General features: G+C 34.7%; 3 protein-coding genes across 6 annotated transcripts; 2 read left to right on the top strand and 1 right to left on the bottom strand.

The window, feature by feature from the left end:
• Window positions 1–14267: 14267 nt before the first annotated feature.
• On the bottom strand, window positions 14268–57545 carry CAPS2 (calcyphosine 2). Of its 4 annotated transcripts, none has more exons than XM_074325403.1 (18): window positions 57450–57545; window positions 54551–54661; window positions 51677–51726; window positions 49950–49995; window positions 49715–49840; window positions 48240–48416; window positions 45659–45778; window positions 43045–43112; window positions 41590–41709; window positions 34540–34614; window positions 33362–33457; window positions 33179–33272; window positions 29872–29990; window positions 28780–28856; window positions 26896–27050; window positions 24762–24881; window positions 21901–21997; window positions 14268–16392 (listed from the first exon to the last, which is right to left on the bottom strand). In XM_074325403.1, the coding sequence occupies exons 2-18, from the start codon at window positions 54629–54631 to the stop codon at window positions 16217–16219; spliced, it is 1797 nt and encodes a 598-aa protein (XP_074181504.1). In that variant the 5' UTR covers window positions 54632–54661; window positions 57450–57545; the 3' UTR covers window positions 14268–16216. The 4 variants fall into 4 exon arrangements, with proteins under 4 accessions (XP_074181504.1, XP_074181505.1, XP_074181506.1 ...); XM_074325404.1 differs by having other exon boundaries at window positions 51677–51722; window positions 57450–57467; XM_074325405.1 differs by lacking the exon at window positions 49715–49840.
• Window positions 57546–64003: 6458 nt separating this feature from the next.
• On the top strand, window positions 64004–83598 carry LOC109460032 (GLIPR1-like protein 1). The gene is made up of 5 exons (XM_019755025.2): window positions 64004–64177; window positions 73615–73860; window positions 75824–75924; window positions 77986–78074; window positions 83507–83598. The coding sequence occupies exons 1-5, from the start codon at window positions 64004–64006 to the stop codon at window positions 83596–83598; spliced, it is 702 nt and encodes a 233-aa protein (XP_019610584.1).
• Window positions 83599–95507: 11909 nt separating this feature from the next.
• LOC109460027 (GLIPR1-like protein 1) lies at window positions 95508–125034 on the top strand. Its single transcript, XM_074324876.1, has 5 exons — window positions 95508–95684; window positions 114972–115217; window positions 118842–118942; window positions 122165–122253; window positions 124826–125034. The coding sequence occupies exons 1-5, from the start codon at window positions 95508–95510 to the stop codon at window positions 125032–125034; spliced, it is 822 nt and encodes a 273-aa protein (XP_074180977.1).
• The last annotated feature ends 10484 nt before the right edge of the window (window positions 125035–135518 follow it).

Raw genomic sequence — 135518 nt, 5'->3', positions numbered from 1 at the left:
GATACTTAACTATTGCAAAAGAGGTTGAAGAGACAAACATCATAGAAACTAAATAGAAAAAAGGTAACATCCTCTTTGGGGGTCTTCATTGGTTGCCTCTTACCGGGCATGAAAGAATTACTGAGCTAAAGTAAGTTATCTTGTCACCAGTTGAATTAATTATAAGACACATGGAGGGTTACGAAGAAGGGACTTAAAGTAATGACTCACACTGCTTCTAACACCAGGAAAAAGCCCTGGATTTATCAGAACTCTTGATACTTGCTGAAAATCTCCTCACCAAGACAGGTGAGGTATAGTTTGTCCTGCACAAAAATGACCTGTGCAAAATTTAGAATGGGAAATATCTGAGGGCAAGCACCTGTGAACAATCTTCATTCCTGTTTTTCTTAATCACTGAAAAATGTCAGCATCAGGCTTTCTCTCCTCTTTTCTTTTTTCAGGGCACCTGTACCATTACTGTTTTCAGACTTCTCTTCCTGACCTTTCTCTCTCTTGAGCATCCCAAACCCGCCACCCTTCCCATCTCCCTCGCACACACACCTTATCCATTGCCAGGCAAGTCCCTTTTCTGTGGATAATAAACTACCCTATATCCTAACCTTTCTCAGGACCTCTTCACCTCCCCTTACTTCTTAGATAATTTTAAAGTTTCTTCATACCAAGAACAGTGGAAAGTCAGTCTTCCAGAGGAACCAGAGAATTACCCCGAGGCAGGATTTCATGACTGCAAATTTTCTTTGACATTTGCTGTTGTATCATTAACATGTACATAAATTTTCCATCCTACTTCAAAAGATATCTGAGTTTGTATTCATCTAAGATGTATGAAATTGTTTAGCACGCACTGAAATTGATGCTACAGGAAGATCCACCTTGATTAATTGTGGCTTTCAGTCGTACTGGAAGCTATTCTTTTTCCCATATCCATCGGAAAATGTGTATATTGCGAGATGGTGGAGATGACATTCCCCTGCTCCCCCAATTCTGTTTCCAGACCTTGATTCTTCCATCTGCCTATAAAAGTCTATCCTCATTTAAAGCTATGTATCTAGTATCATCTTTGTTAAGCTCACTTCCTTCAATGTAGACTTCCAGACCTGGCTCACGGCTTTTTGCGCCACATTCTAGGAGATTTCACTGTTCATGTAGACAAAAGATCCCATCCTAATTTCCCTACACCTGTTTCACTTTACCCTTTCCTCCTTTATACTACAGCTTTCCTCCAAGGCAGACACCCTTAACAGGTCATTGAAGAATTTCTAAGTTCCATTTTCAAAACATTGTAAGCAAATTCTTGTTTTTTCACCTCTCATATTATCCTTCCCTTCAAATGTGTATAACAATCCCAACAACCCCTCCAGCCCCTGGATTCCCTATTGGCTTTGAATGTGTTAGTTCCATCCTCGGCTACCTTCCTTCCTTCCTTAGTTTGGACTTGAAGGTTGTTCATCTGAAGGTCAACATCACCAGCATCAACCTGCAAAACCCAAATCTTTGAGCAATTCACCTTTTTTGTTTCTACATTTTGGTAGCTGAGAATATTGGATAAAAAGCCCCTAATTCTTTGGTTTTGCACTACTATAAGTTCATGGTTTCCAAACGTGGCTAGAACCTCAGCAACATCAGTGCTCTTACTTGTCCTTGACTAGCTCCCTTCACCATTTCCCTCAAAGCCCATTCAGAACCTGCACACCACCCCCAAATCTCCGCTTAGACTCCATTACTTTATTCTTAGCATATTTCAGTCTCCTACTTCAGATTCATCAAGAACACAATGCCTCTCTCCTTCAACTTCCTACAGCCTTACCCACAAAACCTATTATCCATATGAACAAATAACTAAATATAATTTTTATTCAAAGAGTAAAACAAACTGCTAATATTTAAATTATTTTCAATCGTCTGATAGGCCCTGACTCATTTCATAGCTTAGAATCTGGCAATAGACGAGATCTGGTCTGAATAATTATAGACAACAGGTGTGCCCGTCTATGTATTCCTGCCTAGTGGCGGGCTGGACACAAAGCTACCCATTCCCTCATTTGTTGTTTATAAACTATACACACACTTTAAATTCTGACACAGTACAATTAGCTTTCTAAAATGGAAAGTACAGAGACTGTGCCACTTTCAAGTTGAAAAGGACAGTGCATCTTTGATCACTGCGATGAAGAGATAGCTGCTGAGACTTCATTCTCTAAAATCACATCTTCAGAGTCCTCACTTTCACTTTCATCAAGATGGCTGCTGGCTGGTATTACTGACAAGCCAGGAACACTGTAAGTTGGTGTCTTGGAGGGTCTGGGCTCTGCCCCTAAAAATAATCCAAACCAACCTTTTGCAACATTCAAGAGAAAATATTCAGAAACTGCTTCTGTCCAATAAAAGAACTCCATGTCATTCGTCTTTGAATGCTTTATAGCAAGCAGGGGAGTTTGCAATAGTTTAATGAGTTACGTTTCTACTGCCCAACTGAGAAGGCACAAAGCTAATACAGGTGGCTTTGCTTTTGAGAAGACTAGTAACAACACTTAAGCCTTCAGCTGAGCTTCCAGTTTGTCGGGGCTCAATATGTCTTTCCTTGCTTAAATATGAAGTACAATGTCTTATGTAAGTGGGGAAAAAGTATGAGACAGCAGTTTTCATTTCATAGTTCTGAATTTTTTCCAAAAATTTTTCTCCTTCATTTTCTGTCAGAAGCAGGGCACTTACACGGACTAATCTGGATTATTTCCTGAGTAAATGAAACATTGCATTCTGCTTCAACTATTCTGGAAGCCAGAATAAATAAGACTCCAGTGCAAGAGAAAATTTAGGATTCACCTTCACAAAAGCCAAGGAACTGTCTTAAATATTGGTAGCCAGGATAAAAGTTTATGAGCAAGAGCCCTCCCCCTCCAAAAATCTCTGGTTAGATCCCTTCAATCTTGACATTTTTCTATCTTCAACACAAAATGTTATTTTTCTCAAGAATAGCCTTCATCAAGCTCAGTCCTTTTTTCTTGAGGTAGGAATTTCTGTTCGTATTCCTGGTAGAGTCTGAACAGCTCAGATAGCTGCACTCTTTCCAGACTGGCAATACCTAAGCTCCCAGACCCTTCACATGTGGGAGATGCAGCATCTGGCCTAGAGAAAGCTGAGCACGGAGGAACATAATGGACGCTTTAGTGGCTCAGGCACCCACCAGCTCAGCAGTGCTCCCAACAGGCATCCAACTCTCCACTGCCACTGCCATCTCCTCCCCAGCCTCAGAGCCCAGCTTCATGCCACTGCTCAGCCCACCCCTCCTGCTGGCAACTTCTCCTCCCACAGACTGCTGGTCTCCCAGCAGCTCTGAGGCCATGCCTCAGAGGCTGAAGCAAACCTCTTTTCGTTCATCATATTCTTTAATTTCCAAAATTTAAAATTGTTGTCTGATTTTTATTGTTTCATAAGAACTTGTTCTTGTTTCATAGACGTTTTATCTTTTCTTACATCCTTGAATCCATTTTCTGGTTTCTTCTATTCCATTGTTCTTGTTCAAGATCTTCTTTTTCGTGTTTGTTTTCGTTTCTGTCTCCTAAGTAGTCTTTCCTCAAATGCCTAGTGATTGTTGGCCATCTCTTAATATGTTAAAACCAGAAGCTGACTAGAAGAAGTACATTGGTGTGTGTTAGTGGGGAAAGGGTATAAACCTAGATATGGGGCAGTTTATTATCCCCAGAAAAGGCACTTGCCTGGCAATGGATAAGGTGTGTGTGCAACCAGTGGGCATGGGTAAGGTGGAGGCTTTGGGTTACTCAAGAGAGAGAAAGGTCAGGAAGAGAAGTCTGAAAACAGTAATGGTACAGGTGCCCTAAAAAACAAAACAGGAGAGAAAGCCTGATGCTGAAATTTTTTGGTGATTAAGAAAAAACGGAATGAGGGTTGTTCACAGGTGCTTGCCCTCAGATACTTCCCATTCTAAATTTTGCACAGGTTACTTTTGTGCAGGAGGCAGACTGTTGGTCTTGCATTTCATTATGTAGATTTTTCCGTAATCCTACTATTCTTAGCTCTTATATTCACCCCTTCCTTATCCTTTTTGTCTCTGAATCCAGAGACTTCTTGGCTCAGTTTCTCCAGACTAAGCCTGTTACTACTTAAGATGGATATGGGAAGGATTGTTTCCTAACTGCTCAAGGAAGTGCCACGGACCTGGGAAGTTCAATCAATTGGTACCTAGATTTTCAATCCATCGTATTACCAAGCACACCTCATCCCATGTTATAGACTTTCTACAAGGCAAATTAGATCAATTCTGAAATGTACCCTACCTGCAGGCACTTGGATTCCTATTTCTTCTAGTCTGATAAATCCATTAAATCTCCTCCATCAGTCTGATATCTAAACATTTTTTGAAATCTTTGTTCCACAGTTCTCTCTTATGTTCTCTGTGTCCTCATGGTTAATAGTTTTTTAATGAAGATTTTGGAAGGATAGCTGATGGACAAGGGTGGTCAATCTTTTAAGTTTAACAGGTAGGGCTCAATAGTTAACTGTTGACATTTCTAAAACATTGGACATCAAAAGTGACATACGATGGTTTGGGGGCAAAATGCAAAGTCATAAATCCTTTGTAGCATTAGAATATCCTTTTGTCTCAACATTCAAAGTATAATCAGAATTTGATTCCCCTAGTAGCTATCGTCCTAATACGGTGATATCATCCTAGACCAGGACACTACCATCTGTCATGTGAATTGAAACAAATGTAGCAAGTGATAGAAGCCAATCTGGATTGACCGCGATGCCTTAAATCTGCCCAACAACTGACTTCAGCCCCACGCTCTGCATTTGGAGGAGAGGTCCTATCTCATGCCTATTATCATTCAAGGAGTACATGCCTAGCAGTCATTTTAACTAACAAACTTTCAGATTTCCCCAGATTTAAACTTGACCTAACACTCATGTGCCACTACATTCACGCTCACCAGCCTCTTAACTACTGTCCAAGTCTGCCTTCTGTAAAAGAGGTTTAGACCACTGAGAACCCTGTATTCTATGGCATGAAGTAGGCATAGAATGCAAGAGAGGAAAGAAAGACCTCTGCACCTCCACGGGCAGGAACCATCTTGGCTTATGTTTTGTAGTTTTGTCAAAATAGTGGAGTAACCTTTCATGGAGGAACCAGCCTCTCTTCTTTTTTATTGTGTAGAGGTGTTTCCTATTTTTACTTTAAACAAACCCGTAAGGACGAGTGTGAACCACGTGGTCCTGAGAGTAGGGAGTGGATCCAAGACTAACACTTGGACCCTATCCTTGGTACCAACCCCCTGACCACAAGCACATTAATGCAGCTGGCAAAATGGTTTTGGAGAGCCTGTGAAGTCCTCCTTTCAAGACTCTGGAAATAACCTGGAGAAGTTTCAAAGTGAGATTAATGCTTTTTGTATAGGTGGTGGTTAATAGTGATTGGACATAAATGAAAACGCCCATTTCCCCCATTTCTAACCGCATTTCTCTAACCACAGCAGGGAGAGGCCTGACAACAACTAGGTTATACCATTCTCAATCATCGTCACTTTTTTTCCAAAGAATCTTAAAGTTCATCCACGTGTACTCCTGACCCCATCTTGTCCCAAACTACCTACTGCTCCATCAGTACCTCCTATTTTTAAAACATCCTTCCCTTTTACCTTCTTATTTTTAAGTAGTATCCTTGCTATATCCTCATTAATGCTTTTTTGCCTTACGTTCTGTTTTGTCAGAAATTAATTTAGTTAGGTCAACTTTCTTTTGTTCATTTTTAAGATGGTATATACCTCCTCAGCCATTTTTGTGTGGTTTTAATTTAGGTAATTAATTATTTAATTTGGCTACCCATTATAAGTAGCATGTGGCTAAAATTTTTATTCTTTTTACCCAGTATGATAAAAATCTGCCTGATGAAATGAGCCCAATTTTATCTATTATGGTTACTGATACATTATAATAGAATTTTACTACAACCCTGTTTTGTAGTTTCTGTTTAACCAATGTTTTTCTTAGGTTATTTCCCTACCTATCATTTGTTCGATAAATATTTTTATATTTTCTTTTTCTTTATGATGATTTCAAAGCTGTAGACTGAATATTTCTCTTTTTTTGGTGATTTCCACTAAAATTTTGACATGGATACTTAACTATAAATTTTTACAAAACTTAACAATATTTATACCTCCACCCCCAACGAATCACACCATCTTTTATAATCCCTTCCCACACAATGTTATTGTTATTTAAAGTTCTTATTTTATATTTTATTTTAAATGCACACAGAAATTAATATTTTACTGTCAGTAGTTAATTTAATGTTTTGTCATTTGATTGCATTTGGAGCAAATGATATGAACCTTCTTGAGTTGAAGCCCTTAAAACTATGAACTTGTTCAAGTTTCTCCCCATTATCTCTCCCCAGCGCTGTCAACAGATTTTCAAAGGGGAATATTATCAATAAAGAACCACTCACCTTCAGCATGAACTCCAGCTTGCTTTATGTGGCATTCAAGGCTTGCCAGGACCTGCTCCTACCAATCCCTCTAGGCTTCTGCCACTCCTTAGCAGATGAGTCAACATCCAGCAAAAACTGAACTGTACACAAGCATACGCGCACACACACTCACACACTCACACACACACTCACACACACACACGCACACACACACTCACACACACACACACACACCATAACGCATACTATGCTGTGCATTTGCTCATCTGGGCCTGTCTAGAATGACTTTTGCCTCCATACTTCTCCCATCACCATCCCTAAGATTCACTACCTAACACCTCCTCATCCTTTAAGAAGCATCTCTGGCTTCAATTCCTATAAGCATTTTTCTCTGATCAACCATCACTGTCACACTGCTGGGGCTTGAATAGTTCCTTGTATTTTATCATTTGGCTTATATTTTTATAACGTGGCTGTTTCCCACATTAGAAAAATAGCCATGAGTGTAGTGACAATCTGGTTCATGTGTGTAGACTCTCAGTGCCTGACATATAGTAATTACTCAGTATAGACTTATTGAAGGAAAGAACAAAAGAGAAGAACCATGGGCTTGTTTAAGGGTAAAAAGCAATTAGGCTAAATACTTTCAATTAAGATTAGTGTTTATCTATAGCTTCAGAAGTATGCAACTATAAGGAACACCAGGGAGACTCTTAATGAAGAAACTAAAATTCAATAATTTAATTGGAAAATAATGCTAAAACAGGGACTATACAAAATAAACGTCCCTGTTGACTATATTCTTCTGTTCCATTTGTCTAAATGATAACTTCTTCATACTGAGTTCTGAGGAAAAGCTGGCTCAGGAGATGCAATTGTTAGGTCCTAACTTGAAGCTGTGAGAGGCGCTAGAGGAAACATTAATCTGACTCCAATGAGAAAGAAAGATCTTTAATATGAGGGAAAAATATAATGACACATAAACACGCCATCTATAAAGCAGAAAATAGAGATTCAAGAAAATATGGAGAACAGCAAAAATTGAATATAAGAGAACACAGACACAGATATTACACCATTGAAATATATAATGTATGAAGAAAACATCTGATTAATAGACCCAAACTGATAATTCACATTATATTAGAAAAATTCTGAAATTAAAAATAACGAAGATAAGAAATGGAAAAAAGATGTTTGATATTAAATGAACAAGCTGAAATCAATGCTGTGATAGGTTGTAATAATAGTTTTAAAATTCAAGAAAAAAAAAAAAAGAATTCTCCAAACTTCAAAAGTAGAAGGAAACAGACTACTACCAGGAAACCAAATTTCAGAGAGCTCAGTCTGCCAAAGACAGTGGCGTAACATCTTCAAAACCCTTAGAGAGAAAGCATATGATCCAAGATTGCTGTGCTCTCATGTCGTCTCCATTGCACGGAAGCCACAGGAGTGATTCTAAGATACACCAACAAATTCCAACAGTTTCTACTCATGTGTCTTTCTTCAGAGAACAGTGGAGTATAGTACTTAGAACACCAGTAACTAAAGGATTACAGGGAAACTCAAAATAAAATCTTCAAATGTCTTGGAAACTAACTACTCACTTTAGTCATACATAAATAATAATGAGAAGATAAAAGAACAGTCATTAAAAAGCACAAAATACAAACACCCTAGAAGGAGAAGTTGGTGTGGATTTTAAAAAATTACTCTAATAAATTTTTGGAACAAAATCATACTTTAGAAAGTGTCAGTTCTTCATAGAAAAATCATAAGAAATGTGACAGGATAGAAACAGAAAAGATAAAAGAGCATAAAATATCTGATATAAACAATATCCCAAAGTATTGGGATTGCTGAGGCTGATACAATGTATGTATTATATCAGTCAATAGCTATTCATTGTGTATTTATGAGCAAGACACAAAGCCAGGAACTGCACTAGATAATGAGAATATAGTGATGAACAATAAAAATAAAATAAAATAAATGCCAACTGCCTCTCAAGGAAGACAATAATTGATACAAAGAAACGTAAGTGGCAAAGTGACACAAAGGATACACAGCGGCTATGGAGGGTATAAGAAGGAGTCGTAGTATTTCTGGCATTACAAATGAGACCTGAAAGTACGTTTCAAATTGTTTTACAAGAAATTTCAGAAATACAATACTTATATTCTAAATCATGCTCTGCCTTCCAGCCTTCATTGTCTTAGGAAACTCCAAACTTACTCATCTTCCCTGTCTCTTCCCTCATCTTTATGACACATTACAGATACATACACATACACACACACACACACACACACACACACACTCACTCACTCACCTAAAGTATTGTTGTGTTATCTACTCATAATATCCATTACTTATCTCACTCGTTATAGTTGCTGATTTCTTGATCTGCAGTCTCCAGGACCCTTAAAGCTTCTTGAGGACAGAAAGTATGTTTACTGTACTTTGCACCACCAGGGTCTAGCAAAGGAAAACCCTTACTTCTCTTTCTCAGTAGGAACTCTCAAAAGTTCCCTCTTCCACTTCAGGTGGGCCTATATCCATTATAATCTATTTAAACAAACTACACACACACACACACACACACACACACACCCCTCCTAAAGACAGGTGAAATTCACATCTTGAAATAAATTCTTGGCATTTCTGCTTCCAATCCTAGAACAGTGAAAACACAAGCTTGCCTGTGTGTTTGGAATGAGTCTGGAGGAATCTCTTTTATTCTTTTTTTGTGTGTTAGAGCAATAAGAACAAAACATAAATTATCTCTACAAATTGTCTTGTCATATTTATTAGAGTTATTGGTGAAGCTGTTAGAGGGACTGGGCAAATTTTTCAGCAAGAAAATTATGATACTTAATCTAACATAGTAATAAATAAACTCACTAATTGCCAGAACTAATACACTATAATGAGCAACTGTTGCATTGGGAAAATATATGTTCTGCAAAACTTCAACTTTATATTATGGTTCAATTCAATTTATCTTTAATAAAGTATGACCTTTTAGATTCCGTGTATCACACATTCCACCAGATCATTTTCCTCCACACAACTGATATCATACAGACTTATCGTGCCTATTTTCTCTTATAATGTCAAAAAAATTTTATAAACGTGGGCCATATTAATTTAATCCCCTGAATATTTAACAAAATTTTTTAATATCCTTGCTTTATTAAAATTCTAATTAAGGGTTTGTTCTACTTACTATTTTTATATTAAAAAAAATCACCCCCAAACATAGCAGCTTAAAGCAACCATTTTATTTTGCTCGCAAAGTTATGAGTCAATTATACCTTAATAAATCTGAAATTTAGAGATATCTGAAAGGGCTCAGCTGGGTGGTCCTCACTGGTCATGTGACCACAGTGAGATGTTGGCTGGGACCACCATCAACCCAAAATTACTCCCTCACATGGTAGACAACTGATATAGCTATCAGCCAGGAGCTCATCATCTGCTATTGACCAGAGCCCCTGTACGTAGCTTCTCCAGTTTGGCAGTCCCTCATAGTCTGACTTCTTACTTGGTGGCTCAAGTATCCCAACTAACAAGGCAGAAACTACCAGGCTTTTTCTTGCCTACTCTGAGATGTAACGTCACTGCAGCCACAGTCTATTGTTGCAAACAAGTGACAAGTAACCCAGATCCAATTAGCGGGAACATAAACCCCACCTCTTGATGTGAAGTCAAGTTCACTACGTAAGAACATTATATGGGCTAAGAGATACTGTTGCAGCCATCTTTGGGAAACACAGTAACTTACAGGACTCAAGCCCGTCTGTTGTTTTAGTGTAGGCACCAAAAATATTAGAAATGTTGCCCAAAGTCTCCACAGATATAAAATAAGTCTTCCATAAGTATCATCTTCCAATTAATTTTAATAACAAAAAATTTTGTTGCTAATCACATTTTTAACCTGTCACTTTGCTACATGCTTCAAAGGAAAAGAGTTGCCAGTCTTAATACAAGATTTTTATTTTCCTTCATGGGCTCTGATGAAGGAAGAGAATGGACAATAATGAGTTTATTAGAAACAGGAGGAAATAGTGACATACAAATTATTCCTACCCATTAAAATATGTCTCTTTAAAGAATGGCTCTTTTGTTTGCCATTTATGATTAATCAGGAAAAAAATAAGAAAATTTTTCATGAAGTTCTTTATTTTGAACCAGAATACAAAGGAGATAAATGTATACTTAGTTACATTTGTCTGCTAGACTGTGCTAAGTCCTATATCTAGATATGTATCTACATCTACATCTCCATACGTATAGGCAATCCTTATATCAACCTTCAGATGAAGTAGAGACTCAGTGACATTAAGTAGTTTCCCAAAGTCATAGAGCTAATTTGTATCAGAATTCAAGTTTGACATCAGTATTCAGTGAGTTTAAAGCATGCTGTCTCCACAACATCATTTCTATTAAAATATTACCATAAGTGCATACTTTTTCTTGATGGAGTGGTCATCTGAATACTTCTTCAAAATTACTTTTCCTTGACAACATATATTTTCTCAAAATTTCTTCAATAAGAGTCTCTTCAACTACTGGATAAGTATGCAGCTTTCATAAGTGACACACAATGATGTCCTTGAATTGCAGTCGCTTATTTCATATTGGCTTTCTCATCACTGAAAATCCCAGAAAACTCAACATACAGTTGCAGAGGTGAGAGTCTTTTCATTTATATCTACACTCATTCAGCCATGGCTTAGAAATCCCATTCTAACTTGATTTAAAAAGAAGACAAACAAACAAACAAAAAACTTAACAGGGACTTTGTTCTCTCCGTGAATAAAGTTTGTCACCAGATAGGCAATTTTATAATTCAATTCCTTCCAAATAACTTTACCTTTCTTCGATACCAAAAAACTATACAAATCAGCTTACATATGCTATTAAAGAGAGAAATCTGTAAACATGTATCCATTAATACATTTCTACAATCTAGACAATCGAATCTCCCAGATATTTGCTATTTCAGTTTGTATGTGGAACACTTTTGTTGCCATATCCACAATACTTTAGTAAACCGCCTGTTTTCAGAGCGGTGAATTATTACTCCCCAGGGATGACACAAACAGTCCTTCCAAGTTCCACTGTGCCTGGTTTATGCCTGTGTTATACAAATCATGGACTAGAGGTGTTTGCATTTTTAAATCTACTGCTTTGGGCACTGTGCCATTCCATCTTTGGGGCTGTAATGCCTAATGTAGTATCTGGCAGGGAAATGCAGTTGTGAACTGACAACTAAATTAACTAGCAGTGGAAAAGTAATAGGCTCTTTGTGATGATTAACTGTGACCCTCCTGAAACATTTGGGGTAGGTGAGAACTAGCTCCTTCTCCTAATCTCACTACCAGTTATAATGAAATCAATTTCAGACCCCATTCTACCACACACACAGATATTTGTCCACCAAGTATATCTTAGCAAGGAGGCACAAAGAGCTTACACAACCAATCTGTAACCTCAGTGAAATCCCAGCAGTTTGGCCCTGGGAGTTCCAACCGCCATGGTGCATGAAAGACTCACCAGAGCCAGCGGCAGCACCATTCCAGAGCCAGAATCTGGTTACCGTATTTTCACAGCTGGCCAACCAGAAGTCAGTCTCATCGATAGGGGGATCCAAGACAATTTAGGGCTCTGATGAGACACTATTTTCGTGGACAAAACCCATTATGCTTAGGAGGCTAATTAGCGGGGCATCAGACGCGGACTGAGCTCCGCATAACTGAAGTGCTGCATAACCACTGAGCACTGGGCCCTTGTTGATAAAAGTGCTAAGTGAACCACCTCCAGTCTGTGACTTCTTTACTAGGGATAGCTAACGCCCCAGGGGCTACAGTTGAAACTTACACTAAATAGCACATTCATACTATTTACATGTCCTATGTTAACGTGTTTTAATGCAAAAGTGTTCAAAGGCAACAAATCACACATTTATCCAGTCAACGAATACACTGCGCCAGACGTCAGGGTCAGACAATTAAGTGAGATATGGCTCCTGTCCTCAAGTCACTTACCACCTAGTGGGAGAAACATAAGCAGAGTCCTCATTGTAGCATAAGGTGAGAAATGCTGAATTCAGGGCACACCCTGGGTGCCAGTGGGATCCCTGGAAAGGGCAGCTATAGCAGACTCAGGAGTTTGTCTGCTTTAGCTTTTAGAAGAGATGGTTCTTGCGGTAGCCTTAGAATACCAGTATGGGTTAATTGAGATGCACCAAGTGGAGGAAGTAATTTTAGACAAAAGCAGCTGACCAGTTCTGAGGGCCCAGAGGTTTGAAACCTCACAATCCGTTTTAAAAACCGTAAGTAGTTCAGAACAGCAGGAGGAACACGGAGAGTGAGCTGAGTAGAGGGAGATGAACTTAGGGAGGAGAGATCAAACAGGTTTTATGTGCTAAGGTAAGGAATTTCAGCTTTTCTGAAAGACATGAAAATCATGGGAGAATTTTAATCATGGAAGGAACTAATATACATCTTAGAAAGCCCACTCCAACCGCAATGTGTAAGATGGGTTGAACTAAGATTGGGGAGGAGGCAGAGTTGATGAGGGGCTAATATACAGGAGCTTGAGCAAATGCCTACGCATTGAGAACAGTGAAGGAAACAGGCTGAAAAGGAAGAAATCAAAGAACATGAGAATGAGTAGGCTATGTGAGAGCGTGAGAAAAGTCTAGAATATCTCAGAGCCTTGGGCAATTGTGTGGATAGTACTACACAATAAGTATAAATGACTGACAATGAATGAAGTCATGATCAAATGAACAGTAGCTCCAATATGGGGCATTTATTCTTTATTATATGAAGCCATCCAATAAATAAGTTTCTCTTAGAAGTTTGTAAAACAATAAAATAAAAATGGAAGGCTGAAACAGGAGCTTCTTCTCATTACCAGATACTAATACATCTCTGTCAAAACACTGATTCTCTTTTCTCTTGCTTGGCTTGTATTATGTGGACTCAGTTCTTTGTATTTCGTTAAGCACTTTCACTACAGATGTTTGTCCTTATTGGTCAACCTAATAGCAATTACAGTTTATCACAGTACATATTTTATTTATGCAAGCACTATACGCTATAATCTCACAAATGCATGTTAACCTGCAGTAAGCAGTTTACTGTACATAATTTTCTCCTGAAGCAGGTGACAACTTAGACTGAATAGAAATCCAAAGTAATTAATAAAATGTACATAGAGGTATTAAAATTATGAATTATTCTAAGTGACTCTCCCTAAGTCACTGGTTCATTAGGTACATATGTTTATATATTATAAAATTTAAAATAGGAACATACACCTTTATCTATACTATAGGTATTCCATCATACAAATATATATTCTTTCCTAACTAAAATATACCTTAAAATTCCTAAAGAATAGCATTTGTTTTCTAATAAAACGTGAATTTTTCCTGAAAATTCTGTAACACTTTATAAGAATAGAAACAGTAAAATAAATCAATATAGTGAATTCAACAAATAATATTGTTAACTGGAAAAGCAATTCTATACCAAAACAAGTAACTACTTTCAAAGATCTAGAGAATTATGAAATGAAATTAACTACAAAATTCATGTAACATCATTACAGCATATAATTTAATATTTTAAAGTTAACCAAGAGATATTTTAGAATCTCGAAGTTTACTAAGAATAGTATTTCAAATGTCAATTATTATGTTGTGGATGTTTGAAAATATAACTTCTATTAAATGCTCTTCTATTGAATTGAATACTAAATAGATTTTACTATATAAAACAAGAATGCAGACAGTGAGGCAAAAGCAGAATGATTTATTGTGTCAATTATAATTCAACAAAATACATCAACTAACAAATATGTATTTTCTAACTATATGAAAATAACAGTGTAAAATAAAAAATTAACTACAAAATAAATTACATCTCCTAAATAGAGAAATTTCCTACAAATAACCACATATGAATATTTATAATAAGAGTGTGGAGGTTCATTTAAGAGTATGCTGTCATATTAATATGTTAAAGCCCAGAAGAATCCCCCCTTTTTTGTTACAATATGACAGCCTGTACATTTTCTGATAATATTCACATGAAACTATCACATAACAATATTCAGAATAGATTTAAAAGAACTAAACATAATTTTATCAATGAAAAATACTACATGCATACTGAGCATCCACAGTATTAGTCATTCTAGTATGAGAGCAATTTGTATTAAGATGGCTATAACTGGATACATTTTTCTGATAAAAAGAATGTGACCCAGAAACAGTGTTAAAGATGTTTATCTGCTAAAATATCTTCCAGCACATTGTTTTAATTACAATAACTTAATTGAAAAAAATTCCAAGGAATAAAGAATTTAGCTAGTGAATACAGCACTAAAATGCTTATATATATTTTCTTTCTGATATTTTAGTAGTACGTTTTAGAACCTCCACAAATCTTGAAAAAGCACTACTTTGAATATATTGTGTTCACACACATGACATTCTTGATGTTGCCAAGGATATACATGAATAAAGTTATATGCCAAAAGTCATATTCTACAAAGTATATATTTTCATCTTTTAATCACTTATTTTGCTCAACACTATTTTTTTCCACTTTATATTAACATAAAATTTTAAATTATGAGCTTGGAAACAACAACTCTATAAAGTTTTCTCTTCTTGTATTTCCAAAGAGAAATAAGGAATATACAAGAATTTAGAAAGAATGATTGATTACAACATATCTAATAGTTGAATATCTATTTTTTAAAAAAATGTTTCTGTTGTTTAGTGTACCAAAAAAAAATAAATGTTGAGAACAACCTATATTTATCTTTAGAATATAACTTATATTCATCAAATATTTTGGATACAAAACATTTTTTTACATTTTGGTTAAGAATTACTAAATTATCTCTTAGTCCATATATGTGATAATGCATTAATCTAAGAAAACATCTCACCTCCCATTTTGTATTGTTTGTAGCTAAATAATTCTGTGTAGGTTATAAGGGTTGCAGTTAAAAATAGAATAAAAGAATGAACAGAACTGGTCACTAGAAGAAGTACCTTGTGCTCTCTTGAACAAACAACAGCACATAATTTAGAAGACAAGAATTCACAAGCCAAGTCAATGTTTATATAAGCATTTTAGGGGTAAGCCTCCATCATTCAAAATGTTTGTTACAGAAAACATCCATAATCACACAGCATGGAAAATTTCTCTTACATATCTTTTAATTCCTGTAACATTTTCATATGTCTGAAACAAATTGAGCTATTTCAGTCTCATAAGTTTGAGCCCAATTCCAATTCATCAAATTGAGAATGGTGGCAATTAATTCTCTAACAAATGGCGGTATATTTTATTTGGGGAAACAGATAGAAAAAAAAAATGGCCAAGAAACTTAGTTACTACATAGATGATCTCACATAGTTTGACATGGGTGTTACTTTCCTATGAAGGCTAATAAAGACCTCTGAAATACATTCAAGATGAGTAATAAATCAAAAAGACAGATCTTTTCAAACTTATAGACAATGAGCGCTCGTACCTGTGCATGAACGTACATATACCCCTACATCTAACTTTCTGAATATTTCTCTATCCAGACTCAACCTTTGTAAGGAAAAAATAAAAAAATGAAGCGAGCCCTAGAAAAATATATTCCAGTGTTTGATCATACTTTACAATGAATTCATCTCTCCTTTAAAATGTTTAGTGCTAATGACATACTCATTTAAAAAAACTAAATCCCCCATGGAGTACGTAAGATATTAACAAAATCTTCATCATTTCCTATTCCTATACTTAGACCTTCATAGTAATCTTCAAATTCACCATATGACACTTCATCAGACTTGTTGCAGGCATCTTTTAATGTTTCTAGAAATGATGATTTGATTTGTTCCTCTGTGAAATGGCCTGTAAAATAGTACCGACTATGTAACAATCTCTTTAAAAGTACAGGAAAATGACTGATGATGGTAAAGAAATACTTAATTATCTTATAAAATCTTTTCAACAATTTGAAATCATATGTCAAACTACCATCTAATTTATTTAGACATTTTCATGATGAACTAATATCATGGTGGTGACTTTAGTACACATTTGAGGTATGCTTTTTTTTAATTAAAAGAAATCCCACTAAACGTCTAAGTTTTGCTTTGTCTTGTGCACCTGAAACTAATAAAAAAAAAAAAAAGAAAGAAATCCCACGATCTATTTATTAAATGATGTCATTGGATATATTGAAGAATGATAGGCATATAGAGTTAACTCTTCCCTAAAACTTGAGCAAATAGCAATTCGGGGATTTTTTTTTAATATAAACCATGAAAAGTGAACTTTAATTTTCCAATTCCACCTATAAATATATAATCAAGTTTTTCCCCCCAGTAGGAATATAGAATTTTTTTTTTACTTAGACATTTATCTTTTATATCCCTTACATTGTGTGAACCCCCCTCCTCCATCTACTAACCCTCTGACATCGCACAGAGCCATCACATTTCCACTGTCTCTATTCCTAATGCTGTACTCCGCTTCTTGTAAGTACATACATATACACACATATATATGTATATATATATATATATATATATATATATATATATATATATATATATATACACATACACACACACACATACATATACATACAAACTTGTAATTGACATTCATTATTGTTCAGCTTCAGGTGTACAGTGCAGTGATCAGGCATCTACATCATCCCTGAGGTGGTCTCCCTAATGAGACAAGTGTCCATCGGATACCCTACAAAATCTTTACAACATTATTGATTACGCTCCCCAAATTAATTTTCAGAACCCTGTGGCCATCTTGTGGTTACTGACTATTTTCTAATCCTCTCACCTTCCCCCTTATCCCCACCCACCTCCCATCTAGCAACCTTGTTTTTATGTTTTAAACTTCTGATAGGGTGTATCCTATATGTATAGGAAAAATAATAGTTATTACTGTAGATATTTTTATATTTCTTAATATTTTAGAGGACTTAGTTTCATTTCCATTAGAAATAAAGAAAGAACAGAAAAAAGTAAATAATTTCAAAGATTTACAGCCTGTTAACACAGTAATACAATGTGTGAAGGGTGTCTCTACTTTCAGGCATTGGTTATTTTATGAATCAGTTACTCATTATTGCAGCTAAAAGATATTACTGCAAACACAGAATTCAGAGACTTCTGAAAATTTTTGCTGGAAGACCTTACACTAGATTAAATCATTATATTTTAATATCTGATATTAAGTAGGCTATTTCCACTGGGTCATGTTAAATATGATTGACTTTATTCTATAGGAAAATGCTATTGAGAATAATGTATATTAAAAAAATTGTAAGTTTGTTATTTCAACTTACAATTTTTAATATGTTTAGTTTGTTATTTAAAGAGAGAACATAAAATAATCTTTAGTTTTTTACTTAAAGAGAGAACATAAAATATGATTCATCCCTTTTAAAATTTTTTTGATTTTTTAATTCAGAAATAAAACAATAAGTAGTTTTAATCATATTATGGTCAGTTAGAGAGAAGGAGTGACCTCTTAAATATACTATTTTTTGGGGGAAGCTTTCATTGACCACCCTAAATGTAGGTACTCCAACGCAGAACTCATCTCACTAATCTGCCACTCCCTTCACCTCCCCCACCCCCATCCTCACTGTCTGTGCACTGATTTACTCCCAGGATCCTAGAATAGAACAGGAAAAAAGATATTCATTAATTTTTTAATAAGAAAAGAAAATTAAGAGATAAAAGGAAGCTATAGAAAAGATGGTCAGATAATACTCAAAGAAAAGAAACAGAAGCTCACATATAAAGGCAGAAAAGGGGTCAGAAAAATCTATGGGACTCTATAAATCATTTTAAAGTCACGTTGCATTTTAAAATAACAAACTTAAATGGGGATACCACCTTAATTGTCTAACAGGGTCGGCAAAATTAGGGTAAGAGTTGGATCTTTTTCAAACACCAGAAGTTCTCTAATGATCTTAGATAATTATTCATTTTAAAGTGCCTATCAAAGTAAAGGAAATATCTGCTTTGAATAGCAAAACGTTTTAAAACATATGTGAGAAATAGAGATGAGGCGATCATTTAAAAAAAAACAGGTTGAATTAACAAGGACTGAATAATTATGTTATACAGAATTGGTAATAAAAAACAAATAAGTGACTTTGTAATTGAATGTTAGTCAAGGATAAACATTAATCAAGATCTAATCTATATAAAAATATATACCTGCAGGCAAAAGAGAGTTCCCCATTTACCATCCATAGTTTTGAATAAATTTTAACACTACTTTTTCTAAGAAAAACATTTTTAATTTAAATTTATTTTCAAATATTCAAGAATTTTATACTTCTTTTGCCTCCCCCACCAAGTAAATACCTACCTACTATCATTTGTAACTAATCTTTCTTTTGCTCCTCTTAGAGAGCAAAGTATTTTAAACATTAGATTTCTAATACTGTTAAACAGAAAAACATTTGATAAATCCCATTTCCATTAAAGCTGAAAATACTTTTTAAAATAAATTATTCAAACAAAGTAAAAAGAAAATATTTTCTGTAGTTAAATTACATGTGATATAAAAGTCTTAATATGAATTTAATTCGATGGGCATGTGAATAGATTATAATTTATAATCATAGATAACAAAAAAGGGTTTCTAGCTTTTTTTTTTTTTTTTTAAGAAAAACAGTAATAGGGTTTCCTCTTAAGATTGTTGACCTTGCTAGCTTATCTTCCTTAATGTGAATGCAAAGACAAGGTATGCAATTTCTTAAACAAAGGATTATCCAACAACAAAAACAAAACTCTCACCAATTCAATGACACAAAAAATTGAAGCTCCTTAAACAACTTAATTAAGATTAGAGAGGAGAAGACAGAATAAAATACAAGGTAATAAAATCACCTAATTTTGAAATAAGTAAATCATCTTGTTCGTATATTTAGTATCACTAATTAGAGAAAAAAAGCAGAGAATGACATGGATTTTAAGGAAAAGATATACTAAATATAACTAAATAATACTAGAAATTCTCTACGGCAACTGTAGTTCATTTAAAATCATTAATAAGCAAATTAAACTATTTTGACCTGAAACAGATTATTAAAAATTGGGAAGACAGTGATGATTAGCATTAATTTACATACAAATTCTATTTTTTCACTTCACAGTTAAAAGTAATAAATCATTTACAAGGGTTAATAACAATAAACCAAAATAATTACAGTATATCTTATTTTAATATTTAAAAAGGAAAATTCTAGAATAATAATATTCTATAGTATTAAACATAGCAAATAAAATTAGAAACTATTCATTAAATATAAATAATAAATGGTCAATAAATATACAAAAATATGTTTAAACTCCCTAATAATGAGGAAAATGCAAATTAATTTTTTTTTAACATATTAGATTGGCAAAAATCTGAGGTGAAATTAATTCTCTAACAAATGGCAGTATAATCTGGTATAGCCATCTTACACAGCAATTTGGAAGAATTAATCAAAACTGGAAATACAGATATTCTAGGTCTTAATATTACCCCAAGGAAACAGCAGAAAATGGGTCTAAGGAATCACAAATAAGCATACTCATTGCTTCACTGGTTGAACATCAATAATTAGAAATTAAAAGTCTTCCAATAGAAGTGACAACAGACACCACAGAAATACAAAAAAATTTAAGAAATTACTATGAGCAACTATATGTCAACAAATTTGAAAATCTGGAAGAAATGGACAATTTTCTAGAAGCATACGGCCTTCCAAGGCTAACTCAACAAGAAACGGAAAACCTGAATAGACTGATTACCACCAGGGAAATTGAATCAGTAACCAACAATCTCCCAATAAACAAAAGCCCTGGACCAGACGGCTTTACAGGCGAATTTTATAAAACATTCAAAAAAGAATTATCACCTATTCTCCTCAAGTTCTTCCAAAAAATCGAGAAAAAGGGAAGGCTCCCAAACACTTTTTATAAGGCCACTATCACCCTGATCCCAAAATCAGACAAAGACACTACAAAAAAAAGAAAACTAGATATCTCTAATGCACATAGATGCAAAAGTCCTCAACAAAATATTAGCGAACAGAATTCAGCAATATATTAAAAAGATCATACACCATGATCAAGTGGGATTCATTTCTGGGATGCAAGGGTGGTTCAACATCCACAAATCAATTAATGTGATACACCACATTAACAAAATGAAAAATAAAAATCATATAATCGTATCAACAGATGCAGAAGAAGCATTTGACAAAATCCAGCAGCCATTTATAAATTTTGGAACTACAGTTATAAATTTTGTAACTATATACATATAGTTACAAGAAGCGGAGTACAGCATTAGGAATAGAGACAGTGGAAATGTAATGGCTGTGTTCAATGTCAGAGGGATAGTTAATGGGGCGATGGGGGTTGACACTGTGAGGGATATAAATGATAAATGTCTAACTATTACCTTGTTTTGTGTACCTGAACTAATTTTTAAAAAGTCTTCCAATAGGAGACTAGCTAAGTAAATTATGGTATACTGATTTTTAAAAAGAATAACATGCAGTAGATAAAATAAAATGGCACAATGTGGATTAACATAAAAAGAGCTCCTAAACATAGTTTGAGTGTAAAAAGCAAACTGACATATGTTTAGCAAAACTTTCATGAAAAGAGTCTTCAAAAATGTATTAGATATTTATACTATATACACAGCTATGAAAATCCATAAAGACTGAAATATATATATATATATATATATTAAATAATAGTAATATTTAATTGTTACCTCTGTAGAGGGAAATGTAATGAAAAGAGGGTAGTTACTGGGGCCAAATGCTTTCTTTATAATAAGAATTTATTTATAAATCAATTATGTAAAAATTAAAGTCAGAAGAAATATAGTAGGTAATGAATCTGTAGAATTACACTGAGATATTTTCTATATCCTCAAATTTTCATAGACATATGTATTTTCATTATATGTATAGCTCCAGCACTAGAGAAAGACATTCATTCCCTCATTCTGCTTTAAATCTTCGAGTATAGTAAGCACATTCAGTAAAACTAATTTGGAGAACTTGCACACGTAATTATCTGTTCTCTATTCTGTTCTTTCTAACTCAAATTCCTCACTATTTCCTCAATAGAAAACAAAAGTACAATCTCGATTATAAACATCAAAGAAAAAATAAGTACAGACAATAGACCAAAGAATTTTTAAACGAAGAAGGTAAAAAAGCTACCACTTTTCTGATTTAAAAAAAACAATAATTGCTTATTCCTCCCTTAATGGCTTCAGGTCCACAATATCAATTAATATTATTTGAAGATACTACTTTTATTAGCTAATATTTTAGAAATCTAATGTATTTTGACTCATAATTACCTGAAATTACTTGAGGATGTTTCTTTGCACAATAACATTTTCTTATGTCTATAATAGGTACACTGCCCATTTTGTTGAAATCCAGTTTCATAAAGGCCTAAAGAAAGAAAGAAATGCTATTTTTTTCTATGAAATCAGTAGACATGAGATCCTCATTTTCTTTTCTGCAGTAGGTTATCTATAGACTCTAAACAAGACAGTTTAAAAATACTACACTGGTGTACAGTAGGGGGCGTCATGAATACAAAGAAGAATGATATTGGAGCAAGATATTAGGTGTCAACCCATGGTAGTTGGCAGCAATTCAACTCCAATAGGAATCCCCAATTTGGGGTGTGGTGCAGAAGGAAACTTTACCCAGTACCAACAGCTCAGTTGTGATACAGCATGGCTGTGAGAACAGCATGGCTGTGAGACCAGCATGGCTGTGGAACAACTCAATAGCCTTACAGCTCACTTTTGAAACAGCGGGCTGTGGAACAGCATAGCTGCAAAGTGGCCCTAAGGTGAGGCAGCCCCTGGGTGAGGTTAGCCACCAGTGAGGCAACTCGCTCAGTTCTGTCCCAGTCCGCTCTGCTCTGGTCCTAGGAGATGTCTTCAGTTTTTCAAGTCCAGCTGGGGAAATGCAGTCTTCAACCTTTGGTGGAAAAGGAAAGCCCGCTCCCTGAGCCAGAGGGGAGCTAACTTTCAGAGAGAGACATCCCCTCTGCTGGTCACTGATTGGTTCATCCTCATGCAAATGAGGACTCCAAATGTTTACAGTTTGATTGACCTAGAAAGCACTGCGGTGCCTGATTGGTCAGAATGGAGCTGCTCTGATTGGTCAGTGAATATGCTAATGAGTATATAGCTGTGCAGCTCCATCTGGGTAGGGAAAGTCTCAGTCCTATTGGTTGAAATACCATTCCAAGAATTTCTTTATAAGGGCTGGCTCAGAAAGCAGGAATACAGTGCAAGCAGTTAATGCAGTGCAGGTTTCTCCCTGAAGTGTGGTTTGCGTGAGAGGCCCCGGTTTAGAAATGGCTGCTGGTCTCTGTTTTTAAATTTGAGCCCAGTTAGCCATTAGGAGCCATTCTTAGTGGGTATCTTCTTTTGGGGGGTCGACATAGGTAACCTGCACTCAAGTATTATTAGTTCTACCACTTTCTAGCACCCTGACCTTGGTAAAGTAACCTAACCTCTGTTATCCTGGCTTTCCTCCTCTGCACACTGAAGGGTTGGGTAAAAAAACTTCTCAGGTAACTTCCAGATCTAGGATTCACATAAAACTGGTAAATGTCCAGGATAAATGACCAGGGCTATTTTGTTTCCAAAGTGAACTTCCAAATATTCCATCACTAAAATCAATGAGAAAGTGAAATAACTTTTTAAATGGATTTTGTTACTGTATTTGCTGAAATTTAAGGTAACTTTGAAATGCTAGTTGTTTTATTGTTCCTCTAATTCAATGCAGCTCTGAGTATAATACCATAAAATATTTAATTAGAAATGGGAGTGGGTACATAGAAACACACAAATGATCCAAAACAACATCCCACATTTTCAGAAGAGTCAAAACTGGAATCAAGTTTGTTTATCCACAGTGTGTTCACAGAAATATGGTACCTGCTAGGGGCTGAGCTGTGTACCCTACAATTCATGTGTTAAAGCCCCAGTATCTCATAATGTGACTGTATTTGGAGATAGAGCCTTTACAGAGGTAATTAAGTTAAAATGGAATCATTAGGGTGGGCCCTAATCCAATATGACTGGTGTCCATAAAAGAAGCAGAGATTAGGACACAGACAACACACACTGAGGGATGACCAGGTGAACACGCAGGGAGAAGACCATTACACGCCAAGGAGAGAAGCCTCAGGAGAAACCAAACCTGCTGACACCTTGATCTTGGACTTCTAGCTTCCAGAATTTTGAGACAATAAATTTCTATTTAAGCCACCCAGTCTGTGGTACTTGTTATGGCAGCCCTAGCAAACTAATAGGATAGTTTGTAACTCTTTTGTCCTCTATTCCCAGTACCAAGATTTATGAAAGGGACAAACCTTCAATTTCAGTTTCTATTTCTGATACTCAAACCTATCACCAGGATATGTAAAGTACGAATAAATTCAAATTTATAAATACTATTAGGAGAATTTTTTTGATATTTTCTATTTAAGATTTATACTTGATATAATTGTTAATACTACTCTATACACAGTACTAGACACACGTATGTTTTATATTAGGTACATAAACGAAAGAAAAAGAAAACTACATTGCTCAAAAGTATGCTCTAAAAATGGCTACCAGAACCAGAGTAGTTTCCTATAAAAATCAGGGTTCCTATTTTTAATTCTAATTTAATATGATCATTTTAATCTTCATTTTAACACTTAGCATACATATTACAAAAACCCGGAAACTATCTTAGTCTTCCTAAGATAACATGTATTGAGCCTTGACCTTGGGAAAGCCGCAAACTACGAATTTTACATGTATTATCGCATTCAATCCTTATACCAGCTCTATCAGATAAGAAACTGAGGCTCGGGGATATTTAAAAATACATATAGTCACACAGCTATATCACATAGTCATATATGGAGCCAGCAATTTATGAAACTAGTAATTTGTAAACCAAAATTTAATTTCAGATTTGATTTTCCTTTCATAATATTTTTCTAAAACATATGCATAAATTATTTAGCTTTATCCTGGAAGAGTATTTGTATTTGCTTGTTTGTGTTTTACTAAAATCAAAATACATTACAGGCAAAGGGATTTAAAACATTTTCGATGGTAATTCATTAAAGTTTTAAAATAATGAACCTAATAATCTATTAAAAGTAACTATTTGAAAAATTATTTCACAAAGTTACCTTTCGAACAAATGATTTCCTGTATTCATTCATTTCACCGATAACGGCACGTTTGAATTCTCCGTAGTCAACCTTGCCATTGCCATTGTCATTCAGAATTAGCCATGAAGACTCAAAATTCTAGAAATAATCACACAGAACCACTGTTACACCTTTAAGCTGCATATGATCAAAACGTAATAATATTTGTTAACATCTTTTGCAGTCCTAGACAAGGTAGAGAACTTAAGAAATTCCAAAAAGTCACATACTTCCTTAATTAGACCCAGGTTGGTGATACTTATATTCTTATTTTATAATGACTTAATTTTGCTTATCATTGCGCGGGCAATCTCCTGTGATATCATGCGGGAAAACAAAAACACGGAATATTATTTTAAATATATGAGCAAAAGGGGAAGTTTACTCATTTTTATAATATATGTTCTCCCTATGTTAGATGCATTAGGTAATATTGTTTAGTTTTTATTCTTGAATCTAATCATAAAAATTTAACAAATCAACCAAAAAAAGGAAGTATTATGATGATGCGGAAAGAGTACTAGACTGGCACAGATTATCTGCGTTCTAGTTTTATCTCAGTTATTAATTACCTGTGTGATGTGGATAAAGACACCAAGGTTTCTAAATGTCTGTTGCTGTTTTTGTTTTGTTTTCTTTTGTTTTGTTGTATGAAAGGAAGAAGTCAAGTTAGATAACCCATAGTATGTGTCATCAGGTGGGCCATAAGATTAAATGTTGCAAAAAACACAAAAGACAGGTACGTCACAACAATAATACAGATTTTATAGTTGATAAGGTGTATTCCCATGTAATTTTCGTATTTGAGCTTCAAAGCAACTCTGACTATAGGTATTCTCTCTGGATTGTCCAGGCAGAGCCTACCAATTTGAAAAGTGAAAAGACCTCTTCAAGGTCATATAGTTCATAGTAAAGTTGGACTTGAACCTATAGCTCATAAATTCAATTTCTGGTGTTACTTCCACAAAATACACTCTATCTTGTGACGAGACGCTTTGAAGCAAAAGAGAAGAATGCAAGAGGATTCTTAATCTGAAAGTCTTGAGGTACACGGGTTTCCAATTCATATACTTTTAGAATAAAATCCAAACTTCTTAGCATGGCATGCAAGGCTTTAATGTAACAGCCCCTGCTAGGCTTGTTTCTCTCCGTTGTTCTTTTTTCCTTCCTTCCATTTCTCTATCCATCTAAACGAATACATTGTGTATTTGTTCAACACCTGCTATACACCAGGTTTTATTCAAGGTATTAGAAAGAGAGCAGAAAACTGGAAGCACCCTGGGTCCTGTCCTCATGGGGCTTACATTCTACTTGCAGGAATAGCCAGATGATACTTACAAAGTGGCTCAAGAAAATAAAATGGGTAAATAGTAGAGAGAGGACCAGGGATCAGATGGGGTGTTCCTTTAGACAGAGGTACAGGGCAGTATTCTTAGTAGAGAAAGCGCAGCCTGAATGACGAGAAAACTGAGCCATGCAAAGGTCTAGCAGGAATTACTCACAGAGGGAACAGTATGTGTGAAGGCTCTGGGTGTGGGGGGATGAGGGGATGAGCCATTTACAATTCCTGGACAGGCCTCACTCCTAGTCCTCTCAGTGCCTTCACATGTGCTTCTCCCCTTCATGAACTATCCATTATCTGATCCACACTCCTCCTCCCCTCTTCTCTGCTTATTTCTTCATGCTTTAAAAGTTAGCTTGGATATATCCTCTTCCAGGAATTAATTATTCTATCATCTTCCCTCTCTTTCCCCATCACCTGGCTTGGAATTTATCCCACGAGTTCTGTAAGCATTCTCTACGTAACAGATATATTATTTTGTTATCACATATTTCTATGCTTTGATCATGAAGACTTTAGAGTACGGAATATATCTTCTTCAAACTGAGAACGATGGCTGGTTAATATACTCTTAATGTATGCATGATAGAAGAATGAATGTTGAAACTTTAAAAATCAACATGACTTGTTACCTGCTGGCTTAACACTAATAATAAGGCATAAAGAAGAAAAAGGAGACCAATGAACTACTAAAATTTCAGTAGATAAAGTGAAAAGTATCACCTAAAAATAATACATCATACACTGCAGTGAAATATCTGTAGTACATACCTTTTCGGACACCTCTAAGTGAAATACATTTAGAGCTTGCTTAAAATCTGCCTTATCTAAAAGTCCACTTCCTTCTTTGTCCAACTGTCGAAAGTATTTTCCCAATCCAGTGAAAATACGGACACCTCTTTTATGTAGCTGTTCTTTTAACTCATCTGTTTAGGAAGAAGAGAGATGGAAACGAATAACAGTTCCTATTCACAAATGTATCAAATCACAAATGTCTTTCTTGTTAGAAAATTAAAGTTGATGTAACTGATATAAGAAATATCAATCATATGTATGACTGACAAAACATTTTTGGAAAATAGAATGCTTTTAACAAAGAGGGTTATATATAAAACTACATGGAAATACAGCAGAACTATAGCACCACTGTGTGGTGGAAGAGTTATATATTACATACAGAAAAATGATGTTACACTTTATCAGCATGAAAGTGACCTAAATGCTACAAGTAAAATGTTGTTTTTTAGGCATCCTCCTCATCCAATAATCCCACCTCTTTCTTCTGTCTTTGCTGTTACCAACTGAATTACAAAATTGACACCTGGCCAGTCATTCAATAATTATCAGTTCAAAATTTCTGAAATAGTTTGCATCTTCAAATTATAACTTATATGTTAAATAGCATCACGGTTTTGAAGTGCTGTCCTAACCTCACACAGGTAAACTAACTCTTTCTTCCAGGAATTCATCAGAGGTTATATTCTCTGGCGCCTAGCATTCTCTTTGTGAAGCAGTGATTTCATTTAATGCAGTTTGGGCCATCTAAAGAATACACAGAGAACTTTACTAAAGTAGTTACTAAATACAATTCGTTAGAGGAAGTAAATGTCACTAGATACAATAGTGAAAAATACTATATTGACCATGATAGAATAAACTATTTATTAACAGTGACATCAAGAATATTTGAGAGCTCAAATATCAATTCCAGATAACTTTTCAATGTTTCTATCCCGCTTATAATCTTTAAATAATAAACCAGGTTTTATCAAAATTCATAAATTATATGTTGATTTTTGTGGTTACTTGTTTAATGACTTTCTCCCTTCCAGACTATGAAATTCAACAAAGAATTGATTATTTGAGCCTAGTGTACTATATTGGTTACAAGTATCTAAAGCCTACATATATTTCATTTATTACCTACAACTCTAGAAAGCTAATAAAACAAGTTATTTTCCTCACTTTAGAGATGAAGAAAGAGGTGCAAGAGATTTACACAAAGTCATATGTCTACTGAACGACAGAGTCCAAACATGAAAAGTCCAGCATCTTTGCTTTTATGCTAGGGCTGCCACAAATCTCTTTAGGATATAACCTAATGCATAAGACAAATATTATATTACAAAATTGGCTACATTTTATTCAGTTCATAAATAAAACCCGTATTATATAGTTTTTTCTAAAATTGTAAAATTCGTACCGTGTTTCCCCGAAAATAAGACCTATAGTGGGACAATCAGCTCTAACGTGTCTTTTGGAGCAAAAATTAATATAAGACCAGATCTTATATAATATAATGTAAGACCAGGTCTTACATTAATTTTTGCTCCAAAAGACACATTAGAGCTGATTGTCCGGCTAGGTATTATTTTCCAGGAAACACGGTAATTCATATAATACTAGTTATTCAGTTAAAATCATTAAAGTAGGAGAAATCCTAAAAACATATTTGTATACACATACACACACACACACACACGCACATACACACGCACACACACAGACATATAATTAACTTACAAAAAAAGCAAATAGGAAATATAAATCAAATGTCATAACACTAAAAAGTATCTGGCAAATACTGCTTTACTACTTACAAAGAAAATGGTTAAAAATTAAAAATACTTGAGAATATAGTAAAATGATACATACCTTGAATGGCCTTGAAGACCAGCCTATCATTGGCTTCCTGCCTGTTTATACCATCCTCATGTTCCACAGAATCAGTTCTGCAATTAACATGTTCACAGTGATAAAAATATATTGTTTTATAACCATAAATACAGAAACTCTAAGCTCTTCACTGTTCTAGACGCAATGAAACTCTCACCAAAGTTGGAAGAGTGCCTAGAGATTAATCGAGTCCCACTTTCAACTGCTGATTTAATCCCAGGAGGATTAAATATGCCAAGAAAAGAGCTAAAATCCTTAAAACCTTCCCAGAATGACTCTTAACATTATATTTATTTTTGTAGCTATTTCCGTGTTCTTACAAAATAATTAAAACTATTATATTTAAAGGCAGTTTTACCTTGTAAAGTACAACATGTAAAAATGTGATTTTTAAAAAGCCAAAAAGATTGCATTCATTTTGAGCAATACAGTAAATGACAAAGTGAAAAAAACTTCCTTGCAACCAATTTGTGTGATATGGCCTCTAATGCACACATAGCACACCAATTATTGTCATGTTGAATTATATTTATCACCAAGAAACACTCAGCAAGAATAGCATATATTTATCACCAAGAAACAGTCAGCAAGAATAATAGCATATATATAATTAAAACAACTAAAATTCATTTAAGAGTGTTTTTCATTCATAGCATTATTTTTTCATTATGCATTTTACTAATCAGAGAACACTATAAACATGTAACACCCAAGACATTTTTTAGTGCTAAAAAAAGCACTAAAAATATGGGGGTAATTATTAATATTGTACTATATCCCATCTTTTAAATTTTATAGCTTTGGTAGCATTTTGTAAAATAAAAGTGTTATAGCAAAGGCAAATTAACCAAATACCTTTAAGATAAAATGGGACATTTTTGTTCTTTACTTGATGGTAACTGTTCTCACACATGGAGCACAAGATAACACATAAAACAGACACATATAGCTATGCTTTGTTTTAAAAAATATAAACTTAACTAAAGTCAAAATACTTTGGGATAGATACTCATTTTAAGAGAATAATAGTTTTCACGTATGCTCACAAGAACAAATGCATGTTTGACTTACCTGAGAGAATCCAAAGCTATCCGATCAATATTTGTGATTCGAAGTATAAGTAATGTGTTTTCTTTTATGCTTTCTGGAAGTCTGAGATGATCAGAATTCAAAAATGTCAAGTTTGCGCCCTAAAAAAATTTAACAGATGAATTATTTAAAACTCAGAAAGTCTATAAGAAATGAAATACAACTAATACTGATTTAAATTATTCAATTTTATGACATAGTACACTTTTATTATCTGGAAAAAAAAAAGCATATTTCAGAGACCATTTAGAAACCACACAGGCTTCAACTAGTAATACAGGAAAATAAAGAAACTAATCTGCTAATCAGTCTCTGAATTAGAAAAATTTTCTGTTTAATAATGTATGTGAAGAAAATAATGTAAGAATGCCACTTTTTTATAAGAATCACAGGAAGAAAGGGTAAGTTATTCAAATCAAAATTATGACATTCCGAAATACAGAAATAGGGTAGTTGATCCACAGAAAGATGTATGACAAATTGATGAACTGTATAGATCAATCATACTTTTTCACTTGGTCTTTGGGTAACAAACATCACATAACTGTAAAACCTAATTTTAAACTAATTAGAGTATAAAGACTTGAGTAAAAATATTTCTATCAAAAGTCCTTAATCCACACTTAGAAAATTGTCATTATTTTAATTTTTGAGTTGCTCAAATAAACATGTTCAAATAAGGACAACCACAAATTTAAAATAAGAAGTTTAATTTTCTTTCTTGAAAATAATGGAAGAGATTTCTCTCCTCTCCTTTTTCCTGGAGCATTTACTTTAGAAAACTTGTAACTATAAGTACTTTCTCCTTTTATTGAAATGTATATAAATTCTTTTGTAATTACAATATTAAGCAATTGGAGACACTGTGAATTGCGTAGCAGGGTTATACATGTTAAGTGTATACATAAAAGCTAACGTGTGTATACGTACAAGTGTGCATAAGAATACTTCTGTACGGTCTGTGTCAGTGCATCCGAAGTTATATAGCTATATGCTATATGCAAATGAATGAACATATGTGGATGCACTTTCATGCATGTGTGTCTATTGGCAAATATGCATGCTTATTTGAGTATCATATTAATAGATGGCACTAAATTTTCTTTTAGGAAGTGTTTAGGAAAAGACCTTGATGGGGCATATAGAAATGAAATGATAAGCTCCAGAGTAACACGTGGAAAGCAGAAGACACCCTCCCCCCAAAGGGTAAAGTAGAATATTTCTGCATAAAGAAATGGAAGATTGTGAGAAGGAGCAAAAGGTGGAAGGAGTCAAAAAATGAAGAAGGCCTTTACTATGGGAAATAGACAAAGGACATATTTTTAAGAATAAGAATGTCTAATAAATAATTCTAAATTCTTATAATATTAACCTCCCTCCATATCTCTTTCAAAATGTCTGCCACACATACAAAGCACCATTTATATAGTTTGTGTGTGGCTTTTCCTCCCTCCCTCCCTCCTTCCCAGCCCTTTTCCCTCCTTCCTTTCTTTCTTTCATAAAAGGGAGCAGAATTCAACATCTGCTTCAAGTGAATTGAAACAGGAATAGTGAGAATAAGTCATAAACTATATACTACATTACTGGAGACAGCACTCAGAACCAGAGGTAACTTTAATTGTGGGATAGGCATTAAACATCCTTTTTGCAGGTTATGAAATGGGAGTCAGAGCTTATTTTCTCTAGATCTCAAGAGGCAGACTTGAGTGACACATGTATATATGTAAACTTGGATTATTTAATCCAGCTTTAAAATGCAAAGTTTTTCTTAACCCCCAATTCGTCACCTAAGTTGTTACTGCATCTTATTGATTCTATTTCCTAAAGATTTATTTTATTTTATTTTTCAATTGCCTTCACAGACACAGCCACCTGCCTAATTCAGGTTGCCATTTCCTCCTTCCTAGATTTGTATAATTCAATCCAGTCTGGTTCTTTGTATCTAGTCTTCAATTCATTCCCCACATTGTGACCAGAGCAATCTTTCTAAATCGTAAACCTAATGTCACCTCTCTCCATTCTGTCCACATCTTGTCTTTCAATGACTCCCCAAATTACATTTTAGATTAACTCCTTAATAGAGGCTGCTCTTAATAAACTCCAACTCATTCTCTTTTTTCAATTATTTAGTTTCAGGTGTACAAAATAATGTAATAGTTAGACATTTACACCCCTCACAAAGTGATAACCCTTCTCCCGCAATCTACTACCCCTTTGACATCATGTATAGCTGTTACAATCCCATTGACTCTATTCCCTATGCTGTACTCCATATCCCGTGAATAAATAAATACATATATATTTAATTATAGTCGACATTCAATATTATTCAGCTTCAGGTGTACAGCGCAGTGGTCAGGCATCTACACAGTCCATGAAATGGTTTCCGTAATATTCAAATTCATTCTTGACAATACCTACCCTGAACTCCACACTCTGGACAGACTTTCCCTAACCGCTCCTATCTCACTATCCCAGCCTAGCTAACTCCTTCTCTAGGTCAGGGTTAGATGGCACTTCCTTCTGGATGACTCCTTTGACCCCACAAAACCAAATCATTACCCTTCCTATCTGACCATGTTTCCCATGAGACTATAAGCTCTACAAAAGCAAAGAATAGGTCTAACTTATTCATTGTTCTCCCTCCAATGCTTAGCTTATGAATATATATTTGTTACACGAATGATCACTGAGAACAGTGCTGCATTTTGATCATGAGAAAACACGTGAATATAATGATTTAAAATGTAAGAGCATGATAGACACCATAACATGACCTGTGATCAACCTGTCCTAAGAAATCCTTGTGGTACACCATATGCCAAGAGCTGCATGAGGTGGGAAAAATCACAAGAAGGATAAGCTAACTCTCGGATATAGGACAGCTCCAGAAGCCAACTACCCCCTGGATAGAGAAAACTGCACACTCAGAAGATAAGCCTGTTTTTTAGCTGGAGCATTACTCCTGGTGTTATTGAAGTAGCCACTTACCCAATGGTACAGCCCTGCAGAGCCTTTAAAAGTACCAAGAGACAAGCTCCCCTGGGCTTATACTATGGATTTGGGTGGGAGTAGAAAGTAGTGTTACAGGGAATAAATGCTATGTTTAGATTCAGACCACTGGTTTCTGAGCCTGAGAGGCAGAACCTGCAGGAAAACATCAACCATTAGCCCCTGCTCAGGAAAGAGAGAAAATTGACTAAAGATGAGAAACCCTGCTTCTCCATCCCCACAGGGTCCCATAATCCAACATCTGAGACTAAAATGTTTGCAGGCACACTTAACTTACAACATAAAAATCACCAAGTTGGTATTGTTTTCCTTTCCTTCGTCCACGCTGATGACTATAGATGTTTTTTTGAATAAAAGGTAGCACATTTGTTCTAGAAGTTAAATGACAAAAATGTGGCGTTATTCAGCTTCTCTCTGAAGTAATCATCTTGACAGGTGTTAACAATGTTTCACAGCCCACCTATTTTTCCCAAATTGCCGATATTCGTAAACTGTAAGGGACTGATCATGAGTAAAAAAGAACCCAATCAGCTCTCTGCAAGCATCACGTCCATTTCTAGAAAAAGAGAATAATATGAAAGATTTTCAAACAGGGTAAATTTCAAATTAAATAACAAGCTAAAATTATGCATGTCAAAGAGGGATAGCATCAAATGTGTGGCAATGACCAAGGGTTATGGGACACCATAGGGAGAAATGCCACGGCTTACTCACACATCAATTTAAGTAAGATTTGGATGGAGAAAAGCTTTATCTTATACTGATATGAATATGGATATATTACAATGTAGATAACTAATGTGATACAGACTTTTAAAATAAAGTAAAAGATCTTTAAAAAATGTTGAGGTTTCAAGAAGCCACTCGAAGATATACATTTATTTTCCTTTGTTATAGAAAATTTAAAATCATTGAACAAACTTAATAACTTAAAAAAACAAACTTTACCATTAGTGTACACAAAGAACACCAAGTAACATTATTCTTTACTGGAAGTTTATAGACTCAGAGAAGAGATTTAAAAATCATCTACCTTGTCCCCTTATTGCATCTATCAATATTGTATTGTTAACTTAACCATTAAAATGAAATTACATAAAGCAGCTTACGTAAAGTTTAATTTTTAAATGGTTTAGGACCTTGTAGTAGCAATATACAGAGGGTGCCAAAAAAATGTATACACATTTTAAGAAAGGAAAAAACTGTATTAAAATTGTAATACAACAAATGACATTAGCAATCATTTGATTAATGCCATCTTTTGAGCGAAAGTCATATTACACATTGCTACCATAATTCAACTTCGAAAAGTAATACATAGATAACATATCTTAACTGTGTAAATTTTTTTGGTTCCCACGGTATATCTTTTTAAAATTCACTTCTACATTTCTTTTTGAAACACATTTTAAAATCACTTTTAAAATAACTTCTAATTAAAATGTTTTTCTTATATGTTCATATTTCCTACAATTTTCGTAACAGATTAATTTATATATAATCTAAAAATGTTTATTCTAAATTCACATTTCACTTCTTTGTGACAAATTTAACTAATCTCATTATTCTTATTTCTATTTGAAAAGAGAATACATTTTCTAATCATAAGATTAAAAACTTTAATAAAATCACAATTACCTTGATATGATCCTACCATCAAATTGTACTTTATGAGAAAGCATATTTTCAGTTAAGGTAGAATGTGTTCTTATCCTGTGAAGAAATAAATTTGTCACTAATTATTTTAAAGTTACTACATTTCATACAATGATAAAAGTACAAAAGAAGTTACGTTAATATTTTGAAATGCACAAATTGAACTAAGACAAAGGTATAAATCTTTTTTTCAGATTGCTATTGTAGCAGACACATAAGAAATAACCGTAAGCTATAGTACATAATACATGAAGGACTTCTATGTTAGAATGTAAAGCAGGGGTGTCCAAACTGTGGCCCATGGGCCAACTGCAGCCCGTGATCCATTGTTAATTGGCCGGCAGCAAATTCCAAAAATATATTTAGTTTATTTAAATAAACCAGGTGAGGTAATACGTACTTCACCTCGAGTGAGTGGCCCATCTGTCTGTGTATTTTACCGCATATGGCCCTTGCTGAAAACCATTGAAAAAAAGTTTGGACACCCCTGATGTAGAGTATTAAAGTGCTCTTTTATTATAAAACTAAATACTGAACAGCATAGCACATAGTGACTGGCACTGCTGCAGTGCTAACCCCACAGGCATTTCTATCCCTCGTCTTGTTGCCTCCCTCCCACCACAGAATTTACTTCCATCTTAAGTGACTAAGGGACCCAGTTCTGCCAATAAACTTCCAAGAAAGACTATTATCCTGATAAGAGGGTGGCGTGGGAAGTTGCTGCCTGTGATCGTGGCAGGGATATGATGCGAGGAGTCGCTGAAGTCGAATAACCAACCAGGGCAGAAAGGCCAATAAAATCCCAAGGAGTCAGCCCAGGCTTGTGTCATTGGGGAACCACTGAACTAAAACCAACAACTGCCTACCTCCAGGCAGCTGGTCGTATAAGAAAAATAAATCCTGACTTGGTTAAGCCACTATCAGTCAGGTTTGCAGTTAAGCGTAGCTGAAAACATTCCTTACCAAAATAACAGAAGAGGGGAAGAGAGTGTTAGATGAGGTTCCAGCCTTGGAATCAGGCTAGCTGTGAGACCTCAGATCAGTTATTTAATCCTTATGGCCTTCAGACAGCACTGCACGCTCTCACAAAAATTGGTAGTCCTAAAATTCTGTTTAGTAATATGAAGCAAAACACAAAGGCATACACGTTGGCACTCTACTACTAACAATTTCCTTTATGCTAAGACATCTGAAGATTCAGTGATGTATCATCTTTACTCCCCTTCTTAAATAGTCTGATAATGTTCCCATAAAATGCAGGTGCAATAACACAGCAATAATGTAAATAGTAAGTAAGTGTATGGGGCATAGGGATCTTGAAATGTTATAAAATCTAAGTCTCTGTGAGAGTAAGTAGGACACAGCGAATAAGAGCCTTTGGACTTAAATGAGTTTGGGAAGACAGAGGGGAGCCATGAAAGCTGGGTCATCCCAATTCAATGTAATCGATTAGTATTAATGTGTTTATCGAATGCCCACTATGCACCTGAAACACTTCTAAATGCTGAGAAAATAACAGCAATAATAACAGCTACCATTTATTGAGAACATCCTAGACACTAGTTATTATTAAACTCAATTTCATGTGTGTTGGTTCATTTAATGCTTGCAATAACTCCATGAAGTAAGTACTAGTCCCATTTCACAAATAAATTTTACAGAGTCATACAGTTAGTACACGGCAGAGCCAGAAAAAATGTTGCTCATAACCATTACATTAAATTGCTTCCAAGGTGGACAGAACTCAGTTTAACAGTGATAGGTTCAAGTAATAGCTTCAATGAGTCTAGAATCTCCTTGAAAAAAATGAAATAAATAGGCATTTATACTATAAATGGAAAGTTCCACATTGGGGCTTTAGGTATCCAATAAGTAGCACCAATAATCTCTCTACCCAAGTTCTTAAAGAATACAGAAATAAGACTCAGACAGATGAAGACAAAAATTTGAATTTTATCACAGATAAACCCACTGGAAACCATAACTTACGAATGCAACAACAAAAAGCTAAGTCCTTGACACTAAAACAGACTAACCAACTCTTTTCCCATTGGGGAGGGACCCTGTAAAACTTAATGCTTAGGACAGAATCTGTACTATGCAGGCAGCTGATTCCCAAGGAGAAGACAAGAGGAAGGGCTACACTACACATGCCAATTTCTGTTTCCAACTCTATGAAGCAGAATTGTCTCCTCTTCTTCTAGGAGTAATAAATAAGGGGGGTAAAAATCTATAAATTCAGTAATTCTTATCAATGTCCCCCATAGAATTTGTCATAGAACTAGACTAGGTAAACCTAAAATTTCTATTGAAGATGAAAGGACCTAGCAAGCCAAGACAACATTGAAGATATAAAGCTGCAGGTATTTAATATAAAGCAATACTAATTAAAACAGAATATTGGTACAGGGACACATTACAGGTAGATGAGACTAAATAAAAAGCCTAGAATCCTAGCATGCGTTTATAACTGCTTGATATATGACATATATGGGACTACAAGTCCGAGGGATAATGAGTTTGTGGTAGGCAGAGATTTCAGAGATTTCCTAAAGAAGATACAAAGGACACTAACAATCAATGGAAAGGTTAGCAACCTGGTCTATATTAAAATTAGGAACTCTGGTTCATCAAAAGACATATCAAGAGAATCAAAAAGGTGACCACAGAGTAGAAAAATATATGTCCAACAAATATAATTGAAAAAGGACTTGTAATTAGATTATATAATAAGTTCCATATTCATATGAAAAAGATAACCCAACAGACTTGAAGGGAAATTTCATATAAGCGGATAGCTAGAGGACCAATATACCTATGCAAAAGTACTACACTTTCTTAATCTCCAGTGAAGTATAAATTAAAATGACCAATACACACCCACAAGAAGTAAAATGAAAAATACAGACAATGCCAAGCACAGGCAAAAATATGGTGCAACCAGCACCCTCTACCTGTTACTGGTGGGAGTGTTCATTGCAACAACCATTTTGGAAAACTCTTTGGCATTATTTTTTAAAGCTGAACATATGCATACTAAATGGTTCCGCAGTTCTCCTTCTGAGTATGTACTGAACAAAAACGACTACACCTTTTTCACCAAAAGGTGTGCACAAAAGTTCATGGGAACACTATTCCTAAAAAACCAAATATCCATCCATATCTGTGAATAAACAAATGGTGGTGTATTTATACAATGAAATACTGTATGGCGATGAAAATAAAGGACAACTACAAAAAATAACATGGATAAAACACACATACTATGGAGCAAAAGAGGCCAGATTCAGAGTCCAAATTTGGTGATTTCATCGAAGTTTATAACCAGGCAGTTACAATCTATGACATCGGAATACAGAGGTCAGCCTGCTATGGCAGAGGAAGTGGACAGTAACTGGCTGACAGCACAAGGGGGGTTTCTAAGGTACCGGCAACCTTCTGTTTCTTAATAGGAACTTGGTATTTTTCAGGTTGTGAAATTTGCTGTGCTCTTAACCTAAAATGTGTACACTTGTGAATGTATGTTTTATCTCAATAAAAGTTTGCTTTAAAAAAGATTTAAATAATGTGATAGCTGAAGGTTGCCGCCCCCCCTTCCAAAAGGTGTTCCTATACTAATCCGCAGAACATGTAAATACATGAACTCACATTATGTAACAAAAGAACTTTGCAGATGTGATGAAGGATCTGGATTGAGATTGTCCAGGATTATCCTGGTAGGCTCAATGCAAGCATATGGATCTCTGTCTACAGAAAAGAATGGCACAGTGACATAACACAAGACTCGACCAGCCATTGCTATCTTTGAAGATGGAAGAAAGGGCCGTGAGCCAGGGAATAAAAGCAGCTTTTAGAAACTGAAAAAGGCAAGAAAACAGATTCTTCCCTGAAGTTTCCTGAAGTAATGTGGCCCTATCAACACCTTATGTTTGACCTCTAGAATTGTACAAGAAAAAAATTTGTGTTGTTTAAAAATACTCTTTCTGGTAATTTGTTACAGCAGCAAAAGTTAATTAATACATGATACATTCAAATATTGAAAGGTACGAAAACCTTCCAGAAAATAAGAATAAGACAAAAAGATGAAAGTTATAAGAAAGTATCGCCTGACAATTACAGCAGTTTGTATAAAACAGCCACTGCAGGAACTGGTGGATGTTCTGTGCCTATTGAAGCTGAGGCTAGATGTCATCAGTGAAGTCGTTGAAAAGTTTAAGTAGAATGTACCAGAGGACTGTGAAAATCCATACCAGCCCTCAGATTTTATAAGTTAAAAGGTAAACTGCAAAATAATAATAATAACTTTTAAACTACTTAGAATGTATTATATCAATGAGATTTAGCCACTATATATTGTGCACATACCAATGTCTCAGGTATTATATTACACATTTTATACAGGAAGAGATATACGAGTATACTATCTCCTATGGTTGTGGCTGTTATTCCAGGAGTACAGATAGAAAATCTGGAAGGCAAAGGTTACCCCAGTATCTTAAAGTGCCAGGACTTGGATCTAAACTCCAAAAACACCCCTTCCTTTTATATTGAAAACAGCAAAAACAATCATAAACCCTTTTAATTGAACATAAAACTAAAACTGTAAAATGCTTTTATATGGTTCAAGGTATGCAAATCGATCAATGTGATACACCACATAAACAAAATAAAGGACAAAAATCACATGATCATATCAACAGATACAGAAAAGATTTAACAAGATACAACATCCATTTAAGATTAAAACACATAATAAAATGGGTATAGAAGGAAAACACCTCAACATAATAAAGGCCATATGTGACAAACCCTCAGCTAATACCAAAATTAATAGTGAAACACTGAAGCCCTTGGTCTACGTTCAGGAACACGACAGGACTGTCCCCTATCACCTCTGCTTTTCAACATAGTATTGGAAGTCCAAGCCAGAGCAATCAAGCAAGACAAAGAAATAAAAGTTATCCAAATTGGGAATGAAGAAGTTAAATTGTCACTTTTTGCAGATAACATGATGTATATAGAAAATCCTAAAGACTGCACCAAAAAGCTATGAGAAACAATAAACAAATACAGTAAAGTACATAAATCTATTGCATTCTTATACACTAACAATGAAATGTCAGAAAAAGAAATAAAATAAAAACAATTCCTTTTCCAATTGCAACAAAAAGAATAAAATACCTAGGAATAACCTTAATCAAGGATGTGGAAGACTTATAAACTGAAAACAATAAGACATTTTTAAAAGAAATTGAAGAAGGCACAAAGAAAGGGAAAGACATTCCGTGTTCATGGATTGGAAGAATCAACACAGTTAAAATAGCCACATTACCCAAAGGAATACACAGATTTAATGCAAGCCCCATCAAAATCCAAATGGCATTTCTTAAAGAAATAGAACAAAAAATCATCGAATTTCTATGGAACCACAACAGACCCCAAACAGCCAAAGCAATCCTAAGAAAAAAGAACAATGCTGGAGGTATCACTCTCCCTGACTTCAGCTTGTACTAGAGGGCAACAATAATGAAAACAGCATGGTATTGGCAGAAAAACAGACACACAGGCCAAAGGAATAGAAATGAGAACCCAGAAATAAACCCACATAATATGGACAGATAATTTTTGACAAAGAAGCTAAAAACATACAATGGAGAAAAGATAGCTTCTTCAATAAAATGGTGCTGGGGGAACTGGAAAGCCACAGGCAAAAGAATGAAACTAGACTGCTATCTGTCACCATGTGCCAAAATTAACTCAAAATGGATCAAAAACCTAAACATAAGACATGAAACAATAAACTATATAGAAGAAAACAATAAACTGCATAGAAGAAAACATAGGTACTAAACTTATGGACCTTGGGTTCAAGAGCATTTTATGAATTTGACCTCAAAAGCAAGGAAAGTAAAAGCTAAAATAAATCAATGAAACTATATCAAACTAAAAAGTGTCTGCACAGCAAAAGAAACCATCGACAAAATAAAGAGGCAACCAATTGAATGGAATAAGATTTTTGCAAACACCTCCAATAAGGGCTAATACCCAAAATATATAAGGAACTCATACAACTCAACAACAACATAAAAACAAACAATCCAATTTAAAAATGGGCAGAGGACCTGAATAGCCATTTCTTCAAAGAAGTCATACAAATGGCCAATAGACATATGAAAAAATGTTCAACATCACTAATCATCAGAGAAATGCAAATAAAACCCACGAAATATCACCTCATACTAGTCAGAATGGCTATCATCAACAAGACAAATAGTAACAAGTGTTGGAGAGGCTGTGGAGAAAAAGGAACCCTCATACACTATTGGTGGGAATGCAGATTGGTGCAGCCACTATGGAAGGCAATTTGGAGGTTCCTCAAAAAATTAAGAATAGAATTACCATATGACCCAGCAATCCCTCTCCTGGGTATCTACCAAAAAAATCGAAAAACATTTATCTGTAGAGATATACGTATTCCAATGTTCATTGCAGCTTTATTTACAGTGGCCAAGACATGGAAACAACCAAAGTGTCCTTCGATAGATGAATGGATAAAGAAGTTGTGGTATATATACACAATGGAACACTATTCAGCCATAAGAAAGGATGAAATAGTACCATTTGCAACAACATAGATAGATCTTGAGATTATTATGCTGAGTGAAGTAGTCAGACAGAAAAAGTCAAGAACCATATGATTTCACTGATATATGGTATATAAAACTGAAAACAACAACAAGAACACAACAAATGAAGAAACAAAACTTCATAGGCACAGACAATAGGTTAGTGGTTACGAGAAGGTAAGGTGGGGAGGGTAGTAGATGAGGTAAAGGGGATCAAATACATAGTGATGGAAAGAGAACTGATTCTATGTATCTAATGTGATACATAGATGATGTAATACAGAATTGTACACCTGAAATCTGTGTTACTTTACTAACAATTATCACCCCAATAAACTTAAAAAAAAAAGAAAAATATACTTATAACATATTACATCCTCATTTAATGTAAGTAAACCCTTCTTACTTTGTTTCATGTAGTGTTCTTTTCCTAAATCGAAGAGGTGCTATGTTGGAAACAGGAAGCATACGAGCACTTCCTTGTCTCTCAGTGGTTAAATTTTGTTCTGGATCACTAATCACAGCCCTATACAGCAAAACACAAAGTTTGACAATTAAATGGTATAATGAATTGTGCTTGCATTCACATATTTATAAACAGTTAGAAAGCCCATATACTAATGCAAATTTAGATATAATCATCTTGTAGTGGCATGGTGAGGGTGAAAACATTAACAAGGTAATTTCATGAGATAATGGAAGGAGCTGCATTGAAGACTGCAAGTATATTTAATTATTTCAAGAATCTGCTGAAAAGTATGCATGTACAATATCATTCTCACTGGCACCAAGCAAAATAATAATGTTTTTAAAGCTGAACTTAATCTTACTTCTTGAAGACATCCTATTCCACTTTCCTCTGAAATCCTGTGATATTTACATGTTTTCCTTCAATTTAGCACAGCAAATGCTAAAACTTTCTATAGTTTTGTAAGCCCTATGAAACTTACACTAAGTTTTACATTCTTACAGTCAGTCCCACAGTTCCCAAATTAGTCACCAAGTCACTCTGGGGTTCCCCAACAAACTCACAAGGACACTGTGGGATATTTTTAATTTTTAAGGAAAACACAGTAAAATATAGTAACTGGATACCACATGAACTATTAGCTCAAGGTAATTCACAGTTTCAATAAGAAATCGTATATAAAACTGAAAACAACAAAAGAACACAACAAATGAAGAAACAAAATCTCATAGACACGGACAATAGGTTAGTGGTTAGGAGAAGGTAATGGGGGGAGGGGAGTAGACGAGGGTAAAGGGGATCAAATATATATGGTGATGGAAAGAGAACTGACTCTGGGTGGTGAACACACAATGTGATATATAGATGATGTATTACATAATTGTACACCTGTAGTATGATGTCACATCTTTGCAAAGCTGGGCTTTCTACAGTCCTGTGATAAAAAAAAAAAACAAAGAAAGAAAACAAGTGCCACGTGGAACAGAAAGTGAGGGTGGCAGCATCCTAAACAATTCTAAGGTTTGAGAGACTGCAGTGCACCAGAGGTGTACATATCCCATTAGGAAGTAATTATGGCCATTGAAGAATGAAACAAAATGCATTTTCTTTCTATTTATGTGTATATATTTTTTCAAATGGCCATTACGGTGTTAGGAAGTAAATACTCATTAAATTGTTTAGACAAAAGTATTTCATAAATAGAACTGATGGGTATTTCTATTGATATTGGAGGGCTGTGGAAACCGTACTAACACTATGAGTGCGCTGAACACAGAAGATTTGGGAACCTCTGAGTTAGCAACCTGACCAAGGATGTGGGTTGTCCTGCATAAAAAAGAAATTTAATAGAACTTTTTGAATGGATTCCTATTACCAGTTTCTAGCTCTCACCTAGATAAGTGGTCTGTCATCATTTGCTCTGCAACAGCCTGTTTCTTCTTCTCTGTGGCCACCATTTCCTAAGAAGAGAAAATAAAGAAAACCTCATTGTCCATAAAGCAGAATAATACCATAATTACCACAAGAGCCCTAAAATATGAACCACTCACAGTACATGAAGCAGAAAATGAATTAGAATTATTGAACCCTATATCAAAAATCTAAATAAACAAAAGCCTGCCATCATTAAAAGGATAATAGTATTTTTTCTATGCATATAATCCATTAATAATACTTTACCTACTTTCCTCAATGACTGTTTTGACTAACCTATCTTCATACTCATATGTTTTGCTATTCCAACTTATCTGAAAGTATTTTTACTACATTTTAGGTCATATCAAATTGATTTCAATCATTCAATTCCAGTTAGATTACCATATAACCATAATCACTACAATGTTTCTTTTGAAGGGTAAAAAGTAGAGGTTAAAATATTAAAAAGTCAAATAAAGCTTATTCTATTTTTTAATGTAAATTACTTTCTTCCCCATTGATCAACCTAATAAATGAAATCAAGTAAGACAATGTCGCTTAATATAGAAGCTTTGTAACTTTAGAAAGAGTGCTTTATTTGAATCTGACAAATTCAAATAAGAAAAACTAAAGGTATATTATAGAAACAAAAAGTAGAAACTCCTAATAAATCTGGAAAAGTTGAGCACAATCATTTAAATGTTAGTGTATAATCGAAGTTAGATTCTTGTTTGGTAGAAATGTAAGATATACGCTTACACATCCAAATATGCCCCATTTAACTTTTTTATCACTTAATATGTAATTGTCTCTGTGTTTTTTAAGCTCATGATACTTTATAATGATTTTGTTTTAGTAATAAATTTAAAACAGCAACTAAAAAGTTAGAAAATGTGTAATTTACAGGTAAAGCAAAGTATATTTTGTATCAAAGGGTGATTCAGAAAGTGGACACTCACTAAAACATGAAAATTACATATAGAAAAGATCAGCCAGAACACAGATGTAAAACCCAGAAGTAAGCAAAAAGAGGTGAGATTAATGAGTATAGAGCCCATGCGGAAAGCCCACCTTGAGTGTTGACATCTATGGTGGTTTATACTTTGTAGGAAAGATAGAAGGAAACTCAGGCACATTGATTTAGAGGTCTGTATAAACATAAAGCAGATTAGAGGCAGAAGTCACACTGATTCAAAGAATCTGACACCATTGGAAAATGATAAGCAAACTAGAAGATGTGGCCCTAAAAACTTTTGGCTTACTGCTTCTGTTGTTCACTCAAGAAGTTAAATATTATACTAAAACTTTGCAACTGACATTTTAAAAATAAATCTATACTAATATTTGATGCAATCAAAGAGTATTCACATAAACATTTCTTTGAAAAACACAGGTAAATGACAGTTACTACAATCAACTAAAATGTACTTGATGGGAAATTTAGATATTGTATTTCCACTAACAAAATAATTTTAAGGAAGAGAAATCCATTAACACTCAGATGGCTTTGGATTATACCAAGAATAATACCCAATTGGCCTTAAGGATTGGTGACATGCATTTCAAGCATAACATCAGGAACACACCAAAATAAGCCTTATTTAAAACACTGCTTTGCCTTATAAAGTAGTTTCTTTTCTTTCAGAATTATGTTTCTAATTCTCCTTATTCTATGAAGCATAAATATCTAAATACTAATAGGCACCAAAAATAATATGCATGTGATTTTATTTAAAAAACTGTAACAAATTAGGAACTTGGGACATCCACAGAAAATCAGTCCACCTCGTCGAGATAGATTACGTACTGCTGTCAATTCAGGAGACAGTGATTCTGGATGAGTGTGATCCAAATAAAAATGATAAAGTAACTGGCTAAATGCATATTGCTTTATTATTATTTAAGCCATCCAAACCAGAGTTTTCCCAACTTTTGAGCCAACACACACCAGTATTCCATCAACCCATTACCGGTACACGTAAGATACTAATCACCTGTGAGAATATGGGGTGACCAATAGACTCCCACTTCCAGGGGCTTGGTCAGATTACCCCAATGCACTATAGAAATGGGTTACTTATCTATCTGTATCAGGACTGGTCTAAGCAATACTCATCAAACAACATCAAAAAACAATTGTTTTTTGTATAGGATATAATTAATAGTTAATATTGAGAGTCTAGAGTTTTGCTTCCCTTTTCCTAAAGAAAATTTACTTTATTCCTGTTCTTTAAACGGCCTGAATTTCTCTAGTTTTTTAGCTTACGACTCTCAAAACAATAACCAAAACTACTTTTGGGGAGAGGAGCAATGCCAAATGAGTCCACTGGATATAAATAACAACCAATTAACATTTGGACCAGCATAAACAAAATTTTTACAAACTCTCAGATTCAAGACAATTTCTCCACAGTAAATAAACCAAACATCAATCATTTGTAAAAATGAGGGCTCAATTTGCACATTAATGAATGTTTACCTCAGTCCAAATTCAAGTTTGGAAATTATTTATTCAAGTGTAAGTTATAATATCTTGGAGGGCAAATTATCTCAATGGTGCATCAAATAAGTGAAAATAATAATAACTTACAGCATCAGATTTTCTTGTACTCCGCTGTGCATCATAACGATTGTCTGCATAACCCTGCTGTAAGAGGGCTTTCCTATCCAGAGTTGTAAGATCATTGATTGCTTCTTCCCCTTGTACACACTATGCATGAAAGCAATAAATTAACTCTCATACACATACTTAGAATATTGTTTTTAATAAAATAAAGGATTAAATAACCACTGGACACGTCAGTGGTTATTCACATAGGGATTAACATTACAGGCTCTGACGATCAGATTTCCTGTTTGAATCCAGCTCTTCCAGTTTCCAGCCAGATGAACTCTCTGTGCCTTGGTTTACTCATGGAACTAGGAATCAATAATACTAATTACTTCACAAACACACATAGAAAAAGATTAAATGAGATGGCACATGTCCAACATTTATAAATGTGCAACACTTACTGTACTTGACATACAGTAAGTACTAAATAAAAGGTAGTAACTATTATAACTATTATTTTCTAATTGAGCCTTTGTAAAGTTAATAAATGTGAGTGTGCCTATTCCTTTACACAACTAAATTCAGAGGTAAAGTACTAAAATATGGGGTGTATCCTTTGAAGTAAAGGATCCTTTGGAAGCCTAAAGAGATTAAACACTAATTTTTTTCTCTCAATATAAGATGTGCTTATATTCCCTTAACAACAACAAAAGAAGTGTCCCAATAGGATAGCAACTGTCAAAAACTTAAAGATTTAAAGTTTCCCCCAGGGTTTGTTTTTACTTTACATCTTCCTTGAAAGGTCCATGGTCATACTCTACTGTCTTCATGGCCTTTGGTTACTACCTGAAATTTTATTATATATTTGTTTATGTTTTGTTGCCTGCTTCTACTGCTGTAAATTCATGAGGGTAGGAACCTTGTCTGCCATTTTTATTGCAGAACCCCTGGTGCCAGGACAGGTCCACATTGAGTGAGCACTCGATAAATATTTATTCAATGAATGAATAATGAATCCTGTCTAAGTATTAACTATTGGGAAATCAATTTAAGAGGATACTTTAAACTTCTATTTATTTACCTGCTAATATATTTGCCAAATTTTCTTTCAAACGTAAAGCTCTGGATAGGGTTTAGGTTGGAAGAAACTAACAAGAGCATTTTTTGTTTCAGCTTGTTTTTAACCTTTTACAAAAGGGACACAGTGGTATTATATTTCCACTTGGTATGTCAGACTTAACCTCCTCAAACCAGACTACCTCATGGTCTTCCCCACCCTTCCAATTGTTCCAGCCAAAAGCCTTAGAGTCAGTCTTCATCGTCCTTTCTCTAAAACCTACAACAGATTCATTAGCAAATATTCCCAGCACTCCCTTCAAAATCTGTCCAGAATCTGTCCTCTCATCAGATGTGAAAGGGTTGTGAAATTATCCTGCCTACTATTAGACATTATATTATTATATTTATGTACTTTGTTTGGATCTGGGAAATTTGTTTTAAGATAAAGGTGACCTAATAATCCCATAACTTTAGTTATTCTTTCAGCTAAATATCATGTGATCTAGTTAGTTCTAGATAATTCTTACATGCATTAGAAAAAGTAGCTGATATACCACACCTACTTATAAATTAACTTTTTTTTGCCCATAGGAAAATGATAAGCAAATACAACCATCAAATTTCCCTGAAAATACATTATTCTTATAAATCATTAATTGAATTTAAGAATTGTATTCAACTGTTCTCCTCGTTTGCGATCAGTAGAATCATCAACTGTGTTTCCAAACTTTTCTCTGCAAAATTCAAGATTGACCTTTCCTGTATGCTTATGGAAAGCCATTACATTTATTATGTTTTTTATTAACATTTTATTAATAAAATATTATTATTATTTTTCTGTATTTTTATTTGTGACTTTTTTATTAGTTTCAGGTGCACAAAACAAAGTAATATTGAGACGTTTATCACTTATATCCCTCACACTGTGTCAACCCCCCTCCCCCATCCACTATCCTTCTAACATCGATCACTGCACTGTACACCTGAAGCTGAAGCTGAACAATAATGAAAGTCAACATTTATTATGTTGATTTTCCTCATATTCATGAATGGTGAGTTTACACCTAATTGATCTTAAATGAAAGCATAGCAATTTTAGCTATTCATAATGCTAAAAAATATCTCCCAAAATGAGACAGAAGACAACCACGAAGTAATGACAGTTTTAGAATAAAACCATAAAGTCTGAAACCACTTTTCATCATTAATATTTAGACTGTGAGATCAACAGAGTTCAATACAGTTACATCAAAAACAATGGAGATATACTGTATAATATTTCCAATGCAAGGCAAGTGAAAGGTTGCCAACAAAGATAACTAGGTCATATGGTTAGAGTTTTCATATCTGAAAATGGTGATAATAACCCCTTAGGGTTACTGTGAAGAATAAACTAGTTAATGTAAGTAAAATACTTACAATAGTCTTTGGCACACAGAAATAAATGTTAGCTATTAGTTTTAATATAACAGCGAGACACATCAGACAAAAAGATGTTTCTATAATACGTGTACTTTTTTTAAATTTCATTAGAATTTTATAAAGCCTCGTAGATTACCTTGTCATCTGTCTTGTTTCTTGGAGAATGCTGATGTGTGATATTTGATTTTGTCTTTTCTGCATTTCTCTGACTATGTTGCTTATATCCCTCTTTCATTTCAGTCTCGTATTGCTGATACTTTAGTTTATATTTGCCTGTTGGTGCTGGTAAATTTTCAGGTATTATGTCCTCTTCCTAGAGGTAAAAAGAAAAAGTATGGCACTCACTAGAAAAAAATCAAAATAATTATTAATTTTCCTTATTAACATTACCAGGTTTATCATTTACCTTAACATTTATGCCTAAGAAACAAACCATTATATCTATGCTGTAAACAGAGGTGATGTTTAAATCACTTAGCTGTACAGCATCACTGAGCAATCAGAGCAGACAGAACTGCTCAGAATGGGTGCTGGCCTTCAATACTGGTAAGCCTGCACTTTGCTTCCCAGTGAATTTCAGTCTTGGTTCTAAAATAGTTTGAGAGGAAGGAAAACAATTTCTCTCTCTTTTGTTTTTTAGGAGTTTTAGATATGTCTTTCCTTCCTGCCCCAGAAAAAAACTCCATTGTCAAGCATTTCTTCCAGAATAGTCATAGGAATTGGAGGTCACCAATACTGAGAAGCACTGGTTGCCATTTCTAGAATATTAAGACATTCTTTAATAATACCTTGTGGCATTCTTTGGTTCCCTGCCACATTTCAATGAGTGTGAGAGATAACAGACCGGGCAGATCAGAGAACACTATAAGAAGTATTTAGCAAACATTAGGCCATACACATTGGCCCAGAGGGACAACCGTTCCAAAAGGAGTATAAAGCCAGTACAACCCTTAAAAACTGTTGCTAGTATCCAAGTCTAATACAGGAGAAGGATGAGGCAAAGCTTCAAATGAAAACCGTAGCCTGATACAGACTAGGGTACTATTGATGCATTTTATACAAAATGAGATTGTGGAGAACATGAATAGAGCCAGTTAAATGAGAAAGACCAATAAAGACAGAAACACAAGCCCTACTCATACAATACTGGTCAGACCTGTGTTCATAACATGAAATAAAACACTAAGTATTGTGTGAAGTATAAATATGTCCCAAGGAGATGAGATACCTTGGAATTAGTATAGTTACTTAATTATTCCATAGTATAGTAGTAGTCTAAAGTAGGAGTCAATTTCCAAGAGATCAATCTTATATTTTTAACCTAGCAAGATCTGATCTAATATTCTGCCATAATTTTTAAATTCCTAGATTCTCTATTAGGATAAATGTACTTTACCAATTTTAAAGGCATTTTAAAAATACTATTCCTATGGGAGACAAAAATGTAAAACAAAGTAAAATTATTTCACTAACATCATTGTTTGGGACATTAATACATAAAATATGTAAACTGGGACAAAACATTGACTGAACATAATAAAATTTCTGGATTAAATATAAGGCTAAAATGGACACTATAATTCTGAATGTTGGTAATAAATAAATACTAACCAGTTCTTTTAAATGATGCTGAGTATATGGCATTTGACATGGTGTGACCCAATGAAAAGCAGAAGATGAATTTGGTGGGTCAAAATAAATATGAGCTGTACTAAGTGGAACATATGAAAATTCATCCTAAAAATAAAATTAAATCACACTTATTATATGCTATATGTGTATATTTAATTATTAAATATTATATTTAATACCAAGTAAAAATTATTAAATACCAAGTAAAAATTACCTCATCATCAGAGTCAACAAGGCTTCCCAAATCAAGTCGCGGGACCCTGAAAGAAATAATCTATGCATCCCATAACTTTTAAAAATGAGACTTTAATAGTTGCAAATCATATATGCTGCATCTTATATAAAAAGATACACTGAAAACAATGGTGCACTGGCATCTACCAGCTGTGATAAGCTTTTGTTAAATGTTCAGTCATTTTTGAGCTGATTGTTAACACATTATTAAAAACTAAAATTATACAAACTTATAATTAGATAAGTTATATTAAAGACAAAGGTAATCAATAATCAAAAGCCATCACTTCTTAATGATTTTACTATACTTCACTATTATCTGTGTCCTAGAGGTTATTTATATCTGGTGTACCTGTGTGGTAATATAGTGGCATGTATGTCTTTCAAATAATATTACATAGCTAGCTTGAAATCAACCACAGTGGGATTATTTACACAAAAACTAGCAAATGCTATGAATCAGTACTTGACTTACCACTTTGCTGATTTCTGAGACTTAAAAAAGTGGTGGAGAAAATGTTAATAGTGCATAGTCAATCTGTATCATGTCTTAATTGCACATTGTGAATAACAAACAACTGAGGAAATACTGTTCTATATTCAAAACTATCACTTGATTCAGCCAAGAAATTACTCACTTCACACTACAATAAATGAAAATATTAACCAACATTCATGTTGGAACAACACTGGTTCATCAACTGCAACCATAGTTTAGCTAAAGATACAAGAGCTCAGCAAAAAAAAGAAATCTTTCTGTGACAATCAATTGGCTATACGGTGTTTATAATAGAGTTTATATATTGTTAGTATTTCTAAATTGCTCGCTACACCTCCTTTATATCAGTAAAATTCATAATCAACTTAAAATATACTTAAGTTCATTTATAATTAACAATTATATTTATAATAAACTTAAAGTACACTTTCAGAAAAACAGTTGTTTAAAATATTTACCAACACACAATTGGCTGTCATTACAAATTCAGTATCTTGTATTTAGTGATTCCATCTAGCTCTGTTGTTTGTCTAGATGAGCATAAAGATATGTACTATGTCGAACCACAATAAATTGCTGATATTTGCCAATTTTTAATCTATAAAAATGTCAATTTCATGTGGTACAGCTTAATTAAGTTCCATTTCCAAGAAGACCTGTAGTCTAAAATACTTGAAAGAATATAAAATAATATCTTTTCAAATTTTAAAAGCGGAAAAAGGTAAAGTATAAAACAAATTACTGTATTCTAGTCCAAAGTAAAATCATTTTAATGACATCAATAAAACTGTCATAGTCTTCAAAATAAAAATACATTAATAGTTCCTATCAAATTCATTTTGACTCTCCTGAGTATAAAATGCAAAAATTTATATATTTCTTTAATAAACACACTTAGATAAATTTTGTAAACAAAGCAATATTTAGCTTTTTCAAGAAAATATATATGTTAAAGAAAATAAAAAACAAGAGAAGTATTACCCTTAATCTTTCAGTCCTATCACAAGACCTACTTTAATTTTGACATAGTAATTTTCAGGCCATTCACATTCATATAAATTTTTCTGTAGTTCACAATCATAGCTCTGTGTGTGTGTGTGTGTGTGTGTGTGTGTTTATTTATAATTTTGCCTTCTTTTTTTTTACTTGTCAATCTATTATAAATATTTTCCCATTAAACAACTCAAGTGTGTAGAAATGTGACTTACACAGGTAGGCATGAATTCTGCATTGCCCATGATTTGGAGGTCCAACCTTGCTTTAATTAAAAAAAAAAAAGATTAGAATCAGTATGCATATACCTTTTATTTATACTTTAAAAGATAAACAACGAATCAATGCAATAAGGTTAATTACAACTTTTCTCAGTAAATTGTATATAATAAATATTTATTAAGCCCCTTATTATGCTAGAGACAAAGACAGGATGGTAAGCAACACAGATAACTCCTGCCTGCATAGTGCTCTCTGCCGGGGAAGACATAAGCTGAAAACAAGCAATAATGTGAAAAAATAAGTGCTGTGACAGAGCAGCTACACATAAGTAGTATGTGTACCCAACCTACTCCAGGGAATGGAGGAAGTTTTTACAAAAACAGAAAAGTAACCTTTAAATGGAGTTCTGAAAGATAAGTAGGAGTTAGTCAGATCTTTGAGGAGAGAAGGGAGAAAATTGCTTCAGCCAACAGGGAAAACTTGTGCCGAACCAGTATACATGTCATTATAAATTTGTCTAATTCTATAAAATGTAGAACACAAAAAGTGAACCTTAATGTAATCTATGGGCTGTGGGTAATAATGGTGTGTCATGTAGGTTCATCAGCTGTAACAAATGTACCACTCTGGTGAGGAATGTTATTGATGAGGGAGGCTACACATGTGTGGTGTCAGAGGGTAGATGGGAAATCTCTATACCTTCCATGCTCTAAACCTAAAAATGCTCTAAAACATAGTCTATTGGAAATAAAAATGACAGGATACAAATAATCCATCTCTTAAATAAAGGGCCAGGTAGTAAATATTTTTGGTTTCATGGGCCATGAAGTCTCTGTTGCAACCATTCAACTCTGCTGTCATAGTGAGAAAATGTAGACATTTTGTAAATAAATGAGTACGGCTGTGTTCCAATAAAACTTTATTTACAAAAACAGAGCTGGGCCATAGTTTGCTGACCTCTGGGCCTAGGAATTTATATCGTATAACTTATCGTTATTGTGGATTGGCTAACACCAAATTGGCTTCAACTTTTTAAATAATGGTATGTATACTGTTTTTGCGACCTTTTATTATAAGCTATTTCTATGTTACTACTTAAAATTATCGTTTTTATGTCTATATAATATTCTAGCTAAAGGCTGTACCATAATTTATCTAATATTTCTCAATTGCTACATATTTTTCAATTTTTTTCACTATTTAAAAAAAAACACACTTCAAAAAATATCTTTTTTTCATTTGGATTTTTCAATATTTTGAATTTTTCCTCACAAGAGATTACCAGGAATGGAATTATTTGCAGCAGATAGTTTGAAACCTTTTGTAGCTCAGCACACTGCCAATCTTGCTTCTAAAAATGTGGTTACTAGTTTACAATGCACCAACTCTAGTTCTGACTACTCTCAATTTACATTTTTCCTTTAACTTAATAGAGGCATAAAGGTATATTATTATGTTAATTTCCATTCCCTTGATTATTAGTGCAGCTGGACAACTGTTATATTCTTACTTCCCACGTGTATTTATCAGATGATGTTTGTAGTGATATTTGAAGCATTACGTACCACTTTTAAAAAAGAGTTTATGTATTATTTCTTGCTTTTAATTCTAACTTTTATAACACTCCAGAAATGGTAGCTGGTAACTATGATATTGATACTTTGCTGATAAACTCTAAGAAACAATAACCTGGATATCTGGGATTATTTTTCTTAAGGAACAAGAGTTCTAAGATAAACATGAATTTGTCCCCTTAATTTCCCACTATCTGGACCTTCCTAGTAGAGAGATAAAGGCTTTGAGACTTAAAGGGAGACATTATTTGGGAAGAAAAAGTTACTTTCAGAAATTATTTTTTTTAAACTGTTTTGATTTTTGTTTGTCATCCCAATAAATTTAATAAAAAAATTAAATAAAAAATTTTTTTAAATCAAACCTTGACTTTTTCCTAGTAACTAGGAAAAAAGGATTAAGCTTCAATAATATAATAACCAATCAGTGGGAAAAATTGTAATACTGTACATGATATTATTCTGACTAATATGAAAGCCTAATTTGATTCCAATTATCAAATAATTCAGAGTTAACCCATAATACAGTGAACCATAAAATTCCTAAAGCACCAACTCATTCATATGAGGAAGACGGTTGAACACAGTCAAGAACACGGATCTTAAAGTCAGAATTGGAGTTCAAAATCCTGTCAAGTCACTTAATCTTGGAGCCTCAGTTCTTCCATTATCTAAAAGGTTACAAATAACACCTCCCTCAAAGGTTTGTTATAACAATTAAGTGATATAAGTTATTGAAAGATTCATCATAGTAGCTAACAAGCAGTAAGCATTTAATATTTGGAACAAGAACAGCAAGAAATATACATCCCTTTTATGTATTTCTCAACTAAAATTTATATTTATCCAAGTATGTGGTGAGTACAGGCAGGGACAAAGTAGTTCTAAATGTGACTCACTTAATCAATGATATATACAACCGTGAAATTATGAAGGTTGAGAAGAATAAAAGTCTTAATAATAGAAGCCCCAGATTCTCTTCCTCCCTAGCTAACACAAAATGTGTAGGAACCTTTTTTCTTCTTTCTACTATTTCTATTTTTTCATATTTTATGCAGACATACACAGATCATTTTTAAAATACCAATCAAAAAATAAAAACAATAACTTTCATTTTAAAAAATAAACCCAATTCAAGCAGTGACCAATTTTCAAGTAACGATTATCTTCAATTACTTCAGTTCTTTCAAATCAGGGAAATATTGATCCTAAATATTTGTGAGTATAATTGGTCATAAAAACCTCAAAAAAGGTGTCACAACATGATTTAAGGAATCTTCCTACAAGGGCACATACTTGTAGTGGCTTCTTTCTTCCAGAGAATGACTGAGCTTGATTCCTAGGAGAAACGGCAACTCCTTTAACCTCCAAATCCATTTAAGTTCATGTGTTTAGTCACGCAGTATACTTTGAAAAAGATAAAATATATACAAGATGATAATTTTTACGTTAATTTTAAATAAACCATACAAATTACATAATAATACTACATGGAAAGAAATCATGTGGTCAATCACTTTTACGTCTTTCACCAAAATTAACTATTTGTGGAGCAATTACATTATGTGAGGCAATATTTGCGGGGCAAATACTAGTCTGAATAACGGCGCCCCACAGATGTCCATGTCCTAATCACCAGACCCTATGAATACGTTACCTTACAACAAAAAGGAATTTTCAGATGTGATTAACTTAAGGATTTTGAGATGTGGAGATTGTCCTGGTTTAATCTGGTGAGTCTAATATAATCACCAGGGTTCTTATAAAAGGAGACAGGATGATCAGAGTGAGAAAGAGAAGATGTAAGAATGGGACCAAAGGTCAGAGAAGAGCTAAGGCGCTATGCTGCTGGCTTTGAAGATGAAGGGAGGGTTCCTGAGCAGTCTCTAGAAGCTAGAAGAGGCAAGTAATGAATTCTCCCCTGGAACCTTCAGAAGGAACCAGCCCTGACATCTTGATTTCAGCCCTGTAGGCCTAGTTTTGTAATTCTGACCTCCAGAACTGTCAAATAATGAATTTATGTTGTTTTAAAACACTAAGTTTGTGGTAATTTTTTACAAAAGCCATAGGAAACTAATGCATGTACCTCTTCTTTACCACAAAGTGATGTTTATTTTCTCTCTTCCTAAATTTTTATGAGTTTTGACTTTGTCCCAGGAGGCTGATGAAAATATTTTTTAGCAAACACATTATTTAACTAATACAAAGGATAAAATGGAGTGATGGTCCAATTAGTAATTATGAGGTGATAGGTTAAAATGTTTGCAAAGGAATGTCAATCAACTTGCAAATACATACAAAAAAAATCAGATGAATATCTCTGTCATCCAAATTCTGTATATTTTATTTTAAACATCAACCCTATAACACCAAGGATGCATTTTTGTTTAATGATCCATTCATATATTCATTTTTCTATTATTAGACTTGAATTTATTTTAACAATAATTTTTTGTTTTCTTTTGTTTTAAGGAAAGATAGATAGCATGGCATAGTACTTGGAGTCAGATTTAGACTAACATCAAAATCATCATTTTTCACACGTTCCCATAATGTAAGCATGGTAAGAACTTAATCGTTCTGAGCCAATATTTCTAATACGTAAAATGAATTTAATGTGAGCACCTCTTTGATCCTCCTGTATCATGCGGGACACGGTTAACATTTAATGCATGGTAGCCATCATTATTATTAAATTATTGTTCATTTCATGTCCAGTGAAATCCTCTTACATGAAAGAGGATTCTTACTAACTTATATATGTGGTTCCTTACTAACCAGTTCCTTACTAACTTATATATGTAGTCCCCTTCACCCCACGACATAATCCTCTTCCCTAAAAACCCCATACCCTAAAACTGTAATTCTACTACAAGAGTAAACTCAGGAAGACTGAGTTTAGTAGACATATTCTGAAAACATCACAAACCATTAGTTTTGAAAATATTCCTACAGTGCTAGCAAATGGCTTTCTTTGCAGAGATAACTTCACAAAAAAGCAACTCTATAAAGTTGTTATTGGTTTGCTGGGGTAGGGCAGATGTTGTTTGCTTTTGATCACATCACAAGAACTGTTTTATTTGTCATGATGTTTAGTGGCCAACAAACCCAAGTTGAGACAAGGATATTGAATGATCAGCTGGGTGATTTTTCTCCACACATCAGCCATACAACTATTTGTACCTTAATAACTACTACAGCTACTTCAGATAGTGAGACTATAGGTCACTTTAAGTCACCGTAATTGATTTGTCGGTAATAAAAACAACAATATTTATATACTCAAATTTCCAGGTCCGCCTCAATGGCTTCTGTCTCCACCCAAACTGCTGCAATTCATAAGAGGTTACTGCCAGCATGCAATGAATATTGCTGACTAACAGACCCAAATCTCGCCATATTATCTTTAATGCCACCAGAAAGAACTGAACTCATCTCCCACTTCTTTCATTTTTAAAAGATAATTATTTCCAATTCCAATTATCATCACTTCTCTCTTGGTTGGCTATAATATTGCTTATACCAAATCAGAACGTAACAGAAAGCTAAGAATAAAATGATCAAATCCAGCCCATAATCAAGGAGAGAGGAAAGAGATCTGTAAATACTATAGAATGTAAGCTCCGTGTAGGTGAGAATCAAGTCTATTTTGGAGCCCAGGTGATAGTACCCAGGTATCTGAGTTGAACCCGGGGTCATTTCAAAGCAGAGTAATTGCACCTACATCAGTCCCCCAAAAGTTGAGATTATACTTCAAGGCAATGGTACCTGCAATGTACCAGAACTAATTCCTCTCAGGGATTCAAGAACTAGGATGGGACACAAGAAACAGGCAACCTGATTTGACCAACAAGCTGGGTGAAGACCAGGTCCAGGGCAGGAGGGCTGAAAAGGTATTAACTGCGGTGATTCCACGGAGAACCCTCTTGGGACAGGTTCAGACAGGGCGAGCTGGAAAGGGACAGTTCCCAGCAAAGCCTCAGACCAACTCAGACCCGCGTCTTCAGGTTGCCTGGCAACAGGCGTCACCACGCTGGGCCTCCAACCCTTCTCTCATTTCTAGGGAAAAGAGTCTCCTTGGCCCAAGCACCTGGTATGATCCATGCCACCTCCCGCCAACAAGGTGTGTAGACAGTTTCTCCTCATTCCCCGCCCACACCACAGACGACCTCGCCGCCCCCACAGAGGTACTCACGGAAAAACCCTCGGTGATGCCCTCCTAGTGTCTGTCTTCCTGAAACCCTCCGGGGACTAGCTCCGCGGCGCCTCTAAACCTCGGCGAGGAACTGGAGGGGACTCACCCATTGGCGCTTCTGCGCAGGGAAGCGCCAAAGCCCGACCTGGATCTATGACAGATGTATAATTCTTCATTTATGTGAATTCTATTCACCATATTTTATAGAGCTCTATCAGGTGTCAGCTCCCAGAATGATGTTTTGATGGGGAAAAATTTTTAAGCATAAACTCTCAAGAAGCTTGCAATTATTTAAAAAGGCAAGACTGCTGTGTAGTATTATACAAATATACATAGAAGCAGATATTATTTTAAAATGTGTGCCCATATACATATATATGATCACATATTATATATATTTGACTACAAATTAAAATATTCATATAATGGGAACAGACTTAGGAATCAGGAAACCTCCATTTCATTCTTTGCTCTGCACACAATGTCTTTGAGTGTCGACTCTTCACCAATACAAGGAAAGGTCTGGCTTAAGGTATTTCCAACCAAGGTTATACTCCACTCTAATATGCTAACTTTCCTGAATTGCACAACCGAGTGTCGGATACCCAAACTTAGAACTAAGATGTTCTGAAGCCTAATCCAGTTTTCTTCCCACAAAATCAAGTTGTTTATCTAATCTGCAGTGTCTTTTCGAAATTAGGTCCCCTCAAAATATATGTATTTAAATTTTCAGTTGGAGCCAGTTTTGGAAGTAAAAATACATTTCAAAGCATAAAAACAGTGAAGTCAATTGGTATAAGGTATCCCTTCTTCTATTTCTTCACTATACTCCATAAAATTCATCTACCTATTATCCCCACACAGAAAGAAAATAAAAAATAAACTGAAAAACAGTAATAATGAATTGCAAAAACTAAATTTCAAAAGTTATCAAAGACCTTAAAAATTCTAGTGCCCAAATAACCTTGCCTTTTCCATAAATATATATTCAAGAAAATAAAATGTCCTTGTCTATTCCTAGTACTTAGGCTTAGTACACCTAAACTGCTTCAGTATGTCTTAATATAGTTCTCTAAGCCATTAAGAACATGGCCTAAATAAAACACATTTATCTAATCCTGACATTGTGTTGGAACAGCTATTATAAAAGCAATAATCTTGGATTATGTGTTGATTATATAAATTGTACTTTTTTGCCAATTTTCAAAACAATCCATTACTCTAAAAAAAGTTCTGTTGTTATTATTACAGCCAATTAATTTCTCTATACATAAAATTAAATTAAATTAGCCATGTTAACCTATAGTATTTGCAGTGCCAAAATAATATGCATTTGAAGCTCAACAAACATCCACTGAATAACTACTATGTGCAAATATATCCAATGTTAGAAAAAGTAAAAATATGTAAGCCTACTCAGTATTGCCTTTTAAATTATTGAAACTGAAATATTTATTGAGATGCTAGTATGTACATGAAAAATAAGATATAGTTTCTAAAGAAGCTTAATGTTGCATGCAACATTATTAGAAAGTTAGAGTGCTCATTTCTTCATTAATTCATTCAAAAAATACGTATTGAGGGCATAAGGATTTAGTACCTACTCTAGGTGCTCTATATATAGCAGTGAAGCAAACAAAGCCACAGCTGTAGAGAAGACTACAATCTAGTAGAGGCAACAAACATTAAATACATAATATGTCAGGTAGCAATGAGATAGACACTGACAGGTAGGAAAGGTTGTATGATCAGGTACGGCTTCCTGAGGGGAATTCTGCAGGCAAAGATAAGAGCAAGGCCAAAAGGCCTGAAGAGAGAGCACCCTTCTCAAGCTGATGAATGTGGCTGAAGCAGAGTGACCCGGGGGAGAATGTAGGAGAGAGGCCAAAAGTAAGCCAAGGTTGGGTTATGTGGTAGCTCGCAGGCCATACCCAAGGCTTCAGATTTTCTAAGTGTGACAGGAAGTCATTAGAGGTTTTTGAAGAAGGGGGCTTATGTTTTAAAAGGAATAAACTAGCTGTCCCATGGAAAATAAGTTGTAATAAAGCATGACTGGATACAGAGAAACCAGGTGGAAGGATACTACTGCCTTTGTTCCAGCAAGAGATGATGGCGGCTCTAACTAGGGTGTTGGCTGTCTGCAAGATAGGAAACAGTACTTGGATTCAGGATATATTTTAAAAATACAGTCATCAGGACTTACAAATTGACTGATTGTAGTGTATGAGGGAAAAAGAAAAATAAAGTAAAAATATAGGCACATGAATTGTTTGGAGGAGTAAGATGGTACAATGCTTAATTTTATGTGTCAATTTGGCTAGACGATGGTGTCCAGTTGTTTGTTCAAATACCAGTCTAGATGTTTCATGAGGATAACTTTAGATATGAGTAACATTTAAATCAAGACTTTGAGGACAGATTACTCTCCATAGTGTGGGTGGGCCTCATTCAATCAGTTGAAGACCTTAAGAGAAAAGACTAAAGTTTCCCAAAGAAGACAGGATCCGTCTTCAGAGTGCAACATAGAGATTCTGCCTGAGTTTCTATACTTCAGACTCAATACAGCAATATCAACTCTTACCTGAATTTTCAGCCTCTCACCTTCCCCTACAGATTTTGGGCTTGCCAACCCAACAATTGTATGAGCCCATTTCTTCAAAATTACTGTCGTTGTCTGTCTGTCTGTCTGTCTGTCTGTCTGTCTGTCTCTGTCTCTCTGTCTCTCTGTCTCTCTCTCTCTTTCTATGTGTGTGTGTGTGTGTATGTGTGTGTGTGTGGCTGTGTGTCTGTGTTTGTGTGTATAAAGGGGAAACAGGGATATAAGTTATATTGCTTCTCTTTTTCTGGATAACCCTGACTAATACAGGGGTAAAAGAGAAATAAAGTAATAAGATATAGAAACATGAAGTGAATTCATAAAAGGAATTAACATTTGACTGGAGTCTTAAAAGATTCATTTATTAATTTGTTCATCAAATATTGAATTCCTCTGATGAGATGCTGTAGATACAGTAGTAAAAATAATAATGACAATAATAATAATAGTGAATCCCTGCCTCATGGGTCTCAGATTCAATTGAGGGGAAAGGTGATAATGATATAAATTGCTTCATAAAATGTGAGGATAAGGGTTATGGAAAAATACAAAACTGAATAAGTCCAGTAGGAGGTGATAGTTGTAGGATGGGTCATATAAAACACCACTTTAAAGTATTTTGAGAAGATGTGCTTAGAGCAAATACTTGAAAGAGGTTATAAATAAGCCATGTAGCTTTGAGGAAAAAGAGTTGTAGCCAAAAGAAACAAAAGCTAAAGCCCTGAGACGGGAGCACCTTGGCTTTTTCAAAGAACAGTAAAGGGTCCAGAGTGTCTGGAAAGGAAGGGGAGAGAAATAGCAGATAAGATCAGAGAGGGCCCTGTTGTTTAGGGCATTGAAGGCTATTGGGAGGATTTCGGACTTTGTTTTTTTTTTGTTTTGTTTTTTATTAAATTTATTGAGGTGACAATTGTTAGCAAAATTACATAGATTTCAGGTGCACAATTCTGTATTACATCATCTATAAATCCCGTTGTGTGTTCATCACCCAGAGTCAGTTCTCCTTCCATCACCATATATTCGATCCCCCTTACCCTCATCTCCCACCCCCCACCCCCCACCCCCCTTACCCTCTGGCAACCACCAAACAATTGTCTGTGTCTATGAGTTTCTTGTTTTGTCATGCGAAGCCATCCACTGAAAGATTTTGATTAGAGGAGTGACATGATCTGACTTACATTTAACAGAACCATTCTGGATTCTCTATGGAAAATAGTATTTAAATATTTGAATATGAAAATAAAGACACAGAGAAGCAATAGATATAAGGTCCTAGAAAAACTCTCTTGTTTTCCTTTTAAAAATTTTTTTTTTCACATTTAAGTCTTAATCTGAAATTTATGTTGATGTAAGAAAAAGGAAGGGATTAAATCTTACATTTGTCCATAGGGATAAGTAATTATCTGAGAATATTCTTTAAAAAGTCCAGGATGCCTAATTCATCAGAAATGCCATATATGTTATATACCAGTTCTGGAATGTACATGTGGATACTTTTTGACTATTTAGTCTCTTCATTGTATTTATTTCTTCATATGTGTTCTAATAGTAAAGGGTTTATATCACATAGTTCACATTCTCTGACAATAAATGCAATAAAATTTAATCAATAACCAAAAAAAGACTAAAAAAACACATTTTGAGAAATTTAACAACATACTCAATAGGGCAAAGGAAAAGTCATAATAGAAATTATGCAATATTTATAACTGAATAGCAATAAAAGCAGTATTTCTTCAACCTTATATACTGCAGCTAATGTCATAATTAAAGAAATATTAATAATCTTAAGTACATATGTGAAGAAAGAAAAAAAAAGAAAAACCTCTTTCTGATTTCTTGGGTTCTATTGGGTTGATCAAATATACTTCGTTTGTCATTTTCCCTCTACTGGCTTGGGATTCCTCTTTCTTTTAATAGTTATTCTTGAAATTTTAACATGTGTGCATCACTTAAAGTCAAAAGGTACTCAATACATTTACTCTCCTCTCAGAAATAGAAAAGCCTTAAAGTAGCTCAGCTACAATTACTAAGCTCTCCTATTGTCCATATGATTTTTGCCTGCTATTATAGTTCAACCTTGTATTTAATCTCCTTCCTTGAACACTCTTCCTCCTGTATCCACATACTCCTTCTTGCATCCCGATCAAGGATTTACTTGAAAGTCACCTTCTCAAAGACACCCACACTGATCACCCTATTTGAAATCACAATCTGCCACCCCCACCTCTACACACACCCCCCCAATGTTCCCAGACTCCTTAGCCTGGATTTATTTTTTTCATATAGATATTATCAGCTATAGTATGATTATTTACACAATTTATTTATTTAACTTATCATTTATCTCCCTTCACTAGAACTCCAGAGAGGCACATTGCTTTGTTTTGTTTTTTTACGCTTGTAATCCTAAGCACCAAAAAGAATGTTTGGTACATAGTAGACACTCAAAACATTTAAGTATACTGAAGTATACCATCACTCTGACTGCTGTCTTGAGAATAGATGACAGGAAGTTAAGAGTGCAAACAGAAAGACCCACGAAAAAGCCATTGCAATTATCCATGAGATCAAGGCGGTGCCATTGCAAATGTGATCAGTAGTCAAGGTCTGAAAACATAAAGGCAAAACCAACAGAATTTGCTAAGGAACCAAAGCTTCCAAAGTTTGGGGCCTAAGCAATCAATCTAAACAACGGAGCTGCCATTAATTGAAATAGGGAAGATTGAGAGAGGGTCATCAGTGGAGTGTGGAATATCAGAATCTCAGTTTGGACTCCTTATGCAATGCTAAAGTCACATGCAGTACAATTCTCCATTAGCAGATAGTAGAGTAGAAATGTTTCCTCTATTGCTCAGAAGAATTTCCCTTAGGATCCTTGAATTTTTCCCCATTTTGTAACTTAATTTTCTGCTTCCTATTGAAAATTTGAAAGTCAAAAATTTGACTCCCTGTATCAAAGATTTTTTTTAGTGAAAAGCTTAATTGACTAGAATATTCAGTAGATGTAAATATGTCAATGCAGAAATAGCACTGTAAACATCTCAAATCATAAAATATTTATTTGAAATAGAGAAATACTGAAAAATGTCATTTAATGTCACAGAAAAAAATGCTGGTTTATTATTGAACAACAATAGAACTGATAAAAAAGGTTTAAACCATTAAGCTAAATGAAGTTGATATATATTGCAATGTAAGTAAAATAACCAATCCCATGAAGCAGTGCTTTATCTGAAGTTTCTTAGTCACCAAAAAGGTAGGTCTGTTCCAAACAGACCTTAGCATCAACTAGAGAAGATTTTGTGGGGAGAAACTACTTGGCTACATTTTCCACATGCCTATTTTTATCTTTCTAGGCATTCAGTCTCTTCAGATTAGAAAACAAGCAAATTTTTGATAAATAATAATTTACCATCATACTATGTCATACGGTATATTCTTTCTTTATCCCCAATCTCTGAGGAAACAAACAATATGATGCTTCAGTTTATATAAAACAAGTTAAAAGCTATACACAGAAGCTGAGTCTATGACACTACTACATAGGGTTTTGCACAGGCCTTGTCTATTGTCAGCATCTAATGCCTGTTGTCCTTTTACATGACGCTGGGCTGCCTGCATGTTGCAATCTACATTACAATCCAGGCCCCCTCCCAGTGATTCCAGATTGGGTTGCAGAAAGCATTATGTGGTGGTTATAACTCTGCAGCAGAGGGCAACTCAGGGCTTTCTCCTGAAGCCCAGGGTTTTCTGGCAGGCTACTCCTGCTGCCAGGCCAGTCCCCATTGTGGCCCTGCCCTCTGCCGCCCAGCCTGCAGCGAGCGCATCCCGCGGTGGGCTCGAGCTGCTGCGGGAGCATGGAGCCAGCGGAGAGCGTGGTCCCCAGGGGCCAGGGAAGGCAGGCTGGCTGAGCCGTTACCGGTCTGCGCAGTCAGGGCATCCTCTGTGTCCCGCCATGGTTCTCGGGAAGAAACTAAGTTGCTTATGGACCTTAGGTCTCTGTCTGGTAGCCAGTAAATCTCCCAAAATCCCTTCCATCACAGACCCGAGTTTCATAGACCAGTGTGTCAAGGCTCACAACGAAATGCGTGGCAAAGTCCAGCCCCACGCGGCCAACATGAAACACATGGTGAGAAAGAAAACGGCTGGGATCTTATTTCTCAGGTGCCCCCTAAGGTATCTGGGCGATTAATTTCATGGGCACAGTGTGGATTCAGTCTAGACTTTCTTCAAGGAGCTAAAAATCATACCTGGGCTGGGCTGTCTTCTCCAGGGTGGTGCTGGAGAGAATGAGAAAGGAAAACTTGAAGCTGTTCCTAGCTTAGACTTAAATATGTGTGTCTATATATGTGTGTGTGTGTGTGTGTGTGTGTGTGTGTGTGTGTGTGTGTGTGTGTATGTGTCTCTCTCTCTCTCTCTCTCTCTCTCTCTCTCTCTCTATATATATATATATATATATATATATATATATATATATATATATATAAAACACATAACAACCAACAAACACTATTAATGTTCAGTTTTCCAATGTCTGTTTTTGATCTTCAAGTTCAATCATGGTCTGCCTCCTAAGATATAGATCACATTTTTTCAGATGTTTTGCCCCTGAACCAGATGGATTGCCATCATTCTGCCTCTGACATAAGTTTCCTTACTGCTTGCCAGCTGTTAAACACGTGGTTCAGGCAAGTTTGCCACTAACATTTGTGTCTTAGAGGAAGAATAAATATGGAAGCCCACATATAGTCTCATTGTTTGCTCAGTAATTAAATCTTGATTGAGTAAAGAATATGTGGCTTAAGGATTTCATCTAACCTGTTAGGATTTGGATTTGATCAGAACAATTTTGCTCATTTTCATTCATGTTATCAGTAACTAAATTTTAATCTTTTAAAAAATCATCAATGCTGCCAATTAAAATTAAAGGCAAACTTATAATGGGTGAATATCAATGTTTTGTATTTTAAATATTTTTCAATTTTTAGAAAACCTAATTAAGTCTTCTTACATGTTTTCATAAAATTGAAATTGTTCATCATTGTAGTGTTCATACCCATCAGTGGCCAAAGTAAAGAACAGATGTCATGCTTCACTAGGGTGTCCCATAAATCTACTTTAATCCCTACTTAATGGTAATGGAAATTCTTATCATTGCATGGTGTTCCCCTAATCCCCAAAATGCGAACAAAAAGAAGTGAGGAAGCAGATCCTGAGTAGCATTGATAAACAGTATTATATTATGTAAGAACATTGCTGTCCTGCTGAAAGGAAAGATTTGACAAGTTGATCTCTTCTCTTACCTCAGAGCTTCCACAGTTCAAAACTTCCCTAGAGTCTGAACCAGTGTCTGTTTCCAATGTCAACAGCAACAATATTCACAAACCTACTTACCATTTATAGATGCCGCATGTTGTACAACCATGTGACAAAAGATGCAGACATTCAGTGTTGTGGGTTATACTGAACCCATGCTAAGGTTAGAATGAGGGGAATGTTTTGTTTTACAATAAATTGTGTGTGTGTATGTGCGTGTGCATGTGTGTGTGTGTGTTTGTCTGCATGTGTGTAATATGCAATAACCTATAAAGCCTGTGCCCAGAGCATATAATCCTTCCTACCGAGGTCTCAGGGTGGTATGAGTTTTAGTTATTATTATGGCTGCAACCCATTTCCAGCAATAAGTTTTATAAGAGGTCAGGCTGGGCTATAGTATGAAATAAACCTTGAAATCTCATGTATTTATTTTCATGAAACGAATTTCAGTGTAATATTTAGTTCTCACAATGACAGGGGATAAAAATGTAATCTTCAACAGTTGGGGTACACTCCTTTCCCCATTATTAAACACACACACACACACACACACACACAAGCCTGGGGTTAATGTTCAAAAATACAGGGGAAGCATCTTTAGGAATCAAGTCGATAATCATCATTCATTCCAAACTAGTCATGATCGGGCAGCCAAAGATGCTGCCCGTCCAGGTCTGGACATGCTACTGCTCCCATGGTGGTCCTATAGCACAGAAATCTTGGAGGCTGGGAGAACCATGTTAGAAATCCTAACTTCCTAGAACACTGTCCTTCCATGCCCTGTGACATCTTGCTGTATGTTGAAGGTTCTGATTCTGGTAGTAGCTTTTATGTTTAGCTTCTTAAGCTTTCTACCACGCCAAATTCTAGAGGCAAGGAATTATAGGGAGTCTATCTACCTGCTGGGAATGCCTTCTTTGGAGTTGTGGAGCTAGGAATGGGAAATGCAATGACTAAACTCAAAGAATCAGATGCCCAAAAAGACGAAGCAAATCCATTTGCCCTATCTCTCCTGTTAAATACAGCGAAAAACTTTGTATAGTATATTTTTTAAAAGCAAATATGAAAAGACTCTAAAAGTGGGAGAGAAGGAAGCAGACAGTTCAACTAGCATCTACAAGGTTCAAGGAATGATACAAGGTGAGTACCCTGGATTTCCTGTTTGACTCTTTTCATCTTGGACTAGATACTAAACAAGTTTGAATCCAGAAATGTTAACGAATGCAGAGAATAAAAGCCTCGAGAAAAGCCTTCTTCCTCTTGCCAGAGAACCAGAAAAGTGGCAACCTACTAAGGCAGACACTGGTTTTTACAATGACCATCCTAGTCTGGACAAACACCACAGAAAAAAACAACAACCGTCCCAACATTTTCAGCAAAGGCCAAGGGAAGAGCCTCGACTACCAGCCTGGCCTGACACTAATGAAGGACCACTCTCACCTCCTCTCCACCAGTGTTCTGTCAGAGGAGGCTAAGTGAAGACGCTTCCAGGCTCCACCAGGCAGTAACAAGTTACCCCACCTGCCCTGCCAGTGCTGAGTCAGAGCATGGAGCCTGGACTTTCACTAGCAGTAATAAAGGTGGTGCTCACAACAACCCCTTCCCCAGGGTGTCAATGAAAGCCATGTGACAACTTCCAGCCCCATCTCAAAGTAACGGGTACCCCTTCCTCCACTGTGATGTCTGCACAGGCCAAGTAGAGAGGTTAGATTTTCATCGCCACCTGGTGATAACAAGGCACTCTCTCTCCCTGTGGGATAAAGTCAGCAGAATCAAATGGAAGCCTGGATGTCCATCTCCTTCCAGTGGTAAGCAGTATCTTTCTCACAGTGAGGTTAATTTTTTTTTTTTCTTAAATAAGAGTGAGTGGGGAGCCAGGACTTTCATCCACCAACCAGTTATACATGGCTTTCCCCACAATTGGATGAGTGTCAGGGAAGACCTATGAAAGCAGGAGGATAAAATAAGGTCTAGAGTATCATAACATAAACCTCAAAATGTTAAGAATACAATAAAAAATCACTCATCATACCAAGAACCAGGAAATATCAACGTGAATGAGAAAAGACAAAAGATGCTAACACCCAGATGACACTGATGTTAGAAGTACCTGACAAGGATTTAAAAGTGGGCATCACAAAAATGCTTCAAAGAGCCATTATAAAAATGCTTAAAACAAACAAAGAAAAAGAAACTTTGAGGACGGAAATGGAAGTTATAAAAAAGATTCAAATGGAAATTTTACAAATGAAAAATATAGTAAAAATTTAAAACTCATGGGATGGTTTCAATAGCAGAATGAATATGATAAAGAATGAATATGGAAAAAAAAACTGTGAACTTGAAAATAGAACAATGGAAATGACCAAATCTGAGCAACAGAGAGAAAATAAATGGGGGGAAAAATGAACAGAAATTCAGGGATGAGGGGACAATAATAATATATCTAAAATTCTTGTCACTGGAACCCCAGAAGGAATGGAGAAAGATGGGGAGGGGTAGAAAAATATATTAAGAAATAATGGATGAGACCTTCCAAAACGTGGGTTAAGACATAAACAATATCTTTGAGGGATGATGAGCCCAAAGAAATTCATGCCAAGATACATCATAATCATACTCCAAAAAACTTAAGACAGAGAAAAAAATGTTAAAAACAGCTGGGGAGAAACAACACATTATCTATTGCACAATAATAATTTCAATGTCATCAAATTTCTCATCCAAATTCATGGGTGCCGGAAGGAAGTGGCACAACATTTTCCATTTCAATGTCAATTTCAAAAGAAAAAAGATTAATCCAAGAATTCTACCCAGAGAAAATATTCTTCAGGAATGAAGGTAAAATTAAGACATACTCAGCTTCAGGAATTAAGACAATTTGTCATAAGCAGACCTACTCTAAAAGGATACCTAAGGAAAGATCTTCAAACAGTAAGATGATAAAACAAGGACTACTGTAATATCAGAAAAGAAGGAACAAAAAGGCAAAAAGTAAAAGTATGAGTAAATACAATAAACTATTCCTCTCTTATGTTTTCTAAATTATGTTTGAATGTTGAAGCAAAAATTATAACATTGATATGGTTCTTAATGTATGTAAATATTTAAGATAATTACATTATTGGTGGAGAGAGTAGTAAAGGAACCTACATAGAAATACAGTAGTCCCCCGCCTATCCATGGGGACACATTCCAAGACCTTCAGTGGAATCTTGAAACTGCAGATAGTATTGAACTCTATACATATATGGATATATGCAAATATACTCATGTGTGTGTGTGTGGACACACACACAAGTTTTCTGTTCATGTCATTCACCTACAAATTTAATGCCTTTTCCATCTTCACTAAGCTCTTATCACATACTATGACCATAACTTTTGCAGTTTGAGGTGTGGCAGCAAAACTATCACAAATTTCTTCACAATTTCAAAGATAGATTCGTTCTTACCACAGATCTTATCAACCTCAACATACATTTCTTTTTATTTCCTTATTAAGAACTTTCATATTTTCACTTAAAGGAAGCATTTTATGGCTTGTCTTTGGCATATCCAAATTCCAAGCATCACTACTCTTGTACTTTGATGCCATTATAAAGTAAAATAAGGGTTACTTGAACACAAGCACTGTGATACCATCACAGTCAACCAAGATGGGTACTAAATGACTAATAGGCAGGTAGTGTACTTAATATGGATACGCTAGACAAAAGGATGATTCACGTCTTGATGGGACAGAGGAGAATGACACAAGATTTCATCATAGTACTCAGAATGCCATGCAATTTAAAACATGAATTATTTATTTCTGGAATTTTCCATTTAATATTGTTTGACGACAAGTAACTGAAACAATGGAAAGCAAAACCACAGATAAGGAAGACTACTGTAATATTTCTGCATTTCAGACAAACTGTAAAATGCTGGCACCATTAGATTGTGATTAGTTACATATATTATGTAATACCAAAGCAACCACTAAAACATCTATATAAAAATATATACTTAAAAACTCTATGGACAAATCAAAGTGGAATTCAAAATAATGGTCAAGTAACTCACAGGAAGGCAGGACAGTGAAACAGAAATGAAAACTAGAGGGGCTAAATAAAAACTAATAAAATCGAAATAGTATAAATACATCAATTTAAAAACAGAGATTGGCAGCATCGATTCAAACAAATAAAAAACCCAAACAAACCAATAAGCTATAACCAAGAAATCCACTTCAAATAAAATACGAGGTAGTTTGAAAGTAAAAGGATGCGGAAAGACACATCACGCAAACATTAATCAAAAGAAAGCAGAAGTGGATTTATTAATATCAGGTGAAATAGATTTCAGAGCAAAGAAAATACCAGAGAATGGCATAACATAATGATAAACTGATCAATCCACCACAAAGAAATTGTAATAAAATTTTAGATTCCCCAACCAACACGTTTAAATTACAGGAACGAAAGCCAATATAACTCTAAAAAGAAATAGAAAAGTTCTCAACTACATTTGGAGATTTCAATATTCTTCTCTCAACAATCAGATAGAAAATCAGCAAGAATAAGAACAACTTAATATTAGTCAACTAAGATCTCATTAACACTTATAGAACAGTCCACTCAACAACTAGAGAATAGGCACATTCTTATCAAGAATGTGGAATATTAACCAATGGAATATTAACCTAATATTAACCTATTAGCCTATGGAATATTAACCAAGACTGACCATATCCTGAACTATAAAATAAAAACTCACCAATTAAAGAGAATTGAAACTATATAGATTATGTTCTCAGAACACAATGATATCAAAACAGTCATCTACAGCAAAAGATAACAAGAAACTTTTTAAGTACTTGGAAATTAAACACACTTGTAAATAATACTTGAGTCGAAAAGGAAGTCTCAAGGAAAATTTAAATATATATAACATTATATATAATTATATTATGCATTATATATATATATATATATATATATATATACATACACACAAAATGCAATATATTAAAACCTATTCAGTGCAGTAAAGGAAGTGCTGAGAGGAAAATGTGTAGCACTAAGTGGTTATATTAAAAAAGAGGAAAGCTCTTAAGTGGAGAACCTAAATTCTACCTAAAGAAGAGAAAAGGTAAAATACATGCAGATGGAAAAATAATAATAAAGAAGACAAGAAATCAACGAAGTTGCAAATAGAAAAAAAAATGAATGGAATAAAAATCTTATTCTTTAAAAAGATAAATATATAAACAATGGCACAAATTACCAATATCAGGAATGAATCCAGGATAGCATTATAGACCCTGCACACATATACTATGGACAACCCTGCACACATATACTATGGACAACTCTACACACATTTGACAAAAGATAGTGAACTTTGACCTAAATTTTACACCTTATACAATAATTAGCACAAAAGGAAACACATATTTAAATGGAAAAACCTAAAAATATAAAACTTTTAAAAGAAAAAGTGGAGAAAGTTCTCAGGACCTACAGCTTGATGAAGCTTCCTAATACAGTGGATAACTTTGATTAAACATGACACCAAAATCACAGCAACAAAAGAAAAAGTCAATAACTTGACCCTCATCAAAATTAAAAATTTATGTTCTTTAAAATACCTTGTTAAGAAATGAAAAGACAACCTACAGACGAGGCAAAATATATAAAAACCACTTATCTCAGAAAGAACGACTGTCTAGAATATATAAAGAACTCTAAAAACTCAACTGTAAAAAACAAAAACAAAAACAAAATTTAGTTAGGATATGAAGACTGAGCAGATATTTCATCACTAGGATATACACATGAAAATAAGCACATGTAAATATGTTCAGCATCCTTAGCCACAAGGAAAAAGCAAATAAATAAAAAAACAATGTGATATCACCATCAAACAATTAGAAAAGCTAAAAATAAAAAATAGTGCCAATATCAAATACTGGAGAAAATGTGGAGAAACTGTATCTATCATACTTTGCTGGTGGAAACATAAAATAGTATAGCCACTCTTGAAAATAGTTTTGCCTCTTTATTTTTTTTGATGGTTTCTTCTGCTGTGCAGCGGCTTTTTAGTTTGATAAAAAGTGACCCAGCAATCCCTCTCCTGGGTATATACCCCAAAAAATCTGAAGACATTTATCTGAGTAGATAAATGTGATCTGATGTTCACAGCAGCTTTATTTATGGTGGTCAAAACATAGAAACAACCAAAGTGTTCTTCAATAGATGATTAGATAAAGAAGATGTGGTACATACATACAATGGAATACTACTCTGCCATAAGAAAAGATGAAATAGTGCCATTTGTGACAACATGGATGGATCCTGGACACTTTTTCCTTTTCCTTTTATCTTAGAAGAAGAAAAACATATTGCTACACAAAAACCTGATTATACATATTCATTGCAGCTTTATTTGTAATAGCCCAAACTTGTAAATATCCAAATTTCCATCAATAATTGAAGGTTAAACAAACCATGGCATACCCATACCATAGCATACTTCTCAGCAATAAAAAGGAACACACTAATGACGCATGAAACAGTGTGGATGGATCTCGAGGGAATTATGTTGAGTTAACAGAAAGCCAATTTCAAAATAGTTACATACTTTGAAATTCTACTTATGTAACATTCTTGAAATGACAAAATTATAGAGATAGAGAACACATTAGTGACTGTCATGGGTTAGGCATAGGGTGGTGGAGTGAGTATGAACTTAAAGGGTTACCATGAGGGATCACTGCGGTGATGGGAGAGTTCTATATCTTCATTGTGGGGCTGGTTACTTCGATTTACCCATGCAATAATATTGCATACAACTACACAAACACAATAAATGCACACCAAACTCTTGAAATCTTAAGGTCTGTTGATTGTATCAATGTCAATATCTTGATTTTGATATTGTACTATAATTACATAAATAATTACTAGTGGTGAAACTACGTGAAGTTTATACAGGACCTCTGTGCACTACTTTTGTAACTTCTTGTGAACCTACAATTAGTTTAAAATAAAAATATTTTTAAAAACCATCTTTCCAATAACAGCTACATTAAGACATTGTCACTTTTCTCAAAAATTGTTTCTGGACTCTGTTCTGTTCCATTAGGCTATTTGTTTCCCCTTGTGCTAATACCATAATGTCTTTAATGTAGCTTTATGATGTCTTGATATCTGGTAGAGCAAGTCCCATAGCTTTGTTTTACTTTTTAAAGATTGCCTTAGCTGCTGTTGGTTCTTTGAATTGCCATATGAATTTTATAATAAATTTCCACTAAGAAAAATCTACTTGAATTTTCATTAAAAGTGAATTAAATATCAAGATCAACATTCTTTACAATATCGAATCTTCCAGTCCATGAACATTATATACTCTTCCATTTATTTAAGTCTTAAAATTTCTCTTAATGATGTTTTTTACCTTTCAATGCAGAGATCTTTTTATATCAGTAATTTATTGAATTTATTTAAACATATTTGATACTTTTCATGCTATTTGTTTCTGGAGTATATATGAAAATACAGTTTTGTATATTTTCCTGGTATCTAGCAACTTTGATAATTTCATTTATTTCTTATAGTTTTGTTTGTACATTCATATGAAATTTGTGTACCCAGTCATGTCATCTGTAAATAATGATAAATCCAATCATTATACATTTTATATATCTTTTGTCTTATATATTTATAGTGTACATATTTTATTATACTACATAACCTCCAGTACATTAAAATAGAAATTAATGAGACATCTTGTTTCATTCCCAATTTTGTGTGAAAGTTTTCAATATTTCACCATTTTATATTGATGCTTTTTTGTGTTTGCAGATACTTTTGATCAAATTAAGGATATTCTATGACTAGTGCTCTAAGAGACTTTTTTCCCTTTTAAATTATAAATGGGTACTCCTCCATTACTTATGATATATTTGCATGACCATCTGAATTACTAGACTGAAGTCTGACTTACTTCAATCATATTCAATTATATGTTGAGGCCATCTGCTAGGTACTGGAAATACAAAGATGAACTGTTACAGAGTGGGTCATCGAATGTTTCTGAAGCAGAACTAAAAACAAAACAAAAAAAAAGACTAACAGTAAACATGAAATAGAAATTATATTTTATTAAAATAATAAATTTAAATAAAATTTAATCACTGTCATTAGAATAACTTCAATCCAAACAAATATGAACAATTAACTCTGAATTATTTTTATCTTTCAGACTTGGGATGAAGGTTTAGCAAAGGCTGCTAAAGCATGGGCAAACAATTGCAAATTCGCACACAACACCTGTTTAGGAAAATCATATGAATGCCATCCGATTTTTGAATACGTTGGAGAAAATATTTGGTTAGGAGGATTAAGCATATTTACACCGAAATTTGCTGTTGTTGCTTGGTATAATGAAACTGAATATTATGATTATAGTAGTTTATCATGTACCGCAGTTTGTGGCCATTATACACAGGTAAATATTTAACATTTTGTTGATTAGCTCTTATTTATACACATTTTAATCACAAGACAAGGTTTTTAGCATTTTCTTTTAAGCTTCTTTTGAGTATCCAGGAAACTCACTATCATTTGAAATATATTTTTATTGGATATACAATTCTATGGAGTTTTGTTTTTTTCTGAACTTTTAAAATTATTCCACTGTCATCTTACCTGCCTTATTTCCAACTACAAGTCTACTATAATCCTTTTTTCCTTATTCCTGTGTATGTAATGTGTCTTTTTTCGATGATTGACTAAAATGTTTCTCTAATATGGGTCTGGAGCGATTTCAAAATGCACTAAAGTTTTCTTCATGTTTTTGTGCTATAGTTTACTGGGTTTCTTGTAACTGTAGATCTATAATTTAAATCAAATTTGGAAAAATGCTGGTGAATGTTTCTTGAAATATTTCTGTCACTCTCTCTCACTTCTGTCTTCTCAGAGTCCAGTTACTCTGAAGGCCATTTGAGCTCCCAAAGTTTATTAATGCTTTCTTCTCTTTTTTCTTGAATTTTTTTCACTCTGTGATTAACTTTATATAGTCTGATTGATGTATATTTAAGTTCATTAATCTTTTCTTCTGTAATGTTTAATCTACTGTTAATAACATTTACTTTTAGTTTATTTTTCATCTTAGATGTGAAAGTTTACATCTCTAAAAGTTTATTTTTGCCTTTTTTATATCATCAGTAACTGTATCTAGAATGTTTAATTTTTCATCTAGCTTTTTAACCATACGGGAAACAGTGATACTAATTAATGTTTTCCTTGATAATACTAGCATCTATGTTAGTTCTAGTGTAGTTAGGATAAACTGATTTTTCCTCTTCATTATAGTTTATTAAATTCCTAAAATATTCTAAAGGAGTGGGTATTTTAAGGATCTTGTTTCATCTCACTTAATTAAGTGGGAAACCAGCTCAGAATCTATCTGATTTTCCAAAACTACACACATGGTTAACAGCAAAACTCATCTTTTCTCAGTTCACTGGGCTTTTACTGCATTCTGCTGCCTCTCAGAGCCATTGAAATATATTTTGCAAAACTGCTGATTATGGCTACACCCAGGCCCTGGGAAACAGTGACTAATACATCATTTTATAAAATATGTCAATACATTGTGTTAATTGAATTGTGAAATAAATAAGTTAAAAAAATTCATTTGTGTTGTCAAATCTACATTAATTTTTCTTGGATTATTTTGTTTTACAAATGGAATAAATAAGTATTTTTCCCATTGTTCACTGGAGAAATGGAGGAAAATTCCATTCTGTCATTATCACAAAGGAATACTAATGTAATGTTTTCACCTTTTTATCTCTCTCCTACTGTCTTGTTTTCCAGAGGAATCTTTTTCTTTTGAACAACTTCTATTCTTTGTAACTAAACAAAAATAAAGTTCACTATCCTCATGGTGGACTGTTTTTTGTTTGTTTGTTTTTTGTTTTGCAATAAACTCAATATGTACCTAATCTCTATCCCTATCTGTCTCATAATTTTACAGAGGTAAGAATATGGTTAAGACCGCAAAATTTAAAATGTGATCATAAACTAAGTAGAATGTTTCAGAGAAAAAAATAAAAGGTAATTATTGTTTTCATTTATTGTGAAATGAAATCATTTCATTGATTTTAATACTGTTTGTATGATATACCCATTGGGAAAATAAAAATCTATTTCATAAATCATCTAGAAGTAATTAATATTTTGGCTATATATTATATTCTTTTGATTTATGAAGATTTAGTTAGTAGTCTTCAAAAAAACAGCCTTTAAAAATTTAAACTAAATATTAGAAATTAAGAAAAAGTAACCCATACGTATTTGTGTACATTCATTTTTTGTAGCATGACAAAAATTATACCTATTCCCATAACGCACTGTTTGCATAGAGTTGTTTGGCATATTTTATTTAAAAATTCCTTTCCTTACAGGTAGTTTGGGCCAATTCATATAAAGTTGGTTGTGCAATTACAATGTGTCCTCACCTTGGGGAAGCTGAAACTGCAATATTTGTATGTAACTACGGACCTGCGTAAGTTATTTTGCTATTAAAAATATTTTATATGGAAATAAATGTTATGAATTGTTTCCAAAAATAGAATCTTATATTAAAAAGACAACTATATTTTGGTAAATGAAGTTTCCCCCTATAAGGCTGAACAAAAGCAATAGATGAAAATAGAAAGTGGTAAGAGAATATAACCTTGTATACAGAATTATATCTGTCATGAAATATTAAACTTGAGAGTGAAATGATGGAGATTGTTAAGTAAAACAAAAGAGATAATATAAAATACATTGCCACACTAATATCTAAATACTGGGAAACAAAATAGATGGGTAGATGCTTCCCTAATATTATACAACATAACTGGAATAAGTAAATAATTGAGAATGATGGTAAAAAACACATCTTCTAAGGAAAACTACCATAATTTTTCATTGCCTTGCTGAGAATTGCACATCTAAACAGCACTACAACATAAGCCTAATGAAAGGTTCCAAAACGAAACTTGAACTTTGATTGCAATGAATCATACAAGAAAGAAAATAAAATCTACTACTAATCCACTCTTTAACAAACAAAAACTATTAAATAAAATGTAGAAAAGATGAAAAAACTGGCAAAGAATACATGTAGGGGATTGGTAAACAGAAGCTGAGCCTTGCTAAAATTGCTAAGGAGAGGTACAAATGTGTATATCTCTTTCTATATTTTCGGCCACGCCCTCTCAGAAGCAGAAACAAGAATGATAAATGCGTAACTTAACAAGGAGGGAAACAAAGGACAGATGAAACAAATAAAATAAATAAGAAAATGATAGCCTCCTCCCTACCTATATCAATAATCCCATCCAATCTAAGCAGTACAAACACCCAAAGGAAAAGGCAGAGATTATGAGACTGGATAAGAAATCCAAAACCAATTATACCTTGCCTACAAGAAGCAAACTTTAAATATAAAGACACAAATAGATGAAAAGAAAAAGGATGGAAAAGGTTTACAATGCTAACAGTCAAAACAAAGCTGCAGTATCTATATTAATACCAGATAATATAGACTTCGGAGCAAAAAAATGTTACCAGGGATTTAAAAAACAAGGCCATTACAAAATGATAATGGGGTTAACTAATTAATCAAGAGGCAACTTGGAAAAAGTGGGGAAAATTCCTCAAAAGGCACAAATTATATAGGAGAAATAAAATGAAAAGATAACTACAGAGCAAAATCTCTTACAAACATCAGTACAAATATATATATATATATATATATATATATATATATCTTTGTGTTTTCGTATTGTTTTAAATAACCCCTTAAAATATTTTTTACAATTCTTAGCTCACAGACTGCACTAAAACAGACCACAGGCCAGATGTGGCCTGTGGGCCACACTCTGCTGACTGCTGGTTTATAGGTCCATATAGAAAATCCAGTGGAATCTATGAAAACTGTTCTAGAACTAATAAATAAATTTGGCAGTTTTTCAGGAAACAAGATCAAAATACAAAACTCAATTACATGTCCATATATTAGCAATGAATAGCATAAATTAAATTAAAATGACAATACCATTTATAACAGCATCAAAAAATAGAAATTATTTAAGGATGAATCTGTCAGAAGACATGACAGACCTGAACACTGAAAATTATACAATATTCACGAGAAAAATTAACACAGACACAAATAATTAGAGAGATATACCTTATTAATAGTTAAAAGACATAAAATATACATGTCCATTTGCAATTTAAATTTTCCTTATTCCATTTACAAAAACAAGATAATCCCAGTGTTCTACAACAAAATATATGTGACTGTCACAAACTTAATTACACTGGGATCCATCTAATTTGTGTTCCACAGAATATAACTGCCAATATAAATGGGATACCGCATAAAGAACAGTTTTAACAGTTTTTGAAAAAAAATTTTAACAAAAGAAATGAGCATAAAATTTGGAGAAAAGTCACTATTTTTCCTTTTCAACACTCATGATCTAGTGAGTAACCAAAACCACTTGCATATATGAATGCAACTAAAGAAATTAATAGCCACTTAGCTAATCAATGTTTTTCTTTTTTACAGAGGAAATTTTCCAAATGTTCCCCCTTACGCTAAAGGAGTATCCTGCTCTATGTGCGAGGAAGAAGAAACTTGCGTAAAGAAGCTCTGCCGTAAGCAAAGAGGAAAAAAAATATTTCTAATATTTCATTTGAAGAGCAGTTTCCATAAATTCATTATATTTTAAAATTTGGCTCTCCTCAAGTTTACGGAGAATTTATGAATGAGATTGGATTGTTACTATATGATGAAATGAATCATTTGTCATAAATTATCATATTTAAACTCAGATGATCTTTCCCTTCTTCACTGATGATTTTCCCCCTCAAGCTAAAGGACAGAAAGGAGTGAAGTATAACTGGGACCAGTGTGTTGCTACACAATATATAATTGCTGCTATACAAATAACTCTTAGTGAAAATGTTTCTTATTTGTATTTGCTTCCATTTGCTTCCTCTCATTAGTTATTATTAAAATAGTGACTCACTCAGAAGTAATACATTAATCAATGTCCAAATTAATTGTGATTTATTTGTGTGGTTTTTTTTAAGTATAGCTATCTCAGTAGATATGAAGAGGTTTTCATTTGCACTTCTCTAATGACTAATGGTGTTAAACATCTTTTCGTGTGCTTCTTACCACTCGTATTTAATTATGATTTAAATCTAATGCTTCTCTTCCATCATCAGCCTTTTGGTTCTCAGAACAAAGATACCTTTTAACAATAAGTATATAAATTCTTGATTGAGGACAGAGTGAAATGGGTGAAAGGAGAAGACGATTTAGAAAAAGAACAAAAAGGACTGTGATGCCACAAAATAAGACAGACAGAAAAAAAACATATTAAATGATTCTATTTCTTATAAAGTTCTAAATCAGAAAAAACTATTTTACATTTGGAGACAGAATAGCAGTTACCTTTGGAGAGGAAAGAGGAGTTAGTAATTAGAAGAGGATAACAGACGGTTACCTAGGTGTGTGTCCACTTTGTAATAATTCATCCAACTTTCCATTTATGAGGTATGTATGTTCCTATATTCATGTTATACTTCAATTAAAGAGTAAATTAGAAGTACATTCCCTCTAATTTCAAAACTCCTTTAAGGCAACTTAAAAGATAAACTTATTGGCATTATCTCCCACTTGAAAACTAATGTTTTCTAGTCAAAGTGAGATAAAGATAACAATAATACACTCTTTATTTTTCAGTTCCCCTTCCTGCCCAATATCCAACATACTGTCATTTCTTTCCTGAAACAGCACAGTCGCCCACTTCTCTTCATACTCTATTCAAAAATGTTTTAGACAAAGAAAATCAGATCAAATCACTTCTTAAAATTACTCCATTGCTTCATATTGCAATTAAAGAAAATCTGACTCTACGCCATGTGGCCACAAGCCCAAGCATCACCTGGCACTTGCCTCTGTCTCCTACTGTACTTTTTATTAACCTCCCTTTGACACACTAATCTCCATTATCACCACCTTCAAATACTCCAAACTCTTTCTAATAATCCCAGCATCTGAATCACCTGAGTCTGTTTCTAGTTTCATGATCATTTTATTTCTCTTAGTTTTCATAACATGCTCTGTTTCTTGGTGTGGTACATTCCTTTAAAGATGGCCACCAACAATTCCTCCCCTCCTTACATGCACATGCCACTCCTGCCATCAAGAACTGGAGCTCATTTCTCCTCCCCTTGAACACGGACTTGACATTGTGCCAGTTCTAGGCCCAGCCTTTAAGAGACCTGGCAGCTTTGGCATTTGCTCTCCTGGAACCTCCACCGCATACGGAGACATCCATGCTCTCCTGCAGGAGAAGTTCCCCTGAGAAAGGCCAAGGAAGAGGAGAGGTCATCTTTCTGTTTCAACCCCAACTGAGCTCCAGAGAAATGCAGCCATAACATTGAACCCTGATGACCCTACGCATAGCAGAGGAATTGTCTCCTAGAGCCAGACAACACAGATAACTGTGAGAAATAATAGTCAATTGTTATTGTTTTAAGCCATTAAGTTCTGGAAGTTTGTTTCACAGCAGTAGTTTGCAGAAAAACTTGGTATGACTACAAAGTTCTTATTAAACACCTAACAATACGTGTAAAACAACAATGTAGAGAATTCTACCTTTTCCTCTGCTCAACAGACGGACACAGGATCGTTCACCTTATCCAAATACAACTTAGTCAAGGCTGGGATACAGTTTATGTAAAGCTTGGCTGCCCCTCTTTCAAGAGTGTAGACTTGTAGGGTTTTCCACTGAGACCTTAGTGGGTTCACTGCTGCCTTCCCCTGGTGCATTCTGAATTCCAATCCCTTATTATTTAAGCACATTGAAATTAATAAAAATAAAAAAAAAAATAAAAATCTGCTTTGACTTCAAGAGAGTTTCAAAATTAAACTAATAGCTTGAGTACAAAATGGGTATCTCCTGGGTTCATTTCTTTCACCTCTGCGTCTCATCTAAATCTTGAGGCACTCAGTTCTCCAATTTTCTCTCTCTAGCCTTGCAAGGTCAACAAAAACTCTGCTGGTTTCTCTGTTTCAAAAAAATCGGCCTCTGCCAAGGCTAAGCCCAGATTTTCAGCCCGACACCTGAACCCAGAATCAAAAAGTGGTCCCAGAGAAAGAGCAACTTGCTTAGCAATAGCCCACCTCTCTACGGATCTCCGCTCTGAAATCTTCACGCTCCAGTCTTTGTTGCTTTAGCAAATCTCTGATGCTCTGAAACATTGTTTTGTTGTATTTTATTCGGATTTTCTAGCTGAGCTTGATGACAGCTTTTGTCTATCACAAACTATTACTTTAGCAGGTACTGACAATGGTCACCGAAACAACACCACACAAGCAGCATAGGTTACAATAAACTCTGATACCTGGTAGGAGGTGTTCTCCCAACTTGTTTCTTTTCCAAATTATTCAGAAATGTGGGGCTGTTCTTGGCCCTTTCCTCTTGCAAATTAATGTTAGGATAAACTTATCAATTCCACAGAAAGACCTTGAGATTTTGGTTGGAATTACATTTAAATTATAGATAAATTTAAGAAGAATTAATATCTTTAGAGCATTGGCTATTTATATTAATAAAGATCATTTTCTGGGGTCTATTTTTAAACATCTTTCACTTAAGTTTTGAAACTTTCGCAGTAAATATCTTGCACCATCAAATTAGATTACTTAGTGACATGTATTTGTTGCTGCAATAAGTGGTATTTTAAAATATTTCCTAATTGATTTTTGATGATTTATAGAAATATAAATTATTTTATATTAACCTATTATCCAAGAATCTTATGTAATTCTCTTATAAAACTAATAGTTTGTTGATTTTCTTGGATTTTCTGTAAAAGTCATGTTATCCATAAAAATGCAAGTTTGGTTCTGTCTTCTAATCTTTATATCAGTTATTTATTTTCCCAATATGAATACTCAGTGACTCAGTGAACATGAGCTGTAATTGGAGACACATACTCTCTTGTTCCTGTCCTTAGGTTAGGGATATATTTCATCGTTACACATATTTGTTTTAGATTGTTTTTAATTAGTCCTCATTGCCAAGTTATGGAAGTTTCCTTATTTTGTTTTGAGCTTTTACCTTGAATGAATGTTTCATTTTACCAGATTTTTTTTCTGCACCTCTTGAAATTATCCCAATTTTTTTTCCCCGTTAATGTCTTAATGTTGTAAACTACATTAAAACATTTATTTCTCTTTGTTTTTTTTTTGGAAACAGTATTGGAAGCAATACTTGGTAACTTTATTTTTTTTTAATTTATTTGTGTTTTCAATGCCTCTTTGAGTAAATTCAATTTTTTAAAAATTGGTCCATTTCACTAATATTTTCTAATTATTGTAAAGAGATACATATGTGGTAGTTTTCTAATTTTTAAAATCTTTTATCATATCCTATTTCCCTTTTCCCTTTTGTTTATTTATTATTTCCCTTGTTTTTATTTTGAAACCACTTTATTTAGGCATGTTTGAATACAAAAAGCTGTACATAAATTTAATGTATACAACATAACTGGTGAGATTTATACTTTCATATAGGTACTGGGAGTTAAGTGATGACCTAGTAATCCAATTTTAAACTATTATTTCATTCCCATGATAAATCCAACTTGTTCATGAGGTTTCTTTTACAGATGGCTCGATTCTTGTTAATATTTTACTTATCATTTTTGCACTTAATTTTAGAATTATCAGGGGCCTCTAACGCTCCTTCACTTCTGCTCATATGATTTTGACTTCAAGATTGTGTAGTAGCCTCATAAAAGATTGAAAATTGGAAACACTATTCTTAATATTTTGGTTACAGTTTGTGTAGGATTCCAATTACTTATTTTTTGAATGTTGGGGAAAGTTTTCTGTAAAATAATTTTGTTCCAGGGTGTATGGTGTGTATGTGTGTGTGTGTTGATTTAATTATTTTCCATATTATATGATATTTAGGTTTCGATTAGAAATTAGAAAATTCTTTTTGTCCAAGTTTTAATGAAATTCTCTTATATTATTTCTGCCTTATCTGTTGTGTTCCATTTATTTAATTCCTACAACTTGATTTGTGCCTTTTCTCAATTTTGTTGATCAGTGGTTATAGAAAGCTACCTTTTAGTTTTGTTAATTTTCTTTTTGAGAGACAGGACATATAGTGTAATGGTTAAATATATAGGCCTCGGAGGCAGATGGCTTAACTCAGGAGGTGACTAAGAGGATTAAGCATGATAACTCAAACAAAGCGATTTGGCCCCAAATAAAGCAAGTTCTCAATAAATTTCAGTTATTATTATAGTTAGGTTCCTCACTATTTTCTATCTTTGACCCAGTTTATTTTTTTCATTATACTAATAATGCTTTGAAATGATACTTTTCATTCATTTTTATTTATTTATTTATTCCATTTTAAAATTGAGGAGAGATTCTCTCCCCTAGTTTTCTGTAAGGAACTTTCTTTTTTCCTGACAACCATTTATATCCAAAGGCTGAAATCTCACACACTACCTAGACATTCAAAAAATAAATAAATGAATTTTTTAATGACATTAATTCCTAACAAGAATCCTGTTAGATTGCAGGAGAAAAATACTCTGGGGAAAAACATACAGCAAAATTTGGAGGACTGTAGGTACCCAAAACCCAGCCTGAAGGAATTACTTTGGCAGAGTGCCAAAAATAAAGTTAACTGCTGGATATAGTTTTGTCTATGTTTGGTTTTTGTGCCTTCAATATGAGAGATATTCTAGACATATTTGTGGACATGACATTGTTGACAAGGGGCACCATACAGATTTTTAAGGACTGTGGGAGCTGCGGAGGAAGCTTTCATTTTTCTTACAGCCAAACTAAGTTTCCTAAGTTGATTATCTTATTCTAAAAGTCAGAAAAGCAAGTGAATGCTTTTAATTTTATAATATGTTTTTTCTATTTTAGGAAATAGAGAACTTGATAAATCTGAACGTACGTATTACAATATTTCAGCTTTGATTCAATTATTTCCCCTCTTTGAAACTAAACTGAACTCTTAACCATTATGTTTTATTGACAGAATATCCATATTGGAATCCATCGGGGAAGGCACCTCCACAGAAAGCATATCATCTACTGTGCCTAATTTATGTTCTGCTGAGAATGTTTTAAGTGTCATTTATGTACAACAGAAATTCTCAAGCATAACAAGAAAGGAACTATATGGCTAAATCTAACTCTCATCACTTTTATAATTAAAACTTCTTTCTTGTCTATTGTCTGAATTTAATGTCTGTTTTTTATTCAAAAAACTTATTGCAGTATAGAAAAAGGGTAGCAGTAAAAACAGAAATCTTAAGGTTATTTTTTTTAATTACAATTTTACGTGTATCAAAAGAGTCCCATTCTCTAACATTCTAGGTTGCATTTTTTATTACAGTAGATCTAAGGAATGAAATATTCCAGATATTAGGTACTTTCCTTATATACCAGTAGTTTCCTTTAAGAATATCACCAACAGTACCCAAAAACAAAATGTTATTAAGGTAAGTTTCAGATAGCACATCATGCTATATCATGTACATAATATTTGGGGAAATGGATGAGAACAGATTAAATTCAAAAAGGGAAATCAATTAAATTTTAAAACTTTGAAAGGTAAAGGTATGTTTTAAAAATTAAAATTAAAATCACATTATTTTAAGAGATTTTATTTTAAAATATTCCCTGTATTAAAAAAACAGAATTCAGATAGCATATCTTTTAAACCCCTATAAAAAAATTACCTGTAGTATAGTTATATCTCTACAAACAAAAGAATCGCTCAATTCTGGCATTTGTCTTGTCTGAAGACAAAGAAAAAAACCACACACACACACCAGATTATTCAATTAATTCTGTTTTAAAAATCATTTATGTTGAATTGTTGACTCTCATGGACTAAATTATCAGATCTTTTTCATCTTGAATAAAGCAACCACCAATTTCCCTAAGCTATAAACGCGAAAAAACATTTTTAATGTATTTTTAACATGACAGAGTTATTTTGTATATAACGCCAAACATGTAGGAATTTCCACATTGCTGGGTGATTGATGCTAGTGTCCAATAAAAGCTAAGTGATTTTTGTATTTCAAACTTGCTGGTATTCGATTTATCCAGAGAAACAAAATCAACAGGGGGGAGACTGAGAGAGAGAGAGACATTGAGAGAAAAAGAGAAAGAAAGGGGAGAGATTTTTAGGAATTGGTTTAAAGGGTGTTGTGGCCAGCAAGTCCAAAATCTACAGGGCAAGTTAGCAGGATGGAGATTCTATTAAGAGCTGCTGCTATTGCAGTCTTGACTCTGAAGCCTCGAAAATAAGGCAGAATTTCTATGTTGCAGCCTAACGGCAATATTCCTTCATCAGGACATCTATCTTTGCTCGTAAGGCCTTCAGCTGATTGGATGTGCCCCACCCACATTATACAGGATAACTTGCTTTACTTTAAAGTCAACTGATTATAAATGTTAATCACACTGTTACAATATCTAGACTAGTGCTGAATCAAACACTAGCCACCATAGTCTAGCCATATTGACACATAAAATTCACCATCACACTGCTATTTTTTTGGTATCATATATATGGAGTCATTATCATTTTAGTAAATTATCATTATTTAATTATTGCATTATTAAATTTTGAATTAATTGATAATTACTCCTTAATTTGAAGTTTGAAACAGTGTAAAGTTAAATTGACACTTATACAGTACACTTTTCTACCTGTTGTATTGTCTTTGTAGATTTTCAATTAAACCTTTTCACTTATAATTTAAATATCCTCTGATTTTTAATATAATTACTCCCTTACTTTTTCAGACTCCTTATTCATCCAAGCACACATAAATTCTTTAAATCCGATTAACTGAAAGGCTACAGACCACGTATAAAATAAATGTTTACAGAATAATAGTCTGATTTTCTAGGCATACTCATCATTTTTCACCTCTTTCCTCTGTCTTTCTTTTCACCAACTGAATTACAAAATTGATGCCAGGTAAGTCCCTCAAAAATGATGAGTTCAAAATTCCTAAAATAGTTTGCATCTTCATATTATAAATTGTATGTTAAATAGCATCAAGGCTTTAGAGTGCTGTCTTACACTTAGACATGTAAAGTAATCCTTTCTTCCAGGAACTCATTGGAGGTTATATTCTCAGGCAACTAGCATTCCTTTGTGGGCCAGTGATTGCACCTAATACAGTTTGGGCCATCTTAAGAATACACAGAGAACTTTACTAAAGAACTTTACTAAAGTAGTTACTAAATATAATAAGTTAGTGTACTGCATAGTGGTTAGACATTTATGCAATTTAAGAAGTGATCCACCTGACTAATCTAGTACCCACCTGGCACTATGCATAGTTATTACCATATCATTGACTATATTCCCTATGCTTTGCTTTACATCCCTATTACTATTTTGTAACTACCAATTTGTACTTCTTAATATTTTCCCCATTTTCACCCTGTCACCCAACACCCCTCCCATCTGACAACAATCAAAATATTCTCTGTAACTGTGAGTTGGTTTCTGTTTTGTTTATTTTCACCAACTGAATTACAGGTTCTTCAGGTTCCACATATAAGCAAAATCACATTGCATCTGTATTTCTCTGTCTTACACTCCACTTAGCACAACACCCTCCAGATCTACCCATGCCGCCACAGATGGCAAAAACCCATTCTCTTCCAAGGCCAAGCAATATTCCATTGTATATATGTACTACCTCCTCTTTATCTATCCATCCATCGAACACCCAGGTCACCTCCACATCTTGCCCATTGTAAACAATGCTGCAATGAACAGCATTTTGTGTTTCTTTGGATAAATACCCAGAAGTGGGAATTTATTTACTGGGTCCTCCCTTGTCTCTTGTAATAGCCTTTGTTTTAAAGTCTATTTGTCAGGTATAAGTAATGCTCACCCAGCTATTTATTTTTGTTTCCATTTTCATGAAATAGCTCCTTTCATGCCTTTACTTTCACTCTGTGTGTGCCATTCAATCTGAAGTGAGTCTCTTGTAGGCAGCATATGTAAACATTTTGTATTCTTATCAATTTAGCCACCCAATCTTTTGATTGAAACGTTTAATTCATTTACACTTAAGTAATTGTTGATAGATATGTAGTTATTGCCATTTTACTATTCATAGTTTTTGTCTTTTTTTTTTTTTCTTAAGGAAGTCCCTCTAACATTCTTTCTATACTGGTTTGGTTGTGATGAACTCCTTTAGCTTTTACTTATCTGGGAAGCCCTTTATCTGTCCTTTGATTCTAAATGATAACTTTGATGGGTAATCTTTGTTGTAGGTCCTTGCTTTTCATCTCTTAGATATTTCATGCCAATCCCTTCTGGCTTGCAAAGTTTCTGTTGAGAAATCAGCTGACAGCCTATGGGAGCTCCCTTATAGGTAACTAACTACTTTTCTCTTGCTGCTTATAAGATTCTGTCTTTGTCTTTAACTTTTGCATTTTAATAATGGTGGGCCTCTTTAGGTTCATCTTCTTTGGGACTTTTGTGCTCCCTGGGTTTATATGTCTATTGCCTTTGACAAGTTAGGGAAGTTTTCTGTCATTATTTCTTCAAAAGGTTTTTAATTCCTTGGTCTCTTGCTTCTCTCTCTGATACCCCTGTGATGAGAATATTGGTAAACTTCATGTTGTCCCAGAGGCCTCTTAAACTATCCTCACCTTTTTGGATTCTTTTTTCTTTTTTGCTGTTCTGATTTGTTTTCTGCTACTTTATCTTCTAAATCGCTGATCCTCCACTTCAGTTAATCTACTGTTGATTCCCTCTGAAGTATCCTTTGTTTCAATTATTGTATTCTTTATTTCTGACTGGTTCTTTTTTATGGTTTTTATCTCCATTTTTTTGTTTTCCATCTTTTTGTTGAAGTTCTCCTTGAGATCATCGAACATCCTTATAACCAGTGTTTGGAACTGTGCATCTGGTTCATTGCCTGTCTCTATTTTGTTTAGTACTTTTTCTGGAGCTTTGTTCTGTTCTTTTATTTGGGACATTGTTGTCATGCAGCAGCCTACCCGTCTGTCCCCTTGTACCTGCCCCTAAAGAAAGGAGAGTCTGTGAGACGGATCCTTTCAGGGACTTTGTTTCACCTTTGTGCTTACACCTTATGTCTCCCTGTTTAGCCCCAGGGGATGGCTGGTCAGCCAAAGATGGGTAAGATTCCTTCAGAAGGGAGCAACCTAAGCCAGGCGCAGCTGCATGGGGACCAACAGGAGAACCCATGGGATTGATAGAGGTGGGCATAGACCCCCACCTTCCCCCGGCTAAGGAGAGTGTCTGTCTTTATGGATGCATTACTTCCCACAACCTGCTTGGGAAGAGATTCAATGATGTGCTAACATCAGTTCTCCATCTATTCATATCAGTAAGTTTCAGCATAAAGGTTTTGTCCCTTCGGGAGGTACATCCTGAAACTTATGGTTCCACTGCTGGCAGGAAAGGGTGATTAGTTTGAATCAGTTTCCTAATATAATGTATGAAATTCACAGAACATGGAGAAAACAATGTTACTTCCTTGTGTGTACATCAATAAAAGCCACAAAGTGGCCCACTTCGGGGCTCTCAGTCCTTTGAGGCGAGGCCCTTGGCCCCCTGTTTCATAACTTACTTGATTTCAGTTTCTTTCTTAACCTTCCTCCGCCCCTTCTCATTCGCTCATTGCCTGTGTTGCGCTGGACACTACAGGATATGTTCCATTGTCTCCCCATTTTTGGCTGTCTCTCTGTGTTTGTTTCTAAGTATTAGGTATCACTGCTATCTCTCCCGGTCTTAATAGAGTGGCCTGATGTAGTAGGTGTCCTGTAGGTCACCTTGGTGCAGTCTTCCTGATCACCTGAGCTGAGTACTCCAGGTGTATCCCTTGTGTGGGTGGTGTGTGACCTCCTGTTGTAGTTGAGCCTTGTTAGCTGTTTGCACATCAATGGGAGGGGCTGTTCCATGGTTTGATTCATTGTGAGGACTGGCCATGACTACAGTGGAGGAGTTGTTATGCAGGGGCTGACCTACAGAGCAGGATTCACTTTAGCAGGGCTAAATATTTGTGATACAAAGTATATGCATTTTCTTTCATGCTTTCTGCAAATCTTGGATGATCAGAACTCAAAAATGTCAAGTTTGCACCCTAAAAACAACGTTATTTAAAGCTTAATTAAATTTAAATATTTAAAATCTATACGAAGTAAAATACAACTAATACAAATTTTAAATATTCAATTTTGATTATATGACATGGTATACTTTTACAATTTTAAAAATGGGTATATTTAAAGAACATTTAGAAACCACACAGGCTTCAACTAATAAAATAGGAAACTAAAGGAACTAATCTGCCAATGAATCAATCTCTAATTAGAACAATCCTTTTATAAGAATTAGAGAAAGAAAAGATTATGTTATTCCATTCAAAATTATCACATTCCTAAATACAGAAATAAAGCTATTGATTCACACAAACTTATACTGCAAATTGATAAACTATGATCACCCTTTCACCTGGTCATTTAATAACCAATATCACATAAATTAAAACCTAATTTTAACCTAATTAGAGCATAAAAGCTTCAAAGAAAATATTCTTATCAAAAATCATTAATCAATACTTAGAAAATTGTTATTATTTTAATTTTTGTGTTGCTCAAATAAATATAGTCAAACAAGACAACCACAAATTTAAAATAAGAAGTTTAATTTTCTCTCTAGAAAATCATAAAAGAGATTTTTTTCTCCTCTCCTTTTTCCTAGAACATTTACTTTGGAAAATTCCAGGGTGCCCCAAGGAACTCAGAGGGACACTGCAGGATATTTTTAATTTTTGAGGGAAACACGGTGATATTTGATATTTACTGGATACCACATGAACTACTAGCTCAAGGTAATGCAGAGTTTCAGTAAGAAACATGCTACACTCATTCAGTGATGTCACATCTTTGCAAAGCTGGGCTTTCTACAGTCCTGTGATAAAAAACAAGTGCCACGTGGAACAGAAAGTGAGGGTGTCAGCATCCTAAACAATTCTAAGGTTTGAGAGACTGTGCAGTACCCAGAAGGTGTATATATCCCATTAGGAAGTAATTATGGCCACTTAAGAATGAAACAAAATGCATTTTCTTTCGATTTATATGTATTTTTTTTTCAAATGGCCATTACATTACGGTGTTAGGAAGTAAACACTCATTAAATTATTTAGACAAAAGTATATTATAAATAGAACTCATGGGTATTTCTATTGATATTGGAGTGCTGTGGAAAACGTACTAAACAGTATGAGTGCGCTGAACACAGAAGGTTGGGGAACCTCTGAGTTAGCAACCTGACCAAGGATATGGGTTGTCCTGCATAAAAAAGAAATTTAATAGAACTTTCTGAATGGATTCCTATTACCAGTTTCTAACTCTCACCTAGATAAGTGGTCTGTCATCATTTGCTCTGCAACAGTCTGTTTCTTCTTCTCAGTGGCCACCATTTCCTAAGAAGAGAAAAATAAAGAAAACCTCATTGTCCATAAAGCAGAATAATACCATAATTACCACAAGAGTCTTAAAATATAAACCATTCACAGTACATGAGGCTAAAACTGAATTGGAATTATTACAAACAAAAGCCTCCCATCATTAATAGGATAATAGTATTTTCTATGTATATAATCCATTAATAATACTGGGTCAAATTTTCTCACTCTTACTGTTTTGACTAAATGATCTTCATACTATTTTTGCTTTTTCAATTCATCCAAAAGTATTTTTACTACATTTTAAATCATATCAAATCGATCTATAATCATTCAATTCCAGTTAGATTGTCATGTAATTATAATCACTAAAATTTTTCTTTTGAAGGATAGAGGACATTAAAAAATTAAAAAGTCAAATAAAGCTTATTCTATTTTTTGAACATAAATTACTGTCTTTCCCATTGATCAACCTAACAAATGAAATCAAGTATGCTACTATTGCTTAATATAGAGGCTTTGTAACTTTAGAAAGAGTACTCTATTTGAAACTGTCATAAATTCAAATAAGAAAAACAAAAAGCATATTATAGAAACAAAAATGTAGAAATTCCTAATAAATCTAGAGAAGTTGAGCACAATCATTTAAATGTTAGTGTATAATTCAACCTAGATTTCTGTTTGGTAGAAACTTAAAATGTATACTTTACATATTTTACAGATGTACACTTATACATCCAGAAATGTCCCATATAAAGTTGACATCATTTAATATATAAATGTATCTTCTGTTGTTTAAGCTCATGATACTTCATAATGATTTTTGTTTAGTAATAAATTTAAAACAGCAACTAAAAACTTAGAAAACTGTCTAATTTACCGGTAAAGTAAGGTACATATTATATCAAAGAGTGATACAGAAAGTAGACACTGACTAAAACATGAAAATTATATATAGAAAAGATCGATCAGCCAGAACATAGATGTAAAACCCAGAAATAAGCACCAGAGGTGAGATTAATGAGTATAGAGCCCATGCAGAAAGCCCACCTTTGAGTGCTGACATCTGTGGTGGCTTATACTTTGTAGGAAAGATAGAACTAACCTCAGGCACATTGATTTATGTAAACATAAAACAGATTAGAAGCAGAAGTCACACTGAGTCAAAGAATCTGATACCATTGAAAAATGACAAACAAATCTTCTATCTTCTAATATGGACATAGAAAACACTGGCTCACCGCTTCTGTTTTTCAGTTAATAAGTTAAAAACTATATTAAAAATTTTCCACCAACATTTTAAAAATAAATCAATACTAATATTTGATGCATTCAGAGTACTCACATAAACATTTCCTTGAAAAACACAGGTAAATGACGGCTACTACAATCAACTAAAATGTACTTGATGGTAAATTTAGATATCGTATTTCCACTAACAAAATAATTGTAAGGAAGAGAAATCCACTAACACCCAGATGGTTTTGGATTATACCAAGAATACCCAAAGGGCAAAGAATTGGTGACATGCATTTGAACTGTAACTTCAGGAACACATCAAAATAACCGTTATTTGGGACACTGTTTTGCCTTATAAAGTAGTTTCTTTTCTTTCAAAATGATCCTTCTAATACTCCTTATTCTATTATGCATAAATATCTAAATAATAATAGGCTAGAAAATAATATGTATGTGATTTTACTAAAAGAACTATAACAAATTAGCAGCTTGGGACATCCACAGAAAATCAGTCCACCTAGTCAAGAGAGATTACGTACTGCTGTCAATTCAGGAGCCAGTGATTCTGGATGAGTGTGATCCAAATAAAAATGATAATGTAACTGGCTAACTGCATATTGCTTTGTTATTATTTAAGCCATTCAAACCAGAGTTTTCCCAACTTTTGAGCCAACACACACCAGTATTCCATCAACCCATTACAGGTACACGTAAGATACTAATCACCTGTGAGAATATGGGGTGACCAGTAGACTCCCACTTCCAGGGGCTTGGTCAGATTACCCCAATACATTATAGAAATGGGTTACTTATCTATCTGTATCAGAACTGGTCTAAGCAATACTAATCAAACAATATAATCAATTTTGTAAAGGATATAATTAACAGTTAATATTGAGAGTCTAGAGTTTTGCTTCCCTTTTCATAAAGAAAATTTACTTTATTCCTGTCATTAAATGGTATGAATTTCTCTAGTTTTATTAGGTTGTGACTCTCAAAACAATAACCAAAACCACTTTTGGGGAGAGGAGCAACGTCAAATGAGTCCACTGATATAAATAACAACCAATAAACATTTGGACCAACATAAACAAAATTTTTACAAACTCTCGGGGATTCAAGACAATTTATCCACAGTAAATAAACCAAACATCAATCATTTGTAAAAATGAGGGCTCAATTTGCACATTCATGCAAGTTTACCTTAGTCCAAATTCAAGTTTGGAAATTATTTATTCAAGTGTAAGTTATAAAATCTTGGAGGGCAAATAATCTCAGTAGTGTATCAAATAAGTAAAAATAATAACTTACAGCATCAGATTTTCTTGTACTCCGCTGTGCATCATAACGATTGTCTGCATAACCCTGCTGTAAGAGGGCTTTCCTATCCAGAGTTGTAAGATCAGTGATTGCTTCTTCCCCTTGTACACACTATGCATGAAAGCAATAAATTAACTCTCATACACACACTTAGAATATTTGTTTTTAACAAAATAAAGGATTAAATAACCACTGGACACGTCAGTGGTTATTCACATAGGGATTAACATTACAGGCTCTGACGATCAGATTTCCTGTTTGAATCCAGCTCTCCCAGTTTCCAGCCAGATGAACTCTCTGTGCCTTGGTTTACTCTTCGAAATGGGAATCAATAACTACTTCACAAACACACACAGAAAAAGATTAAATGAGATGGCACATGTCCAAAACTTATAAATGTATCTTTCATACAGTAAGTACTAAATAAAAGGTAGTAACTATTATAACTATTATTTTCTATTTGAATCTTTGTAAAGTTAATAAATGTGAGCGTGCCTACTGCTTTATAAAATTAAATTTGGAGATAAAATACTAAAATATGGGGTATATCCTTTGAGGTAAAAATCCTTTGGGGTCTTAAAGAGAGAAACATTAAATTTTTCTCTGAATATAAGATGTGCTTATATTCCCTTACCACCAACAACAGAAGAAGTGTCCCAAAAGGATAGTAACTGTCAAAAACTAAATAGATTTCAAGTTTTTCCCCCAGGGTTTGTTTTCACTTCACATCTTCCTTGAAAGTCCATGTTCATACTCTACTGTCTTCATGGCCTTTGATTACTACCTGAAATTTTATTATATATTTGTTTATGTTTTGTTGCCTGCTTCTACTGCTACAAGTTCATGAGGAACCTTGTCTGCCATTCTTATTGCAGAACCCCTGGTGCCAGGACAGGACCACATTGAGTGAGCAGTCGATAAATATTTATTCAATGAACGAATAATGAATCTTGTCTAAGTATTAACTATTGGGAAATCAATTTAAGAGAATAATTTATACTTCTATTTATTTACCTGCTAATATATTTGCCAAATTTTCTTTCAAACATAAAGCTCTGGGTAGTGTTTAGGTTGGAACAAACATTCAAGAGCACTTTTTATTTCAGCTTGTTTTTAATTTTTTACAAAAGGGACACAGTGGTATTATATTTCTACTTCGTATGTCAGACTTAACCTCCTCAAACCCGACTACCTCATGGTCTTCCCCACCCTTCCAATTGCTCAGGCCAAAAGCCTTAGAGTCAGTCTTTATCTTCCTTTCTCTAAAACCTACAACCAATCCATTAGCAAATATTCTCAGTCCTCCCTTCAAAATCTACTCAGAATCTGGCCTCTCATCAGATGCAAAAGGGTTGTAAAATTATCCTGCCTACTACTAGATACTACCTTATTATATTTGTGTACTTTGTTTGGATCTGGGAATCTTTTAAAATTTACTTTTTCCACTTACAGTTGACAGTCAGTATAATTTTATATTAGTTTCAGATGTACAACATAATGGTTAGACAATTATATAATTTATACTAGACTCCCTGATTAGTCCAGTAACCACCTGGCACTATACGTAGTTGTGGCATTATTGACTATATTTTCTATGGTCTCCTTTACATCCCTATAACTACTCTGTGACTACCAATCTGTATTTCTTAATCCCTTCACCTTTCTCACTCAGCTCCCCAACCCCCACCCCTGTGGCAACCATCAGTTTGTTCTGTGTATCTATGAGTCTTTTTCTGTTTGGTTTGCTCATTTATGTTGTTCTTTGGATTACACATATAAATTAAATTATATGGTTTTGTCTTTCTCTGTCTGATTTATTTTATTAGCATAATACCACTCAGGTCCATCCATGTTGTCACAAATTTTAAGATTTCGTTCTTATGGCTGAGTAATATTCCATCATATGTATGTACCACCTCTTCTTTATCCAATTGTCTATTGATGAGCAGTTAGGTTGCTTTCATAATTAACTATTGTAAATAGCACTGCAGTGAACATAGGAGCGCATATGGTATATCTTTTCAAATTAGTGTTTTGGATTTCTTCAGACAAATACAGTGGAATTGCTGGGTCATGAGGTAGTTCTATTTTTAACTTTTTAAGGAACCTCCAAAAACAGTATTACTTTATACTGTTTTCCATAGAGGCTGGTTTATTATTATTAAGAACTGATATAATGGGTTTAAACCATTAAGCCAAATGAAGTTGATTTATATTGCAATGTAAGTAAAATAACCAATCCCATGCCTTCTGTCCTAGTCTTCTGCCTACCAACTGAAGCAGTACTTTATCTGAAGTTTGTTAGTCACCAAAAAGGTAGGTCTCTTAGTATCAACAAGAGATTTGTGGAGAAAAATTACTTGGCTACATTTTCCACGTGTCTATTTTTATCTCTCTAAGTCATTCAATCTCTTCAGATAAAAAAACAAGCAAATCTTTGACAAAACAATAATTTAAGATCACACTATATCATTGAGTATATTCTTCCTTTATCACCAATATCTGAGGAAACAAGCAATATGATGCTGCGGTTTATATAAAACAAGTAAAAAGCTGTACACAGAAGCTGAGTCTATGAAACTAATACGTAGGGTTTTGCACAGGCCTGGTCCATTGTCAGCATCTAATACCTGTTGTGCTTTTACATGACGCTGGGCTGCCTGCATTTTGCAATCTAGATTGCAATCCAGGTCCCCTCCCAGTGATTCCAGATTGGGTTGCAGAAAGCATTATGTGGTGGTTATAACTCTGCAGCAGAGGGCAATTCAGGGCTTTCTCCTGAAGCCCAGGGTTTTCTGGCAGGCTACTCCTGCTGCCAGGCCAGTCCCCATTGTGGCCCTGCCCTCTGCGGCCCAGCCTGCAGCGAGCGCATCCCGCGGTGGGCTCGAGCTCCTGCGGGAGCATGGAGCCAGCGGAGAGCGTGGTCCCCAGGGGCCAGGGAAGGCAGGCTGGCTGAGCCGTTACCGGTCTGCGCAGTCAGGGCATCCTCTGTGTCCCGCCATGGTTCTCGGGAAGAAACTAAGTTGCTTATGGACCTTAGGTCTCTGTCTGGTAGCCAGTAAGCCTTCTCCCAAAATCCCCTCCATCACAGACCCGAGTTTCATAGACCAGTGTGTCAAGGCTCACAACGAAATGCGTGGCAAAGTCCAGCCCCACGCGGCCAACATGAAACACATGGTGAGAAAGAACCCGGCTGGGATCTTATTTCTCAGGTTTACAATAAGGTATCTGGGCAATTAATTTCATGGACACATTTGCATGAATTCGGTCTGGATTTTCAGCATGCAGTTAAAAATCACACTTGGGCTGGGCTGTCTCCTCCAGGGACATGGAGGGAATGAGAAAGGAAAACTTGAAGCTGTTCCTAGCTTAGACTTCAATATGTGTATACACAAAAAAAAAAAAAAAAAAACACACACACATATGTGCTATGTAAACACATACATATACTCTGTTTTCCAGGGAAAATAATGAAAAGATAAATGTAAATTAATGTAAGTTTACATTGCTACCTGCAGGAGACAGGGAAGAAAGGAAAAGGGTGGAGGAGACATGAATGGAAATGAGAGTCTTCTTTGATTTTAGTCTGCTTTATAGTTGGACATGTAAACCTGTAAGCGTTTTTGTTATTTTGACCTTATACATTATCTGATGCTCTTCATTTCTTTGAGCAGATCCATATTTCCACCTGGTATCATTTTCCTTCTGCCTAAATGACCTTAACATTTGTTATACTGTTGGTCTGTTGGCACTTAATCCTATATGTGTTTTATCTCTGTGAAAGTCTCTATTTCTCCTTAATTTATGATACAGACTATCACTAGGGGCTCAATTCTAGGTTGAACTTTAAAGATGTTGCCCCACTTCCTTTTATTTTCTTACACGGTGTTTGTGAAGAGAAATCTGCTGGATTATTTTCTTTGTTTCCAAGTACATTATATGTATTTCTCTTCTGGCTGCTTTTAAAAATTTCTCTTTGTTCTTGGTTTTGAGTAATTTGATTATGATATGCATTGGTGTAGTAGTGTTCACATTTCCTGGGGTTAATTGAGCTTCTTGGATACGCAGATTTTAATTAAAAATAGAAAAAAATTAGAGTTTGTATTTTCAAATATTAAAGACTCCAATTATAAGTATATTATACCATTTAAAGTTGTCCCACATGGCACTGATGCTCGTTCCTTTTAATATTTTTTCTCAGTCACTTTGTCTACTAATTTTAACAGGTGTGTTAGTTCTGGTTCAATTTCCATTGATTGATTTTTCTCTTTATTTCACATTGCATTTTCTTGCCTGTTTGCATGCAGATAATGTTCTATCAGATACCTGATCCTGTGCATTTTACCATGTTGGATGATGGTTATTTTTGTATTTCTATAAATATTCTTCTCTTATTTTTCTCCCATGCATTTATGTTATTTGGCATTTTGATCTATTTGAGCCTTGTTTTAAAATTTGTTAGGCAGGAAAAAAGTAGTGGTTTAGATTAGGGATAATGATCTCCCTCTGTTAAAGAAAGATGCTTCTGAGTATTCAACACAATTCCTAAGATTACAAGGTTCTCCAGTCTGGTTAGTGGGAAGAGGCAATGGGCCCAGTGCTGGGTGAGCATTAAGTATATGCTGTCTTATTCTTTTAAGTGATTCATTTCCTGATCTTGGGTGTATGTTCCACATCTGTATTTGCTGATCAATACCCTGCTAAATACTCAAGACAATCCTGTGAACATCTTTGGAGCTCTGCCTCTGTGCAGGTGTCTCTTTTCTGGTACTTCTTTATGGCCTGCATATTCTCTCAAGGCGGTAAGCTATGGCAGTATAGGTCTCGCCTTGTTGGTTTCCATCCTCTCAGGGTTCACTGGTCTTTGTTGCCTGATGTCGTGTCTCTTGACAACTGCTTTTTCACATATGTATTTTATTTTTATTGATTCAAGTAGGAAGACAAATTGGGTCCTGTTACTCCATCTTCGCCAAAAGCAGAAGTGCTAAGTCTTCATCAGAGGTTTCTCCTGTCTTCCACTCCTGAATCACCCAGGAAAACTAGACACCTCTGTCTATAAACTAGGCATCAATGTCTATGTGTCAGAAGATGATACACACCGATGTGTTAACAAGTAAACCTTGAAATCATGCAAGCTAGTTTTTCATTTTTTATTTTTATTTTTTATTGACGTATAATATTGTATTAGTTTAAAATGTAATGATTTGATATATGCATAAATTGCAAAATGATTATAAGTTTAGTTAAGGTCTATCACCTAACATAGTTACTAATTTTTTTCTTATGATGAGAACTCTTAAGATCTAATAATCTCTTAGCAACATTCAAATATATAATACAGTATGGTTAACTATACTCACCATACTGTACTTTAGAGCCACAAACCTTGTTTATCTTATAACCGGAAGTTTCTACATTTTGACCACCTTCATCCCTTTTACCCACCTCCCACCTCCAGCATCTGGCAACCATCAATCTCTTCTCTGCATCTATGAACTTGATTTCTTAAGTTTTCACATGTAAGCGACATCATATGATATTTGTCTCTCACTATCTGACTTATTTCACTCACCATAATTCTTCAAACAACATAGGTTTAGAATATAACTCACACCACTTTCCACATCACCTCTTCTCCATGCCCTGCCTTGGGCTGTTTATATCTTGGTTCCTTCATGCTCACACATGTCCTTCAGAGTCACCACTGAGAAAGCTAGAGGGCTGCACAGGAGTTTCTATGATCAGAACTACAGCTGATGTATGTCACTCCCATCCTTATCCTTCTGGCCAGAATTAGTCTGAGGGCCCTAGCATGCTTGCATGAACTGGCTCCACCACAGACTGCTTTGATGCTCACCAAATACTATTTTATACTTTTCCTTCCATATGTAGAACAAGTTCAAGGCCTCCCACAAAGAATAAAACCCAATATCCTGCCCAGTCACTAAGTCTAACATCACCATGTGGTTTGCAACATTCTCTCCAACGAGGTTGGTTGTGGATACTCTTCGCCATGTGACTGTGTCTATCTATCCTCCACATAAACAATGTTCACTGTTAGCACAAAGACAAAACAATCAAAACAAACACTTGCACTCAGAAAGTAGAAGAATGGGAGCCACACAGCAATCATGGGTTCAGAGCAATCTGGAAATCTTTAGAGTAGATACTATGAAGATCTGCTATCCTGAGGGTCAGAAAAGTTCTTTGATTAGAGGTGGTGGGAGTTCCCTTGTCCTTTGTTTTCTGTGGCCCCTATCTTCTCCCTCTAAAATGTTCCTCCTTATCCACCATCTCCCGTGGTCCAATTTGAATTGGGCAATAGGAAGTAGGCCTCTATGAGGGCTGCATAGCCTTCTCAGATGTCTTTCTGCTCACAGAAGTTTAAGGTACAAGGGTCAGTTAAACTATACAACACTCAAAAACTTTTTTCACAATAGGTTTATAATATCTTTGGGACTACATCTCTCTCAAAAAATCTGAAGGTCTTTAAGCTATTTGCTTCCAATCAGTTCCAACTATCAATACCAACACATAAAGCACAGTTTGGAAATATTTTCAAGTCTTTCTTTGCTTTCTCACCCTGGTGCTTTTTTTTTTTTAAATCTTAATGCCAGTTATCTTGAAACATGAGTTTTGGGGAAATGGGTACACCTTTAATCTGTTCCAATTGCTGAGGCACTTTTTAGTCAATCAAAAGTATTTTCTTGAGATCCCATAGTGCATCTCCTCTTTGCTCTGAGCCGTTTTAATTACATGAAAGTTTTATGACATTCATTTCTCAAAGCCTTTTTAAAATCTTCTATCTTATTACATGTTATACAGAAGCAGTTTCTTTTCCATTTCACAAAAGCCCCACATTTCTTGTTTCTCCTTTTATTCCTGCTTGCAAATTGGCCAGTTTTCTACTTTAATAAAATCTTTTTGAACCCATATTACAACCAACAAGCACCATTAATGCTCTGTTTTCCAATCTCTGATTTAACCTTCAATATCAATGGACTCATGGTCGGCCTCCTAAGATACAGACCATATTTTTTCAGATGTTTTGACCCTGAACCACATGGATTGCCATCATTCTGCCTCTCACATAAGTTTCTTCACTGCTTACTATCTGTTAAACACATGGTTCGGACAAGTTTGCCACTAATGTGGGTTAGAGGAAGAATAAATATGGAAGCCCACATACAGTCTCATGGTTTGCTCAGTAATTAAATCTTGATTGAGTAAAGAATATGTGGCTTAAGGAATTCATCTAACTTGTTAGGATGGATTTGGATTTGATCAGAATAATTTTGCTCATTTTCATACATGTTATCAGTAACTAATCATTTTTTGTCAAAAATAATCAAAACTATTAAAATTAAAAGGCAAAGTTATAATGGGTAAATATCAATTTTAGGTATTTTAAATATTTTTAATTTTTTAGAAAATATAATTGTCTTCTTCTGTGTTTTTATAAACATTCAATTATTTACCATTGTAGCATTCATACCCATCCTGTAGCCAAAGTAAAGAATGGATGTCATGCTTCATAGGGTAACACAAAAATCTACTTTAATCCCTACCTAATGGTAACGGAAACTGTTACCATTGCAAAGTGTCACCCTAATCCCCAAAATGCGAACAACGAGAAGTGAGGAAGCAGATCCTGAGTAGTATTGATAAACAGTATTATATTATGTAAGAACAATGCTGTCCTGCTGAAAGGAAAGATTTGACAAGTTGATCTGTTCTCTTACCTCAGAGCTTCCACAGTTCAAAACTTCCCTAGAGTCTGAACCAGTGTCTGTCTCCAATGTCAACAGCAACAGCATTCACAAACCTACTTACCATTTATAGATGCCGCATGTTTTACAACCATGTGACAAAAGATGCAGACATTCAGTACTGTAGGTTACACTGAACCCATGCTAAGGTTAGAATGAGGGGAATGTTTTGTTTTATAATAAATTGTGTGTGTGTGTGTGTGTGTGTGTGTGTGTGTGTGTGTGTGTGTCATTAATGGCCTATAAAATCAGTGCCCAGAGCAGGGATTCTTCCTACCTAGATCTCAGGGCAGTATGAGTTTAGATTTTTATTATGGTTGCATCTTATTTCTAGCAATAAATTTTATAAAAGTCTAGACTAGACTGTGGTATGAAATAAACCTTGAAATCTCAGTGATTTAACTAAACAAAGTTTAATTTCTTGTACAGGTTGTAGAAAAGGTTAAAATTCAACCTCTCTTGCTGGAATGAGTGGGAGCCCCCAACCTCAGCTAGTTCATTGACAGGCAGTATAATGAGAGCTCCCAATTTATTCATTGGCTAATTGATTTACCAATGTGAAGAATAAGAGAATATCTACTGATTCTCTTGCCATTCTAAAGTAACAGGGTTAGCATCCTTTAACTTTCTTTTCATTTCTTCCCTACTTCTTGTTGAATTAATGACATTTATATTCAAATTGTTGTCCTTAATTGCAAATGTTTGCTATACAGGAGGTAAATAATAAAAAGACAAATAAATAAAAAGACAAGGTGAATAATAATAAGATAAGTGTTGTCAAAGTTGTGGAGAAATTGTAACCATTGTACACTGTTGATGGGAATGTAAAATTAGGATGCAGCTATGGAAAACAGTATGGAGATTACTCAAGTCACTAAAAATATAGCTACCATATGATCCAGAAATCCTACTTCTATCTATACATCCAAAAATATTTAAATCAGGATTTTGAAGAGATATCTGCACTCCCATGTTCATTGCAGCACTGTTTACAATACCCCAGGTATAGAAACAACCCAAGGGTCCATCCACAGATGAATGGATAAAAAAGATGTGGTATATACATAGAATGGAATATTATGCAGACTTAAGAAAGAAGAAAATCCTGCCATTTGTGACAACATGGAAGAAACTTCAGGACATTATGCTAAGTGAAATAAGCCAGTCACAGAAGGACAAATACTGCATTATTCCACTTATTTGAAGTATCTAAAATAGTAAAATTCATACAAGCAGAGAGTACAGCAGTGGTTGCCAGGGGCTCCAGGATGGGGAGAGGGAGGGAATTGGGAAATTGTTATTCAAAGAGTATAAGGTTTTATTTATGTTAGAGGAATAAGTTCTAGAGATCTGCCGTGTAGCATAGTCCTATACTTCACAATACGATATGGTGTACTTTTTGTGAAGGTAACTCTCGTATTAAGTGTTCTTACCACAAACACAAACAAAACCAAGGGGACACAAGAAAACTCTGGTTATATCTGTTACCTTGATTGTGGTGCTAGTACCATGGGTGTTTGCATGTGTCCAAACTCATCAAACTGTACACATTAAATATGTATCGTTCTTTCTATATATTAAATCTCAATAAATCTATTTTTAAAGTACTATTTTGTTATTTGAATTATTTCTTACAGTCCTTTCAGGAATTTGGAACATTAACTACTGTACTATTGTTATTGTTCAACATCATTCTTTCTATATTATCCATATATGGTATAAATTCTTCAGTAGCATATTGGCACATCCCAACATCCTCCACCCCTCAATCACATGCACAAAATACTGCTTCTTCCATGGCACAACTAGAAGCATCATGATTTTATGAGCATACTCTTAAAAAGATAGCATGGGCAACTCTCCATCAGACGAAACTATTTATAATTATCTTTGTTTTTAGTTTATACTTTAAATAATTTCTTAGTGTGTGTTCATTTTCCTCCTTGTGTAGAGGAGCTTCAGTTATACAGATGTAATTGATAATATGAGGGCTTGTGCTTCTAGAATGTACTGGAATTAGGCTAGGCATAAGACAGGTGATTGGGCTTTTAAATGTTTATGTCTATAAACATGTCACATACTTCTATTTACAAGTTATGGAAGAATAATACTCAATAATATTCCCTGAGGCCAGAGAATTAATAGCAGTTAAGTTTTGGATGACAGCATTGCCAGATATAAGGGGTCATTAAAACATTTTTTCTAGAAAGATTTTTAATTACATTGTTCAGTCAGAAAAAAAAAATGACCTTTATTTACTGAGTCCTTGAGAATTCTAAAATGCAAGTATATGCTTTTACTTATATACACATCTAGATAATTATAATTTGTACAAATTATGTGTGTTTGAGCAGGTTTCAGATATATGTTTTGAATGCATACAGTACTAATTCCTACTCTTTCATGGCTATAGAGTTTACCATTTGGATAGTAAGACTAAGTCTTAATTGCGATGATGGAATCATTTTCTTTTATACCACACTTCGGACAGGGATGACTTGGTACAAGCTACATTGGAACTATGTTTTAATTAAGCTACTCATTATTTTTTCCTTTCAAAGCAAAGGATTTTCCCAATGATTTAGGCAAAAGACTAGGATTCTAACAGCCTTAAGGAGGTAAAGTTTTCTAGAGTCTATAGCTAAGTTTATTTATGTTGGAGAAAGGAATGAATTGCATAAGAGCTATAGCTATGATTATAGTAAGTGAAAAGGCCTGGCTTGAAATATTTGTTGTTTGTTGTTGATTTCTTGTATGCTTGGTTCCAGAATTGTATCTGTCTTCCAGTAACTAAGAAAAATGGAGGTACTGTCTTTATGGTATGTTATTAGTTCTAACCACACATGATTTCCGGTGCAGGGTGGCATATGAGAACTCATCGCTCAGTCTGTTCATTTTATAGGACAGTAAATTATGAACCATCCTCTGGGAGCTGCTGAAGTCTCTCTTGGCTACTGTAATCAAACTTATTGGTACAACTATTTTTGTAGTTTGAAGGAAAGTAAGAGATTAAAATGTCAAAAAAAAAAAGAAGAAGAAGAAGAAGAAGAAGAATACAGGAAATTACCCAATGAAATAAGTAGTATGAATTTCAATCTACAATTTTAAATTGGGACTAAAATTGCATTTCTTTGTTTATATCAATTTCAGTGTTATTTGTAGTCCTCACTTTAACAGGAGATGAAAAATGGAATCTTTAATATTTTGAGACTACTCTGCTCCCATTATTATACACAAAACCTGGGGTCTTTGTTCCAAAAGACAGAAGAAACATATTTAAGAATCAAGTCAATAATCATCATTATCTTTCCAAACTAGTCACCATTGGGATGCCAAAGATGCTGCCCGTCCAGGTCTGGACATGCTACTGCTCCCTTGGTGGTCCTATGGCACAGAAATCTTGGAGGCTGGGAGAACCATGTTAGAAATCCTAACTTCCTAGAACACTGTCCTTCCATGCCCTGTGACATCTTGCTGTATGTTGAAGGTTCTGATTCTGGTAATAGCTTTTATGTTTAGCTTCTTAAGCTTTCCACCATGCCAAATTCTAGAGGCAAGGAATTATAGGGAGACTATCTACCTGTTGGGAATGTATTCTTTGGAGTTCTGGAAATAGGAATGGGAAATGCAATGACCAAACTCTTAAAGAAACATATGCCCAAGAAGATGGAGCAAATCCATTTGCCCTATCTCTCCTGTTAAGTACAGCGAAAAATCTTGTATAGTATATTTTTTAAAAGCAAATACAAAAAAGATTCTTAAAGTGGGAGAGAAGGAAGCAGACAGATCAACTAGCATCAACAAAGCTCAAGGAGTGACACAAGGTGAGTTCCCTGGATTTCCTGTTTGACTCTTGTACATCCTGGACTAGATACTAAACAAGTCTGAACCCAGAAATGTCAACAAATGCAGAAAATAAAAGCCTCAGGAAAAGCCTGCTTTCTCTTGCCAGAGAACCAGGAAAGTGGCAACCTAGTAAGGCAGACACCGTTTTTCACAATCACCAACCTCATCTGGACAAAAAACACAGGAAAAAACAAGAACCCTCCCAACCTTTTCAGCAAAGGCCAAGGGAAGAGCCTCAACTACCAGTCTTGCCTGACACTAATGAAGGACCACTCTCACCTCCTCTCCACCAGTGTTCTGTCAGAGGAGGCTAAGTGAAGAGGCTTCCAGCCCCCACCAGGCAGTAACAAGGTACCCCACCTGCCCTGACAGTGTGGAGTCAAAGCATGGAGCCTGAACTTTCACTACCATCCAGCAGTAATAAAGGCGGTCCTCACAACAGCCCTTTCCCCAGGGTGTCAGTGAAGGCCATGTGACGACTTCCAGCCCCATCTCAAAGTAATGGGGTATGCCTTTCTCTACTGTGGTTTCTACACAGGCCAAGTAGGGAGCTTAGATTTTCATCCCCACCTGGTGAAAACAAGGCATTGCCTCTCCCTGTGGGATAAAGTCAGCAGAATCAAATGGAAGCCTGGATGTCCATCTCCTTACAGTCGTAAGCAGTACCCTTCTGACAGTGAGGTTAAATAACAGTGAGTGGGGAGCCAGGACTTTCATCCACCAACCAGTAATACATGGCTTTCCCCCCAATTGGATGAGTGTCAGGGAAGACCTATGAAAGCAGGAGGATAAAATAATGTCTAGAGTCTCATAACATAAACCTCAAAATGTTAAGGATACAATAAAAAATCACTCATCATACCAAGAACTAGGAAATATCAACGTGAATGAGAAAAGACAAAAGATGCTAACACCCAGATGACACTGATGTTAGAAGTACCTGACAAGGATTTAAAAGTGGGCATCACAAAAATGCTTCAAAGAGCCATTACAAAAGTGCTTAAAACAAACAAAAAAATGGAAAGTCTCAGCATGGAAATGGAAGCTATAAAGAAGATTCAAATGGAAATTATACAATGAAAAATATAGTAAAAATTTTAAACTCATGGTATTAGATCAATAGCAGAATGAATATGAAAAAGGATAAAAATCAGTGAAATTGAAAATAGAACAATGGAAATTACCAATCTCACCAGCAGAGAGAAAATGGACTGAAAAAAATGAACAGAACATCAGTGATCTATGTGATAATAACAAAATATTTAACATTCATGCTGTTGGAGCTCCAGAAGGAATGGAGAAAGATGGAGAGGAGGATAAAAATATTTTAAGAAATAGTGGATGAGACCTTCCAAAATTTGAATAAAAACATAAGCCGTAAATCTGAGTAAAGACCAAATATACCCAAAGAAATTCATGCCAAGATACATCATAATCATACTTCAGAAAACATAAGACAAGGAGAAAGAAACTCTTAAAAGCAGCTGGAGAAAAACAACACATTGCCTATAGAAGAACAATTTTCAATGTCATCAAATTTTTCATCCAAATCCATAGGAGCCAGAGGAAGTGGCACAACAATTTCAATTTCAATTTCAATGACAATTTCAAAGAAGAGTCATTTAAAAATTCTACCCAGAGAAAATATCTTCAGGAATGAGGGAGAAATTAAGACATACTCAGATTCAAGAACTAAGACAATTTGTCATAAGCAGACCTACTCTAAAAAAAAAAAATAGCTAAGGAAAGATTATCAAACAGTAAGATAATAAAACAAAGACTCTTGGAACTTCAGGAATGAAGAAACAAAAAGGCAAAGAGTAATAATATGGGTAAATATAATAAACTATTCTCCTCTTATGTTTTCCAAATTATGTTTGAGAGTTGAAGCAAAAATTATAACATTATCTGACATGGTTCTTATTGTATGCAGATATTTAAGACATATATTTAAAACAACAATGTTATTGGTAGAGTGAATGATAAAGGGACCTAAATGACAGTACAGTGGCCCCCTTTATCTGTGGGAGATACATTCCAAGACCCCCAGAGGATGCCTAAAACCACGGATAGTACCACATCCGATATACTGAAACTGGATAGTACAGAACCACAAATGATTACACACACACACACACACACACACACACACACACACACACACACACGTTTTCTGTTCAGGCCTTCACCCACAATTTTTTTTTTTCAGATTCAAGACTTCTATTTCCTTTCAAGCAAGCCTGTATTTTTGTAGCTCATTGCTCCCCTTCCTGTCCCTAAAGCCCCTCCCATTTATGATAAGAAGAAATACTCTATAGCTTACAGAGTACCTACGTTTTGGTGGCTGACTTGTAATGAGTCAGAGTGCGGGCAGAAGGGTCAGTGGCCTCGATCCACCTGGGCATCCTGTAATGGGTCAGCCAGTAGGCTCAGCCTGGGTAATGGTGTTCAAATTTGACGGTAGTGATAGCCTTCTTTAGTTTTAGGTGTATTGAAGGGAAATTCTTCGACTGCAGTTGCCATCATTGCATCACTAACCTGACGTTTTCTTTCCTTATTAAGAACTTTCATATTTTCACTTAAAGGAAGAATTGTATGACTTCTCTTTGGCACATCCAACTTTGAAGCATCACTACTCTTGCACTTTGGGGTCATTATGAAGTTAAAAAAAAAAGAGTTACTTGAATAAAATACTGTCACAGTCAATCTGATAACCAAGATGTCTACTAAGTGACTAATGGGCAGATAGCATATACAGTATAGATACGCTGGACAAAAACCTGAGTCACATCTTGGAAGGACAGCGGGATGACATAAGATTTCATCAAGCTGCTCAGAATGTCATGCAATTTAAAATTTATGAATTGTTTATTTCTGGAATTTTCCATTTAATATTTTTGGACCAAGTTTTACTGCAGGTAACTAAAACAGTGAAAAGCAAAACCACAGATAAGGGGGGACTACTGTGATATTTCTACACTTCACACAAACTAGTAAAATGCTGACATTGGATTGTGATCAGTTACATATATTATGTAATACCTATAGCAACCATTAAAACATCTATATAAAAATATATACCTAAAAAGACTATGGACAAATTAAAGTGAAATTCTAAATAATGATCAAATAACTCACAGGAAGGCAGGACAGTGAAACAGGAATGAAAAACTGGTGGTTGTAGATTTCACTATTGTAACAGAGACACAAATAAAGATGAATTTTTAATAAAAGATTAAATGAAAAATTAAATGAAATATTAAATGAAACCAATGAAATCATAGAGTCATACTCTAACTTATCAAAAAGTACATTAAATGTAAATAGTATAAATACAACAATTTAAAAACAGAGATTGGCAGAATGGATTAAAACAAACAAACATTAGCCAACAGTATGCTATAACTAAGAAACTCACTTCAAATATAATGATATAGGTAGTTTAAGGTAAAAGGATGGAGAAAGACACATCATGCACACATTAATCAAAAGAAAGCAGAAGTGGATTTATTAATATCAGATGAAATAGAATTCAGAGCCAAGAATATACTAGAGACAGAGAATGGCATTACATAATGATAAACTAATCAATCTATCACAAAGAAATTGTGTCAACATTTTGGATTCCCCAAATAACACACATTTAAATACAGGAAAGAAAGCCAGTATAAGTTTAAAAAGAAATAGAAAAGACCTCAACTACATTTGGAAATTTCAATACACTTCTCTCAATAATCAGACAGAAACTCAGTAAGGATAAAGAGAACTTAATATTATTAACCAACTAGGATCTCATTTATATTTATAGACCACTCCATTCAACAACTAGAGAATACACATTTTTATCAAGTGCCTATTGCACATTAACCAAGATTGACCATATCCTGAACTATAAAAGAAAAACTCAATAACTCAAAATTTCAAAATTAAAAACTTATATTCTTTAAAATACCTTGTTAAGAAATGAAAAGACAAGCTACAGACAAGGCAAAAATATATACAAACCACTTATCTCAGGAAAAACTCCTACCTAGAATACACAAAGAACTCTCAAATTCAACTGTTTTAAAAAAAATTCAATTAGAAAATGAAGATTGAACAGACATTTCACCACAAGTATATACAGATGAAAAATAAGCACATGAATATATGTTCAATATCCTTAGCCACAAGAAAAAGGCAAATAAAAAGAACAATATGTGATAACACCACATACCAATTAGAAATAGTGCCAATACCAAATACTGGAGAAAATGTGGTGAAACTATATCTGTCATACTTTGGTGGTGGAAACATAAAATGGTACAACAACTCTGGAAAATATTTTGGCACTTTCACTCTAAAAATTAAATGTATGTTTAACCAAAGACCCAGCTATCCCATTCCTGGGCACTTTTTCCTTTTCCTTTTATCTTAGAAAAAGGAAAATATATTGCTACACAAAAACCTGATCACACATGTTCACTGCAGCTTTATTTGTAATAGCCCAAACTTGTAAATACAAATTTCTATCAATAGGTAAAGGTTAAACAAACTATAGGACATCCATACCATGACATAATTCTCAGCAATAAAGAAGAATAAATTATTGATATGTGAAACAGTGTGGATGGATTTTGAGGGAATTATGCTAAGTGAACAGAAAGCCAACCTCAAAATATTTAGAGATCCAAGATGGCAGAGCAAACACTATGCCTGTGTCCTTCCATGAATACATTAAAATTACAACTAAATTATAGAACAATCAACCTGGAGAACCATCTGAAGTCTAGCCCAACAGAAGTCCCATAACTAAAAATATAAAGAAGAACACACATGGAGACCAGTAGGAGGGGTGGAGACAAGGAACAGGCCCCACACCTCTGTGTGGTGGTTGAGAATCAGGAGGGATATTTCAGGAACATAGAGGTGCCCCCCCACCTCCCGGAGCAGTGAGGGACCCCAACCCCACACCAGGCTCTGCAGTCTGGAGTACTGGTGCCACAAAGAGGAGCCCCCACAACCTCTGGCTATGAAAAGCAGTGGGGATTCAGACCATCCAGGCGGGAGGGAAGGCTGTGGGAAACCGAGATATCTCTTAAACACCTCATGCACAGACTCACTCACAGGATCTCACCGTGGGCTCCAGCAGAGGGACGGTGACTTGGGGGGTGTCAAAGGCAGACTGAGGTGTGAGGCTTTTGAGGCAAGGGCTAGACAGTCAGCATTTTCCCTGTGTTGGGTCCTACTCCCATTCAGCCAGCTGGCAGGAACCATCTTTCCTTTGTTGATCCTGCCCCCCACAGGCCAAATCTGAATCTGCTTGGTCTGGTGAGTTCTGCTTCACTCTGGTGACTCACTGGGACCCAGCCCCATCCATTTCACCCAATTCAGAGGAACTTTATTGGTGAGCAGCCAGCCCTGCCCGCATTGCACTCTTTCTTGGAAAACAGAGTCCTGCAGGCCCCAGTCGGGCAGTGACTGCCCTCAGTGTACTGAAACTTTTGCTGAGTAGCTCCAGGCTCAGCACTGGCACAAAACCAGAATCTACATTAACCTGGTGACCACAACTCTTCCCACTCTGGTGACTCCCTGAGACCTTGCCTGACCCAACATGCATACCAAACTAGGCTTTACCAGCAGCTGAATCTTAAGAGAGCTGGCAGCAGGCCTGCAGGTGTTGTCCTGACTTTTTTTGAAGTTACCCCAGATCCAGTACTGGTGGCAGACGTCCTTGGTTCACATTGTGGCCTCTCCCATGCACTCCAGGTTTAACACAGGCAGTAAACAACTGCAGATCACTTTGTAGCTCCTACCAGGTAGCTTCTGGCCAGTCACAGGCAGTGGATGATCTGGGCCTGCACCAGAGTCCCTCCCAAGGGGCCGCAGAACCAACATATTTAAAGACTGGCTGCAGAGCACCACTCAATTATCCCCACAAGTGGCATACACAAAGTGTGGTCTCAAGAGGCACAGAGCCAGCTGGGGCAAATACCACTCAATGGGGTTAGCCCTCACACACAGTAGTCCTTAAGCTGTGAACATGGCCATCCCCACAGCCAATCAGCCTGAGGGTTAATCCCACTCACTGACATGCCAATAGCAATCAACGTTCAACTATAACAGGAGGTCACACACAACTCACAAAAGGGACTCTCCTGGAACACTTGTCTCTGATGATAGGGAGACTGTGCCAGGACCCCACAGGGCACCTACTACATAAGGCCACTCAGCCAAGACTGGGAGATATAGCAGATCTACCTAATACATAGAAACAAACACAGACAGGCAGCCAAAATGGGGGAAACAAAGAAATGCATCCCAAATGAAAGAACAAGAAAAAACTCCAGAAAAAGAATTAAGTGAAATGGAGGCAAGCAACCTACCAGATACAGAGTTCAAAACAATGGCTCAGGAACTAGTGAGAACTTCAACAAAGAAATAGCAAGCGTAAAAAAGGACATAGAAACCATTAAAAAGAACGAGTCAGAAGTGAACAATATGATAACAGAAATGAAGAATGCACTAGAAGAAATCGCCAGCAGACTAGATGAAGCAGAGGATCGAATCAGTGATTTGGAAGACAAGGTAGCAGAAAACATTCAATCAGAACAGCAAAAAGAAAAAATAATCCAAAAAAATGAGAACAGTTTGAGAGACCTCTGGGGCAACATCAAGCCTAACAATATTTGCATCATAGGGGTACCAGAAAGACAATAGAGACAGCAAGAGACTGAGAACCTATTTGAAGAAATAATTACTGAAAATTTTCCTAACCTGGCAAAAGAAATAGACATAAAAGTTCAGGAAGTGCAGAGAGTCCCAAACAGAATGAACCCAAACAGGCCCAAACCAAGACACAGTATAATTAAAATGGCAAAGGTTAAAGACAAAGACAGAATCCTAAAAGCAGCAAGAGGAAGGCAACTAGTAATTTGTAAGGGAGCTCCCATAAAACTGTCAGCTGATTTCTCAACAGAAACTTTTCAGGCAGAAGGGATTGGCACAAGATACTGAAAAGAAGAAAAGCAAAGGCCTACAACCAAGACTACTGTACCCAGCAAGGCTATCATTTTAAATTAAAGGAGCAATAAAGAGCTTCCCAGACAAGAAAAAGTTAAAGGAATTCACCACCACCAAACCAGTATTACAAGGAATGTTTAAGGGACTTTTTAAAATATAAAAAAATCAAAATTATTAATAATAAAATGACAGTAGCCACATACCTACCAACAATTACTTTCGATGTAAATGGATTAAGTACTCCAATCAAAAGACACAGGAGGGTCATATGGTAATTCTATTCTTAATTTTTTGAGGAACCTTCAACTGCTTTCCATAGCTGCTGCACCAATCTGCATTCCCACCAACAGTGTATGAGGGTTCCTTTTTTTCCACAACATCTCCAACACTTGTTGTTATTTGTCTCGTTGATGATAGCCATTCTAACTGGTGTGAGGTGATATACAATTATGGTTTTTATTTGCATTTCTCTGATGATTAGTGATGTTGAGCATCTTTTCATATGTCTATTGGCCAACTGTATGTCCTGTTTGGAGAAATGTCTATTCAGGTTCTCTGCCCATTTTTTAATTGGATTGTTTGTTTTTTTGTTGTTGAGTTGTATGAGTTCCTTATATATTTTGGATATTAGTCCCTTATCAGAGGCATTGTTTGCAAATATCTTCTTCCATTTGGTTGGTTGCCTCTTTATTTTTATTTTTCTTGATGGTTTCTTTTGCTGTGCAGCAGCTTTTTAGTTTGATAAGTCCCATATGACCCAGCAATCCCTCTCCTGGGTATATACCCCAAAAAATCTGAAAACATTTATCTGAGTACATATATGTGATATGATGTTCACTGCAGCTTTATTTATGGTGGCCAAAACATAGAAACAACAAAAGTGTCTTTCAATAGATGATTGGATAAAGAAGATGTGATATATATATACACAATGGAATACTACTCTGCCGTAAGAAAAGATGAAATATTGTTGTTTGTGACAAAATGGATGGATCTTGAGATTATTATGCTAACCCAAATAAGTCATCAAAAGTCAAGAACCATATGATTTCACTGATGTGTGGGATATCAAACTGAAAGCAACAAAAGAACAAGACAAACAAACAAACAAACAAACAAAAACTCATAGACACAGACAATAGTTCAGTGATTACCAGGGGGTAAGGGGAGAGGATGGTGGTAGATGAGGGTATACTGGGTCAAATATATGGTGATGGAAGGAGAACTTACTGTGGGTGGTGAACACACAATGTGACATACAAATGATGCATTACAGAATTGTACACTTGAAACCTATGTAATTTTATTAACCATTATCACCCCAATAAATTTCAATTTAAAAAAAGACATAGGAAGGCTGAATGGATAAGAAAACAAAAACCTTACATATGTTGCCTACAAGAGACTCATTTCAAATTGAAAGACACACAGAGACAGAAAGTAAAAAGATGGAAAAAGATATTTCATGAAAATGGTAATGAAAAGAAAACAAAAAAATGATGGAGTAACAATACTTACTCCAGGCAAAGTAGACTTTAACACAAAGGCTATAACAAGAGACAAAGAAGGACCCAGCTAGCCCATTTCAGGGTATTTATCCGAAGAAACCCGAAATGTTACTCAAGGGGACATTAGCATCCATATGTTCATTACAGCATTGCTTACAATGGCCAAGACGTGGAGGCAGCTTGGGTGTCCAATAGTAGAAGAATAGATAGAGTAGGTGGTAATATACAGTGGGATATTCCTCAGCCATGGAAGGGAATGGGTTTTTGCCATCTGCAGCAGCGTGGATGGACCTAGAGGGTATTGTGCTGAGTGGAGTATGTCAGACAGCGATAGACAGATGCAATGTGATTTCGCTTATATGTAGAATCTAAAGAACAAAATTAACAAACAAAACAGAACGAACTCATAGACACAGAAAATATTTTGATGGTTTCCAGATGGAAGGGGATTTGGGGTGGTTAAAGGGGAAGGGGTTAAGAAGTACAAATTGGTTGTTACAAGTAGTTATGAGGATGTAGGGTGTAGCATAAGGAATATTGTAATAACTATGTATTATGTTAGGTGGGTGCTAGATTTTATTGGGGTGATAGATAAGAGGGCTTTGGGAGGCAGGGTGAAAAAGGTGAGGGGATTAAGAAGTACAAATTGGTAGTTACAAAATAGTCATGGGGATGTAAAGTAAAGCATAGGGAATATAGTCAATGATATGGTAATAACTATGTCTAGTGCCAGGTGGGTATCACTAGTCAGGGGATCACTTCTTAAATTATATAAATGTCTAACCATTATGCTGTACACCTGAAATTCATATAAAATAATATTGAATGTCAACCTTAATCGAAAAATTTTAAAAGGGGAGGAAAGGTGAACGGGAATAAGAGGTCCAAATTTCCAGATATAAAACAAATAGGTCCTGGGGATGTAACATACAGCATAAGGAATACAGTCAATAATATTGTGATAGCATAGTACAGTATCAGATGGTTGCTGGACTTATCATGGTGATCACTTCTTTAGGTATATACATGTTGAATAACTATGGTATACCTCTGAAACTAATATAATATTGTATGTTAGCTATATTTTTAATAAAAATCTTTTAAAAATATTTACATACTGTGAAACTATTTGTATAACATTCTTGAAATGATAAAATTATAGAGATGGAGAACACATTAATGAATGCCAGGGTTTAGAGATATTGTGGAAGAGTATGACTTTATGGGGTTAACATGAAGGATCATTGTGATGATGGAAGAGTTCTGTATCTTCATCGTAAGGGTGCTCACTTCAATTTACATGTGATAAAACTGCATAAAACTATACACACACAAATATATGCAGGTAAACTATTGAAATCATAAGGTCTGTTGATTGCACCAGCATCGATTTCTTGATTTTGATACTGTACTATAGTTTCATAAAACACAACCAATATTCTTTACAATATTGAATCTTCTGGTCCATGAACATTATATATCTCTCCATTTAAGTCTTTTAAAATTTGTCTCAGTAATGTTTTGTATTTTTCAACATAGAGATTATTTTATATAATTCATATTTATAAATATTTGATATTTTTGAAGCTATTTGTCTCCAAAGTGTATGTGAAAATGCAGTTTTGTATATTTTCCTGGATCTGGCAACTTTGGTAATTTCACTTATTTCTTTTAATTTTTTTTGTACATTCATTTGAATTTTCCATGTACAGTCATGTCATATGTGAATAATGATAGATTCCAAACATTATACATTTTATATCTTGTCTTATATATTTATAGTGCATATATTTTATTATATTACCTAACCTCCAGTACAATTTTAAATAGAAATGATGAGACGTCTTGTTTCAGTCCCAATCTTGTGCGAAAGCTTTCAATGTTTCACTATTTTATACCAATGCATGTTGTAAGGTTGTTGTTGTTGTTTGTAGATACTTTTGATCAAACTAAGGAAATTCTATTTCTAGTGTGCTAGAAATAGCACACTTTTGATTACAAATGGGAACTCATTCTTATGATATGTTTGCATGATCTTCTGAATTACTAGACTGTGAACTCTGACTTATTTAAATGACATTTAAATATACTTGCTAAGTGCCTCTACTGTACCAGGCCATTTGGCAGGTACTAGAAATGCAAAGATGAACTATCACAGAAAGGGTCATAAAGTGTTTCTGAAGAAGAACTAAAAAGAAATAACTAACAAATAATAAATACCAAATGAAAACTACATTTAATTAAAATAAGTTTAAACAAAATGTAATTGATTACTGTCATTGGAATAACTAATTCAAACAAGTATACACAATTCACTTTAAATTATTTTTACCTTTCAGACTTGGGATGAAGGTTTAGCAAAGACTGCTAAAGCATGGGCAAACAAGTGCAGATTCAAACACAACACCTGTTCAGGAACACCACGTAAATGCCATCCAACTTTTGACTATGTTGGAGAAAATCTCTGGCTGGGAGGATTAAGCACATTCACACCAAACGCAGCTGTTGCTGCTTGGTATAATGAAACTAAATATTATGATTATAATAGACAACGTTGTTCCAAAATGTGTGGCCATTATACACAGGTAAATATTTGAGATTTTATTGATTAGTTCTTATATATGCACATTTCAGTTACAAGACAAGCATTTTCTTTTAAGTTTCTTTTGAGTATCCTGAAAATGCACCTTCATTTGGAAGACATATTTACTGGATATAGAATTCTATGGAGTTTTTTCGTTTTTATTTTTGTTGTTTTGTTCTGATCTTTAAAAATTATTCCACTGTGATCTCAATTTAATGCTTTGATATGCTCAATGTTTCCAACAAGAAATCTACTGTCAACCTTTTATTTATTCCTTTGTAGATAATGTGTCTTCTTTCTCTGACCGCCTTTAAAATTTTTTTTATTATACTCCTGAGCAACTTCCTAATGTATTGAAGTTTTCTTCACTGTAGTTTTTGTGCTACAGTTTATTGAGCTTCTTGGAACTGTAGATCTATGATTTCAATTAAATTTGGAAAACTGTTAGCCATTGTCTCTTGAAATATTTCTCTCACTCTCTCCTACTTCTCTCTTCCCATAGTCCAGTTACCAGTGCAGAAGGCCACTTGAGTTTTCCCACAGTTGATTAATGCTCTCTTCTTTTTTTCTTGAATTGTTTTTCACTCTGTGAGAGTGAATTAATTTCATAGAGCCTGACTGCTGTATATTTAAGTTCACTAGTCTTTTCTTCTGTGATATTTATTTTACTATTAATGATAGTTAGCTTATTTTTAATCTTAGATGTTGAAGTTTACATCTCTAAAAGTTTTATTTTCGTCTTTTTATATCATCAGTAACTATATTTAGTATGTTTAATCTTCCATCTTGCTTTTTAACCACATGGGATACATTTATACTAATTACTTTAATGTTTTCCCCACTAATACTAGAATCTATGTTAGTTCTGGGGTAGTTATAATGGATTGTTTTTCCTCTTAATTATGGGTCAAATTTTTCTGCTTATCACAGAGGGTACATTTTATTATATTCCCAACTTTGTAAATTGTGCCTTGTTGGATGCTAGATTTATTTATTTACCTATAGTATTCTTGAACTCTCTTCTGGGATACAGCTAAGTTACCTGGAATTTGTTTTATCCTTTTGGTTCCTTCTTTTAAAATATGTTAGGTAGAACAAAAGCAGTGTCTGGGCTGGGCTAATTATCGCTCACCAGTTAGGCAAAATTCTTCTGCATATTCTACCCAATGCCCCAGAAAATATGAAACTTGCCAGTCTGGCCAGTGGGCCAAGTCCTATTCCAGAGCCTGTGTAAGCACCAGTATTCTTTCCTGAATTTTTTATAAGTGGTTCTTTCCCAGGTCTAGGATAGTTTCCTCACACACATGCTCTGGTTAGTACTCTGCGGAATTGACGATGAGGACCCCGTGCAGATCTCCACAGCAATGTGACTGTTTGATGTGTACCTCTTCAGTACTACACTCTCTAATCTCCTGCCTCTGTGGTCTCCCCAGACTTTCAGCTCTGTCTCTCCATCAAGCTTCTCCTGGTTTCTCCACAACCCCTACCCCACCAGCCATGGCCTAGAAACTCTCTTCAAAGTAATAAGCAGGGACAGTTGTACAGCTCACAAATGCCCCCACCCCCTAACTCACAGGGAGCATTATCCTTTGTTGTTTATGTCCAGTATCTTGAAAAACATTATTTCCTATGATTTTTCCAATTATTTTGGTTGTTTCAGGTGGGTTTTGGTGAGAAATGGAAGTCACTTTTTAGCCAAGCTAATCCTAGCCATGGCACTGAGCTTCTAGGAAGGCCCATTTAAGGGGAAAAAAAAGAGCTAAATCTCTTTTTTAAACTTACTCATCTGTATAAGTTGAATTAACATATATTGTCTTATACCAAGTCATTTTTAACAGGTACACTGAACAAGGAAATTACCAGCTTCTCTGCTCTCCTTCTATTCACTCTGTCCAAAAACAGGATGTTGTAGGTCCGGAAACACTTCTCAGAACAGATGTTGTTTGCAAAGAATATGGTTTGGCTACTGAAGAAAAGTGAAAGAATGGGGTCAAATGTCAGGTGTCCTGATAACAAGAAGAAAGCAATCTCTCTAAGATGGCATCAAGGCTGAGTCTCAGCCTTTAAATAATCCTTTGCCTCCTCTTTTGCTGTAAAGAAACAGGAAGCTGTTTTCAAATACCCCTTAACATTGCTACATCAGAAATGGGAGCGCACCCCTCACTGGCTAATTTATACATACATTTAAATAATTAGGAGTAGGTACATTCTTATTGGTTCAACAACTGGATCTTGCTTAATGTTCTAAACTAAATGAGCTAAACATGTCTTACAATTATCATCTTCACATATTAATACTGAAGTTATAACCAATGTCCATATTCATGTTACATCTAGTCACATTAATGAAAGCACTATATTTTAAACCTATACAAAGTAAATATTTATTTTTACCATCCCCAAAGCCAAAAAGAATCACAATTTAGTTATATTAAGCAAAGAGAATTTCATGGTGTAGTCAGTTATTCATGAACCAAATTTTTAAACACGATTTCTTGAAAATATATACTTGCAGCCATAGTTTATTAACTTTCTAAAATATTCAAAAGGAATGGAGTACTTTCACAATCTAGCTTAATCTCACTGTAGTTAGTGGGAAACTAGCTCAAAATTGATCTGTCACTCTCCACAGCCATACATGTGGTTAGAAGCAAAACTCATCTCTTCTCAGTTCAGTGTGCTTTTATTGCACTTTGCTACCTCTGAGGCAACCAAAGAACCATTAAAATATATTTTGCAAAACTGCTGATTATGGCTACACCCAGGCCATGGGAAACAATGACTAATACATCACTTTATAAAATATGTCAACACATTTTGTTAACTGAATTGTAAAATGAATGGATTCAGGAAATTCATTTGTATTGTGAAAATCTACATCAATTTTCCTTGTATTAGTTTGTATTCCAAAAGGAGTGAAAAAGTATTTTTTTTCCCTTTGTTCATTTGGGAAATGGAGGAAAATTCCATTATGTCATTGTCAAAAAGAAATACTAATGTTTTCACCTCTTTATCTCTCTGCCCCTGGCTAGTTTTCCAGAGGAATCTTATTTGAGTAAATGCTATTTTTTTGGAACTAAACAAAAATAATTATTCACCATATTATGGTAGGCATTTTTGTTTTGTTTTGTTTTTGCAATCAACTCAATATATTTTCAACTCTATCCCTATCTGTCTCTTGTGATTTGACAGATATAAGGATATGGTTAAGACCACAAATTTAAAATGTGATCATAAACTAAGTAGAATGTTTCTGAGAAAAAGAAATGAAAGTTAATAATTGTTTTCATTTACAGTGTGAACTTAATATTGCTTGTATTATATGCCCATGGAAAGAATAAAAATATATTTCATAAAACATCTGGAAGATATTATTTTGGCTATATAGTACATTCTTTTGATTTATAAGAATTATTGGTGAGCACAAACTAGTTAGGTAGCCCTCATAAAAGCAGTCCTTAAAAAATTGTTTTAAATTAAATATTTGAAATTAAGGGAAAATAGCCAGTAAGTACTTATGAATACTTATTTCTTTGTAGTATGACAAAGATTATACCTATTCACATAATGCATCGTGGTATAGAGTTGTTTTGCATGTTTTATTTAAAAATTCCTTTCCTTATAGGTAGTTTGGGCCAATTCATATAAAGTTGGTTGTGCAGTCTCACTTTGTTCTAATTTGGGGAGCGTTCAAACTTCAATATTTGTATGTAACTACGGACCTGCGTAAGTTATTTTGCTATTAAAATTATTTTTTTTAATTTATTGGGGTGACAATTGTTAGTAAAATTACATAGATTTCAGGTGTACAATTCTGTATTACATCATCTATAAATCCCATTGTGTGTTCACCACCCAGAGTAAAATTATTTTGTATTGAAATAAATGTTAAGAATTGTTTCTAAAATTAGGACCTTATACTAAAAAGACAGGTATATTTTTAATAAGTGAAGTCTCCCTCTATAATGCTAATCAAAAGAAACATGAAAATAGAAAGCGGTGAGAGAATATTACCTGTGTAAAGAATTATACCTGCCATGAAATATTTAAACTTGAGAATGAAAATGATGGAGACTGTTAAGTCAAAAAAGACATAATGTAAAATACATTGCCATACTAAATACTAGAATACCAAATAGGTTGGCAGGTGCTTCCCTAATATACGAAGTCTGACAATTAGGTTCGCGAATTTATTGCAAAGATGTTGCTAACCTTTTTTTTATATCAGAGGGATTATTCATTATGAATTTGCACCAACTGGACAAACAGTTAACCAAGTTTACTATTTGGAACTGCTGAAAAAGCTGCATGAAAAAGTTAGACGACCTGAACTTTTCATCAACAATTCATGGCTCTTGCATCATGACAATGCACCAGCTCACATAACACTGTCTGTGAGGGCGTTTTTAGCCAGTAAACAAATAACTGTATTGGAACACCCTCCTTAGTTACTTTATCTGGCCCTCAATGACTTCTTTCTTTACCCAAAAATAAAGGAAATATTGAAAGGAAGACATTTTGATGACATTCAGGACATCAAGTGTAATATGATGACAGCTTTAATAGCCATTCCAGAAAAAGAATTCCAAAATTGCTTTGAAGGGTGGACTAGGTGCTGGCGTCAGTGTATAGCTTCCCAAGGGGAGTACTACAAAGGTGACTGTAGTGATATTCAGCAAATACTTTTTCTAGGATGAGTTCATGAACTTAATTGTCTGACCTCATAACATAACTGAAATGAGCAAATGATTCAGAATGATAGTAAAAAGCATGTTCTTCTAAGAAAAGAATACCATAATTTTTCATTGCCTTGCTGAGAATTGTACATCTAAATGGAAAAACAACATCAGCCTAATGGAAGCCTCTAAAAATATAATTCTGATCACAATGGATCTGTACAAGAAAGACAATAAAGTCCATTAATAATCCAACTCTTTAACAAACAAAAATTTTTAAATAAAATGTACAAAAAAATGAAAATAAAACCAGGCAAAGGATAAATACAAAGAATTGGTAAAAAGAAGCTGAGCTATGCCAAAATTGCTATATAGAGGTACAAACGTGTATATATCTTTCTGTATTTTCTTCTACTCCCTCCCAGTTAGAAGCAAAAACAAGAATGACAAATGCATAACTTAAAGAGAAGGAAACAAAGGACAGATAAAACAAACAGAATAAATAAGAAGAAAATAGCCTCAACCTTAACTATGTCAATAATCACATCAAATGTAAATGGTACAAACACCCACGAAAAGGCAGAGTTTGTGAGATTGGATAAGAAATCGAGAACAAATTATATGCGGCCTACCCAAAGCATACTTTAAATATACAGACACAAATAGATTAAAAGAAAAAGGATGGGAAAAAGTTTACCTTGCTAACATTAGTCAAAATAAAGCTGCAGTGTCTATATTAATATCAAATAATATAGATTTCAGAGAAAAAAAAATATTACCAGGGATAAAAAAGGCCATTACAAAATGATAATGGGGTTAATTAATCAAGAGGCAATTTGGGAAAAGTGGGAAAATTCCTTAAAATACACATATTACAAAAGAGGATAAAATGAAAAGATAACTACAGAGCAGTATCTCTTACGAACATAAGTACAAAAGTTCTTTAAAAAATTTAGCAATTGAATCCAACAATATAGTAAAAGCATAAAATAACTTGTCCAAATGAAGTTTATTCAAGGAATGTAGGGCTAGTTTAATATTCTAAAATCACTCCATGTAATTCACCATATTAATCAACCTAAAAAATAAAGATCATATGATGATCTCAATAGATTGAGAAAAAGACAAACATTATTTTTTTAATAAAAGTTCTCTGCCAACTAGAAATAGAAGGAAACTTCTTAAACCCAATAAAGTGCATCCATGACAAACCTGTATGTAATAGTATATCTAACAGCAAAAAATTTTCTGTAAAATACCAGACAGTACTTTCTCTGTACTTTTTTCATAAAATACAGATAGTAAATATGTTAGGCTTTGCATATACATGCATTCTGTTACATATTCATCTTCATGTTTTTCTTTTGTTTTAAATAACCTAACCCCTTAAAAATATTTTTTTAAAAAACAATTCTTAGCTCACAAACTGCACAAAAACAGATGACAGGCTAGACAAATAGATCAGTGGAATAGTATAAGGAGTTAAATATGCACCTACTATATGATTTATTTATTCCACTCCTAGATATGTATCCAAGGAAATGTATGCCCATAAAAAGACATATATGTATGTTCAAAATGTGTATAGTAACTTTATATGTATAGTCAAAAACTGGAACAGCCCAAATGTCCATCAGTGGATGAATGGATAAATGAATTGTGGCTTATTCTTTAAAGGAATACTACAAATGTTATTGTTTTTCTTTGTATACTCTAGGTAAGTAGCACTTTTTTAAGTCTTCCACACAGAGATGGGGGAAAAAAGATGTTTGTTAAAGTGTATCAGCTAATATTATTGTAAAGCAGGCGCAATAGCTGCCAAATAGTTGATCAAATGGTACCATTTTTTTGGTACATCATCCAACAGAACTAGATAAAGACTGTGGTATTGAACTTTTAAATTAAACCATAAGGTGTATGTTCTCACTTGCAATTTAAATTTTGCTTATTCCATTACAAAATCAATAGATAATCCTAGTGGTTTACAACAACAAAATATGTGGCTGTCACATATATAATTACACTGGTTTCCATCTGATTTGTGTTCCATAGAATATTCAAGAAATATAACTACCACATGAAATATCCTGTAAAAAACAGTTTTCATTGTTTCTTTTCTATAAAACCAATGAGCATAAAATAAGGACAAACGTTATTTTTCCTTTTCCACATTCGTGACTTAGTGAGTAACCAAACCAACTTACATAAATAAATGCCCAAAATTAGAGAAATAAACAGCCATTTGGCTAATCAGTGTTTCTCTTTTTTACAGAGGAAATTATGCAAAAACACTCCCTTATGCTAAAGGAGTATCCTGCACTAAGTGTGGAAAAGGAGACACTTGCAAAAACAACCTCTGCGGTAAGCTAAGAGAGAAAAAATAATCGGTGCAGCGAGCAGAGACCCCGCCAGACGCCCCGCACGACAAATGGCACAGCGAGCAGGGTCTCCTGCACGACAGTCCCTCTAATTTCAATCTCATTTAAGGCAACTTAAAAGATATACGTATTGGCATCACCTCCCATTTGGAAATCAAAGATATATAAAAATAACAATGATACACTCTTTTTTTCACTTCCCCTTCCTGGCCAGTACGCCACAGTCATTTCTCTGAATCAGCCATCTCCCACTTCTCCTCTTACTCAATTTGGAGAATCTATTTGGATAGTCTATTTGGAGAGCAAAGTTTCTTCAAACTCATTTTGTATTTTAAAATTTAGCTCTCCTCAAGTTTACAGAGAATTATGACTGATATTTGATTTCTGCTATACGATGAAATGAATCATATTTAAACTCAAGTGATCTCTCCCTTTTTCACTGATGATTTTCCCCTCTCAGGCTAAAGGACAGAAAGGAGTGAAGTATAACTGGGACCAGTGTGTTGCTACACAATATATAATTGCTGCTATACAAACAACTCTTAGTGGAAATGTTTCTTGTTTGTATTTGCTTCCATTTGTCTCCTTTCATTAGTTATTATTAAAATAATGACTCGCTCAGAAGTAACATAGTAATCAATGTCTGAATTAATTGTGATTGAAAACTAATGTTTCTCTTCCATTATCAGACTTTTGGGTCTCAGAACAAAGATAATTTTTAAGGGTAAGTGTATAAATTATTGATTGAGGACAGAAGGAAATAGGTGAAGGGAGGAGATTATTTCAAATTTAAAAAAAAAAAGAGAATGCAATGCCACAAAACAAGACAGACACAAAAAAAGCATATTAAATGATTCTATTTATATAAAGTTCAAAATCAGGAAAAACTAATCTACATTTGGAGTCAGAATAGCAGTTATCTTGGAAGAGGAAAGAGGAGTTAGTAATTAGAAGAGGTTAACAGGAGGTTAACTAGGTGTGTCCACTTTGTAATAATTCATCCAACTTTCCATTTATAAGGTATGTATATTCCTATATTCATCTTATACTTCAATTAAAGAGTAAATTAGAGGTATGGTCCCTGTGGGGACAGAGCCAGGAGTGCAGTTTCCAGGCTCTCGGCCTCACATAGAAAGGTGCTGGCTCAGGTAGTAAATGGCCATCAACTGTGATTGGATGGCCATCGGCTGTGGCTAGTTGGCCGTCAGCTGTAAACAGTGAGCCATTGGCCACTAATTTAACTGCCGTGGCTACGCTAGCAGCAAATGGGGGCTAGCAAGAAGATGGTGGCTGAGCTGGCAAGCACGGATGGCAGTTAGCACGGCGGAGTGCAGGTTGCAGATTGCAGAGAAGTGGACAGCAGGTTGCAGACAGTGTAGCTCCTGCTTCCTGTGTCTCCAACCCAGCTGCCAGCGAGAATATAGTGGTCTGACTCCCCTACCTATGGCTCCGTGGGTATTCCTTTTTGGCCTCACCATGTCCTGCTTTCTTATGTGGGGAGCGGGAGCAGAGACCCCGCCGGTCACCCCACACGACAAATGGCACAGCAAGCAGGGTCTCTGTGGGGGCAGAGCCCCAGAAAGTAGTTTCCAGGCTCTCGGCCTCACATAGACAGGTGCTGGCTCAGGTAGTAAATGGCCATCAACTGTGATTGCATGGCCATCAGCTGTGGCTAGTTGGCCGTCAGCTGTAACCAGTGAGCCATTGGCCACTAATATAACTGCTGTGGCTACGCTAGGAGAAGAGGAAAAGAATGGGGGCTAGCAAGAAGGTGGTGGCTGGGCTGGCAAGCGTGGATGGCGGTTTGCGGACAGTGTGGATCCAGCCTCCAGTGAGAGTATAGTGCCGCCAGAGAGAATATAGTGGTATGACTCCCCTACCTATGGCTCCGTGGGTGTTCCTTTTTGGCCTCACCATATCCTGCGTTCTTGTGTGGGGAGCGGGAGCAGAGACCCCGCAGGCTCTCCTGCATGACAGTCTCCTGCACGACAATCCCTCTAATTTCAATCTCATTTAAGGCAACTTAAAAGATATACTTATTGGCATCACCTCCCATTTGGAAATCAAAGCTATAAAGGTAACAATGATACACTCTTTTTTTCACTTCCCCTTCCTGCCCAGTATGCCACAAACTGTCATTTCTCTGAATTAGCCATCTCCCACTTCTCCTCCTACTCAATTTCAACCTGTTTTATACCGCCCCCCAAAAAAATCAGATCAAATCACTTCTTAAAATTACTCCATTGCTTCATATTGCAAATACAAAAAAAAGAATCTGACTCTACGCCATGTGGCCACAAGCCCAAGTATGACCTGGCACTTGCTTAACCTCCCTTTGACACACTAACCTCCATTATCACCACCTTCAAATACTCCAAACTCTTTCTAATAATCCCAGCATCTGAATCACCTGAGTCTGTTTCTAGTTTCATGATCATTTTATTTCTCTTCGTTTTCATAACATGCTCTGTTTCTTGGTGTGGTACATTCTCTTTAAAGATGGCCACCAACAATTCCTCCCCTCCTTACATGCATATGCCACTCCTGCCATCAAGAACTGGAGCTTATTTCTCCTCCCCTTGAACACGGACTTGACATTGTGCCAGTTCTAGGCCCAGCCTTTAAGAGACCTGGCAGCTTTGGCATTTGCTCTCCTGGAACCTCCCCCGCATACGGAGAAATCCATGCTCTCCTGCAGGAGAGGTTTCCCCTGAGAAAGGCCATGGAAGAGGAGAGGTCATCTTTCTGTTTCAACCCCAACTGAGCTCCAAAGAAATGCAGCCATAACATTGAACCCTGATGACCCTATGTATAGCAGAGGAATTGCCTCGTAGAGCCAGACAACCCAGTTAACTGTGAGAAATAATAATCAATTGTTATTGTTTTAAGCCACTAAGTTCTGGAAGTTTGTTTTACAGCAGTAGTTTGCAGAAAAACTTGGTATGACTACAAAGTTCTTATTAAACACCTAACAACACGTGTAAAACAACAATGTAGAGAATTGTACCTTTTCCTCTGCTCAACAGATGGACACAGGGTTGTTCACCTTATCCAAATACAACTTAGTCAAGGCTGGGATACAGTTTATGTAAAGCTTGGCTGCCCCTCTTTCAAGGGTGTAGACTTGTAGGGTTTTCCACTGAGACCTTAGTGGGTTCACTGCTGCCTTCCCCTGGTGCGTTCTGAATTCCAATCCCTTATAACTTGAGCACACTGAAATTAGTAAAAAAAAGAAAAATCTGCTTTGACCTCAAGAGAGTTTCAAAATTAAACTAATAGCTTGAGTACAAAATGGGTATCTCCTGGGTTCATTTCTTCCACCTCTACGTCTCACATGAATCTTGAGGTACTCAGTTCTCCAATTTTCTCTCTCTAGCCTTGCAAGGTCAACAAAAACTCTGCTGGTTTCTCTGTTTCTGAAAAATCGGCCTCTGCGAGGGCTAAGCCCAGATTTTCAGCCCTACACCTGGGCCCAGAATCAAAACGTGGTCCCAGAGAAAGAGCAACTTGCTTAGCAATAGCCCACCTCTCTAAGGATCACTCTAAAATCTTCACGCTCCAGTCTTTGTTGCTTTAGCAAATCTCTGATGCTCTGAAACATTGTTTTGTTGTATTTTGTTTGGATTTTCTAGCTGTGCTTGATGACAGCTTTTGTCTATCACAACTATTACTTCAGCAGGTACTGACAATGGTCACCGAAACAACACCACACAAGCTGCAAAGGTTACAATAAACTCTGATACCTGGTAGGAGGTGTTCTCCCAACTTGTTTCTTTTCCAAATTATTCAGAAATGTGGGGCTGTTCTTGGCCCTTTCCTCTTGCAAATTAATGTTAGGATAAACTTATCAATTCCACAGAAAGACCTTGAGATTTTGGTTGGAATTACATTGAAATTATAGATAAATTTAAGAAGAATTAACATCTTTACAGTATTGGCTATTTATATTAATAAAAATAGTTTATTTGTGTCTTTTTAAACATCTGTCAGTTAAGTTTTGAAATTTTGTCAGTAAAGTTCTTGCATCATCAAATTAGATTCCTTAGTAACATGTATTTGTTGCAATAATAAGCGGTATTTTAAAATTATATTTCCTAATTGAATTTTCCTGATTTATAGAAATAGAAATTATATTATATCAGTCTATTATCCAAGAATCTTATTAATTCTGTTATTTTATCTAATAGTTTGTTGATTCTTTTGGATTTTCTATAACAGTCATGTTATCCATAAAAAATGCAAGTTTTGTTCTGTCTTCTAATCTTTGTATCAGTTATTTATTTTACTGATATGAATACTCAGTGAATCCTCTAGTGCAACCTTGACCATGAGCTGTAATTGGAGGCACATATTCTCTTGTTCCTGACTTTAGATTAGGGACAATGTTTCATCATTGCACATATTTGCTTTAGATTATTTTTAATTAGTCCTCATTGCCTAGTTATGGAAGAGTTCTCTTTTCCTTATTTTACTATGAGTTTTTATCTTGAATGAATGTTTAATATTATCAGATTTTTTTCCTGCTCCTCTTGAAACTATCTCCAATTTTTTTCCTTTTATGTCTTAATGTTGTAATTGTTGTGAACTAATCAAAACATTTCTTTCTTTTCTTTTTTCTTTGTGGAAACTGTTTTGGAAGTAATACTTGGTAACTTTCATTTTTTCTAATTTACTTGTGCTTTCAATTCCTCTCTGAGTAAATATATATTTTTTTCAAAATTGGGCCATTTCACCATTTTCAAATTATTCTAAAGAGATAGGTACATGGTGGTTTTTTAATTTTTTAAATCTTTTATCATATCCTATTTCCTGTTCCTATTTTGCTTATGTATTGTTTCCCTTGTTCTTACTTTTTAAACTACTTTTTTGAGGTATCATTGAATGTAAAAAAAGCTGTACATATATTAAATATATTCAAGATAACCACTGAGATTTATACTTTTATATAGGTACTGGGAGTTAAGTGATGGCCTAGTATCCACTTTTAAACTACTATTTCATTCCCGTGATAAATCCAACTTGGTCATATTTCTTTTATACTCGTAGATGGCTAGATTCTTGTTAACTTAGAGTTTTTGCATTTAATTTTAGAATTATCATTGGGATGTCCTTCTCTATTTCTCATATGATTTTGACTTCCAGGTATTAGTAGCCTCATAAAAGAAGTTGAAAGTTGGGAACATTACCTCTTTAATATTTTGGTTACAGTTTGTGTAAGATTCTGATATTTTTTGAATATTTGGGAAAAGTTTTCTGTAAAACGATTTTGTTCTGGGTTGTGCCAGTGCGTGTTTGCACATTTTAAACTAGTGATTTAATTTCTTAAATGTTATGTGATATTAACGTTTTGGGGTAAAATTAATAAGCTTGTTTTATACATTGAAATTCTTTTATATTTTTATCTCTGCTCTGCTACATTCCAATTATATAAGTCCTATGACTTTTGATTTGTGCCTTCTCTCTTTTTTGCTGTTGATCAGTTTCTATAGAAAACTAACTTTTAGTTTTGTTGACTTCCTTTTTGAGAAGTCGGGACATATAATGTAATGGTTAAATGTATAGGCCTTGGAGTCAGATGGCTCAACTCAGGAGGTGATTAACAGGATTAAGTATGATAAATCATACAAAGTGATCTGAGCCCAAAATAAAGTTCTCAATAAATTTCAGCTATTATTATAGTTAAGTTCTTCATTATTTTCTATCTTTTGACCCAGTTTAGTTTTTTTTCATAACACTAATAATTCTCTGAAATTATACTTTTTACTCATTTTTATTTATTCCATTTTAAAATTGATGATAGATTTCTCTCCTTACTTTTCTGTTAAAAAAAAGCACTTTCTTGTTTCCTGGTAACTATCACATCCAAAGTTTAGAATCAGGCTCAGTACACAACAGGCAGAAAAAATTGCAGAATCCTGTCAGAATGGCAAATATGGGAGAAAAATTTGATGGGGGAAAGACGTAGAAGAAAATTTGGAGCAAGGGCCACTATAGAAATGAATGAGATATTTGATATAAGGTTCTTGGTACCCAAAACTCAACATGAAGGCATCCGTTTCTCAATGGGCATGGAAGAGTGTCAAAAATAAAGTTAACAACTGTACATAGTTTTGTCTCTGTTTGGCTTATGTGCCTTCAACACAAGACTCATTACAAAAATATTTGAGGACATGACTGTTTCCAAGGGGCACCATACAGCACTGTGGGATTTCGGGAGGAAGCTTTCATTTTCTTAAGTTAAAAAGCCAAATTTTGTTTCCTAAATTAATTATCTTATTCTAAAAGCCAGAAAAGCAAGTGAATGCTTTTAATTTTACAATATTATTTTTTTTCTATTTTAGAAAATAAAGAACGTGATAAACTTCAAAGTATGTATCAAAATATTTCAGCTTTGATTCAATTATTTTGTTCCCTTAAAACTAAACTGAGTTCTTAACTATTGATTTTAATTACAGACTATCCAAATTGGACTCCACCGGGGAAAGGACCTCAGCAGAGATCATGCCATCTACTGTGCCTAACTTATGTTCTGTTGAGAATGTTTTAAGTGTCATTTATGTATAACAAAAATTCTTAGCCATGACAATAAAGGAATAGTTTATGGATAAATGTAACTCTCATCAGTTTAATTATGAAAATTTCTACACTCTTGTCTGTTATCTAAATTCAATGTCTGTTTTTAAGTCAAAAGGTGTATTGCAGTATAGAAGGGTAGCAGGAAAAAAAATCTTAAGGCTATGTTTTTAAATTACAATATTACATGGATCGAAAAAGTCCTATTCTCTAATATTCTGAATTGTCATTTTAGTTGCAATAGACCTAAATAATTAAACATTTCAGATATAGATATTTTCCTCATATACTGGTAGTTTCCTTTAAGAATACCACTAACAATACTCAGAAACAAAATGTTATTAAGGTAAGTTTCAGATACTATGTAATGCTATATTATTGACATAATCAATATTTCAGAAAATGGATGAGAACACATTGAATTCAAAATGGGAAATCAATTAAATTTACAAATTTTAAAAGTTAAATGTACATTCTGAAAATTAAAATCTTTTACAGATTTTATTTTTAAATATGCCCTGTATTAAAAAAAAAAAAAACAGAATTCACATAGCATATCTTTTAAAACCCTATACAAAATTATTTGTAGTGTAGTTAACAACATCTCTACAAACCAAAACATTGCTCAATTCTGGCATTTCTTTTGGTCTGAAGACCAAAAAACAAACAAAAAATATCCCAGATTATTCAATTAATTCCATTTTTAAAATCCTTTATATTGAATTATTGACTCTTCTGGGCTAAATTATATCTTTTCCTTCTCAACTAAAGAAACCACCAACTTCCCTCAGCTATAAATATTAAAAATAATTTTAAAATATATTTTTAACATGAGTGAGAGTTATTTTATATATATTGACAAATACTTAGGAATTTCCACATTGCTGGGTGACTGAAGCTATTTTGAAAAATGAAACCAAGTGATTTTGTATTTTAAATCTGCTACTATTAATCCAGATTCTTCAGAGAAACAGAACCAACGGGAGGAGACTGAGAGAGAGTGATAAAAAGAAAAAGAGAGAAAGAGGAGAGATATTTTAAGAAATTGGTTTATATGATGTGGTAGCTAGCAAGTCTGAAATCTGTAAGGCAAGCTGGCAGGATGGAGATTCAAGTAAGAGTTGCTATTGTAGTATTGAATCTGAAGCCTGGAAAATAAGACAGAATTTCTATTTTGCAATCTGAAGGCAATAAACCTTCAGGAAATCTCTGTCATTGCTCTTAAGGCCTTCAACTGATTGGATGTGACCCACCCATATTATGGAGGATAACCTTCTTAAAGTCAACTGATTATAAATGTTAATCATATCACTACAGCAATATCTAGACTAATATTTGAGCAAACACTATCAACCATAGTCTAGCCATATCAACACATAAAATTAACCATCAGATTGCTATTTGGTATCATGTACGAGGTCTGACAATTAAGATTGCAAACTCATCCTAGAAAAAGTGCTACATACCTCAATGCTGAATATCACTATGGTCACCTTCCAAGTACTCCCCTTGGGAAGCTATGAACGAACGCCAGCACCTAGTCCACCCTTCAAAGCAATTTTGGAGCTCTTTTTCTGGAATGGCCATCAGAGCTGTCGTTGTATTACCCTTGATATCATCCAAATGTCTTCCTTTCAATATTTCCTTTATCTCCGGGTAAAGAAAGAAGTCACTGGGACCAGATCACATGAGTAGGCAATAAACCTTCCAATATAGTTCCAATATAGTTATTTGTTTACTGACTAAAATCTCCCTCACAGACAGTGCCATGTGAGCTGGTGCATTGTCATAATGCAAGAGCCATGAATTGTTCGCAAAAAGTTCAGGTTGTCTAACTTTTTCACGCAGCCTTTTCAGCACTTCCAAATAGTAAACTTGGTTAACTGTTTGTCTAGTTGGTACAAATTCATAATGAATAATCCCTCTGATATCAGAAAAGGTTAGCAACATCGTTGCAACAAGTTCATGAATTTCATTGTCCCACCTTTGTATATGGAGTCATTATCTTCTTAAAAAACTATTGCTATTTGTTTATTGCATTGTTAACATTTGAATTCATAATTAATTACTCCTCAACTTGCAATTTGAAATAGGCTAAAGGTAAAATGACATATACAGAGTATACTTCTATATCAACTGTATTGTTTTTGTGGATTTTTAAACATTTTTATTAAAAATTAAAATATCCTCTGATTTTTAATATAATTTCTCCCTTACTTCTTCAGACTTCTTATTAATCCAAGCATATATAAGTTCTTTAAATCAAATTAATTAAATTCTATAGACCACATAAGAAATTAATTTTTACAGAATTATATTCTCTGATTTTTAAGAAATATTTGTCAAAGAGTATTAAATGGACACTGCTACAAGAACTTGCAAGTAGCGGTATTTCTCAGAAAATGAGGTGTCTATTTGCAGTGTTCTACCTACACTTAAGCTGTGAGCAGAGGGTGGACAGGGGGAGGGCCTCTGCCTTAGTAGTGGAGTTTCCCTTCACTGGCAACAAGAGAAAATTCTGGGCCAAGGAGATATATTTTCTATTCCTTGTGACCGTAACCACAGGCTCCTGACAGGTACCTTGCAATTCTTTTACCCCAAAGGGATCTCATTCTTAACAGTGACTGTAAGTAAACCCTCCTATTTCACTCACAATGGATTTACTAGACTAACTGCTCTGGGCTGGGCCTTTTCAAATTACAGAAGGCGGTTAAGCTGGAGGTTTAGCAGTGCATCTTTTGTCCAACTAAGCTACATCTGAAATTCCCATAAATTGCTAATTACTTGGAGGTGAAGTGATCAGACTTGTTAGTCTTAGCTAGGCAAGGTTTATCCCATTCTTACCACTTTGGAAGGATGGTGAGGAGATGGTTTAAAAGTAGGCCCTATAATTTTTTGATTATGCATCCCTATCAGTAAAAAAAAAAAAGCACCACAGAGTAACCAAGAGTCCTGGTTTGCCTGCGACTGAGGTGTTTCTCAAGACATAGGAAAATAGGACAAACCCAAGGCATTTCCTAACATACCAGAAAGTTGGTAATCCTAAACTTGAACCAAAAGTATACATGTACCATTAATTACATGTATTATGTGTAGTTTTATAATAGAGCAATATATATTTTAAAATACACCAAAATTGAACCTGAAAAAGATGACATAAAATGAATTTTACAATAAGTGCTCAAGAGATGTTTATGCCAGAACGACGATAATTAAATGATTGATATTGTTTGCTTGCACTTGTAACTTTACAACTCCAATTAATCTGTAATGTTTTTTCAGCTATTTTTGCAAGACATATGACCATTTTGTTATACTTGGCTTAGTGAAAACTAAGTAATGCATATAATCTGTAATTAAATCTACCTGGACTCACACGCTGCCATAAAAGAAACCAACAAATCTCATAATCATCATTCTCAGTGGAACTCCCATTTTCCCTCAGGAATGCCCCCTTGCAATGCCCCCAAGTCAAAACCACCACTCAACTGGAATTGCACATATTGGATTTGCATCTTGTAGCTAGTGAGATCACACTGATTATCATAAGAATAATTCAATAAGTATGTTAAGCATGAAAAATTTATTTTAGTCCTTGTCAATATAAGTAAAAATGAGATATTATTTATTAGTAGTATTAATTTAATAATAGTAATACCTAACACTAAGTAATGTTTTCAATGTGCCAAGCACTAAGTGCTTCACGTATACTAATTTATATAATCCTCTCAATAATTCTGAGGTAAATGCTATTAATTTTCATTTCTTGAACTACTAGTAAACTTACACATATTTTCATAAACTGCACTCAGATTTAAAATATATTTCTGAGAGTTAAGATAGTTTGGGGTAATGCTGCCCTTTTTAGGAGGATTTCTAAGATGTTGCATACCTATAACAATACTAAATAAATATTAACCTTACAAATATTAAGAGTAACTGTGTAGATGCCTGATCACTGTGCTAAACACCTGAAGCTGAAGTTGAATAATATTGAATGTCAACTATAATGATATATATATATATATATATATATATATATATATATATATATATATATTTCTCCCACCACACGGGAGGTAGAGTACAGCAGAGGGAATATAGTCAATGGAATTGTAACAGCTATATTTGATGTCAGAGGGGTAGTAAACTGGGGGGTTATCACTTTTTGAAGGGTGTAAATGTCTATTACATTGTTTTGTACACAAGAAACAAACTAACAAAAAGGATATTCAGAGTAATGTAAATTTAGGAGTCAAAACTGCATATAAATATACCCAGAGTTATACTCTATTTTATGGTTTGGACTTTGGGATAAAGGCAAACTGTAGTTTAGTTCCTGAGACCACCTTCCACCACATTGCTTTTGGCTTTTATCATTGTTGTTGTTGTTCCTGTTCACTTCCTTCATTCTTTTTTCTAATGGTGCTATTTATTTTCTTAGGAACATTAAATTATTATTAAATGTGCATGTACCTTAATAGCACATCAGTGATTTTAATCCTTTGACATTTATCTACCAAATATCTTTCCCAGTTATCTTCTCCTTACATTTTAATGAAGTACATCTTCCCATTTTTTCTCAGTTTTTCCATCTGTAAAATGGAGATAATAATATCTGTTTCTTAAGGTTTTTATCTCTTAAATGAGTTGATATTTTCGAAGCATTTAAAATAGCGCAGGTAGTTCTGGAAACACTGGTGATGATTATAGAGCACTGTAAAGGTAATTGCCACTGAATTTTATACTAAAAATAGTTAAAATGGTAAATTTTGTTATTTATATTTTATCACAATAAAAAAAATAGTGCATAACACATAGTAAGGATTTTTTAAAGAAATTAACTATGGCTACAACTCTGTATTGTAATTGTTTGATGATTTTTCTGTATTACCTTTAACTGTAAGTTAACATACCTAGCTTGTTCAGCATTTGTAGCTCTAGCATGGGCTCTGGCACAAAGAAAGTCCTAAAGAAATACTTATTAATGAGAGAGGTGTCTAGCAACGGAATGGGCAGTGTCGTGCGCGGAGGCCTTCTCGCCGCGCCATCTTTCAGGCGGGGCGGCCTGCGGGGTCTCTGCTCCCGCTCCCCACACAAGAACGCAGGATATGGTGAGGCCGAAAAGGAACACCCATGGAGCCATAGGTAGGGGAGTCATACCACTATGGTCTCACTGGAGGCTGGGCCCACCGGACGCGTGACCTGCCGTCCCCTTTCCGCCAACGGACCGACCGAGGACTCTCCTCCACGCTCTCGACTCTGTTCCTCTCTCTAGGCCCTCCTCTTCCGCTCTCTTTGGCTCTGCTCAGCTCTGCTCGGCTCCTCGGCAATCCTAGGCAGTCATCCGTAGCCGCAGCAGTTATACCAGCGGCCAACTGGCTAACCGGCCACAGCCCATGGCCAATCAGCCACAGCCGACGGCCATTCACCACCCGAGCCAGCACCCCTTCACGTGAGGTCAAGAGCATGTAAACTACTTTCTGGGGCTCTGTCCCCACAGGCAGCCTGAAAGATGGTGACTTCCCTGCTGGTGTAATTGTTTAAGCAGAGGATATGATGATCTATGGGTGATGTGTCAGAGAATAAGCCCAATACATGGGACTAGTAAAAGTGCCTAAAATTTCTTGTAATCTAGGATAGCAAGCATTATTCTGTTTATCTCATGCTTTACTGTAGCAGTTGTTATAATCTAACAGTACCAACATAATAAAGGAATTCTATCTTTCAGCACTTGCCACCTTCACCCCTAAAATAGGCTCTGGTCGTATAAAACATTCAGTCTTTTCAGCTCTCCAGGCATATTACATGCTTTTTCCTTTGTTTAGAATGCACTCTTTCACCTGTGTGCTTTACTTTCTTGATGTCACATTCTCCACAAAGGCTTCCCTGGTACTCAAATATGTTAGTTGTCCCATATATGCTGCAATAACATTTTGGCTTTTTATTTTTCACATGATATAAAAGCTGCCAATTTGCTAGTTTTCTAAATTGTAAGGTACTTGGAAGCAGGGTCTGTGCTTGTCTATTGGTCTTTCTCAACCCCCTAACACATTCTCTGGTAATTAATATTTACTAAAAGACATGAATAAAACCATCTTGTGAAGTCTATTGCTTTCAATTGTGTACACCATAGATAATTTTTTTAAGCCCATTTCTTTTTAGATATTTTGGCCAACCAGTTACAATGCTGCCTTTGTGGCAAAATTCTGCCCAAGTAGCACTGATTTTGAGTATCTCCTTAATGCTATCAAGCACAATAGGTTATATGCAAATGTGTACCCTCAAACAAATATATGCTTTTATTTTGTGCCTAGAATTTATATTCTTCAAAGCAAGTACTCTTAAGCAAGATGTTTGGAGGTAAAAGCCCAGGCCAAAACTTGCTAGGACACTAGCCATTTTTGTCTGAAAGAAGAAATGAAAACAATAATTTCTTATCTACTGTGAACTAGAAATTTGACACAGATTAGTATTAATATTCCACGTTGTCTATAAGATGCTGGTGAAAGAAGAGATGGAAATATTTTAACCTTATGAGAATTTGATGATCCCTAGTTTGCCCCCTAAATGCTGGGCTTTCCAAACTTCTATTTATTTTGTGGTTTCCCACAAAGGATCATTAAAACAGAAGGAAAAACTCAATGAGAAAGTCCTCCTTAAAGAGGATATTTT

Source organism: Rhinolophus sinicus, linkage group LG02, assembly GCF_036562045.2.
Source record: "Rhinolophus sinicus isolate RSC01 linkage group LG02, ASM3656204v1, whole genome shotgun sequence".
Lineage (NCBI taxonomy): Eukaryota > Metazoa > Chordata > Mammalia > Chiroptera > Rhinolophidae > Rhinolophus > Rhinolophus sinicus.
The sequence above is the reverse complement of the archived record's forward strand: the minus strand, read 5'-3'. Positions and strand labels throughout refer to the sequence as shown.

Excerpts from the sequence above, each read along its gene's own strand:
- CAPS2 (XM_074325403.1), bottom strand. The coding sequence starts at position 54,631 with ATGGATTTGGAGGTTAAAGGAGTTGCCGTTTCTCCTAGGAATCAAGCT. Across the intron at positions 34,615-41,589 it reads AGAACACTACATGAAACAAA|GATAAGAACACATTCTACCT; the intron begins GTAAGAAGGGTT and ends ATTTCTTCACAG. Across the intron at positions 16,393-21,900 it reads ACATCCTCAAGTAATTTCAG|GCCATTTCACAGAGGAACAA; the intron begins GTAATTATGAGT and ends ACTATTTTACAG.
- LOC109460032 (XM_019755025.2), top strand. The coding sequence starts at position 64,004 with ATGGTTCTCGGGAAGAAACTAAGTTGCTTATGGACCTTAGGTCTCTGT. Across the intron at positions 73,861-75,823 it reads TTTGTGGCCATTATACACAG|GTAGTTTGGGCCAATTCATA; the intron begins GTAAATATTTAA and ends CTTTCCTTACAG. Across the intron at positions 75,925-77,985 it reads GTATGTAACTACGGACCTGC|AGGAAATTTTCCAAATGTTC; the intron begins GTAAGTTATTTT and ends TCTTTTTTACAG.
- LOC109460027 (XM_074324876.1), top strand. The coding sequence starts at position 95,508 with ATGGTTCTCGGGAAGAAACTAAGTTGCTTATGGACCTTAGGTCTCTGT. Across the intron at positions 95,685-114,971 it reads CGGCCAACATGAAACACATG|ACTTGGGATGAAGGTTTAGC; the intron begins GTGAGAAAGAAC and ends TTTACCTTTCAG. Across the intron at positions 122,254-124,825 it reads TTGCAAAAACAACCTCTGCG|AACTGGAGCTTATTTCTCCT; the intron begins GTAAGCTAAGAG and ends CCTGCCATCAAG.